This window comes from Grampus griseus (genome assembly GCF_964374135.1).
Source record: "Grampus griseus genome assembly, chromosome: 1".
NCBI classification, from domain to species: Eukaryota; Metazoa; Chordata; class Mammalia; order Artiodactyla; family Delphinidae; genus Grampus; species Grampus griseus.
In genome coordinates, this window is record NC_139017.1 from 154,379,151 (window position 1) to 154,523,329 (window position 144,179).

The following is a 144,179-nucleotide window of genomic DNA, read 5'->3' on the forward strand; positions in this document are numbered from 1 at the left end:
CAGGCCCAGGTCACGAAAGGAGCAGAGATCCGTGCCAGAGAACCCCCTTCCCTGGCAGGTGTCCACACAGCACGAGGGGGTGGCGCCTCCCCAAGGTGTGGGAAGGCCCTGATTCTTTGCAAATTCTTCAGGGCGGGCCCCGGGGCCACCATCCCTCCCTGTTCCCACAGCTACCCCAGCAGCCAGGTGGCCCCTATCTTCCTGGCCACTCCCGAGCCTGTACAAATGTTGCCTGTTACCTTATCTGTGGCACTGCCCCACTCCCAGCCCACCCGGGCCACACTCTGCTCCACCAGCCATGCCCCCTGGGCCTCATCTCCATCTCGGCCTCCCTCTTGTGCCCCCGACCCAATCAGCCTCTGTTCTGCACACAGGTATCACCTGGGCACCTACGTGTCGGGCTTAACTTCAGCAACACCCAAGACAGCAAGTCGCATGCGGCCAGGGACTTCGTTTTGCTCATTGTGTCCTCAGCACCTAGAACTGGCTGGATGCGCAGCTGTCGCGCCAGAACTGTTGCTTCATTGATCTAAACTTCTCAGATTGCCCTTTACCAGCTTTTCTCATGAGCCCTGGAAGCAAAGCAAGGGGAAAGTACCAGAAAGGCGGTGTGAGCAACAGCCTCCTTTGGTCCTGAGGAGTCAAACAAGAACCGAGATGTTTCCACCCGTGTTAGCCACCGCCTTGTCCCCAGTGTCCTCAGGCAGAACAGCTTCAGAGAGAAGCCAGCCTGGAGCTGTGGCGCTGTCTCACGTGGGAAAGGAAATGAGGAGACAGAGGCTCGGAGGCTGAGCTGTGCAACCTCCAAAGCCAGGTTAGCCTTGACTTCTTGCCTCTTTCCCTCTCGTACCCCGTGTCCAACCCTCTGTTGAGCCTGCTGGCCAGCCAGGCAAAACCTGACCACTCCTCACAGCTCCTGCGACCACCCTGTCTGAGCTCCCTCTTCTCCGTGCTCCCACTCTTCCCCTGCAGCAGCCCAGGGGCCACAGGTCAGCCAGAGCGAGCCTTTTAAAAGTCCAGTGTTGTCCCTCTCCTGCTTAACACCCCCCCCCATGGCTTCTGTACACACAGCGTAACAGCCAGAGGCCTGTGTGTGGCTTAGAAGACACTCTCCACCAGGCCCCGTCTGACTTCCCAGCCCTCCCCTCCCTCACTGTCCCCAGCCACGCAGCCTCCTTGCTGACCCCAAAGGAGCCAAGCAGCTTCTACCTCAAAGCCTTTGCATTAGCTTTTCCTTCTGGGAGGCTCTTCCCCCAGATATGTGCATGGCTCACTTCCCTCGGCTCAAAATCTCACCTCCTCGGAGAGGCTGTCCCTGGCCACGTCCACTGGGTCTTCCCTAGCCCCTTCCCCGGCTTTATTTCCCTTCATTGTGCTGATCACAGCCTGACACTACAAGGCATGTGTGATTATCGATTATATCCGTCTCCCCTACTCGGATGTTGAGCTCCACGAGGGCAGGAGGATTTTCTGTGTGTCCATGGTGGGGTGGGGGTGGGGGAATTGGGGGCTGGTCGTCACAATGACAGAGGTCGGGGGGTGCTGCTGGCATTTGGGGGGCGCGGGCCAAGGCTCCAGACAACCCCAGAAGGAGCACAGATTCTACATCCTGCTCGACATGAGTGAAAAACGTGTTTATAATTACCAGAGCCAAGACTCTAACTCCATTTTATACATAAACACAGAGGACTTGTGTATACACTTGTGTATACACATAACGTACACTGAATTTTCTGGGAAGGCAACTACTGTGTAAAGCGAAGGAAATTTGTACTTTGTTTTGTTCAGAACTTTACCAAGAGTTCACAGTTTCAGACACTGACATAATATATCCCAGCATCGGTCTGCACTTGTAGCTGTCACCTTCCTGACAACTAATGACTTCACAAACACACAGCATTGCCCTGTATTTCTTTTATATTACAGGACAAAAAGATATGTACATTTTTAAATTATATTATCTCTATTAATTCAATTATATAATTGTTCAATTTAATTATATATTAATTTTAATTAGAGGTGGGTCTATTAGCCATAAATTTCATTTCAGGAGCATACAAGAAGCAATTAGAAAATATCATGAAGGGAATTCCCTGGCAGTCCAGTGGTTAGGACTCCGCGCTTCCACTTCCAGGGGGCACAGGTTCAATCCCTGGTCAGGGAACTAAGATACCGCATGCCTCACGGCGCAGCCAAAAATAAAAAAGGAAAGAAAGAAAATATCGTGAAAAGGCAGCTTTGGGTCTGACAGGATGGAGAACCATGGCCTAGAGCTGCCCAGTGGAAGACTGTTAGGGAACATGGCTCTGAGGTTCAAATCCAGGCCCTCCCGGTTACATCCATGTGACTGCACACAGGCTTCTTGACCTCTCTGAGCCTCACTTTCCTCCTCTGTGAAACGGGAGTCATGCTACAAACTACACAGGGTTAGTGGGAGGATCTGAAGTGTTGAGACGAGCACGGCGTTTAGCAAAGTGCCAGGTACCTAGAGGATACTCTGTATCCGTAACTGTTATTTACTCGTTTCGCAGACTCACAGTGCCTCTTCCCAGCAGCTGTCCCAGGTGCTGAGGGGGCAGTCAGAGGACTTCGCAGGTCTTGGGAAGCCTTGAGTGAGTCCCCTTCCTCCTCCACCCAAGACCTAGGCAGCCCCTGACCTCCAGGTGGGGTGAGGCCCCAGTGTCAGGAGCAGAGCAGCCAGGGCCAGCCCCAACCTGGGCCACTGGGGAAGGGGGCAGAGTGAGGCTTTGCCTTGAGCCCTGAATGTGCCAGGCCTCCCGAGGGCCCTCCCAGAGACTCTGGATCTCTCAGCCTTCTGACCACCCATTAATACCTGTCTTTCCTGTATGTCATCTTAGGAACACTCTGCACCTCCCAAGGTGACAAATCTTTAGTCACACAGGCAGACAGGAAGACAGAAAGGCAACCAACAAATGGGCAGGTGGGCAGGCAGCAGGTCAGCCACAGGCCGACAGACAAGGAGGAAATCAGCAGGTGGACAGGTGGGACGCAAGCCAGGCAGGCAGGTGACATATACGCAGAGAGATCCCAGCCAGCATGACCAGAAAGCAGGTGGCTGGGCAGACCTACAGACAGGCTGGTGGGCAGGCAGAGGCAGACAGAAAAGCAGATAGGCTGGTGGCCAGGAGGGCATGGGGATGGGGGTTGATGAGGGGGGATGGCCCACATGGACCAAAGGCTTCAGGCCCTCTCCCAGGGCCTCGAGGAGCAGCCCCCAGCTTCTTTGAACCCTCCAGGGCAAGGCTGCCACTTCTCCCACCTGGCCTGGCCTGGCTTGGCCACGTGCATCCCCCTGGAGAAGGCAGCCCTCTGGGTAGCTCTCTCTGAGGGACCAGCAACCATCTCAAGCCCCACCCTGCTCCAACACAGCCATCTGCTTCACCAGGGCTGAGTCACACCTGACCCACTCCAAACACACGAGTCACACGCCAACCCAAACACAGGCACACCCTTGTCCATAGGTAGCGATACCCAGAGATCTGCATAGCACAGATGCGCGGAAACAGCTTAACACAAACACATCCAATATCTTAGAGCCCCTACTCAGAGAGGCATGCACGTGGACCCGCACGGAGACACAGGTATCTGCCATACAAACCGACGCACAGCATCCTCACACTCAGGGTCAGTTATCCACGCGCGGCCGCCGCACACACTATATCCATGTGGACGGGCAGGCATCCAACATGTCAGTGCAACCCATGGAAACCCACAGCCAGTGGTCAGATTCCAGCCTCAGCTTCCCCTTGCAGTCCTGGCCAGGTCTTCCTCTCACCTCCCCGGTCTCTCCCGGCTGACGCCTCCTGCAGGAGACCTACAGTACAGCATCCAGAACTCTCTTCTCTCCTGTCCCCTGGGTGACCTCAGCCACTCCCCGGTGTTCAATCCACCTTGTGTTGAGGACTCGCAAACACACTCCCAAGGCCAGACTCCTCCGGACTGCGCCTGCGTGTCTGACGGCTCCACCCAGATACTTATGGACCTCTCAAATCTAACCACCTGAAGTGAAACTTGGATCCCTAAATCCTGCGCCCCACCTGACTTTTCCTCAGGTGCTCAGGCCCAATACCAAGCAGCTGTCCTACATTCCTGCTTCCCTCACATCCTCATGCAATCCAGGGAGTCCTGCTGCCACTCCCTTCAGAATCTCAGCCTGGCTCACCTCCTCCACTGGCCATCCTGGTCTAAGCCCTCGGCCACTGCTGGCCTGGATGGCTGCCAGCCTGCTCACTGTTCTCCCCGCTTCCATTCTTCCCCCGCGGCCCCATCCTACCCTGAGCCCCCAGGGGGACTTCTCCGAAGTGCATCACAGAACCATGACGCTGTCCTGATGGAAACTCTCCAGGGGCCCCAAGCACACTTGCGATAACATCCAAGCTCCTCCGCAGGCGCACCGGCCCCTTCACAGTCACCTCATCACCCGTCCCCGTGCCTCGCTGCCCCTGGGAGAGGTGCCCCCAGACGCTCCTACCTCAGGGCCCTCGGCCTCTTTCCTGCCCTGACGCTCTCCTCCGGATCCTGGCACAGCTGCCCGCTCTTCTGGATTCAAGCCTCTGCCCCGTGTCACCTGTGAGAGCTGCCCCAGGTATTCCTCATCACCCTTCCCCACTCCATCGCCCTCTGAGCACTTAGGAGCACCCAAGACCATCTTCTTCCCGTACTGTCTCTCCGCCTTAGCGTCAGTTCCAAGAGGGCAAACATTTGTGTCTGTTCTGTTTACTGCTGAACCCCATTACCAGGAAGTGCTAAGCAGACCAGTTAGCATTTGTTGACTAGTGGCCGAAAGGATTTATACACAGACATACCCACCCCACAAAAATGCTCAAGCAGATACAACACGAAGATAGACACACAAATATACGAATATGGGTAGAAACACCTCCACACATGCTCACAAAACAGACTAAACAGTCACAGAGACATCAAGAGTCCCTTCCCCTCCCCGTGGGAGTCATCCTAGTTGCTTCCCTAACCAGATCTGCCCTCTGCTTGAACCCAGTCTCAGGACTGGGAGTGGGGGGTCTCCAGCCTGGACAGAGAAGGGGGTCACTGGCCCACAGGCCTCAGGCTGTGCCTTCAGCTATGTCTGCAATTTCCTCTCCCCCTTCCTTCCCTCCTCCTCTCTAAGGCTCCTGCCAAGAAGGCCTCCCCCTCACCCCATCCCAGCGCAGGAAGGGGGGCCCAAAAGCGGGGGCCTGGGAGTCTGGGCAGGAAGAAGACCCGGCTGCATGCTGATCACACACACACTGCAGGCACAAGCCCTGAGCCTGCGTGGAGATGCGTGCACGTGCACCAGCAGGTTTAGCCCAGAACCAAACACACCTCTGCCCCGGTGCAGAAGAGCACAGGGGCCAGCGGAGGCCCCAGGCTCGGTTCTGCAAGGCTGGCCTGGGCCTGGCTTGAAGCCAGAGTCCAACATTCATTAACCCTGCGTGACCAGAGCTGGGCCAGCTGGCCACACTCACTGCCTGGGCCCTGGGAGGAGGGGATGAGAGCCCCGGCCCTAGATTGTGGCTGAGGGTCTGGGGGAGGGTTGGAATCTGAGCTAGGGAAAGAGGCAGTCTTCCCTGGGTGAGGGGGCCTCCTGGGAGGAAGAGCAAGGTTTAGGGAAGGGGTTAAGAGCCCATGGTCAGAGAACAGTGGATTCAAATCCTGACCGTCTGGGTTAAGTTATTCAATCCCTCTGTGACTCAGTTGACTCATCTGTCAAGTGGGGATAATGGTCCCCACGTTATAGGGTTGTTAGGATTAAATGAAAAAATATTGTAAAGGATCTAACACTGCCTGGCACCTAGGGAGAACTCCATCCTCATTATTATTGTTGTTATTAGCAGCCTAGGGGCGGGTTCCTGCAACCGGCCTCCCCAGCGGTTTCCTGTCGGGGAGAAGACGGCCCCTCAGGCCTCGGCCCCACCCCACCCCTCCTCCCTGCAGCCCTCCTCTCCCCTTCCTCTCCCGGCCCTTTTCCTCCCCTCCTCCCCCGCCCCGCCCCGCCCAGTCCCTCCTCTTTCCTCGGAGGAAACTTTCCGCCGGCTGGTCCATCGGCCCTTGTCCGGCCCGCGCTGCCGCGGCCTGGGATCCGAGCCGGGCGGGCAGGTGACCGGGACCGGACGGGGCGGGAGCGGCCGGGCCCCGGGTGTCTGCGGCCGCCGGACGCGCCGGGGCCGGGCAGCGGGGAAGCGGGGCGCTGACGGTGAGTGAGCCCGGGCCTCCGGGCCCGGGGGTCCCCGCCGGGCGGGCGGGATGGGAGCGGGAGGCGGCTTCCCTTCCCGGAGCCCGCCCAGGGAGTAAGGATGGCGCCCGCGTCTCTCTCCTCCATCCCGATTCCCGGACGGCGAAAGCGGGCCTCGTTTGGGGAACCCACCAGGGGACGGAGCCTCCTGCGGCTCACTCCCCCGACCCTCAGGTGTTGGGGCGTCTGCGCCCAGAGGAAGGGTCCCCCAGCCAGGGCCCAGGTCGGCAACGAAGTTAGGAAGCCGCTCTCTCCAGGGTGGAGCCTGGCTGGGGCTGCCCTTCCAGGGAGCAGAGCTGCCCCGAGGAGAAAGCGGGGTCAGGGTCGGCTCCAGAGGGGGAGAAGGGTCTGACCTTGCTGACCTCGCAGGCTGACAGGGGAGCTGCTCCCCCAGAGAAGCAATGGATGCCCCCCGAAGGGACATGGAGTTGCTCAGCAACAGCCTGGCGGCCTACGCACACATCCGCGGTGAGGGCAGACCCCGGGACCTGGACCCCTCCCTGCCTCCTCAGGCCCCACTCCACCCCTTCCCTCCCCTCCTCCACGCCCCTGCCACTGTAACCACCCTCAACCAGTCACTTACTCCCAAACCGCCCCCCACTCCCCCGACTTCCCGATGGCGGCTACCTAAGGTCCCTCAAATAGAGGGTACTGTCCTTGCCCCCCAAACTTAGAACCTGGAGTCTTTTAGAGATGGGATGACTCCCACGCGCCAGGCCCCCTCCGTGACTTCTGCCCTCTGACCCCCAGCTAACCCCGAGAGCTTCGGCCTCTACTTCGTGCTGGGTGTCTGCTTTGGCCTGCTGCTCACCCTGTGCCTACTAGTCATCAGCATCTCCTGTGCACCCCGCCCGCGGCCCCGAGGGCCCACTCCGCGCCGGGACCCCCGCAGCAGCACCCTGGAGGCCGAGGACGACGACGACGACGACGACGATGAGGATACGGTGACTCGGCCGGGCCCCGAGGTGTCCACGGAGCCCGACGGGCCCCTGAGCGTCAACGTCTTCACTTCGGCGGAGGAGCTGGAGCGGGCGCAGCGGCTAGAGGAGCGGGAACGGATCCTGCGGGAGATCTGGCGCACTGGACAGCCAGACCTGCTGGGCACCGGCACGCTGGGGCCCAGCCCCACGGGCACGGGCACCCTGGGCCGCATGCACTATTACTGACCGGCCCCCAGAGCGTACTGGATATGCACAGGGGCTTCGAGCTGCCCCAGGACCTTTGGACTGCCCCTGCCCACGGTGCTATGGAGGCCCCGCCCCCACGGCTCCCCTGGTGCTGTTGGGCCTGGATTCCCGTCCCCTGGGAGACACCCTTCTCCCGTCCAGCCAGAAGGCCCTGGGGGTAGGGCAGGACGCAGGGTCCCCATCCCCTCTCTGGGGGACGGTTAAGAGGTGACGTGACCAATGAAAGCTGCATTCTCAGTGACTCAGTCTCCCTCTGTTATCCTTCCCCCAATGACTCCCAAGCTCTTGCCATGCAGGGGGCCCCAGGGCTGAGACCCCTTTACCAGGCTGACCACCTCCTTCCACCCACCCGACGCCTCAGCACACATGCTTGCGTTCAGTTCACACATGGCAAAAACACACTCCTGCACCCACACTCCACCGCCTCACCACAGGCGCACACACAAAAATCAACCGCATTCCTTACAACTGCATTCCTTACCGTCAAACGCCCGGGTACACGTTGCCCCTGTCCCTACAAATGCCCTCGTTTTCTGCATCATTGCAATCACACACACGCGCGCGCGCGCACGCACACAAGGCCTCGGAACCCTAACCTTGACGCTCAGGCGCTATTAGGCCCAATGTAACCTGGGGTGCCTGAGCTGGCCTGTGGAGTTCGTGTGTCACTGCGTTCCAGAGCGGACAGTGAAGGCAACTGGGAGGGTTCCGGGCTGGAGAGCCCTCCCCTGGCGCACAGCTGGATTCTGGAATCCGGCCCCCGGGCAGAGGCCCGACCCCTCCTGGGCCCCTCCTGCCGGCCATTTCTCCAGCGCGGGGACTAGCGTCCGAAGGAGACACCCTCCCCCCTCGCCATCCGGTGGATAAAAATAGCCATGCGCAGGCCTTGGGAACGGTAATGGAAGCCACATGTTGGCCAGATGTGCCCAGGAGCGGCTGCCAGGAAAGCGGAGGGACGGGAGCGCAGAACGCCAGCCCCGCCCCGCCGCGCAGACCCCGCCCTGCAGGGACCAGGGAGGCGTGGCGCGCGTACACGGCAGAGTTTACTTTCTTGCGTTTTCCAAAATCGTGTGCAAGGACGTGGGTGGCCGGAGCCCGACTTCGCTCCAGGTCCCGCCGTAGTCCCTCCCGGGCCCACCCTCAGTGCGTCTGCGTCTGCGCGTGGATGGAGCCCAGGTTCCGGGACTCCTGGGTCCTCCGTGTCATCTGAACCTAGTGGAGAGAGGGCGTCTGGGGAGTGCCAGCCACCCACCCCCACCCCACCCCCGCCCCGCAGGGGACCCGCACCCCGCCCACCTCCAGCAACACGCGCTTCTCTCTCTCGCTCTTCAGCTCCTCCCAGATGTCAGTCAGCTTCTTTCTGCGGACGCGAGACCGAGGGGAAGGGGTGGGCCGGGCAGGCCTAGAGCCCGCACCCCTCTCCTCCCCTCCCCGCACCCCTCCCCACTTACTCCAGCTGCACCCCCATCAGCTCCAGCGACCTCCTTAAAGCCTCCACCTCGTCCTTTATCCTCATCATGTCGTCTCTGTCACTTTTGCTATCTGTGAGATTTTGCGGGGCCGAGGGGTGGAGGGTGGGAGTCATTTGGGGCTCTGGAGTCAGCACGATAGGATGTGGATTCTTCTGAGCAGGGGATACCTCTTCGGGGGACACCTCCTCTTTGGGGGTGGCCTCGTCCTTCGCTGGTGCCTCCTCCAGGAGAGTGGTAGCCTCTTCCTGGAGGTAGGCCTTCTCAAGGGCAGGCGTAGACCCTGACTTGGACGCGGACTCGGACTGGAGAGGGGAGCTGTCCCTCTTATCCAGGGGACGTTTCACCGTGCAGAGGGGATGCTCCTCTGGCATGTGAACCTCCTCTTGGGATTGAGCCCCACTGGCCCCAAGAGACCTGGCGTTTAGCAGGGCTTCCTCCGGAGAGAAGTGATGGAGCTGAGTGTTGTCTCGGGTGGAGGCCTCTTCAGAGAGCACCTGTTTGGTGGTCAAGACCTTTCCTAGGGTGTGGGCCTCGTCCCCAGGAGGGGCCATCTTTGGACCAGGTGGGACTTCTGGGACCGGGACCTCATGCACAGAAAAGACCCTGTCTGGTCTGGGGGCTTTGTCCTCCAGCGTTGAGGTCTCCTCTAGGATAGGGACCTTATCTGAAGTTAGGCATTCCTCTGGAGTGGGGGCCTTATCTGGAGACAAGGTCTTCTCTGGGCTGCGGGCATTGTCCAGAGATGAGGTCTTCTCTGGGCTGCCGGCCTTATCCGGAGATGGGGTCTTCTCTAGGCCGGGGGTCTTGTCCAGAGTTGGGGTTTTATTCACACGAGGGGCCTTTGTAAGGCTGCTCTGCTCTTCGCCCTGTGGGGATGGGGGTGAGGTCGCAGCCGAGGGCTGGGTACCTGGACAGTTTGAGTCTGGTTCCCCTCGGCCTGGGATCCTTCACACCACACCCCTGAGAACCAGACTCTGCCCAAGATCCCCACTCTCCCATGTCTTAGGCCTCTCACCTGACCGGCTGCAGGGTGTTGCTGTGAAGCCTGGGTTTGGGCTCGCTTTCTGCCACTCTGGCCTGGACACCCACTGAGGAAACTGCTGCTGGAGCCTGTGAGAGCAGACCCTCAGGGGCCCGGGCCTACTTGGACCCCAAGCCTCTCCCCATCTCTGTCCCTCAGCACAACACCCCAGGCCTCACCCCACTGCAGGGAGGCATTGACACTTACTGCAGTTTCGGGAAGGGCGCTTCTGACTGTCTCCGCTGGGTGTCCAAGATGGGCTGAAACATTTCTCCATCAGAACCGGGGATGGGGGCAGGGAGCAGCATTTCTTCCGTACCCTCCTCTTTCCCCCTCCGCCACCCTGCTCCTTACTTGGCTTTGCTTGGCCCAGTCGGGGCTGTCACCAGCTTCTTGACCGTAGGGAGGGCTGTTCTGGGCATCATCTTTTTGGGTTCCTTAATAGGAGCTGGGAGGGGAGAGGGGAGTGGGGCATTTGTTCACTCATCCATTCATCTAAGAGTCACTGTGCTGTGCACAGGGGACTAGTGACAGGAGATGAATTATATTGGACCCTGCCTCCTGGGAGCTCTGGGGACATTGACCATGGGAGCACCCCAAAGAGTTGTCAGGGAAGGCTTCGTGGGGAGATGGGTCCAAATCCTGCCAGTTTTTAATCCGTGCTTTTCAAAGACCTGTACTCGGCTTAGTGCCCATGGCTGGTTCAGACGCTTCTCCTTCCTGGACCAAGGCAACGTCCTTCCCCCTTCCAGCCCACACTCCCTTCTCCGTCTTCTCTATCACATCTACTCCCTGAGAGATCTCACCCAGTCTTACGGGTTTTATTATCATCAATAAGCCAACAGCTCCTAAATTTTCATCTCTAGCCCCTTCCTCTTCTCTGAACTCCAGACTCATACCCGACAGCCCTCTCAATATTTCCACTTAACTTAGCATCACACACTTACCATAGCCAGAACTAAACTCTTGCTTCCCAGCCTCCTTGCCCTCAGAATCTGCCCCTCTGCCACTGCTCCCCATCTCGCCCACTCACTCAGACGACAAACTGAGGAGTCCTCCCTGACGCCTTTATTTCCGTATGCTGCACATGCAAACCATCAGCGAGTCCTGTCTGCTCTAAACACATCCTGAATCCAGCCACTCATCCCCACCTCCACCACTAAGCACTCTAGATTGAGTCACACCGTCTTCACTAGGACTGTCGCAGCAGCCTCCAACCTGGGCTTGGGCTGCACCCACCCTGCTTACGGTGTGCTCTCCCCACAGCAGCCAGAATGAGCTCATGTTCTACTGGGGAAGCAGACATAAACAAAAGGAGTAAACTGTGTAGTGTGTTAGGGATTTATTAGTAGTACAGAGGACGAATAAGCAGGGGAATGTATGATTTTAAATGAGATGGTCCTGAGAAGGCGACATCAGAGTGAGCATCTGAAGGCAGTCACACAAGTGACATTCATATCCACGGACACAGGAACAGCTACTCTGGCACATGCACACATGCTGAAATTGACTTGCACACACACTATCACACACAGATACAAACAAAATCCCCTGACTGTGGGTCGCAGTGGGCGAGAGCATGGATCCTATAGCCAGACAGCAGACTTGGAATTCCTGCTCTATTACTCACCGGTTGTGTGAGAACTTGGTTGGTAATTTAACCTTTCTGTGCCCTCATGTCCTCACCCACAAAACATGGATAACAAGAATACACATAGGGCTGTTGTGAGGTTTGAGTGACTTAATCCACGTGAGGTGCTTAGCGTCTGCCATATAGTCAAAGCTCAGCAAATGTTAACTTTGACTCCTGCTTCTTGTAGTGTGGCTGGTCAGGTGCTCTGTGGGGGCCTCCCGCTAGAGAGCAATTATATCCTGCTTAGAATACAATTTTAAGGCACTGTTGGACATAAAAGAGGTAGGAGAAGCCCACAAAAAAGGGAGGAACTGGGGCCAGAAAGGAAGTGAGAGGGCAGCACGACTTTGCGGCTACAGAGCCTGGGGCCAGTGATGAGGAGCAGGTGCCCCGTGTTCTGCTCCTTTGGCTCATCACAGGCCCAGAGCTCGGTAGCCAGACAGCAGCGAGAGCCTTGCACCACCTTCTTCCAGACGGCGGAAGTGGTCTCCGGTGGTTGGTGCCCTCTGGCTACTAGCAGAAGTAAAAGCGAGTCCTCGCCGGAAGAAGTTTTCCCCTACAGAGGTGTACAGAACTCCCCCACACTGAGATCATACACAAAGATCCTACAACACACGAGAGGGCAGGCCACTGACAGCAGGAGTCAGCAGACGCAACACACAGCAGATACTGGAAGTGTCAGGAAAAGAACACAGCATAGCTACATAGAGTATATTTGAAGAAATAAAGGATGAGCATGCAACAAAAGACCATTAGGAATAAACAGGAAGATTTTACAGGGAAAAAAAAAGAATTCTGTACTACTAGAGATGATAAATAGCATATATGAAATAAAATGCAATGTGTAGGTTAAACAGCGGATTAAACCTAGATAAAAATCTAGAGAGAGAATTAGTAAACTAGAAGTAGAATGAGACAAGGAGTGAAAATTTGAAAGCAATGTTCAAAGGAAGAGGTAATAGAAGCAGGGTTTGACTATGGCCGAGTGAGGTAGGTGGTGGTTAAATACTCTGTCCACACAGCAACTATAAAGCTGGATAAAAATGGCAAAACAACCATTTCAGTGCTTGGATACTGACCAAAGACATAAAATAATTGGAGAAGCACTTGTGCTTGACAGCGTTCTTGCCTGCTCCCATCCCTCCCCCACCCCCTACTGCCTTGGTCCATGTGGATGTTCTGCAGGGTGGGATAGGTGGAGGATGAACAGCTTTACTGCCATGGTTGAAGAGAACTCAATCAATATGGGGTGCAGGGCTTCCCTGGTGGCGCAGTGGTTGAGAGTCTGCCTGCCAGTGTAGGGGACACGGGTTCAGGCCCCGGTCTGGGAGGATCCCACATGCCACGGAGCAACTGGGCCCGTGAGCCACAGCTGCTGAGCCTGCGCGTCTGGAGCTTGTGTTCTGCAACACGAGAGGCCGCGACAATGAGAGGCCCACGCACCGCGATGAAGAGTGGCCCCCACTCGCCAAAACTAGAGAAAGCCCTCACACAGAAATGAAGACCCAGCACAGCCTAAATAAATAAATAAATTTATAAAAAAGAAAGGCTTCCTCATCAGTCCTTTACACGTGTGTATGAATAAGCATCAAATCAACAGTTTAATCTCTCAGGACCATTTGCATTAAAAAAAAATATATAGGGTGCAACCTTGGATTTGGCATTGGTTTCATTGATATGATACCAAAAGCACAAGCAACCAAAGAAAAAATAGGTCAGTGGGACTTCATCAAAATTTTAAACTTTTGCGCACAAAGGACAGCATCAAGAAAGTGAAAAGACAACCCAAAGAACGGGGGAAAATATTAGCAAATCATACATATGATAAGGGCCTTTTATCTAGAAAATATAAAGAACTCCAACAACTCAACAGTAAAAAGTCAACCCAATTAAAAAATGGGCAAAGGACTCAGATAGATTTTTTCAACATCATTAGCTATCAAAGAAATGCAAAGCAAAACCACAATGAGATAGCATTTCATACCCACTAGGATGGTTACAATCAAAAGACAGATAATAACAAGTACTGGTGTGAATGTGGAGAAACTGGAGCCCTCATACACTGTTGGTGGGAATATAAAATGGTGCAACCACTTTGGAAAACAGTCTGCCAGTTCTTCCCAAAGTTAAACCAGAGTTATCATATCACCTAGCAATTCCTTTCATAGGTATATACCCAAGAGAAATGGAAACACGTCCACATAAAATCTTGTACACTAATAAAGTTCATAGCCAAAAAGTAGAAACAATCCAAATATCCATCAACAAATGAATGGAAAAAGTGATACAATAGAATATTACTGGGCAATAAAAAGGAATGAAGTACAACACATACTACAAAATGGTTAAACCCTGAAAACATTATTTGACGTGAAAGAAGCCCATTAAGAAGACCATATATTGTATGATATCATGTATATGAAATGTAGGCAGATCTATCAAGACAAAGTAGATTAGTGGTTGTCTTGGGATGAGGAGGGGAGAATGGGGAGACTGGTGGGGTAATGGCTAAAGAGTACAGTGGGTGACGAAAACATTCTAAAATTGATTGTGGTGGTGTTGCACAACTATGACTCTACTAAACACCACCGAATTGTACATTTAAATGAGTGAATTGTATGGTATGTCAATATATCTCAATAAAGCTGTTAACCCCCATTCCCCAAAAAAGATGGCAGGCCAGATTTGGCCCACAGACCATAATTTGCTAACTCTTAACCTAAACACCCCAATAAAAGGCAGAGATTGTCAAACTGAATTTAAAAAGCAAGATCCAGCTATATACTGTGAACAACAGATTCAAAGACACAAATAGGTTGACAGTAAAAGACTGGAGAAAGATATATCACATAAATAGTAACTATAATAATAACCATATATTAATATCAGACAAAACAAACTTCAAGATGAGAAAAATTACTGAAGACAAAGAGGGAGAGGTTATAATGATAAACAAGTAAGTACATCAGGAAGGGATAACAATGACAAATATACATGTGCCTAACAACAAAGCCTCAAAATATATAAAGCAAACACTGACAGGATTGAAAGGAGAAATAATTCAAAAATAATAGTTGGAGATTTTGTTCAGGAGAAAGGTTAAGACTTTGAATTTAGACTTGTTAAGTTAAATATACATGGCAAATTTCAAGAGCAACCACTAAAATAATAACAATAAAGTGTACTAATTCTAAATTAATGAAAAAAGTGAAATAAGAAAAAAAGGAGAAAATAAACATTTAAAAATATTGTAAAATAATTATGATTAATATAGTCTAAACTCATCAATTTATCACCAAAGAAAAAGACTGACAAACTAGAGTAAAAAAACAAAGGTGAGAGGGCAGACAGCAGAAGCAAGAAGAACTAAAATCCTGCAGCCTGTGGAACAAAAACCACATTCACAGAAAGATAGACAAGATGAAAAGGCAGAGGGCTATGTACCAAATGAAGGAACAAGATAAAACCCCAGAAAAACAACTAAATGAAGTGGAGATACGCAACCTTCCAGAAAAAGAATTCAGAATAATGATAGTGAAGATGATCCAGGACCTCGGAAAAAGAATGGAGGCAAAGATCGAGAAGATGCAAGAAACGTTTACCAAAGACCTAGAAGAATTAAAGAACAAACAAACAGAGATGAACAATACAATAACTGAAATGAAAACCACACTAGAAGGAATCAATAGCAGAATAACTGAGGCAGAAGAACGGATAAGTGACCTGGAAGAAAGAATGGTGGAATTCACTGCTGTGGAACAGAATAAAGAAAAAAGAATGAAAAGAAATGAAGACAGCCTAAGAGACCTCTGGGACAACATTAAATGCAACAACATTCACATTATAGGGGTCCCAGAAGGAGAAGAGACAGAGAAAGGACCCAAGAAAATATTTGAAGAGATTACAGTTGAAAACTTCCCTAACGTGGGAAAGGAAAGAGCCACCCAAGTCCAGGAAGCGCAGCGAGTCCCATACAGGAGAAACCCAAGGAGAAACACGCCAAGACACATAGTAATCAAATTGGCAAAAATTAAAGACAAAGAAAAATTACTGAAAGCAGCAAGGGAAAAACGACAAATAACATACAAGGGAACTCCCATAAGGTTAACAGCTGATTTCTCAGCAGAAACTCTACAAGCCAGAAGGGAGTGGCATGATATACTTAAAGTGATGAAAGGGAAGAACCTACAACCAAGATTACTCTACCCGGCAAGGATCTCATTCAGATTCGATGGAGAAATCAAAAGCTTTACAGACAAGCAAAAGCTAAGAGAATTCAGCACACCAAACCAGCTCTACAACAAATGCTAAAGGAACTTCTCTAAGTGGGAAACACAAGAGAAGAAAAAGACCTACAAAAACAAACCCAAAATAATTAAGAAAATGGTCATAGGAACATACAAATCGATAATTACCTTAAACGTGAATGGATTAAATGCTCCAACCAAAAGACAAAGGCTCACTGAATGGATACAAAAACAAGACCCATATATATGCTGTCTACAAGAGACCCACTTCAGACCTAGGGACACATACAGAATGAAAGTGAGGGGATGTAAAAAGATATTCCATGCAAATGGAAAACAAAAGAAAGCTGGAGTAGCAATACTCATATCAGATAAAATAGACTTTAAAATAAAGAATGTGGGCTTCCCTGGTGGCGCAGGGGTTGAGAATCTGCCTGCCAATGCAGGGGACACGGGTTCGAGCCCTGGTCTGGGAAGATCCCACATGCCGCGGAGCGACTGGGCCCGTGAGCCACAACTACTGAGCCTGCGCGTCTGGAGCCTGTGCTCCGCAACAAGAGAGGCCGCGACAGTGAGAGGCCCGCGCACCGCGATGAAGAGTGGCCCCTGCTCACTGCAACTAAAGAAAGCCCTCGCACAGAAACGAAGACCCAACACAGCCAAAAATAAATAAATAATTTATAAAAAATAAAATAAAATAAAATAAAGACTGTTACAAGAGACAATGAAGGACACTACATAATGATCAAGGGATCAATCCAAGAAGAAGATATAACAATTATAAATATATATGCACCCAACACAGGAGCACCTCAATACATAAGGCAACTGCTAACAGCTATAAAAGAGGAAATCGACAGTACACAATAATAGTGGGGGGCTTTAATACCTCACTTACACCAATGGACAGATCATCCAAAATGAAAATAAATAAGGAAACAGAAGCTTTAAATGACACAATAGACCAGATAGATTTAAGTGATATTTATAGGACATTCCATCCAAAAACAGCAGATTACACTTTCTTCTCAAGTGCACATGGAACATTCTCCAGGATAGATCACATCTTGGGTCACAAAGCAAGCCTCAGTAAATTTAAGAAAATTGAAATCATGTCAAGCATCTTTTCTGACCACAACGCTATGAGATTAGAAATGAATTACAGGAAAAAAACATAGGGCTTCCCTGGTGGCTCAGTGGTTGAGAATCCACCTGCCAATGCAGGGGACACGGGTTCGAGCCCTGCTCAGGGAAGATCCCACATGCCGCAGAGCAACTAAGCCCAAGCACCACAACTACTCAGCCCGCACACCACAACTAGTGAAGACTGTGCACCTAGAGCCTGTGCTCCACAACAAGAGAGGCCACCACAATGGGAAACCCGCTCGCCGCAACTAGAGAAAGCCTGTGTGCAGCAATAAAGACCCGACGCAGCCATAAATAAAATAAATAAATTTTTAAAAAAACACAAACACATGGAGGCTAAACAATACATTACTAAATAACCAAGAGATCACTGAAGAAATCAAAGAGGAAATAAAAAAATACCTAGAGATAAATGACAATGAAAACATGACGATCCAAAACTTACGGGATGCAGCAAAAGCAGTTCTAAGAGGGAAGTTTATAGCTATACAAGCCTACCTCAAGAAACAAGAAAAATCTCAAATAAACAATCTAACCTTACACCTAAGTAACTAGAGGAAGAAGAACAAACAAAATCCAAAGTTAGCAGAAGGAAAGAAATCATAAAGATCAAGCAGAAATAAATGAAATAGAAACAAAGAAAACAATAGCAAAGATCAATAAAACTAAAAGGTGGTTCTCTGAGAAGGTAAACAAAATTGATAAACCATTAGCCAGGCTCATCAAGAAAAAGAGGGAGACGACTCAAATCAATAAAATTAGAAATGAAAAAGGAGAAGTTACAACAGACACCGCAGAAATACAAAGCATCCTAAGAGACTACTACAAGCAACTCTATGCCAATAAAATGGACAACCTGGAAGAAATGGACAAATTCTTAGAAATGTATAACCTTCCAAGACTGAACCAGGAAGAAATAGAAAATATGAACAGACCAATCACAAGTAATGAAATTGAAACTGTGAATAAAAATCTTCCAACAAACAAAAGTCCAGGACTAGATGGCTTCACAGGCGAATTCTATCTAACATTTAGAGAAGAGCTAACACCCATCCTTCTCAAACTCTTCCAAAAAATTGCAGAGGAAGGAACACTCCCAAACTCATTCTACAAGGCCACCACCACCCTGATACCAAAACCAGACAAAGATACTACAAAAAAAGAAAATTACAGGGCTTCCCTGGTGGCGCAGTGGGTGAGAGTCCGCCTGCTGATGCAGGCGACACAGGTTCGTGCCCCGGTCCGGGAAGATCCCACATGCCGCAGAGCAGCTGGGCCCATGAGCCATGGCCGCTAAGCCTGCGTGTCCGGAGCCTGTGCTCCGCAATGGGAGAGGCCACAGCAGTGAGAGCCCCGCGTACCACAAAAAAAAAAAAAGAGGAAAAGAAAATTACAGACCAATATCACTGATGAATATAGATTCAAAAATCCTCAACAAAATACTAGCAAACAGAATCCAACAACACATTAAAAGAATCATACACCATGATCAAGTGGGATTTATCCCAGGGATGCAAGAATTCTTCAATGTACACAAATCAATGTGATACACCATATTAACAAATTGAAGAATAAAAACCATATGATCATATCAATAGATGCAGAAAAAGCTTTTGACAAAATTCAACACCCATTTATGATAAAAACTCTCCAGAAAGTGGGCATAGAGGGAACCTACCTCAACATAATAAAGGCCATATATGACAAACCCACAGCAAACATTTCTCAATGGTGAAAAACTGAAAGCATTTCCTCTAAGACCAGGAAGAAGACAAGGATGTCCATTCTCACCACTATTATTCAACATAGTTTTGGAAGTCCTAGCCACGGCAATCAGAGAAGAAAAAGAAATAAAAGGAATACAAATTGGAAAAGAAGAAGTAAAACTGTCACTGTTTGCAGATGACATGATACTATACATAGAGAATCCTAAAAATGCCACCAGAAAACTACTAGAGCTAATCAATGAATTTGGTAAAGTTGCAGGATACAAAATTAATGCACAGAAATCTCTTGCATTCCTATACACTAATGATGAAAAATCTGAACGAGAAATTAAGGAAACACTCCCATTTACCACTGCAACAAAAAGAATAAAATACCTAGGAATAAACCTACCTAGGGAGACAAAAGATGTGTATGCAAAAAACTATAAGACACTGATGAAAGAAATTAAAGATGATACCAACAGATGGAGAAATATACCATGTTCTTGGATTGGAAGAATCAATATTGTGAAAATGCCTATACTACCCAAAGCAATCTACAGATTCAATGCAATCCCTATCAAATTACCAATGGCATTTTTTATGGAACTAGAACAAAAAGTCTTAAAATTTGTATGGAGACACAAAAGACCCCGAATAGCCAAAGCAGTCTTGAGGGGAAAAAATGGAGCTGGAGGAATCAGACTCCCTGACTTCAGACTGTACTACAGAGCTACAGTAATCAAGACAATATGGCACTGGCACAAAAACAGAGATATAGATCAATGGAACAGGATAGAAAGCCCAGAGATAAACCCACGCACCTATGGTCAAGTAATCTATGACAAAGGAGGCAAGGATATACACTGGAGAAAAGACAGTCTCTTCAATAAGTGGTGCTGGGAAAACTGGACAGCTACATGTAAAAGAAGGAAATTAGAACACTCCCTAACGCAATACACAAAAATAAACTCAAAACGGATTAGAGACCTAAATGTAAGACCGGACACTATAAAACTCTTAGAGGAAAACATAGGAACAACATTCTTTGACAGAAATCGCAGCAAGATCTTTTTTGATCCACTTCCTAGAGTAATGGAAATAAAAACAAAAATAAACAAATGGGGCCTAATGAAACTTCAAAGCTTTTGCACAGCAAAGGAAATGAAAAACAAGACGAAAAGACAACCCTCAGAATGGGAGAAAATATTTGCAAATGGATCAACGGACAAAGGATTATCTCCAAAATATATAAACAGCTCATGCAGCTCAATATTAAAGAAAAAAACAACCCAATCCAAAAATGGGCAGAAGACCTAAATAGACATTTCTCCAGAGAAGACATACAGATGGCCGAGAAGCACATGAAAAGCTGCTCAACATCACAAATTATTAGAGAAATGCAAATCAAAACTACAATGAGGTAACCCCTCACACCAGTTACAAGGGGAATCATCAGAAAATCCACAAACAACAAATGCTAGAGAGGGTGTGGAGTAAAGGGAACCCTCTTGCACTGTTGGTGGGAATGTAAATTGATACAGTCACTATGGAGAACAGTATGGAGGTTCCTTAAAAAAACTAAAAATAGAATTACCATATGATCCAGCAATCCCACTACTGGGCATATACCCAGAGAAAACCATAATTCAAAAAGACACATGCACCCCAATGTTCACTGCAGCACTATTTACAATAGCCAGGTCATGGAAGCAACCTAAATGCCCATCAACAGATGAATGGATAAAGATGTGGCACATATATACAATGGATTATTACTCAGCCATAAAAAGGAACGAAATTGGGTCATTTGTAGAGACGCGGATGCATCTAGAGACTGTCATACAGAGTGAAGTAAGTCAGAAAGAGAAATACAAATGTATATTAACGCATATTTGTGGAATCTAGAAAAATGGTACAGATGAACCGGTTTGCAAGGCAGAGAAAGAGACACAGATGTAGAAAACAAACGTATGGACACCAAGGGGGGAAAGGAGGGGGTGGGATGAATTGGGAGAATGGGATTAACATATATACACTAATATGTATAAAATAGAGAACTAATGAGAACCTGCTGTATAGCACAGGGAACTCTAGTTCACTTTGCTGTACAGTAGAAACTAACACAACATTGTAAAACAACTATACCCCAATTAAAAATATATATATATATTAAAAACACTATGCACTTTAAAAAAAAAAAGAGAAAGAGAGAGGGAAAGAGAGAGAGAGGGAGAGAGGGAGGGAAGGGAGGGAGGGAGGGAGGGAGGGAGGAAGGAAGAAAGAAAGAATTTTAGCCAGAAGCCAGACTTGCTTATAACTATAAAGAAATTGAAGTAGTTTAAAATCTTCCCATAATGGAAGAAAAGAGGACCAGATGAATGTAAAGTAAGTTTTACCAGCTTTCAAGGAAAGATGATTCCCATCTTATGTAAGATCTAAAAGATATTTTAAAAACAAAAAAACATATTCCTTAACTCATTCATGGGGCCAGTATAATACTGATAATCAGATGAGGACAGTAAAAACAAATGCAAAAATCTGAAGGAAAAGAAAAAAAACCGGGAAGGTATCCCAACAGTATATGAAAAAATAATAAACCATGACCAATTTGAATTTATCCCAGGAATACAAGGGTGGCTTAATATTAGAAAATTCTACAAATATCTTTATTACATTGACAGATTAAAGAAGAAAACCTATATAATAATTTCAAAAGATTCATATAAACAATTTGAGAAAATTCGACACCCATTCTTTTTTTTTGTGGTACGCGGCCCTCTCACTGTTGTGGCCTCTCCCATTGCAGAACACAGGCTCTGGACGCGCAGGCTCAGCGGCCATGGCTCATGGCCCAGCCGCTCCGCAGCATGTGGGATCTTCCCGGACTGGGGCATGAACCTGTGTCCCCTGCATTGACAGGCGGACTCTCAACCACTGCGCCACCAGGGAAGCCCTTGACACCCATTCTTGATAAAATTTCTAAGCAAAAGAAACAGAAAGACCTTCCTTAACCAGACAAAAATATACCTACAAAAGATCTAAGCAAACATCATTGTTAAAGGGAAAAAGTTTGAAGCATTCCATTTAAAATCAGGAGCATGGTAATGATGTTCAGCATCACTATTTCTATTCAATATTGTATTGCAATCCTAGCCACTAAACAAGAAAATGAAATTAAAAGATATAAGATGTGGAAAGGAGAGAGCCAAACTGTCATTACTCACAGATTAAATGACTATCTTCATAGAAAATCTATTAAGGATTTACAGATAAATTACTGAAATTATCAGCACCATGGGTGGCTATAAAATCAATAAACAAAAATCAGTGCATTTCTATAGTCCTATAAAAATAATAAAAAGGATATCTAATTTTTAAAATGACACAATAAAACTACATGCAGAAATAATAAATGGTGCTAGAACAAGTGACTGTCCATATGGAAAAAAGTATAATTAGATCACTCATTAAAATCAATGCTGCATGGATAAAAGCATTTAAAAATGAAAAGCAACACTTTAAAAGTTTTAAAGAAAATATAAATGGACTGTTTTCCTGAATTTGGGGCAGGAAGGATTGCTTAAACAAGAAAAAACCTGCTAACTATTAAAAATAAGACTGATATGTTTGCATTAAAATTAACTCCTAGATAAATATTGTATGTTATCACTTATATGTGCTTATCACTTATATGTAGGATCTAAAAAACAAAACAAACAAATGAATATAACAAAATAGAAACAGACTTATAGACATAGAGAACAAACTAGTGGTTACCTGTGGGGAGAGGGAAGCGGGTAGGGCAAGATAGGGGTAGGGGATTAAAAGGTACAAACTACTCTGTGTAAAATAATTAATGGGAATTCCCTGGCAGTCCAGTGGTTAGGACTTGGTGCTTTCACTGCCGTGGTCCTGGGTTCAATCCCTGGTCAGGGATCCCACATAAAAATAAATTTAAAGAAATAAACAAACAAACAAAGAAATAAGCTACATGGTGGGAATATAAGTTGGTACAACCACTATGGAGGACAGTATGGAGGTTCCTTAAAAAACTAAAAATAGAACTACCATATATTCCACCAATCCCACTCCTGGGCATATATCTGGAGAAAACCATAATTCAAAAAGATACCTGCACCCCAATGTTCACTGCAGCACTATTTACAATAGCCAGGACATGGAGACAACCTAAATGTCCATCGACAGAGGAACAGATAGAGAAGATGTGGTACATATATACAATGGAATATTACTCAGCCATAAAAAAGAATGAAATAATGCCATTTGCAGCAACATGGGTGGACCTAGAGATTATCACACTAAACGAAGTAAGTCAAACAGAGAAAGACAAATATCATATGGTATCACTCATATGTGGAATCTAATTTTTTAAAATGATATATAAATAAATAAATAAGCTACAAGGATTTATTGTACAGCACAGGGAATATAGCCAATATTCTGCAATAACTTTAAATGAAGTATAAGCTGTAAAAATTTTGAATCACTATGTTGTACACCTGAAACTAATATAATATTGTAAATCAACTATACTTCAAAAAATTTTTTTAAATTTAGAACTCCTATTCATCAAAAACCTCATTAAAAAAAAGAAGAAAAGCCACAAACTGAAAGTATCTATAACATGTATAACACGTAATTCAGAATATATAAAGAACTTCAACAATTATTACTAACCAGGGAAATACAAATGAAGTCCACAATGAGATGCTATTTTGTGCTAGATTCACGAAAATAATGAAATCTGGTAATACCAAGTGTTGAAGAGGATTTGGATCAGTTTGATCTCTTATATACCAATGGTGTAGCGGTAAAAGTGTAAAATCCCTTTGGAAACCAATGTGACTTGACCTCATAAAAGCTGAACATTTACATATCCTACACTCTAGCAGTGCCACTCCTAGGACTATATCCTAGAGAAACATTATACCTGCACACCGGAAGACAGGCACATGATAGTGTCTATGGCAGCACTATTTGTAATAGTAAATGCTAGAGCCCTGCTGCTTCTGGTTCCAGCCTTGCAACCTCATCACAGCCCTCCTAACCCCTCTTGTCTTTACTACTCAGCTCCTGCAACAGGAGTCCTGCTGCCAGAGGCTGGGCAAGTCCCTGAAAACACACACCATATCCAGAGAGCAGCTCCCAGGGGACTGAAGGCTTGAGGCAGACCTGGGGCCAGCAGTGGCTACTGGTTTATATTGGAAAGATAAAGGAGATTTTCTGTTTCCTGTTTTATAAATGTACATTTTTCACTTGGTATCTTATCAAATGTTTGTGTTTAAAACATATTAAACATCTAGTATTGCCGTCTTCTACTTGGCTTTAGCAAACAACAATAAATGAATTAAAAAATAAAATAAAAATAAAAACTAGAAACAACGAAAATGTCCAACATCAGGAATAGACCAGATACATAATTTGCGTTCAGTCTCACAAGGAATAGTATACAGCAGAGAAAAAGAAACGAACTGCATCTACACACAACATGGATGAATCTTAGAAACATAATGTTGATTGGAAACAGCAAGTCCCAGAAGACCATAAACATATGATGCCATTTTTATAGACCTCAAAAACAAACAAAAATAAATTAGGCACATACCAAATTGAGTACCTTTAAAAACTCAAGGGAATTATTCAAAATTCAGGGTAGTGGTTAGGGTTACCTTTGATGTGGGGGAAGTAGCAGAAGGGAAAGAGAGGAGCACACAAACCACTAGCAATTTCTAGTTCTTGGGTTTGGGTGACAGACCATGGGCACTCATTATTAAGTTTGAAAACACATATATTATGTATAGTTTTTGATTACGTGAAATATTACATTAAAACATAAATTAAAGACACATCCCACGAATACAGTGATGCATAAACAGAACTATTCACTGACACACTTAATAGATACATGAACACACAGTCTCAAAGACCCAGATACACTGATCCATACATTTCCTTACAAAATGAAACAAACCTGAACACATTCATTCATGAGAATGACAGCCACATTCTCTGGAGAGAAGAACAGGAACATACTAACACACACAAAGTGACACATTCCTAACACTGACCACATACATTCCTACCAGTCCCATGGGGAGGTACCTCCTAAGAGGGTGTACTGGACCACTGGGAAACTATGGGTGTTTATGAGCAACGGGACTGGTGGATCGTCTCCCAGAGATCACCCCCCCAATCCCAGGCTTCCCGGGCACCCACCTGATTCCCGGGATACCACTTTCCGTGGGACCAGCTTCTTGATCTATGCAGAAAAGAAGTGTCAGAATCTGAAGAGGAGCCCTCACATTTCTAGGTCCACCCTCATTTGTGGGTGGCCCTCCAGCTGTGTCCCGTGAGAGCCACAACCCCCAACTTTGATCAGCGTAGCCTGCCCCTTGCCACCTGAGTGCCTGGCTTCATACTCACCGGGGGTGGTGGGAGCACAAAGTTATCTGGGAAAAGTCCTCTTCTGCCTTGAGACTCTCCTTCCCACCAGCCCTTATCCTCTGTGGTCTGGGAGAGCAAGATGCCGTGGGGAGGTGAGCCAGATCCCCACGCTCCTTCCTTCCCCAAGCCCACCCTTCTCAACACCCCCATCCCTGTGCCCTCCCCTGCCCTGTGCCTTTCACACCTTCCTCAGTACTTTCACCTCGTCCCCCCTCCGCAGCGCCAACTCATCTGGGCCCTCGGGATGGTAGTCAAACAGGACCCTGTAGGTCTCAGGGTGGGAGACTGAAGGGAGGTCAGTTCACTGAAGCCAAACCCCCTCCCCAAACCATTCATCGGCTCCCTCCTCCATCAGTCTAGCTGGGTTCCCCCTCCCCCCAAGTCAGAGTAGCTTGGGGAGGAGGATTTGAAGGACCCTTTGGCTGGATGCTCACCTGTCCGCAGGTAGTCTGGAGGGCTGTCATAGGTCAGGCTGCTCAGCTAGTGGGGGAAGGGCGAGGAACAAGCTGAGCCCCCCAACACCCCCGCCCCTCCCAGCCAAGATGAACTCACCACCTCTTTGCCCACTCCACCCAATTTACCTTGGGAGCCCGCTGGGGACCAAGGCTGATTGAAGGCATGTCTGGGTTACCAAGGCCTGGTGGGGGATAGTGAGGTTAGGGGCGGGTGCTAATTCAGTTTAGGTCATGAGAGAGGTCAAAGGGGTGATGGGGCAAGATGTGTGGATCACACATTCAGGCCACTGGGGAGGGTCACTGAAGATTGTAGAGTCTGGTCACAGGGGTTCACGGGGTCACAGGGTCCAGGTCTCACTTGGGGGCCCACTGTCCAGCAACTCCACAAAGTTGGATGGGAGGGCTCCCAGCTGCCCGTTCTTCTTCCCCAGCCACCAGCCGTCCTCAATCTGGGGAGGGGGGAGGACGAAGGGGCATCTGGTTCTGCCCCAAGGGGCTCCCTAGGCATCTTAAACCCTGGTTCACGCCCCTCTCCCGATTCTGCGCGATGACCCCTCTCCTCCCTTGCTCCCCCACTTTCCCATTTCTGTGCCCCTCATCAGTCCCATCATCCACACCCTCACTGCACCCATGTCCCCTCATCCGGAGACATACTCCATCATCTCCCCCCAAACCCTCTCATCATCTCATCCCCTCACCTCCTTTATCACTTCCACAATCTCCCCAGCTTGCAGCTTCAGCTCGTCAGCCTGCTCCGGGCTGTAGCTGAAGTTCACTTTGCACCATCTTTGGCGGCCCGGAGATTCGACCTGGGTGACCTGGGGTCGGACGAGAGGGAGGTCGCTGGAGCCTCGAGCCCCAGTCCTCTGAGGGGGGGCAGGGGCGGGCCGCGAGCGCCCCCTTGTACCTCCAGGCCCCGCCCCAGGGCGGAGCATTGTACTCGAGAACCAATCACGGGACGCACAGAGGCCACGCAGTCCCGCCCAGAGCCGCGCCCGTCTCGGCGAGCTGGAAAGACCTGGTGTGGGGCTGGGGGTGCTGCGCGCACTCGCCCACCGCCCTGGCTCTCACCTCGGCGGCGCGCACAGCGCGGTTTCGGCGCCTCCCCCGAGCCGCGGAGAGTCTCAGGGATCTCCTACGAATGAGCGCACGGGCAGGGGGGCTCTCAGCTCCCGGGGGCGCGCGCTGAGAGCCACCCCACCCCCCGCCCGACCTCCGGCCCGGCCTCACCTGCACCAGGCACTCGGGGAAGAGGCCACAACGGCCCCCCAGCTCTCCACGCAGCCAGCCCCGTGCGGGCCCATTGCACACCTGCCGGACCACGTCCCCGTGCGCCAGGCTCAGCTCGTCCTTTTTCTGCGCGCTGTATCCGGCCAGGACCAGCACCTCTGCGGGCGGAGGATGGCGCTGGCACGCGGCTCAGAAGACCCCATTCAGGGCCGACTGGCCATGGCGCGAGTCCCAGGCCCCGTGTGGACAACGGGAGAGCGGGGTGGTGGTGTAGGCTTTTATCGCTATTTCCACGCAGTTGCATAGAAGAGCTAACCCAAACCCTCTGCACATACCCATGGCTTCCGGGGCGCCTTCCGGAGCCGAGCAAGAAGGATGGTGCAGTCGCGTTCGCAGCCAATACTAGGTCCAGGTAGGGTGGGACAAGCAGCGAGATTGTGAAGCCAAGGAGGCGGAGACGCGAGCCGATAGGTCGGGCTCCAGGTGCAAGGAGTGCGTATGGGAGAGGGGGCGGCCCAGTTCGGCAGGTTCGGTCCCCAGACCAGGAGTGAGGACTCTGGGATCTCTGGCCAGTGCTGGGGTCACAGCTCCCCGACGTGATCTTGTCTGCCTAGCCACCTAAGTTTCAGTCTAGCCACCTTCCCTCCTTCTCCCAGCCTTGGCCCTGAGGCTCCCACCCACCATTACTGGCCTACCCTCTCCGGGCTGACAAGCTTTTAGCTGCAGGGGAGGTGGGAAGAGGCACATACCAGCAGGCAGCAAACGCTCTCGGGCGGGTCCTGGGTGGACGGGGTGGTTGCTGTGTGCGCACAAACCTATTGCTGCTTTCCCTGGGAGGCATATTCCTCCCTGGACCCCCTTCAAGGGAAGAGGAAGCGCACAGAAACCCTTTCTTCAGGCCAAGGGGGCCTCATTTGGTTTCAGAAAACATGCCCGGATTTTCCCAGGGAGAAGACAGGAAGGGAACTTCAGGAGCTTGCAAGGCTCCTGCTCTCCTGCAACCAAGGCCAACGCTGGCAAAGGCTGAAGGTTACTGCCAGTCCCACGTGGGCTAGGTTAACTTTCAGGTCATCTTCCTGCTTAGTGGCGAACGTAGAAAGCCGAACCTGAGCCCTGCAACCACTTCATCTGTTGCTACCCCGGGTTAATGGAGACCCTTCACTGCAGCAGGGAGCCCACTTTTGTGCTGCATTGAACAGCAGCTGGAGTGACTTAAGTAGCTTTATGAAAAGATATTTTTCAAAAAATCTGTGAGCCTCAAGAAAAAAAGAAAGCCAAGCCTGTTATCCACACCCCTTGGCTCCTGCCCCACCACTTTGGAAGCCAAAATCCTTGCTTACGACACCAGAGTGAAAAAATCTCGTTCTCCTAGGGTGTCCAAGGTACAGGATATGAAGCAAAATCACTGGAAAGGGAAAGAGGAGCTATTACCCAACGCAGGATTGGCTGAGGTCCTCCTAGAACAACCAAATGTGGGGCTGGAGAGGATGGAGCTGAGCAACAGTCTGGGCCCAGCCCCCCCAGACACCTGGTTTTTCAGGTTCCCTGAAGCTGCTATGGGAGACACCCCCCCAACACACACACTCAGGGTGACAATGACCAGAGCCCATTTACATCTGCCACTTCATTTATTTTTTTATTTGCAGGAGGAGTTGAAACAAATTTTAAGGGTATTTTCATTTTTTTTTTCCCTAAACATGAATCATTCAAGTAAAACCAACTTAACTATAGAAATGTAGCAAAGTAAGGGGAAAGTAGCATAACAACCCAAGAGGCAAAGGTTGGAGGGGGGGGAAGAGGTGGGTGCAGTCCGCATATAACATATGCATAAATGCCATATGATTCACCTGCTCAGGACCGCCTCCCCAGAAGGCAAGCACAAGGACCCATTTTAAGAGGATGTTTTCCCCCCAAACATCTGAGAATGTTTCAACTTAAAGCTTAAGGTTAAAAAAAGAAAAAGGAAAAGAAAAAAACAAAACAAAAAACCCCCACAAACCACCCAGCCATAACCACCTTCCTTAATCGATCATAGGAGTTTCTTTTCATTTTATAAAAAGATTAATAAAAAATATTGAAAAAATTATTTTCTCATCTTATATTTGTAAAGATAATAGAAGTCAGAAGTTTCTTAGAAAACAGACCAGAAACTGCCACATCCAGTTTCCACCCCTGTTGCTGAGAGGATCAGCACGACTAGAAAGTTTGGGATACTGGAGCTGCTGGTGGAGAAGGGGAAGCCCAGCCCAGAAGAAATCAGAAAATATTGGGGGGGAGGGGAGGTGCGCACATGGGGTGTGGTTAGGAACACCACCATGTGATACATGGCTGCGCAGAAAAGGGGAACACAAGGTGGTCAGAAAGGCCTTGAACTCCTCCTCGACATACAAAACCAACTTTTACAAAGATCCAAGCAGTTTGGTCCCAAACTGAGGTGAACACTTCAATGTTTATTCACATGCTTTGTTTTCTCTTTTAAGAATCAAAGTTGCCCAAATTAAATCTTTCCGCTAATGTTACTATATATGCCTAAAAAAAAGGGGGGGGGGGCTTTTAAAATCAGGATAAGGGAGAAGAGATTGAAAATCATCAAATTAGTCCTCTTAGCTCCAAATGAAATGAAATGAAGAATAAAACTGTTGGTTTCTAATAGGGAACAAACCAAAATCCAAGTATCGCTCTGCCCTCCCTACCCCAGCCCCACCCCACACAGCAACAAATAAGAACCACACAGCTAAAGCCCAACATGGTGTGTTCTGCTCAAGAGCTGGGCCTGACCCCAGGCCCCACAGCCGGCTGCCTCTGGCGGGACACAGCGCCAGGGATGCTTTCGGCTGTAGTAGGAGTTCTGCATGGCTGGTGGGGGGTAGGGGTGGGATTTTCAGAATCTTCTCGAGGCTCCTCTGTTTAGCTCCTCACCAGCCATCTTCCCAGCGCCTCTCTCCCTTGGGCAGGGGCTCCCATCAAGGTGGCCTCTACTCAGCTGTAGGCTGTAAATTGTCCTTCTCTTCTCGGTTCTCTGTCCCACTCTCGTCGTCTTCGATCTCCCCTTCCTCCCCACTGAACTTGTCGTGGGCCCATTTGGGGCTGGTGCTGGATTTCCGGAACATGAACCGGCCCCGACCCCGAGGAAAGGCTCCTCGGCCCCGGCCCCGGCTCACCCACTTCTCACTGCCTTCACCTTCACGGTCATCATGCTGAAAGGAAAGAAGACTGCCATCAATGCCAGAGTGAACAAGAGTAGCCAGAACCCTCTCCTCTGAACCCACCCAAATATGACTTTCTCAAATGAACCTATGCCCTGTTCCCCACTCTAAAAATGCTACTAATTCAGATCTAAGAGAATATTCAGTTGGGTTCCTTGAATTCTAAGGCAGTAGTTTAGGCATTATAATAATGATGATGATAAAATCTTCACTCAAAGACCTTTTTCTGCATTATCTCATTTAATCCTCACATCTACCCTACCCTATCATTATCACCCTCCACTACACAGATGAGAAAACAGACAGAAGAACTTTAAGTAACTCCATATTATTTAGAACACTGTCTCTCAAAGAGTGCGTTTGAGAAAGCAAATCACCCCTAAACGTGAAACTATGATCTGAGTTGTCAGGATGGTAAGAGATGAAGCAACACAGAACACACACATAGTTGGGACTCTAGCTCTCCCCAACCTCCCCCTCAGCCAAGAACAGGCCGTGAGACCAAGGGAAAATGATCTGCTCATGGTCTCAGACCAGTTATTGGCAAAGGCAGGCCCAGAACCCAGCCTCCCGTCTTGTATCCCTCCCCTCTTTAGTTTTATGCAAGGAGGCAGTGTGGCAGAGTAGAAAAAACAAAACCTACAACTCAAACAATCCCTGGTCTGATGATCACATGAGAAGAGAAGAAGGGATCCAATGAAAAAGAATGAAATGACAAAGCATTTTGAAAAGTCACTGTTACCTATCAGCCCCATGGCTTCAAAGAGTCTAAATCCTCCACCCACACAAGTAGTGCCTTAGGCCCCTGAGGGGTTAGCTCAGCTAAAGGGCCAGCTGCTTATTCACTAGCCTAAATGAATCAGGCTGGCAATGCTCCTTCAGGGGACAGATGGGGCAGGGAAAGGGGCTTTGTGTGGCCTTTGATCCTTCCCTTAAGCAGCCCCACTCCAGTACCTATCCTGGGCCCAGGCAACATTTCCCTAGATATAGGTTCAAGGGTCCTCTAGGAGTCCCAAAGTAGCTACCAGCAGCCCTAGAAAAGTGAAGTTGGCTATACACAGTGATTTACACAGCAACCTGCTGCCTAGCTTCCTGTTTCCATGCCAGTCCTCAGGGGTGATGAAGAGACTCAGCTGCAAGCTGACCTTGGTTACAACACTCAAGAGTCACGTCTGCTTGGATCTGAGCCTGCTGTTGAGCAAAGCCAGAAGAGCTCGCTCACTGGCCAGGTGATTCAGCTTAGAAGAGCCCTAATCTGAGAGGCAGAGAGGCTCAGATGGTGCCTGGTACCTGATAATGACCAAGAGCTTAGAAGAGAGAAGCCCCAGTGGCGTTCCATTTTGGAGGCAGGTCCCCTTCCTCAAAAAGAGATCCTGAGCTGTCTTTCCTGTCAATCTTGTGCTGGGGAGCGACAGGGTGGAACTGCAGCCTCAGGGGAAGGTTATGGTTCTATCCCTTGCATAAAGGCTGGAGGGAGGCTTAGGTTAGGGTGGGTGAGCAGAGAACAATTTCACAGACTAAAAAGGCAAGAGGAACCTTTCCCCGCTTACCCTGGGATCCATAAACGTCTTAGATAGCGCTCTCAAGGTCAGGACTACCTCTCTAGAGAACTCATCTTGCCAGCACTATGCCATCCCACAAGTACGCATGTACCCAGTGCAGCGCCTGCACACATATTTAATCACAGTTCTGGAAAGACCAATTAAGGCCTCTGTATCAGCTACTGTGTGTGCCAAAGGCCCCCTGGCCCTTCCTGGTTGTCCCCAGACACATACCAAGTAATACTTCTTGCTTTTGGGTGTGTACTCGGGGTCCCATTCCTCCTCACGGTTTCTCTTTTGAAAATCGTTGTTGCTGCTGCTGCTGTTGTTACCAGAGTAGTTGCCTCTGCCCCAGCCTCTTCCTCTGGCTCGAAATTGCTGTGGCAATAAACAGGGGAAAGGAACAAAGGGACCATGTAAGGAATGGAGAAAAACAATTCCTTGCCTTCTATTCAAACACTTTTCTGGCACAAAACAGACAACTGTCCTCCAGTCAATATGCTGGTCAACTGGTTTCTAGTCATTCCCTTTCCATTCATCTCAAGTCTACAGCCTAGACAGAGGACAAAATGGCATAAGGGCCTCCCTACACACAACAGGAGTCAAGACAAGTGAGGAAGTTCGGAAGAGAAGTCCTAAGAGACTTTCTGGCTAAGTGATTATGAACAGGAAAAAAACAAACAAAAACACTAAAAATGGAAAGCTTGGGGATTGGGAAACCACAGATTCTAGGGTCTTTAGACTGAATTACTTGTATCAAGGGCAACAAAATTAGTATTCTGATAAGAACATAATTAGAATTGGTGGGAATAAGGGCTTAGAGAAAGGGAGAGCGGGCAGGGTCTTACAAAGGTCCCTCGAGCTCTGCCTCCTCTGTCACTTGGACCCACAAAGTCTTTGGTCCCCAGTCTTGATTTGTCAAAGCCCGTGGTACTCTCCTCTCTCTCCTCTGTCTCTTCAGTGTACTCTTCCGCTTTGTAGGAGTGGGATGACTGGGAGGAAGAGGATGATGACCTGGACCGGTCTCGTGCTCTCCGGTGCTTCCTTTGAAAATAGAAAAGGCAGGGAGATCAGTAAGCCTCTAGGGTACAGCCTTTGGCTGGGGGCTCATGGATAAGCAGCACAGGGCAATCAGGAGTGTGTCTGTGATGAAAACACTGAAGGCTAGTAACCTGAAAAACAAACTCACCCCCAACATACACACCCAGGGAACCTGGGGAGCTTCCTCCCAATTCTGTCAGTCATGCTGAGTGACATATCTATGTCCGAGCCTGTGATGAACATGGGACATACACAGAAGGAGCAACAAAACATAGTCTGTGGCCTCTGGCAGCTCAGTCTAATACATGTGCACGAATCAGAAAGGCAGAAGGAAACTAACACTGTGTTGAAAGTCACGGAGTATCTGGTACCAGGACAGGCTTTATATGTTACCATCTGTTTCGGCTTTACATTAGTTCTATTTCTCATAAGAAGAACACTGCCTGTCTTGGGACAGTGCTTTAAAGACTGAAAAAACAATGTGCTTAATTAAAAACTCTACACTGACACAGCAGGCATATAGTAAATGGCAATTATGATCATTCTGTATTATTTCCCTCATTTTATAGATAGGAAGTTCAGGTGACAGAGCTGAGTAGGCCTGGATTCAAACCTGGCTCCGACTAATTATACCACTACTCCACAAACCACCTCCCCACTTTCCAGTGAGCTCAAACAGCTTTTGTCATTAAGCACAGGATTTGTCGAAACTCTTCTCAAGAGTTATTTCCCATCCTTCCCTTCATCTGGGGGAAATTACAGACTGGGGTAAATCAGACTCATATGACGAGTCACGGTCTGTGTACTAGAGGTCGGGGCCAGTCCGCCATGTGGTGCTGGAGAAGGGCACCAACCACATCTAAGGTGGCAGAAAGGCTGGCTCCCAGGAGTAGAGGAGGACTTACAGGGAGAAGCCAGCCTGTGTCAGTAACCGATCACTGCTCTCCTCCACTACGGAGGAAAGTACCTTGCAACCCCCCAGCCCACCCCCAAACATTCGAGAAGATCAAAGACTTACATGTTTGAATCCTACTGGTGCCTTCTAGCATTTACTCTTAAAAAGGAGGAAATCTAAGTTATTGTCACAGGATTCTTATAACTCAAATGTTTGACTCCTAGAAATCAGTGTCATTTCAAGAGGTTTTCAAACCTAAGACTCCAGAAAGCCCCATATTTGAGTCCCAACACTGCCTTTTATTAGTTGTGTGATCTTGGGTGAGCCACTCTTCAGTCATATGAGAAAAAGTTCTTCTAAACTGAAGTGTGATATACAATGAAAAGTGACATAACTATCATTTTTCTTCTTGCCCCAGTCACAAAATACTACGGTTGCAAGAGACTTGGTCAAGGTTACACAACAAGTCAGAGGTAGAGGCATGTGTCCCAGGGAAAGAAATGAGGATCAGTCATCCAAGTCCAACCCTGAAATGCTTGAGGGGTTCTGCTCCCTTTCCACCAGTGACAGTGTTGAAGGCTACTATACCCCCACCTCCATTCCCTGGTGAGGATTATCAGATTTTTATCTGTGGGCAGCCCTGAAAGCTGCTAAGGCTCATAATGTGTAAGTAACTGAGTGGAAGAGTAGACAAAGTGGAACAGAAGATCTGAGTTTTGATGTCAGTTGTTACTGTGTGATCTTAGACAAATCGTTCTGAGCTTACTTCTTTATCTTTCAAATGCGCAAAACAGGTAGCTACTAACTATCCAACTTATCTCAAAGGACTGTTATCAGAAAATGGATATGAAAGTGCTTGCTAGATAAAGTTCAAAAACACAGAAGTGGTGTAGCTTCTTACAGGAAGGTGTGGGGTTTCAATTGTGCTACCTTTAATGAGACATGATTGAAAAGTCATGGAACATTCAAAAATGTAAATAGAGATAAGACCTTGGCATAAATACTGCCTTATGAAGTTCAACAATGCTACCTTTGTTTAAAGAATATTTGTAACACCTCTCTTGGAAGTGTCTGTGAAACCAGTTTAAAAGGCAATCAATAATCTTGTCCTATCTAGTTCCACCCTGTTTCTCTGACCAAACAGTATTATTACCTGACAACAACTTTGAGCCATTTCTAAAATATAACCTTCCCAAGAAGATTTGTGATGAGAAAGGACATGTCAAAGAACATGGCCAAAACAAATGCAAAAGGAATTCCCCTATGATTTTCCACACTGTCCCTAGAGCCAAATTAACTGCCCATCTCCCAGGAGGCCTCCTTTAGACAAGGATCATGCCTACTTTCATGCTAAAGTTCTATTTTCAATCTAGGGACCTTAACTGACAGTTAAAAAAAAGACACTGTACAAGTGGCCATCGTTCCTAACCCCAAGTTCTCTGGCTTGGAGGGTCTGCCATATAGCCTAATGGTGGGCAGACAAAGAAATCCACTCAGGAGTCTGAATGAGGTGACAGACAGGGGCTTACGTACTTCTGCTTCTTTGATCCTTTATGAGTTTTCTCTGTTTTCTCAGCTGATCTTTCCCTCGAGTGGCTTGAGTCTCGGGAATCCACTGACTCTCTTGATTTACCTCGTTTAAGATCTCTCTCTTTATGTTTTTTACGACGTTCGATATCAAGGCGGAGATCAACAGGATCATCTTTGTATTTTCCCTCAGCCTGCCAAAAGAGAAATCAAAATTTAGGTTTTGGGGATTCAGGGCTACCAACTCAACCACCCCACGAACTGTGGCTTCTACTCCACTGGAGTGGTGCAGAGGAAGCACTGGGAATGTGAGGCACCTCGCCCAAGCTCAGGAGGGATACAGGATGGTCCACAGAAGTCGCTTCATGAGAATCCTACAGAGCCCAAACCAGTTCTCTAAAATAATGATGAAGACCTTCTGCATATGCTACACACACGTACACGCACCTCACTTCGCTGTTTCCCTCTGTGGCCCAGTAAAGACGGGCTAGCCGACAAGTTGAGAAGGCCAAAATCAACTCTGGAAGGTGTTGGTTAGGCTGGCTCAGGCTTAGTCACCACGAAGAATGGAAATGCTGTTATCTTCCCCTACCTACACTGTGGCAGCTGCCCTGGGCCTATCCTCTACTTGGAATTCTCTCTCAGTATTGAGTCCAATGACAGACAATGGGAGACTCAATCAGCCTTCCAAAATGTTTAATTGTATTAAATTTCTCTAGAAAAGGCATATCAAAAAGCATAATGAATTCATAATGTGGCAATACCAAGTCAAAGTTTATTTAAAAAAAAAGGAAGGGAGGGAGGGAGGAAGGAAGGAAGAAAAGAGAAAAAGAAAACCTTTTTTTGCTAACTTTCTAGGAAGTGTAACCTATCAGGGTATGTATGTTGCAGATACAGCATGAGCCCAGCAACAACAGCGGCCTTCTACCCCAAACTATCATGCCAAGGGCTTTCGACAGCTCTTTAGAATCTCAGTGAGCAGAGGTGCAATGTGGTTTCAGGCACATTATACACTTAAGATTTGTCTCATGGAAGTAAAACCTCCTTAGGGACTTCCCTGGAGGTCCAGTGGTTAAGACTCCATGCTTTCACTGCTGAGGGCCCAGGTTCAATCCCTGGGTCCAGGAACTAAGACCCCCAAGCTGCACAGTGCAGCCAAAAACAAAAAAACACAACAAAAAACTCCCTAAAAAGAGGAAGCGATGAGTAGTTCACTTAGCATTAACGTTTTACTTATACAAACAATTAAGCTTTTTGTTGAAATAATTTAATTAACAGGAGTGGTAGGTAGTAAGTTGGTTTATTTTATCACATGGTTTTCTTTTGACAGAGGGAATGGGGCCTCTGTACCCTCCAAAGACAAAAAAAGAGAGAAGAAAAACGCAGCTGCAGCTCCCTTAGGCAGTGCCCACAGCACCTCTACTGAGTAGGCTATGTGGGGCAGAGAGGACGGAATCTCTTCTGATGTTTCAAAACCTTGCATTTCACATGGTTAGTGCCAAGCCGGTGGGTACTTGGAGAAAAAGAAAAGGGGGATGGGAGAGAAGAGAGATTGTACAAGAGTGCCTCTCATTACATTCAACCAATAAGACAAATTTACTTGGAAAACTTAAAAATTACTATTTTTAGAAAAGGTTTCAGCAGCATCGGAAGAGCCATCTCTAATTTTAAATTACAACTCTATATGGGAATGGTGGTCAAGAAATACTAAGATTTTTAAGAACCCAAATCTAGTACCTCATAGTAAAAGACTGCACACAAGCTTTAACCTCTTAATAACAGTGTTTACGTGCACATCATTACAAATGTAGCTGGGCTATCAAAGCAATGTTTAGCTTTAAAGTAACAGTAATCGACAGATGATAGATATGGTACAATGTTAGAAAAAAATCTGGACTAGCTGCTTAAAACAGTCTACTAAGTTAAGATATGAATATTTCACTCTTCTCTGACATGCATGTCTTTTTGAAATCATGGTTGGAAATAGTGCATGTATATAGTTGATTTGATAATACTTACAAGCAGAAAAATATCACAAAAAGTTTCTTCTCTCATCATGGGCACTTGTTCCAAAACTCCTCTCTTTTTTTTCTCAAGCTCACCTCAATAGACTTTGGGGTCATTTACCATATTCTAACCACTTCACAAAGGTTGTTGATACATTTAATAAAAATTAACCCTTTGTAGTTCATTTTTAGAATTATGCCCATCCTTAAAAGAAAAACACAAACTTAAGTAGAGAGTAATTTAAACAAACACATTTCTGTCAAGTTCATGCCCAACGCACTCATTTTGTTGGAATTACTGATCAAAGCAACAGTTCACCTTGTAGCCAGGTTCCCGGGGACTTTTCATTTCGTCATGAGCCAAACCATGTTTTCTGAATGTACTGGGGGAAATGTCTATCCTCCTAAAATTGAAAACACAAAAATTGTTTAACATTCCATAGTGTGAATATAGCACCTCAGTTCGTAAGGAGAGTGGTGCAAATCATAGGCATTCCTTTTTATTACACTTATGTTGTTTGCTTATATACTTACACTCTCCCATAGATGTCCATGCGCGAGTATGCATACACAACACATATACACACACTCTCTCTCTCTCTCTCAACTTTCCAAACTCAAACAGAAAAAACATCTTATTCCACCCAGTACCATTACAGCCAGGAAAACAGACTCACCTACAGCCGTGCCTATAATTTCAAATTCACATCAAGATTATCTATGCCCTGCTAACTTCAAAAAGCAGTTTTCATCTTGGAAATTAAAATATAATGGTCCTTGGGATTTCCCTGGTGGTGCAGTGGATAAGAATCAACCTGCCAACGCAGGGGACACAGGTTCAATCCCTGGTCCGGGAAGATCCCACATACCATGAAGCAACTAAGCCCATGCACCACAACTACTGAGCCTGCACTCTAGAGGCCATGAGCCACAACGACTGAAGCCCGCGTGCTTAGAGCCCATGAGCTACAACTACTGAAGCCCGCATGCTTAGAGCCCGTCTTCCGCAACAGGAGAAACCACTGCTCAAGGAGAAGCCTGTGCACTAAGAGTAGCCCCTGCTCGCCACAAGTAGAGAAAGCCCGCCACATAGCAATGAAGACCCAACGCAGCCAAAAAAATAAAATTTAATATTTTTAAAAATACAATAAAAATAAATAAAATAAAATATAATGGCCCATTATTCACCAATAGGATGAGGTCCAAGTGAGAAACAACTGCCTGGCATGACATAAATCCCCAAAGACCCTAAATCCAAGACTGTTGTGCAAACATGGTCCTCCTACCTCCTGCAAAGGTTCAAGAGCTGACTATTATATAATTAAAGACCAACTTTGTTTCTAGACAAAGTCCCTATTTGCTGAATGAATAGTCTCCAACAACCGAATGTTTAAACCTCTGGGCTTTTAAACCCTTTGACATAATCCTATAAGCACTCCCACCTCCAGCCCCCACCTGCTGCAAATTCTTCCAAAGGAAGGACTAATATATGAAATACATGGGTTGCTTAAAGAAACAACATCTAGGGCTTCCCTGGTGGCGCAGTGGTTCAGAGTCCGCCTGCCAATGCAGGGGACACAGGTTCGTGCCCCAGTCCGGGAGGATCCCACACGCCGCGGAGTAGCTGGGCCCATGAGGCATGGCCACTGAGCCTGTGCTCCGCATCAGGAGAGGCCACAGCAGTGAGAGCCCTGCGTAGCGCAAAAAAAAAAAAGAAACAACATCTACTCTATATAAAGAAAGCCCACAGTGATCTTGGGTTACTGTTTGCCAGCTCCCAAGAATACAAAGGTTCACTTATACCAAAAGGGCTGTTTTCCTCCAGCCCAAAGTGAGAAACTTATAGTCATCAAAGCATACCCTTTCCACTACAAACAACCACTATCCTAGAGCCTGGAGGGCACTACCTTAAATTCTGCTGATAATGTAACTAACAAATTGCAAAAACAAGACGAGTTTATTATCTGATGAGCAGACTTTTATGACCACCTCTACTGTAAGGCTGAGGTCCTCACCTGTGAATCTCTGGGCTTTTCTTGTTTTTAGCTGCCTCCTGCTCGGTTCCTCTCTTTAGGTATTTAGTAAAGCGTTCATGCAATGTCATTCCCGAGGACCCAAAGTGATGCTCTGTGGGGAATCAAAGAAAAACATATCAGGCTATCAAAGGCACACCCAACATTCAACTCGTGTGCATGGACCTACAACCACAGAGATGTGACTAAAGTAGTCAAGTCCATATAAAAAACATTAGGAAGAAGAAGGAAAAAATGGCTGGTTCAGACAAAATCCAATGTCTGATTTCCACTGTAGGACATGGATACAAAGAGAGAAACTAGAGCTTACTATCCTTTGATTCAGAGCACCAGCTCCTGCTTGAGTTCCAATTTCAGATGGAACCTATAACTGGCCCAAACCCAGATTCTACATGACACTCCCCAGCCTGTCCACCTCCATTTGCCCAGGAGATGGCAAAATAATGTGGGGAAGATATCCATCCCCCAAGATCTTCAAGAAGCCTCTAGAGGATTCTAGCTACTAGACAGGAAAAGACAGAGGGGCTGAGAAAGCCACCTTCATACCTCCTTTTCAAGCAATTTAAACCTTCACATGAAGGATTTTACTTATTCTCAAGATCACAGGTTACCACTAGCATTTCATAATGTTCATCTCTGTAATTAAAAAATGGAAACTTCTCCCTGGAAGAAATTTCCTTCAAGCTAGCCCGTAGCTTCAAAGGCCCCTATCAATGAGATAAAGATCCCTGATAGACTCCCCCATTCCCCCACTCATCCTTCTGCTTGTTAGAGAGGAAGCTAAGCACGTGGAAAGGGACCCTGAGCAGGCTGGGGTCTGGACTCACCTTTAACATGGTGAACGATGGTCACTATATGCTGGGCAAACAGTTCTGAAGGGCTCCGCTGAGACTGAGCTGACTGTATGTGCTGGAAAATGGATCGAAATTCCTGTTCCTTTTTGTTGCTATGAACTAGATCCCGACAAAGCTTTCGTTCCTGAGCCAATAAGCCACTGGGTCTGAAAAAGAAACACAGGGAGGCCCAATGTAACAAGATACACAGAAAGTCAGAACGTTTAAATCCTAAAAATGAAGAGCGTGCTTTAAAAGAGTTAAATTTATCTGTAAAGTTCCTTTTTTAATTCCTACCAAGGTAAAAAGTAACTTCAATGCACCATAACTATGGGAAAAGGCATCTAAGATCTCTCTCTTCCCTTTTCCCCGTTGGAATTTAATAGGAACAAATGGGTAGGATGAAGCATTAAACCTCAGTGATTCTGTTCTGGGGGTCTCTGCTGGTTTTAACAGATGACAAACAGGAAGGTGTTTTTAAAGACCAACTAGTTTGGCCATCCAGGGCCACTCAGTGAAGTGACACAATGCAGCAAGAGTGGGATGTGGCAACAATGCTGTTCAGGAGACTTCCAACTGGCTTTGCAGTTTTTACACCAGGTAAAAAGCAGCCTGGGCTTCATCACTCTTTCCTTAAGTTCTCCTGCCCCCAGCCCCAACTTTAAAACTGTTACATTATTTCATGAAGACCTGTAAAAATAGATATTGTGACTTAGCTAAGAATGGAAAAATGGACCCTGCATGGTTCCACAGGCAAAAGACATCTCAAGCACATTTAGGAAGGCAACAGGACGGGGGTGGAATGGGGCCGGCAGGGGAGCTTACAATGTGATGAATAGAGTGCAAGAGAGAAGCAGAGGGGACCCAGCATCAAAAAAGCCAGTCACTATAGTGTAAAAAGACGCTTCACCACTGCTATGATACTGCCCCCAACATATAACTGCTCAGTGATGCACACTTCTCCACTGAAAACAGAGACACAAGGGTATACACACTGAAAATGAGACAGCGGGGAAATACATGAGGGGCCTGTCCTCGTTCCAGAATGACCTCAGAGAGAGAGGTTAGGCTACTAAAACCCTGAGGGTCAAGATGGACTACAGCTCACCTGGCAAGGTCCTCATCAAAAGAGTCCATCCGGACATTGACCTGGGCCTCTCGAGTAATGGAAAAGGAAGACTTCCCCGTGGAAAAGTCTCCTTTGGCTCCTAGCTTCTCTCGGCTCTCAGAGGTCTTTCTCGGGGGAGGTGATGAGCTTTTCTCCTGGACTGCTTTGTAAGCAGTCACTCGGAAATTTTTTTCAGGCACAAATCCCCTGTGCCCACTTTCGGTTCTCTTGGGTCCTCCCCGATCCTCCTTTTTGGATCTCTCTGAGAAAGACTCTTCCTCCAACTCCTCCGTTTTTCTTTGCTTTTCCTTCCCTGGCGGTGCGTACATCAGGCCCTCCCATTTGCCTGACTTTTCCTCCTCCTGGTTTTTGTTTGCACCTGCTACAACTTTCGACATGAATTTGGGTTCATCATCAAACTCAGATTCCTTCCTTCCTTTACCCTTGTCTTTATCTTGATCATCCATCTCCTCCTTGTGGAAGTCAGCCATCTTCTTCTCAAAGTCATCTCGGAGCTTATACCTTTTAGGAGACTGGCTACCCCGGAAAGGCTTCTCAGTATCAGTTTTGGGAGCAAATGGATCAGATTTCATTTTTGTATCACCCAAGCCCGCATCAGAGAAGCTCCCTTTCTCTTTCATTTTCTCTTTATCAGTATTTGTTTGTTTCTGTTCCTTATCCTTTCCATTCTCTGTCTTCTGCTCATCTAGATACCTAGTTATGAAAACACAAGGGAGACACACACAAGAGGCTTCTTAAGCAACTTGATCTAAAATAAACTAGCACCATGTGCGTACGGTGTTAGGATTCTGCTTCTCTAATAAGCATGTCTTGTGGATTCCAGTGTTATGAAAGGAGTCTTGGTTACCTTCTATTAATTTCTAAAAAACTGCTCTTCACAGATCTATGAACTTGGCATTTAAGAGAAAACTATATGGTCTATGGAGTTGTGTATTAGAAAAACAAACAAAAACAAAATAGCAAAGGCAATTTTTAGGATACTGAAAAACAAAAACCTACTTACCTGTAAGTGGTCTAGGAAAAAAAAAACTTAAGGTCTTATCCAACCTTCACTCAGTCACTTAAAATCTGCTTTCAGCAAAGTTAACATAGAATGTTCAACCTTGGACTGTTTTGCTTTTATACAACTCACATTTGGAAATACAAGTCTCAAAAGAGACTTCAAATTTGCTTCAAGTCACCTAGAAGATCTAAGTATGAAATATACTGCAAACACAAATAAAAACAGAATACATGTTAATTGGGGGAGGGGGCAAAAATCATCCTACTCATTCTTATGGAAAAGCAGAGCTCATGCCCAAGTGTTCTAATGAGATTCATAGTCCTGGCAAGGAACAAAACTTGTATTTCAAAGCAGACTTACTGAAAGCTGCAAAGTACAGATTCTGAACGTCTCATTTGTACCATGAATGGAAAAAGTCTGATCATGTTATAGTTGCATTAATATGACAAAAAAGAACCAAAGGACAGCAGGGCAGCAAAGAATATGCTAATAAAAGGAAAAGGTGGGGGCAGGAGGGGAACCACCTGCTCTGTAAAGCCCTCTTAACAACCTGGTCCCAGTACAAATTCCCTGTTATGTCTTTGCCACCCCAATCCATCCAACCACATAAAAAAGATTCAAGTTCCAACTCAGTGTGTCCCCCAGGGTAGAAAGACAGAGACACTGTTATGTCCTCTCCTAACACACAGCCTGGTTGGCTTCTACTGGGACATACACCCACTTTGTGATTTTAAAACAAGGTCTTCCTGGACTAAGCCTTGGACTTTCCCATTCTGCCCAGTCTCCTCAATTGGAGGGTGTGAGGGTGCAGCTCTCCACCATGATGGACTGATGCAGATCGATCACAGGAGATGGTAGGTCCTAGAGGGTCTAACAGCTCCAACAGCCATTCATTTTGGTGAAGACCACATTTTTTGATGGCTGACCCACAAATCTCTACTGTTCTCTGGCTTATACTGGTAGAATCCAAGGTAAACTTTAAATGTGAAAACATCATTGCAGAGTAGTCTAAAGAAACTTTATGCTGCAATACAAATTCAGGAAGGTAGGAAAACTAGAGTTAAGCTAAAGGTTTCCTGGGGTGATGCTTTAAAGTTTGCTAAATGAAAAGTTGAGGAAACGGGATTACCTTATTACCATTAATCAGAGCTCTACAGATCACATTACAACTAAACTGCCGGCTGGTGAGATAAAAACAACCAGACAGGGGAAACAAGATACTTGCCTCTTTGTATAGGCTGCTCCGCCTGGAGCAGCAGCCTCCTCTTTCTGAGATGAGCCATATGTGGAGCCAGTTGCTGGTGGACTCTTACCCATGGGGCTCTTTTTGGATGGACTCAAGGACCCCGAGCCATGGTCAAACTGACCTTGGTGTGCCCCAGCCTGGTACCCAGCACCACTCTGCAGAGCTGAGCCCATCTGGGATGTGCTGGAAAGCGGAGGGCTAGGTTTGGGCACAGGGCTAGGACGAGGTGACCGCCTCCTCACCACCACAGACTGGAGGGGGCTTTTGAGAGCCGGGCTTCGCTCCCGAGGACTCAGCTCAGACACGGCTGAGGCCCGTGACGCAGAACCAGCACTGTATGTGGTGGCATCTGGCCATGGCTTTGAGCTCTCAGACGCTTTTGTGTCTTGAGAGGTGCCTCCAGAGAACGGCTGCTCCTTGGCCTCATCTCCCTGGTTATCCCCGGCAGCCTGAGACGGCCGGCTATCCTTGGAAGAAGACTTTTTCTCCTTTGCAGACTTGCGCTTAGAAGATTCAACTCGGCTGTGGTTGGAGGAAGAACGAGAGGATGAGGAACGCCTTGACCTGTCAGAGGAAGACTTATCGGAGTTTCTAGAATGGCTCCTGGACCTTGGTGAAGGGGACCTTCTCTTTGGGGACCGGGATCGGGAACGGCCCCGACGAGGACTGTATGCCTGCCGGTAATTCTGCCAATTTGAGCGGTAGTTTCCATAGCCTCCTCGGTTATACTGGCCCCATGGATAAAAGCCTCTGTTGCGCCCACGGAAATAATAGGGCCTTCTATAGCCTCTGTTGTGACCTCGGAAATCCCGATTCTGATATACTCTTGGGTGATTTCTCTCTCTGTTATGAGCTGGAGAATATGATCTGGAACGAGACCTAGAACTGAAAGAGGGGCAGGGGAGGGAAGAAATGTTTGAATTTTTGACACAAGCATTTTTACTCAAGAAAAACCTGCCAACAAAGAGGTAAATCCCTCTTCTTATGCATCATTTAACTTCAGTGTTTTCAAACGAAAGGTACAAACTTAAATAATTAATTCTACTCTTATGGCCACATTAAGTACAAAAATAAAGAAGCACTTTAACAAATGAGACACTGAGATGCTTCATTAATACTGTAGCACATTCTAAATGGAGATGTATTTCTATAGTGACTGAGAGAATATAAAAATGTTTCTAATGTGGTAAACTAAACAAACACCATTTTAATATAGTATACTACTTGCTAAGAGTTTCAGAGGCACAGAGGATTGTACAGGTAGGTCCCTGGGTCATTGGAAGTGATCCCTGCATGCTGTGGTACCCAGACAGGTAACTATTCAGATCCTCTGGTCCCACACTGCTTACTCCCCATCCTATCCACCTCTCTCTGTCTGTGCAGGGCTAAATTCTTAGCTTCCACTAAGACTTGGGGTTGTATAAAAAAAAGTTACAACAGGTCTAAACCAAAGAATGCTTAAACAGGGACTTAGAGAACTCATCTGTTCAAAGCTTAAAAGAATTTTAACTGAAATGAGATCAGCAGCAAAGCATACAAATATTGTTGTTTTTTTTAAAACTGGGAATCTGGAAATGGTCTCATTATCTAGAAGGTCAAGTTTCTGTGGCTGAACTACAAGGTCTTACCCAGGTGCCACAAGAGGGCACCATCTGACCATAAGACATCAAAACACACAAGAGGGTAGCAAAGAGGAACTACAAAAACAGCCCCACACTTGCACATCTTTAAGGTCAACCTAAAGCCTAGTGGTGTTCTTCTTCATTTAACAATACAGAACTCTAATTTAGCAAAGGTACATTTCCAGACCGGTGGGGATTCAACAGTAACCTAACTCTGTAAAAATTACATGTTCACAAATGCCAGGCTTGTCAATGACAGGGAGCTGTTCCCATCAAAAAGCCAAAAACTGTATTTGTTGGTGTGGAAAATCCAGTGGCGTTCTTTGATACCACTTGTCATGTCAATTATGATATAGAGCGTTAATTAGTCACTACACCTAAGTAGTTAACTAGAAATATGTAAAATTACTAGAAAACTCCAAAAATATTTTCTTTACATATAGAATGAAAACCCTTCAGTTCATAAGCAGGACTTCTCATATCAGACCTAACTGGAAACAGATGCAAATGTGACAGGTTTTAACAACTAAACAGAATGTTATTTTTAGAAAGAAACTTACACTTAGAAGATAAAGTGGGATTGGCTTCCCACTACTTACTACCCAGGTTCTTTATCTACTCCAAGAACAAAAGGAACTAGTGAAGATGTAGCATAGTGATGGTTGTTAATGGTTGCTATTTAAGTACAATTTAAAAAAACAAACTTACCTTTCACACTTTTCATTCGAAAATAGAACAATGTAAGAAAGAAGGGAGAGGCAGATGCAGCTATGAAACTGAATATGACCCAATTTAATGGCTGTACTTGAGGGAGGTGATGCACCACCAGCACTAAGGAGGGTTTGATTCATGTTCCCATCCTCAGAGGCTACTGCTGCTTCTGTCACCAATTACTAGTGAGGGCCCTGCGGCATACTGCATCCAAACCCCGCAGTCACTGCACGGATGCAGGAATATGAGTCTCTGCAGATTGCAAATTAATTTATTTATGAGAAGTCATTTAAAAGGATACAACAGTCTGTGAAATACAAGGAAACAACCAATTTTCTCCAATTCTGTAGAACTCAGCAGTTAAGTTAATTTAAAGGTATGGTTTCTCAAACTCTCTGGACAGTATACTTTCCTTGTAGGAGAGGGAAAACAAAAGAAAAAAATCATGAAACAGATAAGCCAGAATTAAAAATTGAACATCCAGTGGCAAATTTATCTGTTTCTAAAAAGCAGAGACGTCAGACTAGAATCAAATATAAAAACTTGTTTTCTAGTGGAGATATTCCTCCAAAATAATCTTACAGGTATTAGGACAGCACATGGAGTGGCTCTAGACCTACCCCGGCACATATTGCCTGCATAAGGTATCTTTCCCTCATTTGCCAAGTTGATGACCATGCCAAATGATCTGTAGAATAAGGAGAAGCGATCTGTCCAGAGAGATCCGCCCAGAACTCTAGCTATCAAAATACTTCAGAGCTGGTAAACATTTTTCAATTTGGGTTATGTCAGTTCAATTTTCTCTCTCAGTTTTGGTTGTACAGCCTCTTCTTTTTGAACCAATTATTTAGTTTCCATTTACTAGATTAAGTTTTAAAGAACCAAATGAGCTGAAACTGAGATTTAAGCAAACCAGATCAAAAGACTCCGGGCGCAAGGTAGGAGTTTACTAAGAGTCTCTGCTCGGTCCTATGGCCTTGATAGCAAATTCCTGGGGTAGATATATTTAGTGGGCTTTCCCTCATTTTTGGGGGGTGGGGGTGGGGGTGGGGATGGGGGTGGGGTTTGAGAAGATAAAAGAGAATTTTACTTACATACAGACTCTGACACAATTGGGCAACAGAGAGACTCTATCTAGCACAGGCCTCAAACAAAGCTTGGTATAAAAATGTGTGCCCAAGAAACATGGGAGAGAAAAATAAGGTTAGGATTGGTTACCCTCGAGGTGTAATGTTATCTTAAAAAAAAAAAAAAGGGGGTTTTGAGTGAGAGACTCAAAGTTTATAACTTCCTGTTCTACACTATATGGAAGTCATTAACATTTATGCACACCTATTTTTTGTTCAATCTCTGCTCTGAAATTAATTTTCAGACAGGCTTCTCACAGATTCCGTTTAAGAATTAACTTATTCTTGGGCTTCCCTGGTGGTGCAGTGGTTAAGAATCCACCTGCCAATGCAGGGGACACGGGTTCCAGCCCTGGTCCAGGAAGATCCCACATGTCGTGGAGCAACGAAGCCTGTGCGCCACAACTACTGAGCCTGTGCTCTAGAGCCCGCGAACCACAACTACTGAACCCCGCATGCCTAGAGCCTGTGGTCCGCAACAGGAGAAGCCACCACAATGAGAAGCCCACACACCGAAACGAAGAGTAGCCCCTGCTCCCTGCAACTAGAGAAAGCCCGCACACAGCAACGAAGACCCAACACAGCCAAAAATAATAAATAAATAGAAATAAATAAATGTATTTAAAAAAAAGAATTAACTTATTCTTGTTGGGAGGGTGGGGGGGGAGCCTACCAACTATTTGTTTACAGACTCTTTTAGGAGTAGGACTATGGAAACCATCAATAAAGATTAATAACAACTATTCCTGAGTTTATTTTAAACTGCATGATTCATTTAAGAGAAGGGCTCTAGATACTCATCTAAAATAATGAGCAGGGGCGCCAAGTGGTAAAACTGAGAAATTGTCTCCTTGCCTACTGCAGCTCTGACAAGAAGAACGAAATTGTACAAAGATCCCCTTTTGGTATTTAAACATTTAGATACATCAATATTTCTCTAACACACATATAGAAACTTATATTTACTAACAGGTTCTTATCTACTCACAAAAGAAAGTTTTAAAGAATGAAAAACCGAACTCATAACACAACAAAAGACGAAAGATGCTGGAAGTTTGGCATTATACTCCAAGACAGCTGAAATAGGAAATAATCCAACTAAAGGTGTAGAAACTGACTAAATTAAAGAATACTGGCAATAAATTCAAAAGAATTATTTGCATATTTACTAAGGCAAAGTGATGTCTACAATAGTGATTTTTTTAGGCAGTTGCAAGATGTGTTTTACTAAATAGATGCAGCTTGTTAGTAGTTGGCGTATCAGGTATATATATACAAAGGACTCCTGATTAAGTTTTTTAAGGTTTAATTATTTTAGTGAGTTAAGGTTTCTTTTCCTTGCAATGTTGATCATACTATTAATCCTCTTAGCTATCCTGTCTTTGCTGATGATGCAAATAAACCTTGGTCCAAGCCTCCAAAAATACTTCAGTGAAAAATAATCAGGTGTAGAGATTTGAAGCAAGTAGCTTAAATAAAAATAAAACGCTCTTTCTTCCACAGTGGATGAAAAACAGTATGTGCTGACAGGAAAGAAAAGGAATTAGGCCAACAGCATGGCAATCGAAGATGATTTGGATTTGTAACATTTGAAGAGACCTGGAATATCTTACCGCCCAACACGCCACCTCAAGCCAACCCCGCACCTCCATTTGACACTCACAGAAAGGGTCTAACAAAAGATCTTCAGAGACCTATACTGACTGATCAATGATCATCTCATTATACAATCACACCCCCTTACCTCAGCCTGCGTTTCCTTGAACGAGAGACAGACCGACTTCTGGACCGAGACTTCGAAAACGAACGAGAACGAGATCTTGATGCAGATCTTGATCGAGAAGAGCGAGATCCAGACTTAGATTTGTTTGTTTTTGACATCTCTAAAGAGAAGGTCGCTTTTCAATTACACCTAATGTAAAAAAACAGAATCAAACAAATAAGTGAGCCCCTTTGCAAATGAGTGAGTCCCTTGAACTTCTATGGACACTTAGAAACAAACAAAAAAGATGAAATGACTGCTAAAACCAAACCAAACAAAGCATTCTTTGCCCTTTTACCAAGGGGGATTTCTAAGCGGTACAATTCCCAACGTACCAACCCACAGCAGCAAATGGAAAACCTGACCTGTAACTCTAACTGGGGGACACCATGAAACACAGACAAAAATGAGGAGAGCTATTGATAACCTGGGGCACATAGTCTTTTCTCAATAAGCAGACAAGTTTTGCAAACTAAGTTAACTGTTAATAAAAGTACTGAGATGACCTGAGACAGGTTTCCCAGTCCTCACAGAAGAAACTCTATGCAATGACATCTTGGTTATAGAGTTTGTGGCACATCTTACCATTTCCCTACTTCCTGGACCCTGAATCCATGAGGCATACCCTTAATATTTACTTCAAAGGAAAAGGTTTAAAGTGTGAGAGATTCTGTAATCTCCTTTACACCTAAAATTATGTATTACACCTATAATTATAATCATACATCTGCTCATTACATCTATAGTTATATCTTTCCATTTTGTATTTTTCTAACTTTTATCTTCTTTTTTATCAGTATTACCAAGTACCTATGTATATTATTTATCTTATCAAAGAATTAAAATCTGTTTATTTGTGCTCAAAAAAAAAAGTGTGACAGAATATTCTCAAATATTGTAATACCACAACAGGATGTACTACATCCTGTAAAATATAGGATTTTTTTTTTGGCTGCGTTGGGTCTTCTTTCCTGCGCACTGGCTTTCTCTAGTTGTGGCGAGCAGGGGCTACTCTTTGTTGCAGTGCGCGGGCTTCTCATTGCGGTGGCTTCTCCTGTTGCGGAGCACGGGCTCTAGGCGTGCGTGCTTCAGTACTTGTGGCTCGCGGGCTCTAGAGCGCAGGCTCAGTAGTTGTGGCGCACGGGCTTAGCAGCTCTGCGGCACGTGGGATCTTCCTGGACCAGGGCTCGAACCCACGTCCCCTTATTGGCAGGCAGATTGTTAACCACTGCGCCACCAGAGAAGTCCCAAAATACAGGATATTAATCCATAAACACAGGACTAAAGTAATGTATAAGGAGAAGAACCTCTACTTTCTTCTAGCCCATCACTAGCTTCAAGAGTCAATCTTCTTTCAGGGTCATTTTCCCATGAAAAAAACAAAACTGTTTTTTCCTTCAAAGATCAGAAAGCTAGTTAATACCTAAACCAGACCAGAACTCCAGGACTTATCCTATCACACCTCGCTGCCTCACTGCTTAACAAAAGATTCTTTTATGTAATGTTGTGCCTGGCTTGTGAAGGGAAAACAATAATCAATGAACATTTCACCCTCCCCTACCTCTCAGATTTTCTTGTTATTCAGATCCCAACTCAAAAGCGATCTCCCCAGAGGTTTGCCCTGGCCACCCAATCAAAAGCAGCCACGCAGTCATTCTCTAAGGTCTAGTCCAGTACCTTGTTTTCTTCTTCCCAGCACTAAATCCAGTACTTGAAACTTGTTTACTCTGTACTTGTTTACTTTGTTTTTCCTCCTCTACCCAAGTAGGATGTAAGCTCCCACCACCAGAAATCTCATCTTTCTTATTTACTGTTGTATCCTCAATGCCCAGAACAGCAAACACTTAAACAGTATTTTTATTAACTTATCCTCGAGGAGGGTATTATTACATCCCTTTTTACAGATGCGGATACTGAGACATAAAGAAGGTAAACTAACTTGCCCAAGGGCACGCTGCTTTAAGTGGCAGGGCTGGGATTTGAACCCAGGTGACCTGGCTCTAAACCAGTGCTCTTAACTACCATTATACAGCCTCGCCAGAGCAGTGTCTGGCACACAGAAGGCATGCAGAGACTTGTGGGATGAATAAATGAATTCAAGTCTCCACTCCTATTGAGTTTAGGATCTGGTAAAGAGGGCAAGACAGAGACAAACTGAAAGGTGGTATCTGTTTATAATTACTATATTCAAGTTTTAGACTTGAATTTTAAGAACTTTTGGAAAGGCAAAGAAATCCAAGAAGCTGCTATAGCTCCAGCTCGTAAGGAAATAACCATAATCTCAGAGACATAAATTTAGAAGACTGAGAAACTGCTAGGAAGCCAGAGACAAACAGTGATGCGTAAGAGATTGCTAAATGAGGATACCAAAGACCTACAGTCTAGATCCTGCCAAAAGGATCAAACTGTTACATGCTTTAGCAAGGTCAAAGATGTTTCAGTTTGGAACCGATTTTTGGAAGTAGTGTCATTATACAAAGCCAGGGTAGAGGAATAAGTTATTTGGAGATATGAGGTGGAGGTGTAAATAAGCAATTTACAGAAACTGAATATTGAAAATACATTGTTTTTCTGGTTGGCCTTCAGCATATTTGGGGATTCTCTAGGTTCATTCTTGCTAAATGGCTTTTTTCTGTTACAAGTCTAGGGGTATCTTTGCCTAGCAACTTCTCTGTCCAGTCTTCAATTTAGCTTAGGCTAGAAATAAATACCCTTTTAGATCAGTTACACAATGGGTGGACAATATCAGACTTTAAAAGAAACGGGGAGGGAATTCCCTGGCGGTCCCGTGGTTAGGAGTCCTCACTTTCACTCCTGGGGGCACAAGTTCAATCTCTGGTCGGGAAACTAAGATCCTGCAAGCCTGCGCTGCCCGGCAGGAAAAAGGGAAAAAAAAAAAAAGGAGAAGGGGGAACAAGTCAGTAGAAAAGGAAATACTCATTTCAACTCCAAGTCACTGGAAAATTAAGAACCTAATTTTCACGAAAAGGAAGAAAAGGTCGTCATCTAAATACAGATAGAGAGACTTCCCTGGTGGTCCAGTGGCTAAGACTCCGCACTCCCAATGCAGGAGGCCCGGGTTCAATCCCTGGTCAGGGAACTAGATCCCACATGCATGCCGCAACTAAGAGTTCGCATGCCACAACTAAGGAGTCTGCAAGCCACAACTAAGGAGCACATGTGCCACAACTAAGGAGCCCACTGGTAGCAACTAAGACCTGACACAACCAAATGAACAAATAGAAAGGCGGCAAAGTATTTTTTAAAAATACAGATAGTGGGCTTCCCTGGTGGTGCAGTGGTTGAGAGTCCGCCTGCCAATGCAGGGGACACGGGTTCGTGCCCTGGTCCGGGAAGATCCCACATGCCGCGAAGCGGCTAGGCCCGTGAGCCATGGCCGCTGAGCCTGAGCGTCCGGAGCCTGTGCTCCACAACGGGAGAGGCCCGCATACCGAAAAAAAAAAAAAATACAGCCAAATGTAACACTTCTACCTATATTACATTTACTAGAATTGACAAATGTACTCAAGAGTCACAATACTGTGACACACCCTCACTTCTAGAATTTCTTTAATGTGAACTGAAACTAATTTTAAAACATCACTATTCCCTGAGAGTTAAGAGGAATAACTTTGGATGATACAAAACCAGAGCTGGAAATAAATCAATGAATATCTTAACTCATTCAAGAGAACTCTAGAGAGTGGACAAACAATGGTAAATTAAAGTAGACTTGGTCTTTGCCTCCATGGAGCTTACAATCTAGAATTACAGATAGATCATAACCAAGCAAGCAAGCAAAAATGTAATTTCAAATTCTGGTAAGTACTAGGAAGAAGGCAAATAGCGCATAATGTTGGCAAATTTATGAAGTGTGGTAGTGAGTTATTTAGATAGGATGGTCCAGAGGTGGCATTTAAGCTGTCACCTGAAGACTATGAAACAGCAAGTCACACAAGAAAGGAAAAGGTCCAAAAGACCAAGAAGTGTCTTCTCCTGATATACATAAATAGATTTCATGTATATAAACATTTTATACAAACATTTTAGTGTAAGGTAGGGACAACCATAACTAAAGCTATCTGATTAAATTACCAAAATTCATTCAAAACAATTCACAGTTCTACTTTGAAGACCTTTAAAACTTCATTGTGTTTACACATAGCTTTTCCCATTTCTAACATTTCTTCCATGTCCATGCTCTAAAAATAGTATGGAAAGTACGACAAATATCACCTTGAAAATCAACTTAGCACGTTTTACATGTTACAAGTACTGAGTTGGCCAAAAAGTTCGTTCTGGTTTTTCTTTAAGAAGTTTGGTTTCTGTTCAGATTAAAATTTCCCCCAAAGGAAGTTTTGTTTCTTCAGCAGTACTTCAGCCTACTCTTCCTGGACATGCTGTTTCATTCAGAATAAAACAGCGATGTTCCTACACCAGCAATATAAAAGAATCCACCTATTGAACAAGTAGTACTCAGCATGTTAGCAGGCAGAAATATAGGATCCAGTTCCTAAACTTCTAGTTAAGGGCTGGTATGATCCAAATACCCTCAACTTTCCAACATCCTTCAGATGACATGGTTTCATATCCACATTATCACCCTGTTTGCCACTGAATCAATTCCAGTTTGTCCTCCTTGACTGGGATACTCAGAACTAAATGTAATTCACCAAATTTGGCCTATTATAAAACTATTTAGACACTACTAATGCATCCTAAGATTTCTCTTTCTGGCAGCCACACCACATGTTGATTCAGAGTGAGATGAGTCACTAGGCCCTCAAATCCTTTCTCATAAACCCTTCTTCAGCTGCAAGATATCCTCCTCCTCCATCTTGTATTTATACTACTGTTGTTCTACCCTCCCCCCTTTTTATTTAAAACCCAAGTGTAGAATTTCAAACAGCCTTCTGAAATGGTTTCAGATATAATTCTGTCACTTGGAGGAAGGGTTCATTTTTAAACTCTTCTGCAGAGCCACGTGAGAGGGTAATTTCCAGACCCACCACCCTTTTTAAAGCCCAAGCCTTCTCCACCAAGCCACTCGTCCTTGCAAGAGCAGATACATTTTAACGTAAAACAAAACAAAGGCCTTAAGGTATATAATTACGTGGCTTTTATGTCATTAAAAATACAGATCTTATTTTTCAACTCCAAGCAACAAGAATAATATTGGCAGCGAGGGCCAAAGCAAGCTTCTCTAAATCAAAGACTCTCAAAGATAAGAAAGAATTCAATTACTCCTCTCCCCTTCTCACTCCAGATTGTTAAGTTTCTTCTTAGTGTCCCTATTGACTATGCCAGCATTGTGCTTGGCACATGGTAGGTGTCTTGCTGAATTCACCAGAAGAAACACTTCGGTAGTTAAATTTAATACTGTTTGCCCCATGTTTGGAACGCTGTGGATAGGTTACATTTGGCAGGAGACTGAGCTCCTAAAACTAAGTAGTGCCAAATACAGCTTCTCAATGGGCTGCCCTGGGGCTCCAACCTTGGCAGCCCTAAATGGTCAAGCTACTGGGTTGGCCAAAAAGTTCGTTCGGATCTTCCGTTAAGATGTGACTGTTGGGGGACTTCCCTTGTGGTGCAGTGGTTAAGAATCCGCCTGCCAATGCAGGGGGCACAGGTTCTAGCCCTGGTTCGGGAGGATCCCACATGCCGCGGAGCAGCTGAGCCCATGCGCCACAACTGCTGAGCCTGCGCGCTAGAGCCCACGAGCCACAAGTAGAGAAAGCCTGCACACAGCAACAAAGACCCAACACAGCCAAATATAAATAAAATAAATAAATTTATAAAAAAAAAAAAAAAAAAAGATGTGACTGTTGGGTCATATGGTAGTTTTATTTGTAGTTTTTTAAGGAACCTCCATACTGTTCTCCATAGTGGCTGAACCAATTCACATTCCCACCAGCAGTGCAAGAGTGTTCCCTTTTCTCCAGAGTGAAGTAAGTCAGAAAGAAAAAGACAAATACCGTATGCTAACACATATATATGGAATTTAAGAAGAAAAAAAAATGTCATGAAGAACCGAGGGGTAAGACAGGAATAAAGACACAGACCTACTGGAGAATGGACTTGAGGATATGGGGAGGGGGAAGGGTGAGCTGTGACAGGGCGAGAGAGAGTCATGGACATATACACACTAACAAACGTAAGGTAGATAGCTAGTGGGAAGCAGCCGCATGGCACAGGGATATCGGCTCTGTGCTCTGTGACCGCCTGGAGGGGTAGGATGGGGAGGGTGGGAGGGAGGGAGACGCAAGAGGGAAGAGATATGGGAACATATGTATTTGTATAACTGATTCACTTTGTTATAAAGCAGAAACTAACACACCATTGTAAAGCAATTATACCCCAATAAAGATGTTAAAAAAAAAGTTAATAAAGAGAGAAATAAAAAAAAGATGTTACTGTTTATTTTCTTTCATAGAAAGAGGACTTACTACTAATCAAGCAAATAAAACTTTAAGGCAAACATACTATAACCTGAAAACAAAACAACATAAAACACACCCACAAAGCACACACACACACACACACACAAAAAACACACCCACAGCCGTCCTAATACATAAAACCAATTCAAAACTAAGTCCTTTAAAGCTCTCTGAACCCATGAAAGGACACAGGAATTGAGTTGGGCCAGGGAACTATTGCATATGGTGAACAGTCTGATCTCTGGATATCTACACCTAACTGTTTTGAATGACTCCACTGCTGTAACTTAATATCTGTACAGGGTTTTGCTGAGCAAACCATTTTTTTTTCCTTTTCTCATTTCCATTAATATCAAACTTACTATCTCACAGGATATTCAAATTTCTCAAGAATCTTATGCACCTTAAAGAGCATAATCACAGCATTTCTCATGGTTTTAACTCTCACTTCAATATCCACATCATAACCAATTTAAAAACCAAACAAAGTACTAGACATTCTTTTAAGCACCAACCTCTTTCTCTAGCACCACCTGTTTCCCTGCAGCAATGAAGCATACAGAGTTGCTTTAAAAAAAAAAAAAAAAAGATCTTTATTGGAGTATAATTCCTTCACGATACTGTGTTAGTTTCTGTTGTACACCAAAATGAATCAGCCACATGCATACATATATCCCCATATCCCCTCTCCCCTGAGCCTCCCTCTGACCCTCCCTATCCCACCCCACTAGGTCATCACAAAGCACTGAGCTGATCTCCCTGTGCTATGCTGCTGCTTCCCACCAGCTAACTATTTTACATTCAGTAGTGTATATAAGAGTTGCCTCTATCTTATTTTCTTACATTATTAGAATATATTAACATCATGAAACTTTCATCACTAATTCTTACTCCAAGGACTCATGACTAATTCAAGGAAGAAGGAGTGTTACAAAGGAACAACAGTTATTTTAATCTGTTTAATTTGGGTTACAGGACCCAAATAAGATCTAAGCCTAGAGAATTTCAGGACAGGATCACTAAACACCACCCTCTAAAGGTTAACTAAATGGTGACCTAAATGGGAAGGAAATCTAAAAAAGAGTGTATATATGTATACGTATAACTGATTCAGTATGCTGCACAGCAGAAACTAACACAACAGTGTAAAGCACCTATACTCCAATAAAATTTAATTTAAAAAAATGAAAAATAAAAAAAAAAACACTAATAGTCAAAACAATGGATAAGAACAATCAACTATGGAAATCTTCCCAAGAAATAGCCTTCCAAAAAAAATGCAAAAATCTCACCATAAGACTTAGAATCCTTTTAGGCAAGTCCCTAATTTAAGATGTAAAATTCCATAAGATACACTGACATACTGAAATGTATAACATCTATGACATGATTTTATAAACACACAAATTTTAGTAATGAATGAATACTGACGGGGAAAATGAAGCATGGGAATTTGCGTCTTCTTGTAGTTCAGAGGAAAAAAAGGCTATGATTTAATGACTGTAACATACATACATACATATATTTATTTATTTAGGCCATACCTCGCAGCTCGTGGGACCTTAGTTCCCTGACCAGGGACTGAATCCGGGCCCTCGGCAGTGAAAGCATGGAGTCCTAACCACTGGACCACCAAAGAATTCCCCGAAACAATTACTTAAAGAAAAAATATCCACCTAGAAGTAGGGGGACCAGAGAGTTCAAATCTAAAAGTTAACATAGGGCTTCCCTGGTGGCACAGTGGTTGCGAGTCCGCCTGCCGATGCAGGGGACACGGGTTCGTGCCCCGGTCTGGGAGGATCCCACATGCCGCGGAGTGGCTGGGCCCGTGAGCCATGGCTGCTGAGCCTGCACGTCTGGAGCCTGTGCTCCGCAACGGGAGAGGCCACAACAGTGAGAGGCCCGCATAACGCAAAAAAAAATAATAATAATGAAAATAAAATAAAATAAAAGTTAACATACAGTGTATATAGTCCAATAAAAGACTACTGCCCTGCTCTGGCTGAGACAGGCTAGGGGTTGGGGGTGTGACATTTGTATCTAGCAATTTAAGGTTTCCAGGATATTTGGCTTGACAATGGGGAACAGGACTTTATCAATAAATTGGGACTATCCTGAAAAACCAGGACTCATCATTTCTTCAAGGAGGACAACTCAGCTACCCTGATTTGATGGACTTACTATTTAAGAATGTCTAGCCCGGGCTTCCCTGGTGGTGCAGTGGTTGAGAGTCCACCTGCAGGGGACACGGGTTTGTGCCCCGGTCCGGGAAGATCCCACATGCCACGGAGCGGCTAGGCCCGTGAGCCATGGCCGCTGAGCCTGCGCGTCCGGAGCCTGTGCTCCGCAACAGAGAGGCCACAACAGTGAGAGGCCCGCGTACCCCCCGCAAAAAAAAAGAAAAAAAAGAATGTCTAGCTTCTCTTGCTCTGTATTTTAGAATACGTTCATCAAAGATCCTTCTATTGGGTTAGCCAAAAAGTTCGTTCGTTTTTTTCCGAAAGATGGCTCTAGTAGCACGTAGTTGTCTTTTTTTTGCGTTACGCGGGCCTCTCACTATTGCGGCCTCTCCTGTTGCGGAGCACAGGCTCCGGACGCACAGGCCCAGTGGCCATGGCCCACGGGCCCAGCCGCTCCGCGGCATGTGGGATCCTCCCAGACCGGGGCACGAACCCGTGTCCCCTGCATCGGCAGGCAGACTCTCAACCACCGCGCCACCAGGAAAGCCCCACGTAGTTGTCTTTAACTTCATTCAGGACAATCCTGTTAGACTGCATGTGACAGCTGTCATATCAGTGTGCATTAAAAAAAAAAATTATCAAAATTGGTGAACTTTTGTGTAGCCATTTTAATATTGAAGATGGAAGAAAAAAAGCAATATTTTCAGCATCTTATGCTTTATTATTTCAAGAAAGGTAAAAACATAACTGAAACGCAAAAAAGATTTGCACAGTGTATGGAAAGGGTGCTGTGACTGATCGAACATGTCAAAAGTGGTTTGCGAAGTTTTGTGCTGGAGATTTCCTGCTGGACGATGCTCCAGTTGGGTAGACCAGCTGAAGTGGAAAGCAATCAAATCGAGACATTAACTGAGAACAATCAACGTTATACCACGAGGGAGATAGCCGACATACTCAAAATATCCAAATCAAGTGCTGAAAATCATCTGCACCGGCTTGGTTACGTTAATCGCTTTGATGTTTGGGTTCCACGTAAGTTAAGCGAAAAAAACCTTCTTAACCATATTTCCTCATGCAATTCTCTACTTAAACATAACGAAAAGATTCCATTTTTAAAACAAATTATGACGGGCGATGAAAAGTGGATACTGTACAATAATGTGGAATGGAAGAGACTGTGGGGCAAGCGAAATGAACTACCACCAACCACACCAAAGGCCAGTCTTCATCCAAAGAAGGTGATGTTGTGTATATGGTGGGATTGGAAGGGAATCCTCTATTATGAGCTCCTTCTGGAACACCAAACGATTTTTGTTTTAAACACTTTTTTGAGGACTTCCCTGGTGGTTCAGTGGTAAAGAATCTGCCTTCCAATGCAGGGTATATGGGTTCGATCCCTGGTCAGTGATCTAAGATCCCACATGCCGTGGGGCAAGTGAGCCCACGTGCCACAACTACTTGAGCCCGCACCAGAACCAGAGAGAAGCCCGTGCACCGCAACAAAAGACCCGATGCAGCCAAAAATTTAAAAATAAAATAAATACTTTTTTTGGCTGCACCTCATGGCACGTGGGATCTTAGTTCCCCGACCAGGAACTGAACCCGTGCCCCTTGCATTGGAAGGGTGGAGTCTTAACCACTGGACCGCCAGGGAAGTCCCAGAAAACTAAATGATTAATTCCAACAAGTACTGCTCCCAATTAGACCAACTGAAAGCAGCACTCAACAAAAAACATCCAGAATTAGTCAAAAGAAAACGCATAATCTTCCACCAGGACAACGCAAGGCTGAATGTTTCTTTGAAAACTGTTACAGCTTGGCTGGGAAGTTCTTTTGTTTTCTTTTAAATAATAACAGTAGATCACCTTCTTTTTAAAATAATATTTATTTACTTTATTTATTCTTATTTCTCTTGGGTACATACCTAGGAGTGGTATTGCTCAGTCACATGGTAATTCTATGCTTAACTTTGTAGGGTACTGCCAGACTATATTCCAAAGCAGCTACACCATTTTACTTTCCCACCAGCAGTGTAAGAGGGTTCCAATTTCTCTACATCTCCAACACTTTATTATTGTCTTTTTTATTATAGCCCTCCTAGTGTGTGTGAAGTGGTATCTCATTACGGTGTTTTTTTTTGTTTTTTTGTGGTACGCGGGCCTCTCACTGTTGTGGTCTCTCCCGTTGCGGAGCACAGGCTCCGGATGCGCAGGCTCAGCAACCATGGCTCACAGGCCTAGCCGCTCCGCGGCATGTGGGATCTTCCCGGACCGGGACACTAACGTGTCCCCTGCATCGGCAGGCGGACTCTCCACCACTGCGCCACCAGGGAAGCCCTATGGTTTTTTGTTTAATATTTATTTGGCTGCGCCAGGTCTTAGTTGCGGCACAAGGGCTGTTAGTTGCAGCATGCAGGATCTAGCTCCCTGACCAGGGATGGAACCTGGGCCCCCTGCACTGGGAGCGCAGGGTCTTAACCACTGGACCACCACGGAAGTCCCTCATTATGGTTTTGATTTGTAATTCCCTAATGACTAACCGTGTTGACAATCTTTTCATATGTTTATTGGCTATTTGTGTATCTTAGAGAAATATCAATTCAGATCCTTTGTCCATTTTTAAGTTGAATTATTTGTCTTTTTGAGTCGTAAGGCTTTCTAAATTATGGATATAGATCCCTTATTAGACATATACTTTGCAAGAAGTTTCTCCCAATTTGTAGGTTGTTCTTCCATTTTCTTGACTCTGACCTTTAAAGAAAAGGGATTTTGTTAGTTTTTTTTATAAAGTCTGATTTATCTTATTCTTTTGTTCCTTGTGCTTTTGCTGTCATATCTAAGAAGGGTTTGCCCACGGTCACGAAGATTTATTCCTAGGTTTTCTTCTAAGAATTTTATAGTTTTAGTTCTTGCATTTAGGTCCATGATCCATTTTGATTTAAATTTTATGTTATAGTGCGAGGTAAGGGTCCAACTCCATTCTTTTGCATGTGGATATCCAGATGTCCTAGTACCATCTGTTGAAAAGACTAGTCTTATCCTACTGAAATGTCTTGGCATCTTGGTCAAAAAAAAAAAAATCAACTGACCATAAACGTGAGGGTTTATTTCTGTATTCTCAATTTTATTCCATTGATCTGTATGTCTATGCTTATGCCAAAACCACAGTTTGATTACTGTAGCCTTGTAGTACATTCTGAAATCAGAAAGTGTAGGTTTTTCAACTTCCTCCTGCTCAAAGACAATTTTGGCTATTCTGAGTCCCCTACATTTTCATATGAATTTTATTTTTTTAATTAATTATTTATTTATGGTTGCACTGGGTCTTCGTTGCTGCACGCGGGCTTTCTCTAGTGGCGGTGAGCAGGGGCTACTCTTTGTTGCGGTGCGCGGGCTTCTCATTGCGGTGGCTTCTCTTGTTGCGCAGCACGGGCTCTAGGCGCACGGGCTTCAGTAGCTGTGGCACAAGGGCTCAGTAGTTGTGGCTTGCAGGCTCTAGAGCGCAGGCTCAGTAGTTGTGGCACACAGGCTTAGTTGCTCCGCGGCATGTGGGATCCTCCTGGACCAGGGCTCGAACCCATGTCCCCTGCATTGGCAGGAGGACTCTTATTAACCACTGCGCCACCAGGGAAGTCCCTCATATGAATTTTAGATTCAGCACATCAATTTCTGCAAAAAAGCCAGCTGGGATTTTGACAAAAATTGTGTTGAATCTGTAGATCAATTTGGAGAAAACTGCCATCTTAACATTAAGTCTTCCAACCCATGAACATGGGACGTCTTTCCACAGTGTTTTGTAGTTTTCAGAGTACAAATTTTGTGCTCATTTTGTTAAATTCATTCCTAAGTATTTTGCTCTTTTTGATGCTACTGGAAATGAACTGTTTTTCTATGTCATTTTGATTGCTCACTGCTGGTGTATAGAAATACAGTTCATTCTTTCTTTAAAATAATTTTATTTATTTTTGGCTGCGTCGGGTCTCTGTTGCTGCACGCAGGCTTTCTCTAGTTGCGGCAAGCAGGAGCTTCTCTTGTTGCAGAGCATGGGCCCTAGGCGCACAGGCTTCAGTAGGTGTAGCACTCGGGTTCAGTAGTTGTGGCACACAGGCTCCAGGGCACACAAGCTTCAGTAGTTGTGGCACATGGGCTCAGTAGTTGTGGTGCACGGGCTTAGTTGCTCCACAGCATGTGGGAATCTTCCCGGACCAGGGATTGAGCCCGTGTCCCCTGCATTGGCAGGCGATTCTTAACCACTGCACCACGAGGAAGTCCCAGAGAAATACAATTCATTCTTGTATATTCATCTTGTATCCTGTAACATTACTGAATTCATTTAATAGTTCTAATAGTTTTCAGTGGATTCCTTAAGATTTTCTACATAAGATCATATCACCTGCCAAAAAGATAGTTTTACTTCTTCCTTGCCAAGTTAGATGGCTTTTATTTCATTTTCTTGCCTAACTGCCCTGGCTAGAACATCTGGTACAATGCTGAATAGAAATGACAGAAGTGAACATTCTTCTCTTGTCCCTGAACTTAGGGTGAAAACATTCAGTCTTCCTTCCACCTTTAAGTACAATGATACCTGTAGGTTTTTCACAGATGTTTAATATCAGACTGAAGAAGTTCTCTTCTATTCCTAGTTGGTTTAATATTTTTATTATGAAAATATGTTGGATTTTTTTTTTTACTGTATTTATTGAGATGATCAAGTAGCTTTGGTCCTTTATTCTACTGTATTACATTATTTGATTTTCAACAGTTACCATTTAACACCTGTTTTTAAAATAGGTCTTAAAATTGGTCTTTTCCCTGTTTATGGATCCCTAACATAACCTTAATAGAAGAGGAAGAGTCTCTGAGGACTGACCCCATGTAGGCCTGCACTCCCTGTCCCTTGCCCAGGCCCCAGGACTGTTGTCTCTGCTCTGCCAAGAGGACAGCATACTTTTCCAGATCAGATGGCACTATATTTGGTAACTGTTGGGTAACACAAGAGTGCTAACCAAATAAATTTAACAATTCAGGATACCAAACCCAGGAAGCGACAAAATTGCCTGGTAAGAGATCACGTCTGATTTGTTCTCCATTTTATGCACAGTGCTTAGCCACAGAATGGACACTTGGTATGTGCTAATGAACAGGCTCTTTCACACTTTCTCTTCATCACACAAGCAGAAATAATAAAAGATTAGTTCACCAGATATTAACAATACAATCCAAGAATAAAATTAAGTACGTATCACAGTCCTAATCACTACAGCTAAACTAAAAGTTGAGCTCATTCGTATTCCTCGTACATTTTCCTCAAAGGCAGAGAAGGCCAAACTGATCTCAATGTTAGGGAGACACACTTCATTTAGCAGTGCCAGGTTAGAGTGAAACTCCACCGCCAGCAAGTCCAGTCAAGACAGCCCTGCTCTCAAGAGTCACTGAAGGCAAGAAGCAGAAAATTCTTGGTGAACATAATGACTGAAATAAAGAAGAGACAGGGCTTCCCTGGTGGCGCAGTGGTTGAGAGTCCGCCTGCCGATGCAGGGGACATGGGTTCGTGCCCCGGTCCGGGAAGATCCCATATGCCGCAGAGCGGCTGGGCCTGTGAGCCATGGCCGCTGGGCCTGCATGTCCGGAGCCTGTGCTCCACAATGGGAGAGGCCACAGCAGTGACAGGCCCGTGTACCGCAAAAAAAAAAAAAAAAAAAAAAAAAGAAGAAGAGACAGATCCAAAAATCAGCCAAGAAAGAAATTCACCATTCATAAAGGGCTGTAGGCAAAGGAGGGGCCTGACTGTGTGCTCTGTGTGCCTCTAGATAGTTAGGGGCAGGAAAGCAGAACTCAGGTGAAATATGAAACACGTTTACTATTTTATGCTTTCCTCTGGAGATTATCCTCTCCTGAGCAAAAGAGGGAGGAAAAGGGAAACAGAATCAAGAGCAGCTGTAGGTATCTCTAGGGAAACACTTTTCGAAGACTTCACCCCCGCCCCTCAACATCCCTGAAGAAATCAAATCAGAGACCCCCTCCTAACAGTTACTCTATTAAGCAGCTCTCTTAAACTATTAAGTAAATCCATAAATATAACACTAATTTCTGAGGTCTTAAAATTCACAGAGGCAAATACCCACATGTGCGCTGAGCACCCTCCTTAAAGGAGAGGAAGGTCCTTTGGGGAGAATGGCAATTTTATTGCTTAAACAACTTAAGGATATAATAAAAGTTTTGCCCTTGCCTATGTTATAAAACCACAGCTATTCTGGAGTTTAGCACTAAAATTCTTAAACTTTGAACATTGTATTCTATGTAATTTGGTAGAACTTGTTTTTAAAATGAGTAATATGTAGGTACAGATGTACATATAAAACATATCTGGGCTTCCCTGGTGGCACAATGGTTGAGAGTCCGCCTGCCGTTGCAGGGGACACGGGTTCGTGCCCCAGTCCGGGAAGATCCCACATGCCATGGAGTGGCTGGGCCCGTGAAGCCATGGCCGCTGAGCCTGCGCGTCCGGAGCTTGTGCTCCGCAACGGGAGAGGCCACATCAGTGAGAGGTCCACATACCGCAAAAAAGAAAAAGACATATCTACATAAGCACATGCAGCAAACTATTAATAGTGGTTACCTCTGTGGAGCAGAAAGGAAGACATGAAGAGGAAGGGGGAAGGAGAAGGGAAAGACATGAAATGGGGCAGACAGGATAAGAGCATGTGCTTCTTACTTCACATATAAATATTTTCAGCTAGTGAGTTTACAGGTGACTTCCCCCTAACAGTCTTTTACAAAGTTGTTGACATTCATAGCATTAATGGTGTTAATTCTTTTAATGGGGAATCAAACATCTACCTACTTTCTTCTAAGATATTTAAAAAATCTAGCCTAGTAATTTCCACAAGACCCTAAATAAATAAAACTGTACTTTATTCAAAGTCCATTTCAGGAAAACTTTATTACAACGGAATTTTTCCCCTCTTTTATGACTTTAAAGAAGGTTAAGAAAGGCCAGCCTTATAGCCAGCTGGGCTCTATTTTTTTTTTTAGTGTTTTTATTATGGAGGCATTGATTCAAACATAGACAAAAGTAGAAAAGAACAGTGTAAGGAACCCAAGTACATCCGTCTTCCAGCTTAAAAAATTATCAGCTCTTTGCAGGTGGGCTCAGTTCATGGTCAAAATTCTAATAAGTCTGGGTGGATATAGCCAGTCTCTGCAGCAATTTCCCCATACCTTTTCCATAAAAAAAAATTAGAGAATCCTTCCATTAAAAAATCCAGACGTGCAGGAGTTCCCTGGTGGTCTAGCAGTGAGGATTTGGCACTTTCACTGCGGAGGACTGGGTTCAATCCCTGGTCAGGGAACTGAGATGCCGCAAGCTGAGCGGTGGGAAAAAAAAAAAAAAAAAAAAATCCAGACATGCAATGAGGGGACCCAAAAGGCTCACCTCTACATGCTTCTCCATGTGTGCTCTGCAAATAAGTCTAAAAGGAGAATCATTTACCAGCAAATAACAATGACTGATTTCAGTTCAAACACATTTAAAGTAAATTCCAAAGTGCAATCTTAAACCACCTCCTAATTACAGGACATGAGTAGTCCAAAATACCATTCCCACTGTGTGTTGTTTCAGCAACTTGTTTTTAGAAGTGTGACTACTTCATAACAACTGAGAAATTATTAAGAGAGGGAAGAAAATACACATTTATAAACTATATTCTGGGGTTAGCAAGCAAAAAAAGCTAAAGCTTCTACCTCTGTGGAGTCCGGAAGCCACTGTGGAAATTCAGAGCTCACTGCAACCGTTTGCTTGGCATTTGGGGGATTATCTGACACTGGAATTTGTTTACCAGTGTGCTTTTATCCTAGCCTTACTATCAATTTCCCTGAAAATAACCTTTTTATTAATGACAGCATATATTTTAGTTAACTTATGCTAATAATGGACGTGTTTACAAAACAAATTCTCAATTGTTCTTCCTATTGGTTGTTGTCAGGCTGGAAAGAATTCAGAGGAACCAGCTCCAAAAACTTCACAGAAACAATTCAGCACAGGGACCCCTGCGTTCAAAAACTGGAGAGTGAAGGGAAGCCAATAAAGCCCACACCCTCAGAGAAACAGTATTTGGCCTCAGTTCTTGTGTCAAGTAACTACAGCAACAAAAGGCCCAACTCTTGTGTACTGTTTTCACTACGTAAAAAAAACTAACTCATGTTAGTTATCCACTGACACAGATAATTTTTCTAAGTGTTTTCTAAGTGAGTATTAAGAAGCTTCCCTGAGGGTAACCTCTGAAGCATTTATTGGGTTGGCCAAAAAATTCGTTCAGTTAATGAATAAACTTCGATAAAGTTGGTGGTGAAAATGAAGAGTGTACTTAAAACCGAACGAACTTTTTGGCCAACCCAATAGTTTAAAAGTACATCAATTAAGGAATGGCAAGCCTCACATAAAAATACACATGGATAATTTATAATAATAAAAGAGCTTTTTCCCCCTAAGTCAAGAATACTGCCAGTGTGGGAAGTACTGGCCAGATGGATAAGCCAGCTCTTATCCACAAAGGTTCAATTCCAAGTCCTCCAAAAGTCAATCTCTGTCCTTCCTTTGCCAGCCCTGATTTCTCTGGACAGCAAACAGGAGCACTGTGTTATTTGTCTCTTAGAAAATTCATAATAAACTGCACAGCAAAAACAGGAAAAAATGAGGACTCTTTGCCATCACTTCAAACTTGAGGAAAATAAGTAATTCCTTTCTAACAGTATTGCTACTTATGTTGGATGCTTTGGGCTCCCAAATGCGAAACAGACCTGTTCTGACAGTTCTTTTCCAAAAGCCACCAGATACCCGTATTCTGTGGGTGGGCGTGGGGACTGTGGGCTCCTGTCTAACCAGCAGGGTGCCCATCCTACCTCAGAGAGAGTCTTCTTGACTTCCCTCCTTTAGAGCCCAAGCACCAGTCATCAACTAATAAATAACAGATGTCATTCTAGCCTCCTGTTTGGCTGTTGCAAACTGCTTTCTTCCCTCTCCTATCAGGACCTCTGATCAGGGCAGAGGTGATCTTCTTCATTGCCACTGGTGAGCAATGAAAAGCTAAAAATAAGTAAATAAATAATGGGCACCTTAAATGAGAGAAATTTACCAAAACTAAACTTATGCTCCTAATAAACGCAAAACCCCTTATTTGAAGGTGTTTTTAACCTCTCTGTGCCTATTTTTCGTCAATAAAATGAGGATTTGGAACAGCTCTACCAATGGCAAAAAAAACTTAAAGCGTTTACACAAACAGAAGGAGATTCCTCATCCTTACTTCAGCCATGTCCTAAAAATGGAATTAAGTGGTGAGGGTTAAACTTTTTTTTTTTTTTTTTGCGGTACGTAGGCCTCTCCCATTGCGGAGCACAGGCTCCGGACGCGCAGACTCAGCAGCCATGGCTCACGGGCCTAGCCGCTCCGCGGCATGTGGGATCTTCCCAGACCGGGGCACGAACCCATGTCCCCTGCATCGGCAGGCGGACTCTCAACCACTGCGCCACCAGGGAAGCCCGAGGGTTAAACTCTTTGCTTTTAGGGCTTCCCTGGTAGCGCAGCGGTTAACAATTTGCCTGCCAATGCAGAGGACACGGGTTCAAGTCCTGGTCTGGGGAAGATCCCACATGCCGGAGCAACTAAGTGCACCACAACTACTAAGCCTGTGCTCTAGAGCCCGCAAACCACAACTACTGAGCCTGCGTGCCACAACTGCCGAAGCCCGCGTGCCTAGAGCCCGTGCTCCACAACAAGAGAAACCACAGCAATGAGAAGCCTGCGCACAATGAAGAGTAGCCTCTGCTCGCCACAACTAAAGAAAGCCCGTGCACAGCAATGAAGACCTGACACAGCCAAAAATAAATTTATTTTTAAAAAAAATTTTTTTGCTTTTAAAAAAGAATCATCCCTCCACTTCCATCCTATCAATTCTGAAATTTACTGTAGAAGAAATCATTTAAGATTCATAACATATTCTACCGCTTTATAAAAACCAGTGCATCTGCCTGAAAATAGCTGACCAGGGACTTGATGACTTACCTGCTGACTGTACTTAAACTATCACTTGCATGGGGGCAGTTCACCTACACCAAATTCAGGCAGCACCAACCTCACTTGGGAAAAAAGAGTTTCCAGAGCAAGTCAGGGCTCTGCAACAGACTCCGTCAGGCTGAGGGACACTGCCGCTAGCTTCTTTCCATCACCTCCACCTCCAGCAAGAGGTCACATTTCCTTCCGGCTCTTCGGAGACTGAATAGTTTCTCTGTCCCAAAGACATGGCAAACTCCACCCCTTCCATCTTTCATTTTTTAAAGGAACAGGACCACTACTTCTCAGTAACTTGGAAAGGCAGGAAAAATTCAGTGAGATAGCTATTTTCCATATGGCACAGAATACAGCATGCCACTAATTATTTCAGGCCTGATTTCCACAAAGGAACAAGAGTTTCATAAATGTTTCTCTTTGTGTTTTGTTTTTTGTAAAAAACACCAGAGAAAAGATTGAATAATTTAAGATCAAAATGACAAACCTTTGCTGGGAAACCCCTTTATTCATTCTTTCCATCAAACTGCTGTTTCTCCCCCAATCAGAAATAAAAACATATGAAAATCTTAAGATAGCTGGGATATTATGTAATAGTCACAGAAAGCAACATAATTTAATCAATCAATGCTGGAAAATTCTGAAAAATACACACAAGTAATAAACTTAGGTCTCAAGCCACCAGTCTGAAAAAAGCTAGTAAAAGAAAATATATGCAAGCAAATTTACACACCTATCTCTTCTATTATAAGTATACCTCCTAGAAGGTGGTAAACTCAACTTCATCTGCCTGCACCGTGTTTTAAATATATGGTTTATCTAATAGCAAAAGGAAGTGACTTGGAATAAGAAAGGCATTCTGGGGGACTTTAAGGAAGTAACAGTCTTTGTAGATTTCAGTTTATTCATTTGTTAAAGGTGGTTAATACCGAACATACAACTTAACTTCTAAAGTTTCAGGGGACTTCCCTGGTTGTTCAGTGGCTAAGACTCCACACTCCCAACGCAGGGGGCCTGGGTTCAATCCCTAGTTAGGGAACTAGATCCCACATGCCGCAACTAAAAGTTCACATGCCACAACTAAAAAAAGAAAGATCCCGTGTGCCGCAACGAAGACCTGGCACAGCCAAACAAACAAACAAACAAAGTTTCAGCTTAGTAGACTGGGCTTCATAAACATAAATAGGACTTCGCACCAAGCGCTGGTTACTGGAAAGGTAAATACACAATCATTTCACAATTTTTTAAATAGTTTTGCTTTCTCATTAAAGCAGGTTTCACAATCTCTGTACTTTACTTTGGTAAGATTATTGTTGAGTATACTCTTGCAAAAAATATCATGGCCCAACAAGTACCGAGAGCATGTTTCTGTTCATTCTATCAGATTTTAATGAATACTTACTCCATGCTAAGTACTCTGCTGGATGCAGAAAACAAGAAAATCCTGTTGTAATTACAGGTAGAAAATATCTTTTCAGGCTCATAATGTGACTTGGGAAGGTTTCTTTTGCTTGTACTAAAGTCAGAAAGGAGGTCACTAATTTTGAAATCTTTTCCAAGTCATATTCCCCCCCTGAATTGAAGTTTTATGTGTTAAAAATAGGGCTTACAAAAAAAAAAAATAGGGCTTACACTTTAGTTAATAATAGTGTATCAATACTGGTTCATTAATTGTGACAAATGTACCATTCTAATGTAAGATGTTAATAATAGAAGAAATTGGGCATAGGGAATATAGGGACTGTTACAGGTTAAACTGTGTCTCCCTAACCCTAAAATGTATATACTGAAGTCCTAACACCAAGCACCTCAGAAAGTGACCTCATTTGGAGACAGGGTCTTTACAGATATGACTGGTATCCTTATAAAAGGGGAAATCTGGACACAGAGATATGTGGCGAGAAGACGATATGAAGAGAAATAGAAGACAGCCATCTAATACAAGCCGACGAGCGAGACCTTGGAAGAGACCCTTCCCTCACAGGTCTCAGAAGGAACCAATCCTGCCAACCTCTTTTTTTTTTATATATATAAATTTTTTTTTTTTGGTTGCATTGGGTCTTCGTTGCTGTGCGCGCGCTTCCTCTAGTTGTGGCGAGCGGGGGCTACTCTTAGTTGCAATGCACGGGTTTCTCACTGCAGTGGCTTCTCTTGTTGCAGAGCACGGGCTCTAGGCGCACGGGCTTCAGTAGTTGTGGCACATGGGCTCAGTAGTTGTGGCTCGCAAGCTCTACAGCACAGGCTTGGCAGTTGTGGCGCACGGACTTAGTTGCTCCGCGACATGTGGGATCTTCCCAGACCAGGGCTCGAACCTGTGTCCCCTGCATTGGCAGGCAGATTCTTAACCACTGTGCCACCAGGGAAGCCCCTGCCAACCTCTTGATTTTTGTACTTCTAGCCTTCAGATCTGTGGGGTGATAAACTGCTGTTGCTTAAGCCGCCCAGTTTGTCATACTTTGTTATGGCAGCCCTAGCAAACTAATACAGGAATTCTGTACAATCCTTGCAATTTTCTGTAAATCTTATTCTCAAACAAAAAGTTTATTAAACAAAAAAAAAAGACAAGGTAATGGTGCCCACATCTCACAATTATGAGAAGACCAAAGTAGACAGATAATTGGGAAATCCCTGCTCAGCGGAAAGAGAATCCATAATCCCAATACACAGTAAGCAAACAGCTAGGACTAGAATCCAGGTTTCATTTAGTGTTTTCCATAATTTAATGTTATTTCAAGATGGGCATATAAAAGTGGGTGTAAGTGAGGGCATATGCTGAAGCAAATTATCATTCTGAAATGCCCTGTCCCAAAGGAAGAGAACCTCAGAGAGTCACTTTATAATACTGGGCTAGGTTCTGCAGTGAGTAGTGGCTTGGCACCAAAAAAATAACTGGGTTCAAATCTTGGCTCCTCCACCCATTAGCTGGACAAGATACTTACTCTCTCAATCTTCCAAACATGACCTACACCTCATAAGACCACCACAGGAATTAAAAAGTGTACGTAAACTGCCTGCCATTCAACATGTGACTTCACACCTTAAGCTATGTTTAGCTACAACCCTAGAGTGGTGAGAGGGAGATATTTAGGAACTTCTCTGAGAGCAAACAGATTTCACCACTGATTCTATTTTCCTGCTATTAGTAAGCAATCAGATAGCTTCCTACACAGAACAATAATGTGTTTTATAACTTTATTAGCTAAACTGGCATGTGTTGCACTGAAGAGGTGCAGAAAAGCAAAAAAAGGTCAAATTCTAGGGTCCTGACCTTTGTAGAATAAATCCCTTTGCTGCTGGATGGTAGCAGGGAAAAATCAACAGCAAACTGAGGGGCCTTTCATTTAGAACTTACTCATCTAATATTCCCAATGTAGGCAACTTGTGGTATCTTCTCCTGAGAATTTGCTCAATGGGTGTCTATTAGGCTCAGGATCATCTATGCAATTAACCTTTCATCATTAGAGAAATAGAATGAACAGCACAGACAGCAACTTAAATAATCTTCGATTCACCCCAGAGGCTCCTCTCCTATATCCCTAGGGTAGGCTGACGGCAATTTTAGTTACTGTTTTAAATGTGTTACCATTGGGGAATATATCCTTCCCATTTTTTAGAGGAACTCTCAGCTTTCCTGACTTAATAAAGATACTACAGGCTATGTTAACTAATCACCTATGGCTTCCTTCCAGCTCTCATTATGATAAACCTTTTTAAAAACTAAGTTTAACAGCCAATCATCACACAACTATTTTTTTAATTAAGTTATTATTACTAAGACCTTGGGCTGAACCAGTGGTATATATTGCAATCACCTACAGAGCTTTTTAAAAAGTCCATCTATCAAGATTCTTATTCAGGAAACCAGAACAGGAATTCCGATCCACTGGTTTACGGACATTCTTTACAGATTCCAAGGACTAGGACTGTGTTCTCTCTTCATCCCACCATCGATACACAGAAAGCCACTGCTTACACGGAGTTGTACATAAAGTTTGTTCTACATAAAGTCTGTTTACAACTCTCTTAGGAGATAAGTTGTTTGACATCTTTTATAGACGTTAGCCTTTTGGGGATGAAATGAGCTTCCCCAAACAAGTCTATCACACAGAGGTTTAGAAGAGGGAAAAATATATGTTTTTAAATTTATTTCCTTATTTGTTAAACTATCACTGCTTTGAATGATGTTCACAACATGGCAGGGTTTTCAATAACTTTCAATAACTAGATCATATCTATTTATCCATTCCTTCAGAAGTATGAACCCTAAGAGCTGCAGTGTCCCATACACATGTAGCTACCATGCACCTGAAATGTGGCTGGCCTGAACTGGGATGAGCTGTAGGTATAAAATACAGGATTTCAAAGACTTAGTACAAAACTCAGAATGTAAAATACTTCATTAAGGACTTTTAATATTAATTACATGTTGAAATAAGAATGTGTTGGATATATTAAATTACATTAAAATAAATTTCATCTGCTTCTTTTTATTTCTTAATGTGGATGCTAGGAAATTTGAAATTACATGTGACTCACACTGGACTTCTCTTGGATAGCACTGTCCTAAAGGACAACAATGATTATGTCTTTTCAAATGCTCAAGTTCTGAACCTTATCCAATATTAGTCACTTTTAAATTCATCATTTATTTTTGCAGTTTCTAGTCTTCATCCACTAAGACTTTCCTGTTGAGATAACCACCTGATGTCTTTCCATTTATATCTACACTTTACCAGATAAGGGGAAAAAAAAGAGATGTCTTAAATATGCACACAACTCTACATAAGAAACCAAAAATAATTTCAAGATCTGCTATCATTCTGGACCTTACCAGTCACCTGAGTCTACAAAAGAAATCAAGAACCCAACCTTTTGCTTCTAAATCTAAAACGAATTCATTAAGGCACTATTCAAAGCTATCTAAATTTAGAGACCACTCAACTACCCCAAGCGCAGATAGATCCAGACACTGAACCAGAACTCAGTTCAGATACATATGATCAGTGCAACTCCCCTCTCTGGCTCATAAGGAACAGCAATATTAACTACATAGACAAATAGGTCTGATTCTTTTCTGTAACATCTTGTATTTGTTTGTTTGTTTTTAAAGGAACAAAACTGAATTCATCAGATTTATATATGAAAGCTCCAGCTTGCCATAATTTCAACATTCTAAATGATCTGACTCCTGCCTACTTTTCCAACATCATCTCAAACCACTCTCTCCCGAATCAATCACTCTACCGGAGTCACAAAGGCCTTCTTTCTGTTCCTTGAACACTTACAAGCATTTATAGTCTCAGCACCTTTATACTTGCAGTTCTCACTACATGAACAAACACCCTTCTGCAGTCTAAAGCATGGTTGGCTCCTTTCTCATCCTTCAGATCTCAGCTTGTCACCTAACTCGAAAAGGTATTATTCCTTGGCATTCTACCTAATGACACCTCACTGTTATCTTGTAGTCAAACTTCTTTCCTACACTTAGGAAATATGAAACTATCGTATTTGCCTTCCCAAACTAGAATGTAAGCTCCTCAAGAATGGGGGTCCTGGGGCTTCCCTGGTGGCGCAGTCGTTGAGAGTCCGCCTGCCGATGCAGGGGACACGGGTTCGTGCCCCGGTCCGGGAGGATCCCATATGCCGCGGAGCGGCTGGGCCTGTGCGTCCAGAGCCTGTGCTCCGCAACGGGAGAGGCCACAACAGCGTACAGCAAAAAAAAAAAAAAAAAAAAAAAGAATGGGGGTCCTGTTTGTCTTGCTCATTGCCGGTTATCCCTAGCAACAGAGAACAGGCACAGTAACAAGCACTCAAGCGTCTACTGACTGAATTAATCAAAAAAATCAAAAGCAGCTTTAAAAGACAAAGGATCTTAGAGGGGAAAATCCAGTATACTTATTTTTTAAATTATGCAACTGGCTTCCTATGTACATGTCCTTCTAGTCTTTGTTTTCTAGTTTCCAATACTTAAGTCTCTTGAAGAACTGTCATAGTTCCACATGGTGAAAAATAAGAAGTATGGAAATATCAATTATATTTTGCTTGCTGAGTCTGGAGAGAGAAGAAACGCTTGTTATCACTAAGTATTTAAAGATGAAATAAGGCAACAATAATAAAAACACTATTAGTGAATAGTTGGGACAACTGATTAATGACTTAATACAAAATGTTAGATTCCTTCTTCTTACCATTAACAAAACCAAAAAAATGTAGGAAAAATCTTCAGGATGATGATGCTGTGATAACAACATCCCAGCTGCCTAGAGCACATGTTCAGAATGAAGCAGATTAGAAAATATCTCTAAGGGGACTTCCCTGGTGGTGCAGTGGTTAGGACCCTGCGCTCCCAATGCAAGAGGCCTGGGTTCAATCCCTAGTCGGGGAACTAGATCCCACATGCATGCCGCTACTAAGTGTTCGCATGCCACAACTAAGGAGCTGGTGAGCCACAACGAAAAGGAGCCCTCAAGCCGCAACTATGGAGCCCGCCTGCCACAAGACGAGGTGCAAATAAATAAATAAATATTTAAAAATATATATATATATCTCTAAGATAAAATTTATAATATAACCAAAATGCTTAAAGTATTGAGGAAGAATTTACACTTCTGGGTAGAGTTTAGAAAGAAATTACTGATAAGAACATAGAAACTAAACAAAACAGACCAGAAAAAGATAATTATTAACAACAGAGAAAACAAAAAGTTGTACAGAAAAAAAAAAATTAACCATACCATACGACATTTGTCTGTGAACAAGCTATACATAACCTTAATACTGTTAACAGTGAATACTGCTCTAACCAAAATTCAATTACAACCAGAGTGACAATAAATATGGACATGTGAGGTGGTCAGAGAATTCTACCACTATCCAAAGTAGAAAGTTAATAGATAATACCCAAAACTGAAAAATCTATAAGTAGCAAAATAAGCTTATTATTTTAGAGGTAATACCAAAAGAAACAGTAAAGAGTTGGAAATGATTGCTTCTAGGGACTGAAAAAGGGGCGGGAGGGACTGTTTTTCATAAAAAGCCCTGTGGAGCTGATGGTCTGACATGACTACGTATAGGGTTTTTGTACATGTATTAATAAAAAGTAAAACAAAAAAGGTTTAAATAAATATATAGAATGTTTTTTAAGATTTGAGAAGAAACTGTACTATGGGGGGAAATCAACTGTATGCATAAATTTATTCATGTCCATCACACAGTTACCTAACACATGGAAAAATGAGAGAAAAGCCTAAATGTTTACCAAAAAGGAACTAGTTAGATAAATTATATGGTACATCCAATGATGAAATGCCATGAGTCATTTAAAAATGCAAACAGAGAAAACTTTTCTTGTTAACAAGAACCAAGTGACAAAAAACACAACTCCAATTTTGATTATATACACACATATCAGAGTAACATATGCATGACAAGGGACTGTTCACTGAACTATTAACAGTGACTGTATATGTGTCAAGTTTATGGCTGATCTTTTTCAGTATGTCCAAGTGAATAAACATGTGTTATTTAAAAACTCAAAAGTTAGTTAAAATAAGAAAGTAACTGCTGATTCTACAACTTGGGATGGAATCAGAGAGGAGAGCGGCTACTTTATCAGCCTATTTCAGTTTTTTAAGCTGAAAGATAAATATTGCTTAATAAGAACCCAGAACTTCTATTAAGGAATTTTCTGGATAAACAACATAAGACTGGCTCTGTAAGCCAATGAAGTTATTATTAGTTCCTTTTACCACCATGCATTTACCTTATTTGAACAATGATTCGACTTGCACCAGACCCCAAACAGACACTACCTCAAAGAATACTGGCAGTGCCGCGCTGGCTTCTCCAATTTACAAAGTCAGGATACAACTCTGGAATGAGAAGAAATAAGCAGTGATAAAATAGCTACCCAAACCTTGCAGACTGCATCTTGAAATACAGATGCTTGGAATCTATAAGCAGAAACTCTCCTCTAGCCCTCAAATTAACTCCAAGTGGACACAGGATTCTCTCCCAAAGTATACTGGCCTGAGGGTCTCTCATACTCATTTTCATCCACCCAACCTCCTATAGTAAGGTTGGAAAGTATGGAAAGCTAAAACCTTCCTCTTGTAACCTGATACTTTCACTGGCAATATTTCAGGTGCTATGGTTTGCATTATACAAGTTTAATTTGCAAACTCCATAATTCAACCTGGAGAATAACTTCAGAAGAATTAGATGCTTGAAACAAAAAACTTTCAAGTATGCTGAACTAAATTTAACAAATACATTTCAAGTTAAAGTAACTCCCCACACTCATCCCTCAAAGCACAAAAAAACCCTTCAGATCCAGTTGTTTAAATATTCCCAGATCCAAATACTACTAACATGGCCATATAGCAAAGCAATGTAGTATTATCCCAAACAAACAGGAAAACAAAGTTCCAAGATCAGCAAGCTCAGTATGTAATTAACGTCCTCACTCCTAGATTAAAGTTTTTTCGTTCATTCATAATACTATAAAGTAGGAAGGCACCTAAAAATTACATAATCTGAAGACGCGGTCTTGACATTAATCTTCTCTTTTTTCACTTATTCATTGACTCAGTCAAGGATACCCATCTTAGCTTTCTCTGAACCTGTGGTTTGCACATAGCTGAATCCTTGCCTATTTAGCCAGGAGAGAAGAGAATGCATTTCCTTAAGCTATAGTCTCTCAGTAGTGGGGAGCCCTCAACTCCCCTCTCAGCAAACTCCTACTCATTCTTACGAGGGTCTCCTTCCCCAGCAAGCTGTCCCTGGCTCACCCAGGCTGGGTTAGGTATTGCTTCTCTGTTACCCTAGACATGGTTCTCCTTACACGCATATCATTATGTCTGTTAATATGTCAACTTACCTCACAAGGCTGCAAACTCTATATACACTGATATGTGTCCACTGAATAAACTGAATACACAAGCAATAAACTCTTGACCTATACCAAAGGTTATCAGGTAATTAACATTACAAAGAGGCAACAAAAACCTACTGTTAAAACTAAGACTCATCCAGATGAAATTACTATTCAGTCAGACCATTTGGCAAATTAATGACAATGTTGGTATGTATTCGCTTAGTTGATAAATAGCAAAAATACAGCACTTACAAAAACTCATTCTTTCACAATACTTTTGCATATATTCTTGCAAGTCATTCTGGGAATTCATCAACCAAAACTTTCCCTGTTTCTAACTGCAGAGGCACAGGGGCTCATGACATCGGTCAGCTTGAGGGAATCCCCGATGACTGCTACAAAACTGGGAACCGCTTACTCTACAATGCACTGATTAAAGAACTATTCCAATACATCCACCTTTAAAATTCTAGCCAGTTAACACACACACACACACACACAATCTTCCTTTTTCTACCCCATCATGTTTCTTCCCTATTAATTAACCTCTTCGACACTGGCAAGAATTTTCTCATCACAACAAATCTTCAATTTTCCATTGTTGCAATGGGTGGAGAAGCAAATCTGAGGCTCTGGCCCTTAGTTATTCTATGACAGCAAGGAGACACCTGAAGCCCTAAGTCGCCTGCCACCAATTTTTATGCACCCCCAAACTTGTCCTGCTTGAGTCATCGGGACAGTGATAGGCGTGCTTTTCAGCCTCATTCTCCCGACCTGCCTTTCGTCAGAGTATATTAGCAAGGATACCACAGCACTGCCGACAATATATCTTTTTCCCTTCTACACAATTTCCATTTTAACTGTCCACTTACTTCAACAAAAAATTTATTAAGTACCTACTACATTGCCAGGCACTATTTTAGGCAACAGAGATTCAGCAATTAAAAATCTCCTCAGGGACTTCCCTGGTGGCCCAGTGGTTAAGAATCTGCCTGCCAATGCAGGAGATATGGGTTTCATCCCTGGTCCAGGAAGATCCCACATGCCTTGGAACAACTAAGCCCGCAAGCCACACCTACTGAGCGTGCGTGCCACAACTACTGAAGCCCACACGCCCAGAGACTGTGCTCTACAACGAGAGAAGAGAAGCCAGCTCAATGAGAAGCCAGCGCACCACAACGAAGAGCAGCCCCCGCTCACCGCAACTAGAGAAAGCTGGCGCACAGCAACGAAGACCCAACGAAGGCAAAAATAAATAAATTTTTAAAATATCTCTTCATTCCTGGAGCTTACATTCTAAGGGGCAGATGGGAGCACATGAGGAATAAGAGTTACTCTTTTATGTACTGTGGTCAGAGAAGGCAAAGATTAACAGAAACAGTATGCTGTACTTTATCTGAAGGCAAAAGGGACCAAATAGAGGAAAGAGCAAGTGCAAAGACCCTGCAGAGGGAACATGCCTGGTGTATCTAAGGAAGACAGAAAAACAGAGTGGCTGCAATGCCAACAGTTTCCAGGGAACAGCTGGAAGATCAGGTCAGAGACATGGGTGAATGGAAAGGGCCTTGCAAGCCATCGTAAGGGCTTTGGCTTTCCTACAGGTTATGTAGGCAGCCACAGCACTGTTTTGAGCAGAGGAGTAAGGACCAGAATCACGTTCTAAAAGGATCTTGGCTGCTGAGTGTAGAACAGACCTTAACAGGGCAAGAGCAGAAGAAATTGTTAGATATTGCCTACAACTATCCAGGAAAAGGACGGCAGTGGCTTAGACTAGAGTGCAGCTCAGAATGCCCCCACGTTCCATACACTATACCTTACGTAACAACATAGTTCCTAAATCCAAAGAGTGAGCACTAACATTCTAAGTTTTTACTTCCTACAGTTAAAGCATTTTTACTTTCTACAGTTAAAGATTTGAAATGTTTTTTATCTCACCTCAAGCACCCCTGATAATCTTGTATTGAGAAATACATAAGATAAGGAAGCACAAAGATGACCTTGTCTGCTCCTATGAACCTGAGGTTAAAGCTAATCCTTTAAACCACCATGCAGGGACTTCCCTGGAGGTCCACCTGTTAAGAATCCGCCTTTCAATGCAGGGGACGCAGGTTCAATCCCTGGTCGGGGAACTAAGATCCCGCATGCCGCACTGCACAGCCAAAAAAAGAAAAAGACCACAAGGCACATGATGCTTCTACAATACTTAAGGACTAATGTGTCTACTTTCAAAATCAAGTTGAATAAAAGTGAACAAAAGGGCTTCCCTGGTGGCACAGTGGTTAGGAATCCGCCTTCCAATGCAGGGTACATGGGTTCGAGCCCTGGTCTGGAAGATCCCACATGCTGCGGAGCAACAAAGCCCACACGCCCCAACTACTGAGCCTGTGCTCTAGAGCCCGTGAGCCACAACTACTGAAGCCCGCATGCCTAGAGCCCGTGCTCCGCAACAAGAGAAGCCACCGCAATGAGAAGTCCTCGCACTGCAACAAGCCCCACAACTAGAGAAAAGCCCGCAGGCAGCAACAAAGACCCAACGCAGCCAAAAATGAATGAATAAATAAATAGGAACAAAAGAGGACTGTGTCTTCTATTCAAGTTAACCCAAAGTAGCCAATGACAAAATTTAATCTTATCCACTCCCCATTGAAAAAAATACTAGGAATTGATAAGATTATTACAGCTAGGCAAATAAACCTTTAGTGTTTTACCACAGAAAACTGTGCAATGTCTTGCTCCAAGCAGCTTCCCTGGTATGAACCAGGGACCAATACTGAATCTAAGACTGGTGAAATTACTATGAATGGTTTTGGAGAGAAAGACAGATACTTCCAAACGTGTCCAGTATACAGGGCCTTCTTCGCTTGGGGGGGTGAGCAAATGATGTCACACAGCCCAACCTGTTTTTGTACCACCTATGAGTTAAGAATAGTTTCTACTGTTCCTATCTTTTTTTTTTTTTTTTTTTGGCTGCCCGCTCAGTTTGCAGGATCTCAGTTCCCCGACCAGGGATCAAACCCAGGCGCCCCTGCAGTGGAAGTGCGGAGTCCTAACCACCGGACCATCAGGGAATTCCCAAATTTCTACATTTTTTTTTTAATGGTAGAAAAATATCAAAAGTATTTCATGGGCTTCCCTGGTGGCGCAGTGGTTGAGAGTCCGCCTGCCGATGCAGGGGACATGGGTTCGTGCCCCGGTCCGGGAGGATTCCACATGCCACGGAACGGCTGGGCCGGTGAGCCATGGCCACTGAGCCTGCGCGTCCGGAGCCTGTGCTCCGCAACAGGAGAGGCCACAGTAGTGAGAGGCCCACGTACCGCAAAAAAATAAAAAAAAAAAAAAGTATTTCATGACGTGTGAAAATTCTATGAAATTCCAATTTCAGTATCCATGAAGTTTTACTGGAACACAGCCAGGTTCATTTGTTTATAGATAACTGCTTTCACACTACAACAGCAGAGTAGTTGCAAAAGTGACTAAAAGCAGTGGTCTCACCACTTTGCGCTGCTACAAATTGTGGTGAAGCAACTGTAACTAAAAAGCATTTCAGGGACTTCCCTGGTGGCACAGTGGTTAAGAATCCGCCTGCCAATGCGGGGGAAACGGGTTTGAGCCCTGGTCCACGAAGATCTCACATGCCGCAGAGCAACTAAGCCTGTGTGCCACAACTACTGAGCCTGCGCTCTAGAGCCCGCGAGCCACAACTACTGAGCCCGTGAGCCACAACTACTGAAGCCCGTGCTCCACAACGAGAAGCCACTGCAATGAGAAGCCCACGCGCCGCAACAGAGTAGCCCCCGCCTGCTGCAACTAGAGAAAGCCCACGTGCAGCAACTAAGACCCAAAACAGCCATAAATAAATAAATAAATAAATTTAAAAAATAAATAAATAAATATAAATAAAAAGCATTTCAAGTACCATGTATTCTGTCATATCACACATGGAGCGTGGGTGCTTTTTTTTAATCCAATTAGATGGCAACACATTGTGTTTACTATGAAATGACACCATAGCTGTGCCAAGAACACAGTATGTGTCGACATTACCAAACTAAGCACTCACACAATATTCCCAACTCACAGGAAACCAACTGCTGGAAATTTTTTAAAAATTTAAAACAGAGTATCTTATCACAACAGAAAACCTTCATAAAAACAAAATAAACAAAAATAATGCTACAACCAAAGTAAGTTTCTGAGTGTTGTATCTGTTAGCATAAGGAGAAAAGTCATTTATCTATAGTGAGTTAATTAAATTATGTTTGACTGCAAGAGCCTAAAAAATGTGTCTCGAGAAAATGAACTTGTTTAAGACTATTAGCCTTTTGATTTGAAGGGTTGAGGACAATGGGAGCAATATAAGTAGTCAATTAAAAAACAGGGCAGGTGGAGAGGAAGGGTGCTAACCTAAGTTAACTATGGAAATAAGTGAAATGAGAAGATAAAAAGCAAAAGGAACTGCATATAACCACTGTGTTCTACTTGTTAAAGTTTTCTAGTTGTAAAGTTGTTAAAGGGTACAGGTTAACAATCCTGAAACCACTACACTACACGTATACTGGAACTAATGAGTAAATGGATGGCAAATGGTGAGAGCCAAGTTTCTCACTGTTGGGAGAGGGAGATTATAGATAAAAAAGGAAGAGACCAGAATGATCAATGAGGTACTGGATTAGAGTTGGAGATATCAGTAATTCATGTCCAGCTTAATACAGATACAAATGAAGATACGTAGAAATAAGAAATACTTAGATATTTCTGTAAGTATATGGAATATATGTTAGTATACAGATGTATTTCCTTGCTTTGTCAGCTGAGAAGATGTGGAAGGAATAACCCTCCAGTAGCAATGTGCACACCTAGCACCCAGATCTTGATTTCTAATACCATTCTCCAATAAAAGAAACCAGGGCCCCTTGGAGAAATGGCTGAATCTAGGGCTGGGGGAGGGGATTCACAGTATGAGCTTGGGAGTATCTTATAGTGCCAGAAAGTGAGGAAGTGCTAAACAACAACAAAAAACACCACCACACACAATAAAGGGGGTATGTCAAAAGGACACTCCCGTCCAACTGAAAGAGCTCTCAATAGTAAAAATCAAAAAATTAGAACAGGGCTTCCCTGGTGGCGCAGTGGTTGAGAATCCGCCTGCCGACGCAGGGGACACGGGTTTGTGCCCCGGTCCGGGAATATCCCACATGCCGCGGAGCGGCTGGGCCCGTGAGCCATGGCCGCTGAGCCTACGCGTCCGGAGCCTGTGCTCCGCAATGGCAGAGGCCACAACAGTGAGAGGCCCGCGTACCGCAAAAAAAAAAAAAAAAAAAATTAGAACAAAATAAAGTACTGGATTATAACAAAAATACCCATGAGTCCATATTGATATAAATAAGTGACTGAATAAATAAATAAATGGATGAGAAAAGACCAAACTCCCAGGCAGAAGAATTACAAATAATTTATGTATATACGCCACCCTCAAGGAGGTGGACTATAACTCTCCACTCCTTAAGTGGACGTGGGTATGCCTAGCGATTTTCTTCCAAAGAGTACACACTGTGGCAGGGAGGGGAGGGAGTAATTTTTTGGAGAAACCTAGCCAGATAATCACAGCTAAACAAGAAGTCACACAGATAGCATGTATTCCTTGATACGACATGGCACTTTACCTCTGTGTTCTTTCTCCCCCAAATCCATAACACTAGTATAAATCATTAGAAAAATATTAGACAAATCCCAATTGAGGGACATTCTACAATACAGCTAACCAGTACTCCACAAAACTGTCAAGGTCCCCAAAAATAAGTGTGAGAAATTGTCACAGCCAAGAGAAGCCTAAGGAGACACAACAACTTAATGTATATCCTAGATGAGATCCTGGAACAGAAAAAGGACATTAGGTAAAAACTAAGGAAATCTGGGGACTTCCCCTGGTGGTCCAGTGGTTAAGACTCTGTGCTTCCACTGCAGGGAGCATGGGTTCGATCCCTAGTCAGGGAACTAAAGATCCCACATGCCTCGCTGTACAGCCAAAAAATTTTTAAAAATTAAAAATTAAAAAAAAAAAAAAAGGGCTTCCCTGGTGGCACAGTGATTGAGAGTCCACCTGCCGATGCAGGGGACACTGGTTCATGCCCCGGTCCGGGGAATCCCACATGCAGCGGAGCGGCTGGGCCCATGAGCCATGGCCGCTGAGCCTGCGCTCCGCAACGGGAGAGGCCACGACAGTGAGAGGCCTGCGTACCTCAAAAAAAAAAAAAAACCCTTGTGAAGCTGAAACTAACATACCATTGTAAAGCAATTATGCTCCAATAAAGATGTTTAAAAAAAAAAAAACCCTAAGGAAATCTGAATAAAGTATGAATTTTAGTTAGTAAGAATATACCAAATAAAAGGAATCCAAATCGGAAAAGAAGAAGTAAAGCTGTCACTGTTTGCAGATGACATGATAGTATACATAGAGAATCCTAAAGATGCTACCAAAAAAAATACTAGAGCTAATCAATGAATTTGGTAAAGTAGCAGGATACAAAATTAATGCACAGAAATCTCTTGCATTCCTATACACTAACGATGAAAAATCTGAAAGTGAAATCAAGAAAACACTCCCATTTACCACTGCAACAAAAAGAATAAAATATCTAGGAATAAACCTACCTAAGGAGACAAAAGACCTGTATGCAGAAAATTATAAGACACTGATGAAAGAAATTAAGGATGATACAAATAGATGGAGAGATATACCATGTTCTTGGACTGGAAGAATCAACATTGTGAAAATGACTCTACTACCCAAAGCAATCTACAGATTCAATGCAATCCCTATCAAACTACCACTGGCATTTTTCACAGAACTAGAACAAAAAATTTCACAATTTGTATGGAAACACAAAAGACCCCGAATAGCCAAAGCAATCTTGAGAACGAAAAACGGAGCTGGAGGAATCAGGCTCCCTGACTTCAGACTATACTACAAAGCTACAGTAATCAAGACAGTATGATACTGGCACAAAAACAGAAAGATAGATCAATGGAACAGGATAGAAAGCCCAGAGATAAACCCACGCACATATGGTCACCTTATCTTTGATAAAGGAGGCAGGAATGTACAGTGGAGAAAGGACAGCCTCTTCAATAAGTGGTGCTGGGAAAACTGGACAGGTACATGTAAAAGTATGAGATTAGATCACTCCCTAACACCATACACAAAAATAAGCTCAAAATGGATTAAAGACCTAAATGTAAGGCCAGAAACTATCAAACTCTTAGAGGAAAACATAGGCAGAACACTCTATGACATAAATCACAGCAAGATCCTTTTTGACCCACCTCCTAGAGAAATGGAAATAAAAACAAAAATAAACAAATGGGACCTAATGAAACTTCAAAGCTTTTGCACAGCAAAGGAAACCATAAACAAGACCAAAAGACAACCCTCAGAATGGGAGAAAATATTTGCAAATGAAGCAACTGACAAAGGATTAATTTCCAAAATTTACAAGCAGCTCATGCAGCTCAATAACAAAAAAACAAACAACCCAATCCAAAAATGGGCAGAAGACCTAAATAGACATTTCTCCAAAGAAGATATACAGACTGCCAACAAACACATGAACGAATGCTCAACATCATTAATCATTAGAGAAATGCAAATCAAAACTACAATGAGATATCATCTCACACCAGTCAGAATGGCCATCATCAAAAAATCTAGAAACAATAAATGCTGGAGAGGGTGTGGAGAAAAGGGAACCCTCTTGCACTGCTGGTGGGAATGTGAATTGGTTCAGCCACTATGGAGAACAGTATGGAGGTTCCTTAAAAAACTACAAATAGAACTACCATATGACCCAGCAATTCCACTACTGGGCATATACCCTGAGAAAACCAAAATTCAACAAGAGTCATGTACCAAAATGTTCATTGCAGCTCTATTTACAATAGCCCGGAGATGGAAACAACCTAAGAGCCCATCATCGGATGAATGGATAAAGAAGATGTGGCACATATATACAATGGAATATTACTCAGCCATAAAAAGAAACGAAATTGAGCTATTTGTAATGAGATGGATAGACCTAGAGTCTGTCATACAGAGTGAAGTAAGTCAGAAAGAGAAAGACAAATACCGTATGCTAACACATATATATGGAATTTAAGAAAAAAAAATGTCATGAAGAACCGAGGGGTAAGACAGGAATAAAGACACAGACCTACTGGAGAACGGACTTGAGGATATGGGGAGGGGGAAGGGTGAGCTGTGACAAAGCGAGAGAGAGGCGTGGGCATATATACACTAACAAACGTAAGGTAGATAGCCAGTGGGAAGCAGCCGCATAGCACAGGGGTATCAGCTCGATGTTTTGTGACCGCCTGGAGGGGTGGGATAGAGAGGGTGGGAGGGAGGGAGACGCAAGAGGGAAGAGATATGGGAACATATGTATATGTATAACTGATTCACTTTGGTATAAAGCAGAAACTAACACACCACTGTAAAGCAATTATACCCCAATAAAGATGTTAAATATATATATATATATACCAAAAAAAAAAAGAATATACCAATGTACCAATATTGGTACATTAGTTGTGACCGATGTATTATACTAAGGCAAGGTGTTAACAGGTGAAATGGATATGGGGGTATATATAGGAACACCCTGTACTATTTTCTGAGACTGTCTGTAAATCAAACTGTTCAAAATAAATTTATTTTGAAAAAAAGGCAAATGATTGTGAGTGGTGTTCCATGGCTCTAGATGATTCAACAGATATTACTGAAACTGCTCAGTTGTTTAGTGACGTCAACGCTGAGTTTGAAGTGACTGAACACTATGAACAAAACAGTCTGTGTGGAACAACCACTGGCAAGAATCTTTTCACAAAGGTTGAGAGAACATTAATTCAAGACAATCTGAACCTGAATCTGCTAAGATGTGCACAAATAATGGTGGTAAAAACGTGTGGAGAAAAAAGGGCTTAGTTGGACAAATTTACAAAGCCTGTGAAAATGTAAAGTATTTCAAGCAAATGGTTTATTCACTGTACTGTTCATCAGCAAGTATTCTGCAAAAAAAATGTATCACATGCTTATTGATCCAGTATTGTCAAGAGTGACCTTCATTTGCTCTCAATCCACTGCTGTAATGGATTCATCAGTTCTATGAATTTCTGTCAGAAACAGAAGGTGAATCCTGACTTGCCTACTAAACAGCAGTTAAATGGCTTAGCAGCCATAAAATTTTATTGTGATTTTTTTTTTTTTTTTTAAGCTCAAGGCTGAATTTGAGGGACTTCCCTGGTGGTCCAGTGGTTAAGACTCCATTTTCCCAATGCAGGGGATCCGGGTTCAATCCCTGGTCGGGGAACTAGATCCCACATGCATGCTGCAACTAAGAGTATGCATGCCACAACTAAGAGTCCACATGCCACAACTAAAGATCCCACATGCCACAACAAAGACTCAGCGCAGCCTAAATAAATACTCTAAAAAAAACCCAAAAGACTGAATTTGAAATTTTTCTGAAGACGAATCACCCTTAAACACTATTACTGAATACTTTATGGCTTTGGAAATTAGCTTTTGCTGCACACTTAATAACGTCTCTTAATAAATCCATTTGAAAATTAACAAGACAAAACAGCACTTCTATGGGAAACATACTACAGCAAATTAAAATGAACATACATTGTTTGAATCACAAGTAATGTTGGTTACTTTTTTCATTTCCTGTACTGTCGAACGTTAAAACAAGCAATGAGATCTCCAGTCCCACACAAATTTGAAGCAGACATATTTTCTTAGCTCAAACTACAGTTTTACTATATTTCCTCAATGCAAGTGCAAAGGAAATCTCCATATTTCAAAATCCATCTAAACACAACTAAGGAACTTCCATCTAATCATCAATTGGAAATGATTAATGTGCAGTGTAAGGGCAGGCTAAAAAGCAAATATCGAGAAAAGAATCTAACAGAATTCTACAAAGCCTTCCAAGTGATAAATATGCTCAATTAAAATCATATGCTCCGAAAAAAAATCATATGCTCATGGATTAAGATTAGTATTTGGCAGGACCTGTGTGAAAAAATGTTTTCAAAGATGACATATGGGGACTTCCCTGGTGGCACAGTGGTTAAGAATCCGCCTGCCAATGCCAGGGACAAGGGTTTGAGCCCTGGTCCGGAATAGATCCCACATGCCTCAGAGCAACTAAGCCCATCTGCCACAACTACTGAGCTCACACACCTCAACTACTGAAGCCCACAAGCCTAGAGCCCATGTTCTGCAACAAGAGAAGCCACCGCAATGAGAAGAAGCCCGCGCACCGCAACGAAGAGTAGCCCCCACTTGCCACAACTAGAGGAAGTCTGCGCACAGCAACGAAGACCCAACGCAGACAAAAATAAATTAATATTTTTAAAAAGATGACATCTGTAAAATCTCACTACAAATTTCATCATTAACAGATGACATTTGCCATCAATTGCTATGGACCCCAATTAAAAGAAGTGTTATCCCCCCAAAAAGAATCCCATTCTTCTCACTAATACACCTGTATTATAAAAACTGTATGTAATTTACATAACTTGCCTAACAAAGTCATGTAGTGCAAATGGCCAAACAAGAATAAACCCTTAATGAACAGTAATTCTCAAAACTGTAGGGTCTCAAATAGTAGAAAATGTCATTTTTAAATACTTATGCCCAGCAACTTACAGTAAAGCAAATAAAATTAGTAATCCATCATCCCAAAGCAATCTGCAAAGCACTAACCAATAAATAATAAAAAAGAACACATGCTCTAAAACTAGACTGCCTAGATTTGATTGATTCCCACTCCACCAACTGACTTAGACCTGTGATAAATTTCTTAATTAAATCTCACTATCTCTGTTTCTTTACCTGTAAAACTGGTTCTTACTACAAAGGGTTATGAAAATTGAATAAATTAATATGCACAAAGTTACTGAAAGTGCTTAGCACACCATTAGTACTCAATAATAATAATTATGAATCAGGCCAATGTCAAAATGACAGAGTTAAAAGACAACAAGACTTCAACTAGCTGGTGTGGATAGTCACAAGGTCATTAAACAATTATGTTCTCTCTCTTGATAATTCAGAGTCTGGATTTATGGCAGACTCAGAATATAAGACACTACATCTTCCAAATCTCTTAAAGAAGCAGAATACTCTGGCAACAAACCCAAACCTATACTTCATTCCAGGCTGAATGAGCTTGACCCCTAAATGACACCATTATTCTGTGCCCCAGGTTCTCAGTTTACAAGAGAGAGAGACGGATCAACATGCCATCTGTGTACCTGACAGTTCCTACCTAGACAGGTGATTTTTAAAATCTTGCTCTCAGGCTATGCAGAGGGGCCTCAGGGCAAAATTATAACCTTCTCATCTGAATCCTCTGGCCTATTCAGCATGTAAGACTGTCAGGAAATCCTAACAGCTACTTTTCCAGAATTTATTTTATCACATTACAACTTTTTATAAGCTATCACCATTTCCTTACAACTTAAGCATCTATTCCTTGAAAAATACTAATCATGCAATATTACTAGACTATTTTGCTCCTTGAGGGCAAGTACCAGATCAAACTCCTTTTTTTGGATTCCCCGGTGTTGAATAACAAAACGAGTAAATACTAGCTAAATAATATATATATATTTTACTATGGTAAAATATACATAACACAAGATATACCATTTTAACCATTTTTAGGCGTACAGTGCAGATCAGTGGCATTCAGCCCACTCCCACTGGTATGCAACCATCACCACCATCCATCTCCAGAACTCTTCCATCTCCCCAAGACAAACCACGCACCTGTTAAACAGTAACACCCCCACCACTGCAACCACCACTCTACTTTGTCTCCATGAAGTTGACTAATCTAGGTATCTCACGCAAGTGGAATCATACAGTGTTGTCCTTTTACATCTAACTTACGTCACCTAGCATGTCTTCAAGGTTCAGCCATATTGTGGCACATGTACACAGTTTTTAAAATGGTAAAAACATGTACAGAATCATAGAACTTGAGATATTAACTTAAACTGTTTCATTTGCCTTAGCAAACTTAAAATATTTAATTCTTTTTACCTAGTTTTTTCATTTTAGTAATACAAGCACAGTAAAAATTTCAAACTGTATAAGACTACATAATGAAAAGAGGTCTCCTTCCTAATTTCTACCCTCCCTATCCTCAACTTCCAGTCCCCCTCTCAGGTTTAATTTTTTACCTTGGAACACAACTGCCAACCACATGTTGCCTTGCCTTAAGGATGTCCTATTAGTAAGATACTTAGTTGGGGGGCTTCCCTGGTGGTCCAGTGGTTAAGAATCCATCTTGCAATGCAGGGGATCCCTGGTCAGGGAACTGAGATCCCACATGCTGCAGGATAACTAAGCCCGCCCACTGCAACTACTGAGCCCGCAAGCCACAACTAGAGAGAAGCCCGCACGCCACAACAAAAGATCCGCATGCTGCAACTAAGACCCAACGCAGCCCTAAATAAATAAATAAATACTTTAAAAAAAAAAAAGATCCAAAACAATGAACATAAAACATTTCACAAGTATTTCACTGAGTTAACATTCATTGAGTGCACCCAATGGATAATGTCTTTGCTAGGCAGCATACTGAGACAATAAAGAGAACAGACTCTGGCGTCACATAAAAACTAGTTTAGGGCTTCCCTGGTAGCGCAGTGGCTGAGAGTCCACCTGACGATGCAGGGGACACGGGTTCGTGCCCCGGTCCGGGAAGATCCCACGTGCTGCAGAGCGGCTGGGCCCGTGAGCCATGGCCGCTGAGCCTGCGTTGCTCCGCAACGGGAGAGGCCACAACAGTGAGAGGCCCGCGTACCGCAAAAAAAAAAAAAACAAACTACTTTAAAGCATTTTGACTCCTTTAAGTCTCAGTTTCCTGACCTATAAAATAAGGGCAACACTATCTCATAAGCTACTGAAACGATTAAATGAGGAAAACATCTAAATCATAGTACAGTGCACAGTAATATAGCAAGGACTCAAGTAATAATATAAATGTTAATTTCCTTCACTGGGCACTATGGAAAGCACAAAGATGAATCAGAAAATCTGTGCCCTTTTAAGGTGCTTATAATACAACAGAGCAGTTTATCTCTGCTCAGTATTATCATTATCTGCCAAGACCCTGGTATTAATACAACTTCCAACCTACGTTTATAACTTTTATGCCTCTGTTTCTAAACCTCACTGAAATAGTTATTTGTAAATAGTTATTTGTTATTTCTCCTAGCACTAGGAGAATAAACAGAAAGTTCATTATCATCAGACCATGTACAGGGTGTGCAGCCCTGAGTCAGTCTACAGCTAGCTTTAATCAAAGAGCAGAGAGTCGTGTGATTAAGAGACCATGATCCACTCCAATCTGACCCAGAAGCATATGAGAGTTATGGACAAATCTCACTAGAATTAGAATCACAAAGCATTAAGAACTGGAAGCACTCTTAGAGATCATTATCTAAACTACAACTACTTTTCACAGAAGGAAACCTGAACCCAGATAAAGGAAGAGATTTGCCCAAGAAGATGAGGCAAAACTAGAGCTAAAGGCCCTTAGCTCTCAGTGTGTCCCGGTTCTTTCCACATCATCATGCTACCTTTCACCTGTTAAAGAACCTTAAACCACAAACTTCATCCACTCTGCTCTAATTTCTCACTTTTCTTCCCAATTAATTATCTAACAGGAAAAAAATTTTTAAATGTGCTTTATGAAATGTCTTCCCTAAATTATCTATTATTTGCCTTAAATTTACACTACTGGAAGCTACAGGGAGATGCTAACTAAAAGTATATCTAAATAAATAAATAAATAAATCTAATTCACTAAAGGCCTATTTGAAACGAAATTTCAATCCACAAAAAAACTCTTAATTTTATTTATTTTTCGGTCGTGCTGTGTGTTTTACGGATCTTAGTTCCCTGACCAGGGATTGAACCTAGGCCCCAGCAGTGAAAGCACCAAGTCCTAACTACTGGACCACCAGGGAATTCCCAAAAAACTTAATTTCAGAGTTGGAAAAGTGGATGGTACATTCAGAGTATTATCTTCCACAACTGCTTACTTTCACTAAAAAAACTTATCCAAAATAGTAATTTGATTAACCCATTTAACCCAGAGCATCAGACCAGGATAACCAACTTCTAAATGAGTCACATTTCATCTCATCTGTAAACAAGCAACAGGAAAGAGACTAAATTTGATGCCGGAATAATCTGTTACAAATATTTGTGACATTATTCCAGCAACCAATTTGGATATGATCATGTCATGCTGGAGAACCTACTAAAGTACATTCATCTTCAGAGATTTTTTTTCTTTCGTATTTTTCCTTTTTAAATTACAAATTGGAAGAAGCTACTAGGTTTGACACAAAGATCAAAACTACTTCCCAGAGTACTGCCAAATAACTTATTTTCAAACAAATTAAGAAATAGTCTTATCAGCAATTTTGGAACTCTACCCAAAACGTCCACATATATTCTGGTTCTGCTAATTCTAGAAATAAATTTGCAACTGCTTTGTAAATTTGCTGATGTTAACCCAACATCAATTTACAAACACCTTTAGGGATGCAAACCTCTTCTTCCCACAAAATGCCAAAATCCCAAGGCCACCTAGCCACTCCTAAATACAGGGTTTCTCACAAAATGCATCTTATTTCCAAAACATTTATAAGCAATGTAACTGCTCACCAATGACCCCTACCTCACATCACACAAAATAAACTCCAAGTGGACTTAAAAAAAAAAAAAAAAGCATATAAACAAACATTAAATGTGAAAAGCTTTAAAACATTTAGAAGGAAATATAGGAGAATATTTGTACAAATTCCGGGTAGAGGATTTGAAATAAGTTATAAGTATAAACCATAGACATAAAGATTGATAAATATGTCTATATGCTTTAGAAAATCAAAACAAAACCACATACTAGGAGAGTATACTTGCAGTACACATAAACAAAGGATTAAAATCCAGACTCTATATAAAGAACTTCTACAAATCAATAAAAAAGGCAAAAAACTCAATTATTCAGATAAAAAAAGATTAACTTATTAAATACTTATTGAACACTTACGTATGCCAGGCACTGTCCTTGTCACTAGAGGTACAACACTGACAAAAGGAGAAAGTCTCTCATCTTGTGGTTGGTGGAGCAAGACATACACTCAAGTAACTATATACCGTATGCCAAGTGATGATAAACGCTAAAAATAAAGTGGGCTAAGGGGATGATCAATTAAAAAAAGAAAAAACCTATATGGCTAATACATGCAAAGATTCATTTTCACTACTAATCAGAGAAATACAACTTAAAACTATAATAAAATATTTCATACTCACAAGAATGGCAAAAAATTTTAAAGTCTAACGACATCATGTGCCATTAAGATGTACAGCAACAGAAATGCATATATTGGGAGTATAAACTGGTATAATTCCTCTGGAGAATAATGTGACAGTTAAAGATGTGCACATCCCGTGAACCAGAAATTCCAGTTTTAGGTATAAACCCTAGAGAAATTATCTCAAGTCAGTAGAAAATATATACAAGAATATTCTTGGCAGCGCTCTCTGAGTACAAACAGGATACAGTACAAAATGGATAAATAAAAACTGGCACTTTCATACAATGAATACTATAAAACAGTGAAAATGAAGAACACACATACCATGAATGAATCCCACAAACAGAAGCCTGAGCAGAAAAAGAAGTTACAAAAAACAACTTCTTGGTTTCAAGAATCAAGAGCTAGGGACTTCCCTAGTAGTCCGGTGGTTAAGAATCTGCCTTCCAATGCAGAGGACAAGGGTTCAATCCCTGGTCAGGGAACTAGGATCCCACATGCTGTGGGAAACTAAGCCCCCGTGCCGCAGCTACAGAGCCCACACACTCAGGAGCCTGCACACCACAACTAAAGGGAAGCCCACAAGCCGCAATGAAAATCCGACGCAGCCAAAAATAAATAAATAAACATTAAAAAAAAAAAGCTACAAAAAAGCAACAACAAAAAAAGGAGAAAAACGCTAAAAAAAAAAGAAACAAGAACTTCTTGGTATCAGTTGGTATTGAACAATTTACATGAAGTTTTAAAAACACAAAAATAGTGTATTTTGTTTACAAAAGCATACATTTTTAATAGAAGTCTAGAAAAATGCATAAACACCAAGTTAGAAGAGAGGTTGGGGGAGAAGGGAAGAACAATTCTAGAAGACTTAGCTATGGTGGTAAAGCTTTATTTCTTAAATTTATTAAACCGATCTCTTAAATAGTCAATACATGGGCACCAGTTATACAGTATTATTCTTTGTACTTTCTACATGTCTTCAGATTGCATACTTTAAAACCATGAAAAAAATGCTGTACAATGCTGAACCTGTTGTTGTGCTCACTTTAGACTTCATTTCTCAGTCCCTCTCTAGAGGAAAAAAGGATTAATACAATTCTCTATAATAGTGACAGAAAAGTACAAGCATTCCCACGTACCTCATAAGCTTCTTGGCCACACACATTTAAACTTTTGCAAACAACTTCCAAAGATTGAAATAGAACTCATAAAGCAATGCTCTTAAGGTTAAATCAAAGAAACAACTCCATATTGAAGGACAAGCATATGAAAGTGTATGTGGAGGGGAATTCCCTGGCAGTCCACTGGTTAGGACTCTGCGCTTCCACTGCAGGGGGCACGGGTTCCATCCCTGGCTGGGGAACTAAGATTCCGCAAGTTGTGCAGCACAACCAAAAATAAAATAATTCTTTCTTAAAAAAAAAGAAAGAAAAAAAAAAGTGTATGTTGAATACAGGCAGAGTGATTAAGAGCAAGAATTTTGCAAATGTGACCGACATGGATTAGAATCCTGACTCCACTACTGTGCAGGCTTGAACAAGGTGTGTAATCTTACTACTAAGTTTCTCATATCAAAAAACAGATACAGGGCTTCCCTGGTGGCGCAGTGGTTGAGAGTCCGCCTGCCGATGCAGGGGACATGGGTTCGTGCCCCGGTGTGGGAAGATCCCACATGCCACGGAGCGGCTGGGCCCGTGAGCCATGGCCGCTGAGCCTGCACGGCAGGAGCCTGTGCTCCGCAACCGGAGAGGCCACAACAGTGAGAGGCCCGCGTACAGCAAAAAAAAAAAAACAAAACAGATACACTGATCTTATAAAATTACCATAGGAGTAAACGAATTAATGTATGTAAAGCACATAGCACACTGTATTCTAAAAGGGCAGTTTGAAAAATACGAAGTTGGAAGGGAAAGGGTAACAGTGGATAGGCTCAACAAGGAGAATTTTAGTTTCCCAAATTGTTTCAGTAGTGAATCAAGATTTTATACTTATATTAAGGCTTTTTTCCCCACTAACATGCTTACATAACCACCAAACAACAAATTAAATCCTTAAAGATACTTCCATTTCCAGAATCACCTTTTAAAAAACTGAGCTGATACTAAAATATCTGTCCAATGCAAAGCAGAGATCCGGCTAAATCCCTAGCATTTTGTTTAATTCCACATTGGGTCCAATTCAGGTGCTGCTACTCAGGGAGAAAAAAAAATGACGCCAAATGCTATATAACTTGTATCAAGAAATACAGTCAAGGGACTTCCCTGGCGGTCCAGTGCTTAAGACTACGCGCTCTCAATGCCAAGGGCACGGGTTTGATCCCTGATCAAGGAACTAAGATCCCACATGCCGCAAAAAACATAGTCAAGAAAAAGTTGTGAATATTTTCTACAGAAAACTAGATTATTCATGAGTTACTATATGAAAGGCTGAGTTTTGTACACATAATGCATCCAAAAAGTGTATCCAGGACTTAAAATTTTGATTTGAACAATGTTTTCCTACACAGTTAAAGGAGTAAAGGCAGGAGGATGAACAATACAGAAGACAAAGCCTGTATCCTTACAGCTCTGCAATGATATTTAATACAGAACAAGGAAACCAAAGATCCTCTCCTCAGAAAGCACCTCCTATTTCTTGTTCACAGCTCTAGGATAAGTTACCAGAATAAGATCAGGTGAGAAGGGAAAGGTTAAGATTCCAGATGGAATAACACATTGTTATAATATTATACATACATATTATATCTGGAACTTAAGTTACAGCTTATGTATACTTTTGACCAGCACATAAAATCTTTTTTTTTTTTTGCGGTACGCGGGCCTCTCATTGCTGTGGGCTCGCCTGCTGTGGAGCACAGGCTCCAGACGCGCAGGCTCAGCGGCCATGGCTCACAGGCCCAGCCGCTCCGCGCCATGTGGGATCTTCCCGGACCGGGGCACTAACCCATGTCCCCTGCATCGGCAGGCGGACTCTCGACCACTGCGCCACCAGGGAAGCCCTCAGCACATAAAATCTTAGTTTCCTAAAAATCCCAGCAATGCTAGGTGACAATTTCAAAATTAAACAGTTAACCTTTGATTTACATTCATGGCTCATGTATGAAAATAGCTCAACACGTTAATGGTCAGGGCAGGTATCAGATTTTATCAGGAAGCTGCTCTTTGGGCTAACCATGTTAAAATTTTTTTCATTAAGCTGCCTTCTCTCAAAGAGAAGATGTTTCAAAAATATTAAAAAATGATAATAAATGATATGAGAAAGCATTTGCAATAGTTAAATGACACTCTACGTATCATTCTTTCAATGAATTTTGGATCCACTGCTTCTAAACCAAGAGTCCAACAATTTGTTGAAGAGATGGTTCACTGTAGTGGGTAAACTCAAATGACATTCAAAACAATTACATTTGAGAATTTCTAGTGCTCAACTAACACTGTTCATTCAACTGTCAAAACAGCACAAGGGGGCTTCCCTGGTGGCGCAGTGGTTGAGAGTCCGCCTGCCGATGCAGGGGACACGGGTTCGTGCCCCGGTCCGGGAAGATCCCGCATGCCGCGGAGCGGCTGGGCCCGTGAGCCATGGCCGCTGAGCCTGCGCGTCTGGAGCCTGTGCTCCGCAATGGGAGAGGCCACAACAGTGAGAGGCCCGCGTAACAAAAAAAAAAAAAAAAGCTAGGCAGCGGAATTCCCTGGGGGTCCAGTGGTTAGGACTCTGCACTCTCACTGCTGAGGGCCCAGGTTCAATCCTTGGTCAGGGAACTAAAATCCCACAAGCCGTGCTGAGCGGCCAAAAAAAAAAAAGAAAAGCTAGGCAAATATTATTGATTCTGAAATACATCTTCCTGTCATTCTACTTGCAGCAAGGCGAATCAAAAAGCCTCTGCAGTCGGCTGGTAGATTCAAGTCCATTTATTCTTGAAGCGAAATTTAAATAATTTAACTCTGGATCTAATAAGCATGACAATAACAAAATGGGATGTTCTGTTATGTGAGGACTCTCATTTACTGGTCAATCCACTCCCTGGACCCTTACTCTGAGCAATATAGCAGTTGCTAAGAGTGGAAGTTTAGAGTCAGACCTAGGTTCAAATCTTATCTCTTCCTAAACTGATCTCTTATGCCTCAACTTTATCATTTGTAAAACAAGAAACTCTTCACTTACCCTGTAATATACAGGATTAAATGAGATAATGCATGTAAAGTGCTTAAATAAGCATTTACTTTGAAAAGAATCTCAATCTATAAAAGTTCTTTAATATTTAGTTCTTTAGTTCTTATTTAATATTTATTTAATATTTAACCTTATATCCAGGTTTGCTCAAGATAGTCAGTTTACACTTGCTGTCCCAGTGTATTAATAGCATCCCCTCTCTCAATAGCGTCCTGGTTCAAAAAGATAAATTATATGGTCACAATATTAATTTGATAAAAGTAAATCTAACTTGAGACAAACATCATTAAATCAGAGGAAAGGGAACTATTCCAGCTAAGAACTGGCACTCAAAATCTTTCTATCCAAGCACGTATAAATTAAAGAAATGATGGTAACATTTAGGTGTGTAAATTTTACCTCCCTGTCCTCCCCCAGAAAGGGACTCATAGGGCTTCCCTGGTGGCACAGTGGTTGAGAGTCCGCCTGCCGATGCAGGGGACACGGGTTCGTGCCCCGGTCTGGGAGGATCCCACATGCCGCGGAGCGGCGGCGCCCGTGAGCCATGGCCGCTGAGCCTGCGCGTCCAGAGCCTGTGCTTCGCAACGGGAGAGGCCACACCAGTGAGAGGCCCGCGTAACAAAAAAAAAAAAAAAGGAGACTCATAAGAGTTCAATCATAAATATTGAACTCTAGCTAATGATATGCATGTTGAAGCATTTAAATATAAAATGTACTGATTTCTGCAACTTACTTTAAAATGCTTCAAAAAAAATAAGGAAATGGGCAAAGGACTTGAACAAATATTTCTCAAAAGAAGATATACAAATGGTCCACAGCATATGAAAAGAGGACATCACTAATCAATAGGGAAATGCTAACCAAAGCTACCCCACACCCATTAGAATGGTTACTATTTAAAAAAAAAAAAAGAAAAGAGGAAGGAAGGAGGGAGGAAGGAAGGAGGGAAGGAGGGAAGGAGGGAGGGAGGGAGGGAGGGAGGGAGGGAGGGAGGAAATGCTGGTGAGGATGTGGAAGAATTGGCGCTGTAGTTGGGAATGTAAACGGTGTAACCACTGTGGAAAACAGCAGAGAATGGCAGTTCCTCAAAAAACTAAACATAGAATTACCATATGATCCAGCAATTCAACTTCTGGGTATATACTCAAAAGGACTGAAAGCGAGGTCTTGAAGAGATATTTGTACACCTAGGTTCACAGCAGCATTATTCACAATAGCTAAAACATGGAAAAAACCCAAGTGTCTGACTGATGGATAAATGGATAAGCAAAATGTGGTACATACCTACATACAATGGAATATTATGAAGGGAAATTCTGACATATTACAACATGAATAAACCTTGAGGACATTATGCTAACTGAAGTGAGCTAGTCACAAAAAGACAAATGCTCTTTGATTCCCCTTATATGAGGTACTTAGAGCAGTCTAAACCTTAGAGACAAAATAGAATGATGGTTGTCAGAGGCTGGGGATGGAAGGGAGAATGGGGACTGACTATTCAATGGGGTATAGAGTACCGATTTTGCAAGATGAAACATTCTGCAGATGAACAGTGATGATGGCTGCACAACAGTGAATGTACTTAATACCACTGAACTGCACGCTTAAAAATTATCATGGTAAATTTTATGTTCTGTGTATTTAGCCACAACAAAAAAACCTGGAAAAAAAATACGGTGGAGTGATGAGTATAAAGATATGTGATTAAAAAAAAAAAAGATATGTGATAAAGTAAACATAGAAAAATGCTAACAAATGTAGAATCTAAGTGGCGGGCGTATGGGTACTCACTGTACAATTCTTTCAACTTTTCTGCATGCTTGAAATCTTTCATAATAAAACACTGGACGAAAAAAAAAAAATCAAAGAAATTTTCATCCCTACGAAAAACACTTGATGCAGAGCAACTAACCTACCCAGTATAAGAGAAACATGAGCCTAAAGGGATGAGAGAATGTAAAAGCCAACTTACACTAAATCTTCTAAAAGTTCATTTCAGCCACATTCAATGGGATCATCACAACTGTAATAACACTAACACAGTGGGAATATATTTGCCTATCCTAGCCCCAAAGTAACAAATTAAGATTTAGCTCATCCAACATAAATAACCAATATTCTGAAGGCAATATTTGAAGCCCCCATTTAAGCAATAAATCCATCCACTTCTAAAAAATAACTAACCTGGACAGAAATTAAATCCTAAAAGAATATCAATCAGTAAAGATCTGTATACCACGTTATTTTCATTTTAGTAAATGCCTAGCACTTAGCAGACATTTAGTAAGTATTTAATGCCCTCTTTCCCCCAAAAAAGAAAAGCCATACAACATCAAAAACAATCCATGCATGAATCTCAATTCCAGTTCCTGCTCAGTTGTTTTTAAAGTGATGAACAGAAACTCTAATAGGTTAAAAAAAATTCTAATCCAGAACTAAGAGGTTTAGCAAAATTGTCCCCATGTTTTCCCCTTTGGCCACAGAGGTAGCATTCTCTCTGCATTCTGAACAAACCCATTGTGGGCTAAGTGGTAAAGAGAGTTTAAATATTATGAAAATGGTGATGCATAAATGATGGCCAAAGCAAAGTCCAAAATTCTTTTGTAAACTCTAAGGGGAAAAAACTGCAACTACTCTGAGGCTCCACCTATCATATGCAGAAGCAATGCTGACAAAAACATGAAAAGACAATCTAGATCCACGCTAACAGAACTTTCTGAGATGAGGAAAATGTTCCATATCTATGCTCCTCAAAATGGCAGCCACCATTCACATGTTGCTGCTATTGCCCACCTGAAATATGGCTAGTGTGAAAACTATACTAAGTATACTAAATAAGTATACTAAGTATTTAATTTTAATTAACTCAAAGTAAGCTAGCCACATTTGGCTAGTGGCTGCCAAAATGAACCGTGCAGATCTAGACCACAGACCACATATTTAAGGTAATTTTTCTCCAACAGAATCTAAAGCTCAGTACACGCTTAATAAACACTAAGGAGGAAATGGAGAGTCAGAAAGGTTTTTGAACAGAACAAAAGCATCAGTTCTGGGCATTTTTCTACACATTGTATTATGTCAACAAATATGGTGCTTCCATCTACTTCTCTTTTCTACCTAGCATTCCACTGTACACACATGCTATAACATAAGCAGTTCCCTAGTGTTGTACATTTAGGTTGTCTTTAATTTTTCACTTAATGTAACACTGTAATGATTATCCTTATCTTTAAGGACCTGTGCAATTATTTCCTTATGGTATATTCCTAAAAGCACAGGTACATTGTGTTGTTCTCTGGAACAGCTACAGCACCTTATATTGCTACCAGGAGTACCTGAGAATGTCCATTTCCCCACACCCTCACCAACAATAACCGTTATATTGTTTTTTTTTATCATGATGGAGATCTGAGGGAAAAAATGGTATTTCATTTTTTATTTAATCTGTATCTCTAGTTTTCACGTGATTTATTTTGTCAAGTTAACGTAATTTTCAAAAAGGTTAGCCAACTGTTCCAGAGCTGTTTATTGAATAATTAAGTCATCCTTCCCTCACAATCTTGAACACCAACTTAATCATGTACTCAGCACTTTCCATATGCTATCAGTTGAGGGCTCTGGGTGTTTCTCACTGTCCTTTCAGATTTAATGCCATATAACTACTTCCCTTTCCCAAGTAGCTAACAAGCAATCCATCTTCCATATATAATAAAATTAATTTGTTGAATCCCTACTATTAACCCTGGCACTGGGCTAACCATCTAGCCATCACAATAACCCTTGTTGGAGGTAGATAAGAGATTTCCATCTCCATCTGAAATTGAACAGATACACTGAAGGGTTAAGCAACTTGCCCCAAGGTCCCAGTTTAATTAAAAACAACAACAAAAAACTTCTGATAAGAAATGACTTCCATTTCTCATCTCATTCCAAGGTCTCTAGGTACCACAGATCATATAACTCCATGACCATGCCCTATTAAATGAACACTACAGCTGAAAATATTCTGCTAAAAGTGGAACAGAAAATATCCCCTACCAAACCCCAAAGTATAAAATATCAATGCAGCACCTCAGACTGAAATGGGGGTGGGCTATTCAGAGCCTGGCCAGCTTAGCCTCCTTCCCTCATAACGCCTGAGGCACCTCCTCACTCCAGAGTATTTTAAAACCTCCTGTCCCACCTACACTTGGCTAAACTTACCAAAAATTCAAGGAAAACAATCATTACCACAGCCTACCTACAGAGTTACCTCAGTTTTTTTGTTTTTGTTTTTGTTTTTGTTTTTTGGTACGAGGGCCTCTCACTGTTGTGGCCTCTCCCGTTGCGGAGAACAGGCTCTGGACGCGCAGGCTCAGCGGCCATGGCTCACGGGCCCAGCCGCTCCGCGGCATGTGGGATCTTCCCGGACCGGGGCACGAACCCGTGTCCCCTGCATCGGCAAGCGGACTCTCAACCACTGCGCCACCAGGGAAGCCCGCATTACCTCAGTTTTACAGAACAGCCTTTAGAGAATGAGTTCTGAATACAAATTTTTATAAATTATTATAACTCATATATAATAGATGTACACATTTTAAAGATACAGTTCAGTGAGTTTTGACAAAATATACTATGTAAACACCACCCAACCCAACAATAGAATACTTTTATCGCTCCAGCAAGTACGCTCTTGCCCCTTGCCCCTTGGCAATCTCCTCACCAACTGCCATACAAATTATTTTCAACAGAATCTGAGTAAGCTAGAACTCGATAGTGGGAGCACTTCCAGAGACTGTCACCCAGTCAGCCATCTATTTATTCCCATATTAATTCATCCTTTCTCTCAATATTTACTAAGCCTCTTCTTTTTAACAGAGAATGTCCTAGGTGTGGGGATTCAGCAGTGAATCAAACAAATCCCTGCTTCACTCTCTAAAAAGGTGAAGACACAACAGATGAAAATAAATAATGTAATATCCCATAGTAATAACACGGCGTTGGGGAGGAGTATTGGTTAACGATCAGAGTACCATTATAGATAAGGTCATCAAGAAAAGCCTCTCTCAGAACACTTTCCAATGTGATACATGCATACAAAGGGACATCAAAACTGTCAGAGTGAGACTTCCCTGGAGGTCCAGCGCTTAGGACTCCGTGCTTCCACTGCAGGGGGTGCGGGGTTTGATCCCTGGTCTCCCTGGTCGGGGAAACTAAGATCCCACATCCCGCATGCTGTGCGGCCAAAAAAAAGGCTTTGTAAAGGATAACTTTATAACACCTGAAACAAGAATTTTTTTTACATTAAAAAATTCACCCAATTCTTTTTCTTTATTGGGCAACCCACTCTGGCGCCTGACCAACTTCCTCAATCTCCTTCATTTTTAAAGTTTTTTCTGATAGCCCATAATCTGGTAGCCAAAGGTTTTAGTCAAGACTCTAGGACACATAGGACACATCCTTTAGATACAACGGGATCATTTTCCGGGAAGCCCTGATACAATGGAGAGTCCTGGAGTGAAGAAATCTCTACAGTAACTTCAGAAAGCAGTCTCACCTCTATGACTCCTCTATCAATCCTTTCTGTAGGGACTTCCCTGGTGGTCCAGTGGCTAAGACTCAGACTCCATGCTCCCAATGCAGGGGGTCCGGGTTCAATCCCTATTCAGGGAACTAGATCCCACATGCCTCTACTAAGAGTTCGCATGCCGCAATGAAGATCCTGCACGCCGCAACTAAGACCCAGCGCAGCCAAATACTTTTTTTTTTAAATCCTTTATGTATCCTGACCTTTTAATTAAAATAGACAAAAATAAAATTGAGTTATGAACCTCTCCAAAACACACACAGGATTTCTGAAAGCAAAGCGATCGACTTCACAAATGCATACATTAAACACACACACACACACACTTTTGCCTCAGGACAGGCGCCAAAAGTCTTCTAATTAGACATTCAGCAACTTCTCTTTGCTTGGCCTTCTATCTTCTGAAACAAGCCAAGCTGTGCAGTTACTGCATTCCAGATGCTGAAAAGCAAATCAGGCAGAACAAAAATGAGGACAGTGCACACGTGCCAGCTAAAAAGGCATGGTCAGGGGTCAGATCAATGCCTTTTGCTTTCTAAAAGCCCTTGGGTTTCTTCAGTTTGGAAAGAAAATAATTCAATGTTTTGGGGCCCCCTCCCCACTGCACTGCTCCATCTCCCTCTTCTGAAGTTATCTAAAATTTCCTTTTTTTTTTAAAGAAGAAACAAAGGAAACAAATAAAGCACCAAAGCAGAAAAAATATTTTTTAGTGGCGATATAAGGACATGCCCAACTATAAAAGACTGCTGCTGCAAGCAGAAACACAGGTCCATGGCTGCCAGATCTGATTTTTCAAAGCAGCCTGAATCCACATTTTTACATGAAATCTCCCTGTTTTTCAATGTTGACAACTAATTCAAATTTACAACACTGTGTGAGCCAAACAAAACACATCTGTCGACTGGATTTAGTCCATGAGCCTTCAGTCTTCAACATCTGCCATAAAAAGAAAAATACATGGTTCTTTCAGTGGTAGAGCTCTAACTGTGTGGAAAAAAGCACACCCTATGCTTCCAGTAACACACTATCATCTGAAAAACACACTACAAAATATATAAACATACATATGAAACCCCTGTTAGAAGGAAAGCAAGAAGAAAACAATCTCACTCTTCACACACTAAGGCGCTCCATTTCTACCACTAAAATAGAAACTATAAACAAAAGCCAATGGAAGAAAACAGTAGGAATGAATATGGATTTTCGTGAAACTGAGCTCACTAATGTTCAGCTTCCTCAGTATGTGCATCGGCCCATAACTCCTAGAGAAAAAGAAACTAAAAGGTGACTTTTCTATGGCACAGCATTTAACTCTGATTTAAAACAAACAAAAAACGAGTTCCCTAAAGAAAGGCAACCTTGGGCTTCCTTGGTGGCGCAGCGGTTGAGAATCCGCCTGCCAATGCAGGGGACACGGGTTCGAGCCCTGGTCCGGGAAGATCCCACATGCAGTGGAGCAACTAAGCCTGTGTGCCACAACTAATGAGCCTGTGCTCTAGAGCCCATGAGCCACAACTACCAAGCCCGCTTGCCACAACTACTGAAGCCCTTGCGCCTAGAGCCCACGCTCCACAACAGAAGGCACTGCAATGAGAAACCCACACGCTGCAACACAAAGTAGCCCCCACTCGCCACAACTAGAGAAAGCCTGCACGCAGCAATGAAGACCCAATGCAGCCAAAACTAAATAAATACAATAAATTTTATTTTTTAAAAAAAAGGCAATCTTTTAGAAAGGGTACCCATGACTCTTAACTCTCCTGGTAAGCCATGGGCTTTTTTAACCCTTTTTTTTTAACCCTTTTTTATGGGTTATAAACCTGCACAAAGAGCCCACGTGCAGCAACTAAGACCTGGTGCAGCCAAAAAAAAAACAAACAAAACAAAACCTGAATTACAAACTCTATAGAGCACTGGTTCTTAAATTTTGAGACTCTAATGAATGATGGAAGGTAATGACTCCTTGAGAAAATGCACTTCCCTCACAAAACGTTTAGAGTTCATGAGCTCCCTGTAGTCCATGGACCGTACTAAGAACGTCTTGCTCTAGAGAATATTGAAACTACCTAATCTCAAAACCCTCTGCTTCTTCCCACCAACGCATCTCCACTCCATCTCTCTACTTCAGGCAACTATCATCTCCAGGCTATAACAGTACAACAGCCTCTTAACTGGTAGCCCCACAATCCATTTTCTACACCCCTGGCAAAAACGATTTTAAAATGTGTATCTGGGGACTTCCCCGGTGGCGTAGTCGCAGTGGTTAAGAACCCACCTGCCAACGCAGGGGACACGGGTTCGAGCCCTGGTCTGGGAAGATCCCACATGCCACAGATCAACTAAGCCCATGCGCCACAACTACTGAGGCTGCGCTCTAGAGCCCGCAAGCCACACCTACTGAGCCGGTGTGCCACAACTACTGAAGCCCGCATGCCTAGAGCCAGTGCTCCACAACAAGAGAAGCCACTGCAATGAGAAGCCCGCGCACCACAACGAAGAGTAGCCCCCGCTCGCCGCAACTAGAGAAAGCCTGCACGCAGCAATAAAGACCCAAAGCAGCTAAAAATAAAAAATAAATTAATAAAAAAAACCTGTACTAATTATGCTATTAAACTAATATGCTAAAGAACTACTACTACTACTGCTGCTATGACTACTATTAACACCACCACCGCTACAATTGGACTGTACCTAATCTGCAGGCTAAAAACACCAGTCTCCAAAACCGGACATCTTTCACTAGTGCTAAGAGATGTAAAAAGCAGAGATGGAATTGTATTGAACGTAAAGGCTTTTAGTTAGACAGTTCCTAACAGAAACTTCAATCAACTCTTCTACAAAATACAATCAAGCTTAAATAGCTGCAGAAAAAAACTGCTTTTGATATTGCTAAAGCATGTATACTAATTCACAAAACTAATTTCCCAGTAGGGAACAAACTAAGCCCAGTTTGTTCCACAAGTTCTTCGTGGCAGCAGCCAGCTTTGGCTGTTTAACAGGCTGGATACACACATCGGTCTGTCTAGATAACAGAAAAAACTACAACAAACCGTATTGCCACAAACAAGAAAAGAGAGGGCCATCCGAAAGGGAAAGAAAAAGATGGTGTGATACGTGCCTTTCCAGTCTGGGCCTACAACCTATAAATTCTAAAAGTGACGATAATGATACTAGTGCTTAATACCTGGCAGGTAATGAGCTAAGTGGTTTTCAATTTACCTCATTTAACCTTCATAGTTACGCTATAAAATAACCAGTGTTGCCGCTATTTTGCAGATAAGGAAACTGAAGGACCTGGAAGTGAAGCTCCTCGACCTGAAACCAAAAGCTAGCAGAGCCAAAACTTGAACCCAGGCAGCTGGCTCCAGGATCCTTCCGTTACGCTGCCACCAGAAGCTTCATCGGCTCTCTCCCGCCAGGCCCTACCACGCTCTCAGAGGCTTTTCCTTCAATCCAATGAACAACCTCCTCGTAAATACTCAACTACCACTGATGGCTCCAACTGCTGGGCAGCAGCGCTACTCGCCAGTTTCTGCCGCCATACTCCATCCCTATGACTTAGAAAGGCAAAGAGGATAACTGATAAAAGTTGCTTGGGTGCTAAGGGAGATGAAGGAAATTACCTTATTCAGGCAGAACACACGCCAATTACCACTGGAACACAAGTCGGCCTCACCTCCAGCGCAAGAGAAATGAAAGTGGGCGCACCAATGTTCCCGTGGGTGATAAATTTGGACTATGCCTCCTCTGGCCACAAGGCAGAAAAGAACGGAAGAGGCACCAACATTTACTGAGTGTCAGCCACATGCGCCCTAGAAGAAGACAGATCCAGGCCAATGGAGATTAGGCTGGGGGGAAGGGCACTCAAGAGTTCCGGGAAAAAGAGAAATCCAAATAATAGGATTCAGGATTCACCCGACTAAGGGGGGGAGATAGAGGAGGTGGAGGCCCCTCCCTGGCAGCTTGCAAGCAAGAAAAAGAAGCACAGGGGGTGCTCCGGAGGAAACGCGGCCCTGAGAGTCGGGAGCTAGGCCGGAGCGAGGGGAAGCCCTGAAGGGCGGGGAGGGGGAGGAGCCGGAGCGAGCAGGGCCCGCTCAGAAGAAGCCGAGGAGCAGGCGAGGGGGAGCAGCTCCGCGCCAGGCCTGCCGGGCACCGTGAGCCAGCGGCCGCGGAGAAAAGATAAAAGACGAAACGACTGGAGCAGACTGAGCTGCCCTAATTCCCATCAAGGGCCCTCACTCACCTGGGCCCACCTCAGCGACGGCAGCAGCAACCTCGCAACGGCACAACCGGCCCGAAGCTACCCCCCGCCCGACAGCGCGCCCCGCGTCCCAGCTCTCCGAAGACGTCTGCTGCGGCGTCGCCCCGCGGCCTCCTGGGAAATGTAGTCCTAGGTCCCGCCTTCCTGGCAAGCTTGACGGTCTATAGAACTACGTTTCCCACAAGGCAAGGCGAGTGCCGGGCCCGCCGCTTTGCGTCACGCGCCAGGTTGTCGGCAGTCACGTGGGCTGCTCCGTTCCATCCCCTCCCCCCGCCTGGGTGGCCTGGGGAAGAAGGAGGGAGGTGGACGGAAGGGGCGGGGGCGTTGCTGACGCCAAGGCCCCCACCATTTTGGAAGCAGCCTGGAGCAAGGGCCTGAGCCCCACCCACTCGCGGCCTCCCTTCGTAGTCGGAAAGTCTCTGAGCTGGGAATCTGCTAGCCTGGCTTTCGGGTTCTGTCCTGCCACTTCTCGCTTCGTGACCTTGAGCAAATCTCCCCTCTCTGAGCCTCAGCTTCCTCCCCTATGAAATGAGACTCTTAATTTCTACCCCACAGAGTTGTTGCGGGACTCCGACAAAGTATGGCATACAAAAGCAGCTACTACCCTGAAAGCGCGACTCAAAATGAATTTGTTTTTATTGTGACAGTGTGCTCCTATGGAGACCCAGAAGCCCGGGTGTGCAAAGCTCTCCACTCTCATCTCCCGCCACCGCTGCCCCCCACTTCCAACGACAATGGGAGCACATAAAGAGGTTTTAAAGAGTGTGGTCCTGTAAAGCTTATTAAAGTGGATGCCCTCACCTATAGAATGAGAAATTTCCCGGAAGGTATAGCCTTGGAATCTGCATTATAAACAGACTTCTCCAGCGATTCTTAACGCACATAGAAGTTTGACAACCACGGCATTTATCAAGTTTTTTGCACAGGCTGGTTTGCGCTAGAATTCCTACCCTACTGAACGCCAACCTTTAAGACTGAGCTGCACTGTCACCTCTTCTGTGAAGCCTTCCAAGTTTACGAGCTCCTCCTCATCTCTGTCCTCCCACAGTACCTTTCCATCTTATAATTATCAAGAACTGTGTTTGTCTTCTCCACCAGACTGTGAGCTCTTTAGAACAAAGATCAGTTTTGATGGATTTCTGCATCTCCAGGGCAATGTAAACAAAGTAAAAGTGAAAAAAATATTGAATATTCTTCCTGCGAGAAAAACTCACTAGGCTCAACTCAAATGTCACATGGTGCCACATCAGCTCTCACCCTTACTGGCCTCAGCAGCATTCCTTCCACACTGTTTTCTTTCTTTGAGTATTTCCTGTAGGCTGCATGCTGTGTAGTGCTTCTTGAAAGGTTCTGTTTCAATTTCATTTTCAATTCACAGATTTTCTGAGTGTCTACTATAGGCTATGCCTAGTGCAAGGTACTAGGAACACGGTGGTAAACTAGGTAGATACAAAAATACATAGTCATTACTCTTTATTTCCAAAACACCTCTGTGTTCGATCTCTTACCTTTCTCCTACCTCTGCCCCTTCCCTAGCCCATAAACTTACCCCATAGTTCCAGCCTCCTCTCTCTCTTCTCATTCAACCTCTCTCCCTGAGTGACCTCTCTCCTTAAGTGATTGGCACACTCAGGTAGCTTTTACAGCTCTTCTGTGAATTTTACTCCCTTATCTATGTCTTAGCATCAACTCAGTTCCAGATGTTTGTCACCATACCCTGATTTCCCACTGGTATCTCAAACCGAACCTGCGGAAAACTGAACTCTTTTCTCCAATAAGTATTACCTAGTTAATTGTTCATACGTCTGTATTCTCCACTAAGCTTGGAGTGCCTCTCAAGGAAAAGAACACCTTATCACTCCATTCATTTATTGAGCACCTACTATGGTCCAGGCCCTGTGTTAGAAGCTCAGGAGGAAAATAGTAAACAAAATAAATGTGGTCCCTGTCTTCCACAGAGCTTAATTCTAACTGGAGAGACAACATTAAGGAGTCTATCACATGCATAATTAATTACTACTGTGATAAGGGCAACACAGGAGATTATATGAGACATATATATATAAAACAACACAGAATAAGGGTTGGCAAACTGTGGTCTACGGGCCAATTCTAGCCCGCCTCCAGTTTTTTTATGGCCAGAAGCTAAGAATTGTTTTTTCTTTTTTCTATTTTTTTTTCTTTTTTTTGCTGTACGCAGGCCTCTCACTGCTGTGGCCTCTCCCGTTGCAGAGCACAGGCCCCGGACGTGCAGGCTCAGCGGCCATGGCTCACGGGCCCAGCCACTCTGTGGCATGTGGGATCTTCCCGGACCGGGGCACAAACCCGTGTCCCCTGCATCAGCAGGCGGACTTTCAACCACTGCACCACCAGGAAAGCCCTGTTTTTTCATTTTTAAATGGTTGACAAAAATCAAAAGAATACTAATATTTCATGACACATGAGAAGTATATATGAAATTCAAAATTCAGCATCCATAAATTTGTTTATGTATTTTCGATGGCTGCTATGACCCTGAGTTGAATAGTTGCGATGCTCTATGACCTGCAAAACCTGAAGTATTTATTATGTGCCCCTTATAGAAAACGTTTGCTGATTCTTGACAGAGAATCCTGAGGTCCTGACCTAGACTTCAAGGTCAGAGGAGGCTTCCCTGAGGAACTGACTGATAAACTTACAGTTAACTAGGTTGAGAATTGGGGAAGAGCATTCATTCCAGACAGAAGAAACAACACACGGGTAAGCCCTGTGGCCTGAAGGAATTTGGCACATCCTAAATATTGTTAGGCCTACTATTGACTCTGGAGTGTAACAGGAACTAAAGCACGGTGAGCTTAGTGAGGTCAGATCCTGCTGGGTTGGGTAGCCCAGGTTGAGGATATTGGATTTTACTCTCAGAGCAATGGGAAGCCATTGAAAGGTGTATAAGCAGGGGAGGGATTCAGATTTCCTTTTTTAAAGGATTAAATAGGGGAACTTCCCTGGCGATCCAGTGGTTAAGACTCCGTGCTTCCACTGCAGGGGGCACGGGTTCAATCCCTGGTCAGGGAACTACAATACTGCATGCTGCACAGCATGGCCAAAAAAAAAAAAAAAAAAAAAGGATTAAATAAATTTCCTAAACAATTAAATGAAATTCCTATTTTAAAGGATTATTCAGTGTGAGAATGGATTAGGGCAAACTAGAATGAAAGTGGGAGACCAATTTAGGAGGTATATCACAATAGTTCAAATGAGAAGACACAGTGGTTTGATCTAGTGTGTTTTCAGTGGGGACGAAAAAAGTAAGCAGTTTCAAAAGATACTTAGGGGGACTTCCCTGGTGGCGCAGTGGTTAAGAATCCACCTGCCAATGCAGGGGACGTGGATTCGAGCCCTGGTCCGGGAGGATCCCACACGCCGCAGAGCAACTATGCCCGTGCACCACAACTACTGAGCCTGTGCTCTAGAGGCCGCGAGCCACAACTACTGCAGCCCCTGCACCACAACAAGAGAAGCCACCACAATGAGAAGCCCACACACCGCAACAAAGAGTAGCCCCCGCTTGCCCCAACTAGAGAAAGCCCGCACGCAGCAACAAAGACCCAAAAAACACAGCCAAAACAATATTTTTTTTAAAAAAAAGAAAGAAAGATACTTACGAGATCAAATCTACTGGTCTTGGTGATTGGATGAAAGAGGGAGAGAAGGAGTCAAGGTTGACCCCTAGGTTTCTGGCATGAGCAGCTGTGTGGATGGATGTGCTATTACTGCCTCCCTACCCCACTCTTCTTGTACAAGTCTCCCCACACTCATCACGATGTATTGAAATCATCCGTTACATGCCTGTGTCTCCCACAGACAGCCATCTCCTGGAAGGCAACAATGAGCTTGTTCTTTGTCTTCCTAGGGCCTGGCAGTGAGCTAGGCATAGAGTTGGCAGCAGTAAATGTGTATGAACTTTTCTTCAGTTCTTACTTCTGTTTCTTACAGGAGCTCTCTATCCTTCTGACTGCTCAGGTTCAAAATCTCAGCGGAATCCTGGCTTCCTCTTTCTACCTCATCTACCATATGGCATCAGTCACAAGGTCCCATGTATTCTGTCCCCAGAACATCTGGTGAATCTCCTAGTACCCTGTTTCAGGCCTTCACATGTCTTAACACGGGCAAAGTGATTAGAACAGGGCCTGGGCCAGAGTCAAGGGTATATAAGTGTTGGCAATGATTAAGGACTCTTCCTCAGTCTCCCTGCCTCCTGCTTCTTTCCATTCAGGCCATCTTTCAGAAGGTAGTCCGAGTGCTATCTCTCAAGTACAACTCTGATCTGAAGCCCTGGCTCCAGTGCTCTCAAGACCAAATCCTAAATCCTAAGTGTGGCCGACAAGGTCCCATGTGGCCTAACCTCTGATTATCTTCCCAGCTTCACCTTCACCTTCAAAGGCATTCCATTGCCACTGGGATGAAGGGCAAGCTCAAGGCCTTCCAGCATCTAGACTCAATGTCCTCACCAGCCTCAGCTCTTTCATACGCAATGCTCCAGTTGTGTGTACTTGTCTTGACCATACTCTGGGTTTCCTGCCTCCTCGTGCCAGCTCATGCCCTTCCTCCCCAATGGCCCCATCTATCAAAGGCTTATCTTGTCAGTTCAGGGTCCCCCTCCATCAGGAGTACCCCAACATCTACTCTGTATTTGTCAGATCCTACCTTATATTGTGGTTTCTGCACATCTCATGCCTCCACCACCTGGGAGCAGATGGATCGGCCATCTGTTGCTGTGCCTACTCAGCATCTTTCCAATCCTCCTCCTCTGGTAACAACACTCTGATAATCCTTTGAGATGACTTCATTCCCCCACTCTGGCTGATGAGCACATTTCATTCCTTTGGCCACAGTTATTGGTAGGTGGCTCAAACCAGGCTACAAGAGAGAGTGAACATCAGCCTGAGACCTATGCTGGAACACTGAGAAAAGAGCCCTCTCTTTCTTCTAGGGTTGCTAAACTAGAGGACTAGCAACCTGGACTTTTTTTTTTTTGGCTGTGTTGGGTCTTCATTGCTGCATGCAGGCTTTCTCTAGTTGCAGAGAACGGGGGCTAGTCTTCGTTGCGGTGCGCAGACTTCTCGTTGCTGTGGCTTCTCTTGTTGTTGAGCACGGGCTCTAGGCGCACGGACTTCAGTAGTTGTGGCACGTGGGCTCAGTAGTTGTGGCTCACGGGCTCTAGAGTGCAGGCTCAGTAGTTGTGGCACATGGGCTTAGTTGCTCCACGGCATGTGGGATCTTCCTGGACCAGGGATCGAACCTGTGTCCCCTGCACTGGCAGGCGGATTCTTAACCACTGCACCACCAGGGAAGTCCCCAACCTGGACTTGTTAATGGTCATCTTTGCCATTATTTGGAGAGAGCCTTCTTGAGAACAAAGCCAACAGAGTTGGAAAGCAGAGCCATGAGTTGAGAAAGACAAATTCTCAGCTATACCAATTTGAGTCCTTGGATTCGGCCATGCCTGAAATTAGTAGCACCTTGACTTTTCCATGCATGAGCCAATAAATGTGTTCATTTGAAATGAGTATCTGTCACTTCTGTGCTGGAGTCATGAGTAGCAGACTGGAGCTGCTGGGGCTATCTGTTGTGTACAAGAGACTTTCAGAGAAGGAAGTTGGGAGGGGAAATCAGAAGACACTGGGACTAGCACCAGTGTGTGACCCTCTAAGCTTGAAGGTCCACCTGTGGAAAAGAGGAGCAGTTACCTTTGCTGTTGCTCAGACCAACCAAAGTGCCTTCACCTCCATCTCTGCTTTGCAGGAGAACCAAACCAAACATTCTGGCCAAGGTAACAGTTGCTTGTTTTGCTGATGATCATTGGGAAGAGGAGGCTTTTAATGGCTGAACTTAAGCAGGAGGTGGTTACTCCTTAGCCAGTTGCCTAGCATCTACCATCAGAGAATACTCTAGTCCAGTGGTTCCTAAACTTGTCTGCACATTGGAGTCATCTTGGGATATTTTAAAAATTCTGACACCCAGACCACATCCCAGACCAAGTAAATCACAATCTCTGGGGGTGGGACACAGACATGGCTATTTTTTTTTTTTTTTTTTTTTGCCATGCGGGTTCTTAGTTCCCCGACCGGGGATCGAACCCATGCCGCCTGCAGTCCTGCAGTGGAAGCACGGAGTCCTAACCACTGAAACGCCAGCGAATTCCCGCTATTTTTGAAGTTTCCAACATCAGACACGTTTGGGAACCACTGTCAAAGGTCCCATCTTCCTGTTCCCAAGGCTTACACTTCTATAAAGCAGAGATTCTCCACCAAGTTGACATTAGATCACCTGGGGACTTTTTTTTTTAATATTTATTTATTTATTTATTTATTATTTTTGGCTGCACCGAGTCTTAGTTGTGGCATGCAGAATCTTTAGTTGCGGCATGCAGACTTCTTAGTTGTGGCATGCGAACTCTTAGCTGTGGCATGCGTGTGGGATCTAGTTCCCTGACCAGGGATTGAACCCGGGCCCCTTGTATTGGGAGCACAGAGTCTTACCTACTGGACCACCAGGGAAGTCCCTGGGATTTTTTTTTTTTTTTTTTTTTTTTTTTTTTTTGTGGTACGCGGGCCTCTCACTGTTGTGGCCTCTCTCGTTGCAGAGCACAGGCTCCGGATGCGCAGGCTCAGCGGCCATGGCTCACGGGCCTAGTCGCTCTGCGGCATGTGGGATCTTCCCGGACCGGGGCACGAACCCATGTCCCCTGCATCAGCAGGCGGACTCTCAACCACTGCGCCACCAGGGAAGTCCCTGGGATATTTTTTTTTAATATCCATGTCTGGGCCTCACCTTCAGAAATTCTGATTCAGTTGGTTTGGGATGAGACCCCAATACTGGCTGCTATAGACTGAATGTTTGTGCCCATCCCAAATTCATGTTGAAACCTAACCCCCAAAGTGCTGGTATCTAGCAGTGGAATCTCTGGGAGTGATTAAGTCATAAAGGTGGAGCCCTCATGAATGGGATTAGTGCCCTTATAAAAGAGACCCCAGGGGAATTCCCTGGTGGTCCAGTGGTTAGGAGTCCACACTTCCATGGCAGGGGACATGGGTTCGATCCCTGGTTGGGGAACTAAGTTCCCTCAAGCTGTGCAGTGCAGCCAAAAAATAAAAAAATAAAGAACCACTGTAGTTATAAAGAAAAAAGAGAGAGAGAGAGAGAGAGACCCCAGAGAATTCCTACCCCCACCCGCACTCCCATACCCTTTCTCATTCGCTTGCTCTTCCCCTAAGGCAAAAGAATGTTTTGTGGGAAGGATGAGGCTGAGAGAAGCTTCAACAAGCAAATAAATAGGGAGGGTGGGAGGGAGGGAGATGCAAGAGGGAAGAGATATGGGAACATATGTATATGTATAACTGAGTCACTTTGTTATAAGGCAGAAACTAACACACCATTGTAAAGCAATTATACTCCAATAAAGATGTTAAAAAAAAAACAAGCAAATAAGACTCTGGCTCCCCTCCCTTTTCAGATCCTCCTCCTCCTGCCTTCCACGTGGTGAACACATGGCCAGGGCACCATCAGATTTCTAGAGGCAAGTCTGGAGATCTACCTCTCTGATCCCACTCTCAGGGTTGGCCAAGGATTGGGTAGGTTTGTCTGTCCTGCCCAGACTGTCCCTTAGGTGGGTCTTGCCAAGGCCTAGACATGGGAGGGGAAAGTTTTTGAGTTTAGGTCCAAATATAAGCAATTAGCAATAAAACTGATTTGGAGTGCTGTGCCTCTGAGGTGGGAGAGCCAACTTCAGGACACTGATCCACAAGAGACCTCCCAGCTGCACATAATATCAAACAGCAAAAATTTCCGAGAGATCTCCATCTCAACGCCAGCACCCAGCTTCACTCAACGACCAGCAAGCTACAGTGCTGGACATCCTATGCCAAACAACTAGCAAGACAGGAACACAACCCCACCCATTAGCAGAGAGGTGGCCCAAAATCATAATAAGTCTACAGACACCCCAAAACACACCACCAGACGTGGACCTGCCCACCAGAAAGACAAGATCTAGCCTCATCCACCAGAACACAGGCACTAGTACCCTCCACCAGGAAGCCTACACAACCCACTGAACCAACCTTAGCCACTGGGGACAGACACAAAAAACAACAGGAACTACGAACCTTCAGCCTGCAAAAAAGGAGACCCCAAACACAGTAAGATAAGCAAAATGAAAAGACAGAAAAACACACCGCAGATGAAGGAGCAAGATAAAAACCCATCAGACCTAACAAATGAAGAGGAAATAGGCAGTCTACCTGAAAAAGAATTCAAAATAATGATAGTAAGGTTGATCCGAAATCTTGGAGATAGAATGGACAATAGAATGGACAAAATGCAAGAATCAGTTAACAAGGACCTAGAAGAACTAAAGATGAAACAAGCAACGATGAACAACACAATAAATGAAATTAAAAGTACTCTAGATGGGATCAATAGCAGAATAACTGAGGCAGAAGAACGGATAAGTGACCTGGAAGATAAAATAGTGGAAATAACTACTGCAGAGCAGAATAAAGAAAAAAGAATGAAAAGAACTGAGGACAGTCTCAGAGACCTCTGGGACAACATTAAACGTACCAACATTCGAATTATAGGGGTTCCAGAAGAAGAAGAGAAAAAGAAAGGGACTGAGAAAATATTTGAAGAGATTATAGTTGAAAACTTCCCTAATATGGGAAAGGAAATAGTTAATCAAGTCCAGGAAGCACAGAGAGTCCCATACAGGATAAATCCAAGGAGAAATACGCCAAGACACATATTAATCAAACTGTCAAAAATTAAATACAAAGAAAACATATTAAAAGCAGCAAGGGAAAAACAACAAATAACACACAAGGGAATCCCCATAAGGTTAACAGCTGATCTTTCAGCAGAAACTCTGCAAGCCAGAAGGGAGTGGCAGGACATATTGAAAGTGTTGAAGGAGAAAAACCTGCAACCAAGATTACTCTACCCAGCAAGGATCTCATTCAGATTTGATGGAGAAATTAAAACCTTTAGAGACAAGCAAAAGCTGAGAGAGTTCAGCACCACCAAACCAGCTCTACAACAACTGCTAAAGGAACTTCTCTAGGCAAGAAACACAAAAGAAGGAAAAGACCTACAATAACAAACCCAAAACAATTAAGAAAATGGGAATGGGAACACACATATCGATAATTACCTTAAATGTAAATGGACTAAATGCTCCCACCAAAAGACACAGATTGGCTGAATGGATACAAAAACAAGACCCATATATTTGCTGTCTACAAGAGACCCGTATGCTAACACATATATATGGAATTTAAGAAAAAAAAAATGTCATGAAAAACCTAGGGGTGAAACAGGAATAAAGACACAGACTTACTAGAGAATGGACTTGAGGCTATGGGGAGGGGGAAGGGTAAACGGTGACAAAGCAATAAAGAGGCATGGACATGTATACACTACCAAACGTAAGGTAGATAGCTAGTGGGAAGCAGCCGCATAGCACAGGGAGATCAGCTCGGTGCTTTGTGACCGCCTGGAGGGGTGGGATAGGGAGGGTGGGAGGGAGGGTGACGCAAGCGGGAAGAGATATGGGAACATATGTATATATATAACTGATTCATTTTGTTGTGAAGCTGAAACTAACATACCATTGTAAAGCAATTATGCTCCAATAAAGATGTTTAAAAAAAAAAAAAAAAAAAAAAGAAATGAGTTAGGCTGGAATCCAGGCTCCCAATAAACCAGACACCCCTAGCCACTAATTACCAACATGATCTCCCACCAACTAGTCAAGCTCCTCAAAATAAAAAAAAAAAAAAAAACTGATTTGGCTCTCCACCCTACGGCCTTGACTGGCTGGTCTGAACTCAGGGTTTGGGGCGGGGTGGTGTATGTAAGTATCACTCTCACACCCCAGCACTAGCATTTGTACCAGCTTCCATTCATTGGTTTTCTCACTGAACTGGACTGCACTGTGTCCTGTGTCCTCTGTATATTCCCCAAGCACAGAGACTGCCACAGAAGTTCTCAATATATATAAATTGACTCAGGTCTTGGGAATTCCCTGGCAGTCCAGCGGTTAAGACTCCGCGTTTCCACTGCAGGGGGGCACGGGTTCCATCCCTGGTCAGGGAACTAAGATCCCGAAGGGTGCACGGCAGGGCCAAAAAGTAAAAAAAAAAAAAAAATTGAGTCAGGTCTTCTCTGAATTCCTACCCCATTTAGGAGCTAGGAAGGGATACAAAATATACAAATGGGACATAGTATGATCCCTGCTCTAGGGGTCTCCAGTGACCAACAGCCTCAGAGGGGCAGGGAAGACTTCCCAAAGAGGAGGCATTCAGCTGATTCCTGAAAGATGGAGGGGTGTCACAGGAAAAGTGGGAAGGTGCGGAGGTATGAAAGGTTCATCTAAGGGAATATTGTGCTCCCTCAAGGGCACTTGGAAGGGCTGTTCTCCATGATAGCCCCATCCCCATCCCCCCATCCCCACGAACAGCTTCACTACGGTTCTCCTCAATCCACTCATGTGGGCTGATCAAGAGACTGAGACAGACACTTAGAGAAGAAACCAGTACCAGACACAGAAGGAAAAGAGACTCCTAGAATAGGGCCTGTGGACCAGCAGTATGTGGCACCAGCCACCAGTCGCTGCTTTTTTTTATTTACTGTATAATATATTTTTTATTATACATAATTTCTAGTTCAACAATCATTCTATCAAACATCTAAAATGGATCCTTTGGTTTATGCATTTTACAATCCACTTAGAGAAAAAAAAAAGGAAACATCTTTTTCAGTTGACTCATCTGTAAAATTGGAGAGGCATTGCTGCCCTTTTCCCACCTTGGCTCTGAGCAACTTCCTTTTGCAGTTGGGGCATCCCCTTTGGGGATGGCAGTAAATATAACATCACTGACCCCTCCTGGATTCTGATTTGATAGAGCCGGGTACCGGTAAAGCCAGTTATTCCCAGGGAAGTCGGCGTCAGGCCTCAGAGGATCACCACAGGCCCGGCTCCTGACTGGGATTCAGGCCTTAGAAGCTTCCTCCCCAGCCCCCTCTTGCATCAGAAGCAGAAGCCTAAACCTCAGTGATCTATCTCCCCCAAGCTACTTCAGAAGAGGGGACTTATTCCTCCCTGGTACATTTTATTTATAAGACCTGCTTTCTTGAAACAGCTGCTGTTTTATCTTTTGTCTAACTCAGTGGTTCTCAGCTGGCGTGGATTTTGTCCCCACTGTGAACATTTGGCAATGACTGGACACAATTTTGGTTGTCACAACCTGGGGGTGGGGCTGGGGGTGGGGCATGGTACTACTAACATACGGTGAGTAGAGGCCAGGGATGCTGCTAAACATCCCACAATGCACAGGACAGCCCCTGACAACAAAGAATTATCCTGCCCAAAATATCAATAGTGCTGAGGCTGAGAAACTCTTCATCTTGCTAGGGAGAAAAAAGTTTAGTAACACTAGCTTTAAAATATCCCCGTGGTCTGGTCAGCAATAACTAACACAAGACTGTCGTCTTGCAATTCATCCATAGATTCGTGCTTGCTCTCCTTTCCCTGGGTCCTGTATGGGGAGGGGTGGAGGTTGTGGTATGGGGGATACTGCAGAAGTAGATGAGGGTCAGGTGGGGATGAGAGATGGGGGTCACACAGGGTAAAGAACACAGGCTTTAGAGTCAGATCTCAGTTCATATTCCAGCCTTGACTACTACTTTTTTTTTTTTTTTTTTTTTTTTAGTATTTACTTATTTGGCTGTGCCGGGTCTTAGTTGCAGCATGTGGGATCTTCATTGCCGCGTGCGGGATCTTTAGTTGCAGCATGTGGGAACTTTAGTTGTGGCACGTGGGATCTAGTTCCCCGACCAGGAATCAAACCCCAGGCCCCCTGCATTGGGAACACGGAGCCTTAGCTGCTGGACCACCAGGGAAGTCGCTTGACTGCTTCTTCTTTTTTTTTTTTTTAATTTTTTTTTGACTACTTCTTTAGCTGTGTGCCTTTAGGCAAGTGACTTTCCCTCTCTGGGCCTCGGGTTTTCTCCTCTGTAAAACAGGACAACTCCTACCTTACAAGGTCCAGGCACTCAGCTATTGTTATGACTTCATCCTGAGGTAGTCACAAGCCATCAGAGGAAGCCTGTGAGCCAGGGGGAGGCATATCAGCTCTGAGTGGTCGCTGGGGCAGCCTGGAGGTGAAATTACTTACCTTCACAGTGTCTGCATTTAGTTCCCTCCAGGCAGGTCCAGAAGTCTCAAGTCTAGCTGTAATCTCTCCTCGCATGGCCTATACTCTCCCTTTTGTTTAGTTCAGTGCCTCAGCGGGTTGTTGCCACCACAGTAGTCTGACTATGCAGCAGAGAAATACATTGAGGTTGTAATTTGCATTTTGGTCTCCTTGCTGTGGGTGAGTTTCCTCCTTTTTGCCTGGGGGTGGGGACTGAGGCTGTCAAAGGTTGCCAGGCATCAAAAGACATCCCCCAGGCAGGGCTTTTGTTTACTAAGGCCCCCGCTCTAGGAGACTGGAAGCTGGGTTATTCCAGACTACAGGGCTCCCAGCCTCCAGGCTGGGGAGGGGAGGAAGTGACCCCATCCAAAAAGGTTTGAAGGTTTTCCCAAGCCTGAGAAAGTGAACAGGGGTCTGCGTGTCTTGGCTGTGGCTGTTGTCTTTCCTTGAGTAATAGGGACTTTGCACCACTCCCACTCTGATCTCCCAGGACCTCTGATGGGCCTGCAGAGCTTCTGTGTGCTGGGAGGGGATGGGTGTGTGAGTACGTGTGAGTACTAAGAATGCTGGCTTGGGAGTCACAGCAAAAGACCACTGTGGCTAAGCCAAGCAGGTCCACGAGGATAAATCAAAGTTGATTGAAGATTAAACAGTCCCGCCCTGAATATTCTAGATCGGATAAACACAGGAATTAAACACAGTGCTTTAGAGGGGTGGGGGCATTATAAAAAATTAAATTATGTAAACTTACAATTAAATAAAGTATATTCAAAGGTAATAACATTCAAAGTGTGTCAGTTCCTAATTATTTTCCTGCACTTTGCTATGACACATGCTCTTGAGGTTATTCATGTCTACATGGTGGAAGCGCTACATAACGGTGCACTGCTGCTGGCGTCTTCCCAGCAGCACCTTCAGTGACATCAGGTTGGCAGCTTGAAGTTGGCGGTGGTGGGAGTATTTACACCACGGAAATTGGCAAATGCTACAGATCTTTCCCTAACACACCCCTCCCCCTTTCCCTCAAGCCGTTTGTAAACATTTTACCAGCACAACACTGGGTAGAGGATTCCCCAAACATGACAGTGATTGAATTTCCTGCCAGCTTGGCTGGCAGGGGGTTTGGAGCAGATAATGTGATTTAGAGAAATAAATAAATATGACATGTCTTACATCTGAGTATTGTGGGTAAAATGAATACTTGCTACAAATACCTAGTCCAGACATACTTGGGGACTCATCTCTCCCTCCTCCCTTAGAGACAAGAGTGTATACCCACTCACAAAACACCCCCTAGAGCACCCCAAAACACCCTGTGGTGGCTTCTGGATGGAATAAGACCCGAAAAGCCATGAAGACAGGTGCTTTGTTCACAGCTGCTTCAGCAGATCTTCAGACCCCTTCTCAGTCTCAGCAGCTTCCGCAGTTTCCCTGGCTTCAGAGTCAGGACAGTTGAAGCCATGTGGGGAGCAAAGGGGGCTCTGGATGGGAGAACCAGAATGAGCCAGAAACCAGGAATTGGCTCTCAAGCACATGGATCTACTTGGGAGCAGGGAAGACTGTCAGTCAGGGGCAATTCCTCCCCAGGGAACATTGGGCAATGTCCAGAGACATTTTTTGGTTGTCACATTTCGGGGGAAGGGTGCTACTGGCATCTGGTGGGCAGAGTCCAGGATGCTATTAAACACCCTACAATGCACAGGACAGCCACCCCTCAATCCCACATCGTGTAATTTCCTGCCCCAAACATCAGTAGTGCTGAGGATGAGAAACTAGGGTAGGAGACACAGTGGGGAGACACTCAGGGCAGGGTCTAGGAAGAGATAAAGGAAAGGTCTGCTGGCTGGGTAGCTACTCATCCCTCCCTTCCCCACAAAACCCACTTCTGTGGGTGGCCATTCAGTCTCTTATTTTGTGTCCTGTCCTGTTTCTCTAGTCTCTCTCTGGTGATGTCCCTGTTTATCTCAGTTTATCTCTTGGTCTCTTTTTCTCACTCTCAGCCGTGCCATCTGCTCTGGCTGGATCCTTGTGTTCTGAGACGTGAGACAAGCTTTTGGCATTCGTACTCCCTCGGCCACACTCATCACTCCAGCTGTCTTGGCCTGGGAGCTGGGCCAGGAGCTTAGCAAACGGGAGGGTATAAAGACAGGGGGCTAAAGGGTCCCACACCTCCCACCACCCATCTTGCCTTTGCCCCGAGGGTCCTACCTGTCTGTCTCCCTGAGACCTGGAGCTCCAACCTGCTGTCACCCCCCCAGAGCCTGGTACCTGAGTCAGCCTGTCCAAGTGGCCTTGCTCAACCCACAGATCCCTTCCTCCCCACCCCCAGCTCCTTAAATTTCTCTTCTAGCTCAGTCCAGCAGCTGTTACAAAACAACTGGAGTTAGGCAGCTCCTCCTGCCCTGGGGCAGTAAGTGACACCAGGCTCATGACTGCCCCTGAGCCCAATAACTTCTGCCAAGTAACCAGGAACTTGTGGCCTCTGCCCTGGTCCTGGTTTCCAGGACCCAGAGCCCAGAGCTCAGAGCCATGACATGGTGCCCGGTGCTTGGAACCCAGTACTCAGCATCCAGGCTCAATTACCAGTGCCCATCACCAGGACCCAGGGCCTGGTGCCAGGACTACCCACCCTGCCCCTCCCACTCACCACCCCTGGCAGACCCTGGCGGCCTAGGCTTCTGTGTGCAGGTGGGCACTGTGTGAGGACAAGGGCACTGCAGAAAAGTCTAGTGGCAATTTTTAAAATAAATTGGAGTGACTTTTAAAGTAAGAATTATTCAAATCAAGATTTAAAATAAACGACTTCCCTCGTGGCGCAAGTGGTTGAGAATCTGCCTGCCAATGCAGGGGACACGGGTTCAAGCCCTGGTCTGGGAAGATCCCACATGCTGCGGAGCAACTAAGCCTGCGTGCCACAACTACTGAGCCCACGCGCAGCAACTACTGAAGCCTGCATGCCTAGAGTCCATACTCTGCGAAGCCACCTCAATGAGAAACCCGGCGCACCACAACGAAGAGTAGCCCCTGCTCTCTGCAACTAGAGAAAGTCCACACGCAGCAAGGAAGACCCAATGCAGCCAAAAATTTTTTAAAAATTCTAAAAATGATTTAAAATAAAAATCGGGGAAAGGGAACTTCCCTAGTCCAGTGGGTAAGACTCCACGCTCCCAATGCAGGGGGCCCGGTTCGATCCCTGGTCAGGGAACTAGATACTGCATGCTGCAACTAAAGACTCAGAGAAGCCAATGAAATAAATACTAAAAAAAAAAAAATTGGGGAAAGGCCAAGCAGTATGGGCAGAGGGAAGAGAAAAGCTGGGGTATAGGGTTGCCGAATAAAATAGAGGCTGTTCAGTTAAATTTGAATTCAGGTAACAACAAAGACTTTTTTTTTTTTTTTGGCCATACCACCAGGCTTGCAGGATATTAGATCCCCAACCAGGGATTGAACCCAGGCCCTCAGCAGTGAAAGCGCAGAGTCCTAACCTCTGGACCAACAAGGAATTCCCAACAAAGACTTTTTTTTTAATGAATTAATTTATTTTTGGCTGTGTTGGGTCTTCATTGCTGCGAGTGGGCTTTCTCTAGTTGCAGCGAGCGGGGGCTACTCTTCGTTGAGGCACACAGGCTTCTCATTGCGGTGGCTTCTCTTGCTGCGGAGCACAGGTTCTAGCTGTGTGGGCTTCAGTAGTTGTGGCTCGCGGGCTTAGTTGCTCCGCGGCATGTGGGATCTTCCCGGACCAGGGTTGCATTGGCAGGTGGATTCTTAACCAATGCGCCACCAGGGAAGCCCCCTTTCATCCACTCTTTAAAATGATTTTTTTTTTTTTCGGTATGCGGGCCTCTCACTGTTGTGGCCTCTCCCGTTGCGGAGCACAGGCTCCGGACGCGCAGGCCCAGCGGCCATGGCCCACGGGCTCAGCCGCTCCGCGGCATGTGGGATCCTCCCGGACCGGGGCACGAACCCGCATCCCCTGCATCGGCAGGCGGACTCCCAACCACTGCGCCACCAGGGAAGCCCTAAAATGATTTTTTGACTAAATGATATAGTCACATGCTTTAAAATTCCATAGGGACAAAAGAACATGCAATGAAATGTCTCTTCTGCCCTGCCTCTCAGCCACCCAGTTCCCTTCCCCACTTCCCTGTGTGTCCTTCCAGAGACATCTTACTGCCACAGCCTCCTAACTGTCTTCCTGCCTGCAGTCTGGCCCACCTGCCTCCATACTGTGGCCAGCTGGTGTTTCACCTCCAATCACGTTACTTCCTGACTTAAAACCCTGCTGTGGTTTTCCATGCCATGGGATGAAGAACAAAATTCCCAGCTAATCAGGATACAAGGCGTTCGGTGCCTGTTTCCTGCCCATCTTCCGGGACGCTTGGCATCATCCCGGCCGGTCTGACATGCCACCACAGAAACACAACCCGCCAAGTAGTGTCCCTCACTCTCCCGCCTGTTCTGGCGTCCATGCTCTCGCTCATGTTTCTCTGTCAGACATTTATTGCACACAGACAGCGTCTATGGTGTGCCCGGCACTGGGGGCTACGAGGGACATGGTGGACAACAAAACTGAAATGTCCCTGCTCCTGTGACTCAGGTTCTGGCAGAGGAGCATTTAATAGACAAATCATTGAAATAAAGCATTTGTTGTGCTAGGGTAGGTCCAGAGCTCTGGGGTCAAAGAAGGCCTCCTGGAAGAAGAGCTATTTAATTGAACAGTCATCAGCCAGCTAAGGGTGGGAGACGGGCAGGCAGGGAAGAGTGTCCCAGGGCCAGGAAACGGTTCATCGGGAGGAGTCACAAATCCAGGGTTGGGGGAACACAGAGAAGAGAGGAAGAGTGTGGGAGCTGCAGGGTTAGCAGCCCTCAGGAAGCCACTCTACAGGGCTTGCGTTTTATCCTGAGGGGATTTACGCAGGGGAGTGTGTGGGCACATCTGTGGCTGTTCTGAAGAGACTGGATTGGAGGAGAGGACCTTGTTGCCATTTCTAGGATGGCAGAAATGACAGCAGCCTGGGCCAGCGAGAGGGCACTAGGGACGGAGTAGGAGATATCACAGAGGTGAGGCGGCAGGAGGAGTGACTTCCCAGGGATCTTGCTTGAGAGGCTGGTGGATCCTGTGATGCTCTCTGGTGATATTTCTAAGTCCAGATTTGGACTTGAATTGGTGGTGCCTGCAAGATGTCCAAACCAAGACGTCCAGCAGACACATATGTATGTTGTCAACCTCGGGAAGAAGGTCTGGATTGGAGATTCTTTTTTTTTTTTTAATTTAATTTTAATAGTGTGTCCTCTTTTTTTAAAAAAAAATACATATATTTATTTCTTTTTGGCTGCATTTGTCTTTGTTGCTGCATGCGGGCTTCTCACTGTGGTGGCTTCTCTTGTGGCGGAGCACGGGCTGAAGGCGTGCTTCAGTAGTTGTGGCTTGCAGGCTCTAGAGCACAGGCTCAGTAGCTGTGGCACAAAGGCTTAAGTTGCTCTGTGGCATGTGGGATCTTCCCGAACCAGGGATCAAACCCATGTCTCCTGCTTTGGCAGGCGGATTCTTAACCACTGCGCCACCAGGGAAGCCCTGGACTGGAGATTCTTATTTGGGAGTCATTAGCAAAAAGTTAACAGTAAAAATGTTATCTACCCCTTATCAACTGTTAGACACTTTTCTAAGTATTTTTTTTTTGGCCGCGCCACACAGCTTGCAGGATCTTAGTTCGAACCCCGGCTCTCGGCAGTGAAAGCACAAAGTCCTAACCACTGGACAGCCAGGGAATTCCTTCTAAGTTCTTACATACTTTAATTTATTGATTTCTTACAACAACCCTATGAGGTATTGTGCCTTCACTCTTTTTTAATTTAATTTAATTTTACTTTATTTTTTGGTCTCATGCAGGGCCTTTTTTTTTTTTAATGTATTTTTATTATTTATTTATTTATTTTTGGCTGCAGTGGGTCTTCGTTGCGATGCACGGGTTTCTCATTGCGGTGGCTTCTCTTGTTGCAGAGCACAGGCTCTAGGCGCGTGGGCTTCAGTAGTCGTGGCTCACGGGCTCTAGAGCGCAGGCTCAGTAGTTGTGGTGCACGGGCTTAGCTGGTCCGCTGCATGTGGGATCTTCCCGGACCAGGGCTCGAGCCCGTGTCCCCTGCATTGGCAGGCAGATTTAAGAATCTGGTTAAGCCACTGCACCACCAGGGAAGTCCCTGTGCCTTCACTTTTGCCATTTTACAATGAGGGGGAAAAGTTCAATAATGTAACCAAGGTTATACAACTACTAAATGACAGAGCTGGGTTCAAACCCCAGAAGTCCAGCTCCAGGATCCCTGCTCCTAACCGCATCATACAGCCTCTCACCTAGACAGTAGTTTAAGCCCCAAAAGCAGATGAGATCAACTTCAGAATTGTGAGAAGGGCAGACTGTCAACCCTGAGGAATACAAGCACCTAAAGCCCAGGGTCTGAATCCTGCTCTTAAGATAAGTTTTCTCTGAAATGCTAGTGTTTTAATTTTAAAAAATTAGTTGCCAGGGGACTGGCCTGGGTGGAGGAGGGAATGGGGCATTAGTGTTTTGTGTGTGTGTGTGTGTGTGTGTGTGTGTGTGTGTGTGTGTGTGTGTGTGTGTGTGTGTGTGTGTTTTGGCCGTGCCGCGCGGCTTGTGGAATCTTAGTTCCCTAACCAGGAATTGAAATCCAGCCCTCAGCAGTGAAAGCTCGGAGTCTTAACCACTGGACCACCAGGGAAGTCCAGGAGAAGCATTTTTTAACTGATGTTGTTTAAAATTGCCAATGGGTAGTGATGATAAAAAGCAGGCCAATTTTTAGTTTTTTTATTATGATTCTTTAATTCTCTACCTTTATTGCCCACACCTGGGGCACACCCAAACCATCATTCTACCCTTGTTGGCCATTGCCAGCAATGCTGGGATCCAAATCCACCTGGCAACAGTGGACCAGAGCTGAGTGCTAGGGGCTGTCCTTTCGAGGCATAGTGTTCTCAGTTCTCAGCCCTTAATTTAAAGGAGCTTCTCGGAAGTTATCTCCTACGGGTAGCCGTCCCTGAGATCTGGATCAAATATTTCTCCTTTATATTCCCATCACATCCTGTGCCTGGTTCTGTCACTGACCTCTTAGGTTGCATTCAATGCCTCCTTCTACATCTAGACTGAGCACCCTGAAAATACGGACCTGGCCCTATGTATCACAATGCTCTGGCCACATCGAGGTATGTCTAACGAGGCTGTCCCGGAGTGGAGTGGTTTGGGGAAGGGGCTGGTAGTACACAGGAGGTGTTGTTGACAGCCCCAGGAGGTCAAGGCCCCTCCAGTTAGGGAGGGGGTCTTGCAACTAACAAGACTCTTTTATTCTATGTGTTAGCTCAAGGAATGCCTCACCCAGATCACTAGCCCTAATTTGCAGGCGAGGAAATAGAAGCTCACAGAGGTCACGAGAATAGTCCACAGTTATAGAGTGAGTCACTGGCCAGGACTGGACACTCACTTCCTGACCTCTCTGCCAGGACCCTGGCCACAGCCCTGCCTCTGGTCCCGGCAGCTCCGGCCTCACCTAGCTCGCCAATGTGCTCATGTAACCACGAGGGGGAGCCAGATGCCCGTTCATGGCGTAGCCGGGCCCAGGCTGAGGGGTGGAATGACCGCTCCTTTGATGGAGGCCCATCCGGACTGACGCCCATGAAGCTGGTAAAGAAAGTAGCAGGAGAATTGGGCGGTTATAAGAGAGCCGACGCTCAGGAGCGGTGGCGGCTGGGATGAAGGGAGGAGGAGGGAAGGGCATTTGTTGCCTCCTCTGGCCCTGCTTGGTCTGGCCCTGCTGGGAAAGAACTGGAGAAAGGGAGGGCTCTCCGGAGCACAGTCTTCTGCCCCCGCCTCCACTTTGCTCTGTCTTGCTCAGGAACAGACCGGACATTCCTAAAGCTCAGGCAGGAAACCAGGAAATAGACCAGGAGGCCAGCCTCTCTGCAGCCTGGCCAGTTCTTCCAAAGCAACCCCCCGTGATGTGCCAGAGGACCCAGGCCCCAGGCGCCTGGACACTGCACCCTCCTAGAACGTCCCCTGCACTCTTCCCTCCTGGCCTCCAGGCCCTTTCCTCCCAGCCTGAGGGATCAGACCCATTCCCAGAGCTCCAGACCTATAGGAGAAATTGTTATCCACCACCAACTTCTAGGTCAAACTCATGATCTGTCCCCCTAAACCTGGGTCTCTTCCAGAGTTCCTTCTCACAGTGAATGATACCAGTATCCATCTGCTTATTTGCCTCAGAAAACTTCGAGTCATCCTTGACACCTTTCTTTTCTTTTCCCCATTTTTTCAGTTCCTCTGTCTACCTCTCGGTTTCTACCACTCACTGGATGGAGGGCCCATCATGTCTCACCAGAATTGGTGTTCTTGTTTGGACTGCCTACTGTCACTCCTCTCTCCTTCTCCTCTCAATCCCCTCTCCAGGTGGTAGCTTCTGATGATCTTTTCAAATCATCAATCTGATCGTGTCACCCACCTGCTGAAATCTCTCAACAGCTTCCCAGTGCTCTTGCAATAAAGACCATACTCTTAGTATGGACCATCAGGTCCTGCATGGTCTGGTCCTTCCTCCCTCTGTGGCCCCATCCTCCCTCTCACTCTCTCTGTTCCAACTACACTGGCTGTGGTCATCACAGGGCCTTTGCACCTGCTGTTTTCTCTGCGCGGAATTCCAGCCTTCTGCCTTGTGAACGCCTATTCGCTCAGATCTCCACTCCAGCATTGCTTTCTCAGGGACACCCTCCTCTTGACCTCCCTGACCAGGTCAGATTCCTCATTATTCACCCTCCCAGCACCACATACTTCTCCTTCATGTACCTGTCATAGCTGTAATTGTCCATTTGGTTGTAGTAGTATTTTTAATATTTATTTATTTGGCTGCGCCGGGTCTCAGTTGCGGCACGTGGGGTCTCAGTTGCGGCATGAGGGGTCTCGTGGGATGCGGGATCCCACAAGAGCGGCATGTGGGATCTAGTTCCCTGACCAGAAATTGAACCCGGGCCCCCTGCATTGGGAGCGAGGAGTCAACCACTGGACCACCAGGGGAGTCCAGGTTGTAGTATTAAAGTAATGTCTGTTTCTTTCACTAGACTGTAAGCTCCGTGAGCATAAGGACCTGTCAATTTTTGCTCATTTGAAAATCTCCAGCACCTCAGTCCTAGCACATAGTAGGTGTTCAGTGTTTCTTGAATAAATAAATTAATGTGGCCCACTTCTCTCCACCTCTGTTTTCCCGAGCCTAACCCTCCATCATCTCCTGTCTGGACCTTGGCAATCACTTTTTAACTGGTCTCCCAGTTTACAAGCAAGTCCCTACTGGTTTCCCACCCAACAGCCAGAGAGGTCTAATAAAAATGCCAATCTGACCGTGTCACCCTTCCCACCCCCATTTAATAGCATTCATTCTCTTCCCATGGTCCTTGGAATAAAATCCAAACTCCTGACAGAGCCTAACAAGGCCTTGCATGGTCTGCCTTACCTTGCGCCAAGCTCCACCTCCTCAACGGACCTTTCTTTTTTTAAAAATTTTTAAATTGAAATATAGTTGATTTACAATGTTATGTTAGCTTCTGGTGTACAGCAAAGTGATATATCTCATATATATATGCTTCTCTGCTGAAGCACAGGGTGGGATCCAGGAGGAAGACAGCCACCTGAACAAAATCAGGATTCTGTCTGGAATGAGGAAGGGGCGATGGGAATGGATGTTGAGTGGACGACTCTGCCTCCGGCGCTCACCTGCTGGACTGTCAACTCCGTGAGAGCAGAGGCCACGTCTTTTCCTACTACTGCATCCCTGGCACAGAAGCCCACTGCCTGGTACAGGGTAGATGTAACCATTTGTGTTAAATGAATAAATGACAAAAAGGAAGGCCACAGGCAGGATGTCTAGGACTGATACCAGGTAGGGATGGATATCTGCAGGCCCCTGGCTCCTCAAGTTCTTCTTAGAACTCAGGAGGCCACATGCTCCCAGCCCCACTGCCAGCCCCAAGAAGAGACAGCACTGGCAGAATTATTCTCATTTTATTTCTGGAGAAATTTGATCAGATGCAATAACACTGATTCCAGGCGAGGGCAGGGGGCATGGGTACTCCTAAAGCAACCAGTATCCTGTGGCCCAAGGTGCCCCCCATCCCCAGACCTGGGTTCCCCCTCAGTCACAGTTAAATAGAGGGAGGAAGATCTCCCCAGGGAGTCTTGGGAGGGTCTGCCTCTTGCACCCACCCCTCCACGCAGAGGAGTCTGAGCACAAGCTATTTACAGTATTCACATCCACTGTACCCCACCAAACCAAGGCAAATACTACAGGTAGCGCTTCCCCGTGGGAGGAGGCCAGAGAGGCTGTGAGTGTATGTGTGTGTGTGTGTGTGTGGGGGGTGTCCGCGCGTGTGAGCACACGAATGCACTGAGGGGCTCCAGCCAAAGAGACATCAGTCTATAAGGTGCAGGTTAAAAATAACAGAGAGGACCCAACCCTCAGGGGCCCAGGCCACTTCCAGCTTTGTTCTGTCTCTTTCTCTTGCAGACATCCTGGTAGATGACGCAAAGGAGCCCTCATAGTTGTGCCTGGATCCAAGGCAACCCCTTAAAGGACTTCTGGGAAAAAAGCAGGAAAGGAAACAGTCAGGGGAAAGCAGGCTCCAAGCTCAGATGGCTGGGGGTCTTCAGGGCAGAGCTTGAGAGGGCCTCTGGCAGAGCTAGGAGAAGAGAGGGCACGGCTGAGGAGGCCAGGGAAGGCTGCTGGGAGGTATAGATATAGGTCCGGGAGACAGGGAAACCTACCTGTGACCTGCGGGGCCTGCACCACAGCTTTCTTGAGGAAGGCTTCTGCCTCTGCGAAGGGCAGGAGTGCCTCTGGAGTTCGGCCCAGACTCTTGTCCCCAGAGGATCCCTTAGGGGAGAAGCCATTCTCCTGGTGCGCTGGGAGAGGCTGCAGGCCATTCACCAGGGACCCCGGCGACTCCTTGTTTGGCAGGCTGTGGATGCAGAGGCCAACGCTTAGGCACCTCCCATCGTAGGACAGCCCAGGTACCCCACAGCGCCAGCTTGACCTTGCCTCCCTGCTCACGGCCCCTGGGGTTGGGAGCTGGTACCTCCACTGAGGCTCCTGGGGGGCCAGCTCCTCTTTCTGCACAGCCTCCTTCTGCAGCCCAGAAGACCGAGCCTCCATGGCTTTCACAGGGTCTATCCCTGGGAAGGAATGGCCACCAGTTAGGGGCTGGTGAAAGGATGAGGTCTGAGGATCGGGATGGAAACGAGGGGAACAGGCCTTTACCTGGGCTGGAATTGTTGGCCTTTGCCTCCTTTCTGTCCTGCTTCTGCTTTGAAGAGGAAGAGCAGTCAGGCTCAAGGTGATATCTGGCCCCATCCCACTGAGCTGCTGAATTCTTCTCTCCCCAGCCCAGACCCTGAGCAGCCTCCCAGACGGCCTCCCTCCTCCACCCTGGATGCCTTTCCCCAACCTCCCTTCCTCACTGGACCTCCACTCCCAACACCGCTCTTGGGGGCATCCTGACCTTGGTTTCAGCAGCTTCTGACTTCCGAGTCCTCTTCATGATTTCCTCCAGGCGCTGTTGGGAAGCCCCACACCAGTTAGGCCCAAGACCCGCCCTAACCCTCAATCTCCCACCAGCTAGTCCTGGTCCTGGAGTTTCAAGGCCCTTCCAGCTCGTATCAATTCTTTCCAGGCCAGAAAGCCGACCTCACCCCAACTCCTTCTTGTCCTACCCTCTACAAGTCCAAGGCAGGGCCCACTTCCCAGCCCCACCAGCCCCTCCAACGGAGTGGGGACTGAGCCCAGGAGCTGGCCCCGCCCACTGGGACCAAACCCCGCCCACAGAACTCCCGGCCCGCCGCTCTGTACACCTTTTTGCGCTCCTGCCGCTCCTGCTCTTCGCGCTGGAAGTGCTTTTCCCGCTCCAGACGCTGCCGCTCCGCTTCTTCTCGGGATCGAGCTTCGGCCTCCTCTTTCTGCCAGAGAACCCCGTGAGCTTTAGGCAGCCGGCCTCCAGCTGTCCCTCCCGGTCGGCCCCAGGCCCGCCACGAGGAGGCGCCCGCGCCCCGCCCCGCGGGGGCACCTGCTTCTGCAGCCGCTCCAGTTCCTCCTGCTCCGCCTGAGCCTTCTCCCGGGCCTCCTGCTCCTCCCGCCTCCTGGCCTCCGCCTCCCGCTCTGCCCGGGCCTCGGCCTCCCGAGCCAGCTGCTCCTCTCGCATTCGCCTGGGGGACAGAGGAGACGCAGGCTTATCCCCAGCTTCTTCCCCAGCCCCTGTAAAGGCCTCCTCAGTCCCCGAGGGCGTGCTCACTTGTCCCTTTCTGCCTGCAGCCTCCGCTCCTGTTCCTCGCGCTCCCGCTGCTCCCGGGCCTGGCGCCGCTTCTCAGCCAGGAGCCTAGTGGCCTCTTCTCGGTCCGTCGTGCCAGCCATCGGTTTGCCAGGGGTCACCAGGGGAGCAGGGGCTGGGGGTGAGGTCAAGACTGCTGTATCTGGAGCGGGATCCAGGACCAGGAATCAGCACACACCAGCACAGGCACCTCCATCACCCCTGCATGCCCCAGTGCCTCCTGGACCTCAGGGCGATCCCGGCGGCCCACCCGCCCAACTCCTGCCACCAACTCAGAACAGTGAGGTCCTCCTCTCTGGCAGGAGCCTCCTTTCGCCAATACCCAGTCCCCAGGCATCTCTGGCAGCCCACACCTCTGACCGCCTGCCCCTCACAGGCAAAGCTGGCTTCTCTGCCCTGCCCACCTTTTGGCCTCTTCTCTCCTTGCCCACCTGCAGGGATCTCTGTGGGCTGCTCCTCCTGGGGCTGGGCTGGGGTGGGTGAGGGCACAGGCGAGGGTGCGGGTGAGGCTGGGGCTGCAGGCTCCTTCTCGTCAAGGGCCTTGCCCTTGCTCTGGTTCTTGTCCTCAGGCCCCGCCACACTGAGGGTCTCCTTTGCCTCATCCTTCCTCCGAACCCGCCCCTTGGGTGATGCAGTGGTACCTCGGGGGGACGGTGGTTTTGGGGGCAGAGCATGACCTGGCCCTGGGCTGAGGCAGGGAGAGGCAGGCCTGTGCCAGGATGTGGAGGGAGAGGATGGCCGGGCCTTGGATTTGGGACTGGGAGAAAAAAAGAAGAGTTAGACCTTGAGGGCACAGAGTGTCCACGCACACATGTACACACTTTCAGCATGTCACTTCCTCAGGGAAGTGTCCACCCCAGGCTTGGGTCAGCACCCCACCTTATGTGCTCTCACAGAAACATAAAATTTCCTTTTAGAGCATACATCCCAGTTTGTAATTACATATTCATTTGTGATTCTTTGATTATTGTCTGTTTCCCCAATAGCCAGTAAGACTAATAAGAGCAAGAACTAGGCCTAGCGACTTCCCTCGTGGCGCAGTGGTTAAGACTCTGCGCTCCCAATGCAGGGGGCCTGGGTTCAATCCCTGATCAGGGAACTAGGTCCCACATGCATGCCGCAACTAAGAGTTCACCTTTCGCAACTAAGGAGCCTGCCCGCTGCAACTAAGAAGCCCACGTGCTGCAACTAAGACCCAGGGCAACCATATAAATAAACATTAAAAAAAAAAAAGAACTAGGTCTGGTTTGGGTCACGGAAACGCCCTCAGCACCCAGAACAGTACCTGGCAAGGACCATTCATGCATCCAGCAGGTATTTGTTGAGTGCTTACCAGACGCCAGGCACTGTTCTAGGTGCTAGGGTACTTCGGTGATCAAAACACTCCCCCCACCCCCCAAAAAAATCCTCCCTCAAGGAGCTTTCCTTCCAGAGGTGGGTGCCTAACACATATTTACGAACGAATGGCTGCCTGGCTGGCTGGCATAGGCAGGCGGTGCGCCCCACTGCCCGGCCCACCTGAACTCCGCGTTGCCAGTGGAGAGGCGCGCGCGCGGAGAGGCCGGCAGCGACTGGCGCTTCTTGAGGCTGCGCTCCCGGGCCAGGGCACTCTTCTCCTTCTCGTTTTCCCGCTCCTTGTCCTTCTTCTCCTTTTTCTGCACCTGGGGAGGAGGGTTAAGGAGAGCGTAGAGAGGGGGAGCAGAGATCAGAGGCGCCCGCGCTGCCCTGGATGGGATCCCTGTCCCCGCCACTCACCAGCGAAGCCTCGGGCCGGAGGCGTGCCGGGGCAGGGCTGCCCCCGGCGCTGGCCTTGCGGCGCTCCCCGGCGGGGGCGCAGCGGTGCCCGCTTCGGGGGGCGCTGCACGGCGTCAGGGGGCTGGCGGAGGCCGAGCGAGGGCACACGGGCACGGCTGCGGAGGGATGAGTGCGGTCGGGGCGTGGCCTACTCACGAGGCTGGCCCCTGTCCCGCCTCTCGAGGGGGCTCTCCCAGGACCGTGGCCCCTACCCTGGTCCCGGCCGTTTCGGGGCAGGGTGACTGCACTGCGACTCCGTGCCAGGAAGGAGAGGGTGGGCGTCATCAGACGGTCCACAATGCTGCTCTCCCATGGGCTCAGCTGCAGGCTGCGATCTAGGGGGAGATGCCGGGAGAAGCGGGTTACCGCAGGGCCAGAGCAGGCAGAGGCATCCGGAGACCGCCAGGTACCACCCCCATGCCGAGCTCAAGGAGTCTCCTCCCCCAGGAGGCCTCTCCCCCCCGTCATGGGGGGTTACACAGGTCCGTCCTGGGGTCTGACCTCCACTGCAGACCCAAGCAACAAGACACTTCCCATGGCAATGTCCTGCAGGGCTAGAGGGTCCCCTCCTACCACTCTCCCCAGGTGAAAGGGTTCTGCACTGTGAGTATAGAGAGGAGCCACCCAAGGTTGGTGGCAGACCCAGCTGCCCACTTCCATGTCCCACTTCCTGCTCTCAGAGGGCTGGCCTGGCGAGGCATGCCCCCATGGATCTGGGACAGTGGGGTTCCTTGTGCTCCTCTGACTGAGGAGAGGCCCCGCTTTCGTGCGTCCCATGCCAGGGAGAGGCTGCTAAGGGGCCTGGCTGCCCTGGGCCACCCTGCTCTGTCCCCTCAGCTGCTGGGTTATTTTTAAGCTTCAGTCAGGTGGGGTTGGTAACAGCAGCTGATTTGGTTGCTAGGCAACAGAGCAACAAAATAAAAGCTGGAGAAACTTATAAATAACTCCTACCATGGCCCCTTCACATGTGAGCACCAGGGCATGGTGCGAACACAGGGGCTGTGCTCCCCTCCTTGGCCAAGGCTCTGGAGCCAGCCAAGGCCACGGCTGGGGCTCTGAAAGCAGAGAAGGCAGGGTTGCATGGGCCCTCCAGGGTGGAGTCAGAACAAGAGGGCTCCTCCACACACGGCACCCAGGCTCGTCGGGTACTCGGGGGCAAGGCCACCTGCCTAAGGCTGGCCTAGGCCAGCTGGCTGTGGTTGGAGACGAGGCTGCCTGCCCATTCCCACCCTCCACCGCCAGTCCCACCCCCAACCCACCTGCTCTTGAGGCCCCAGCCAGGCTCTCTGCCTGCTGGGTCACTGCCCTTTGTCTCTGTTCTCCCCTGTGGGGCACACCTCTGTTCTCAGGGCCCAGACCCAAATGCCGGCTCCCCCGAGGGGTGCAGAGCCCCAAGTGGGGTCGAGCGGGGATGGAGACCTGGGGTATGTGAGGGCTCCTGGGACCTGGGGTTCTTGCTGAGCTCTGGAGGAGGCTTGGTGGGGACTACAGGAGCTCTGGAGGGAGGAGGGCTGGGCCTTCTCTTACTTCTACTGGGGGAGTTCCAGAGCGTGGCAGAGGACTTTGAGAGCCGCTTGTTGATTATAGAGTCCACGTGTTTGGGCAGGTTTACTGCCGACACGGAGCACCTGCTCCCACCTGGAGGGGAAAACACATGGCATTAGGGCCGGGCCGGACGGGAGCCAGGGGGGGCACTGAGGCCTTCCATGCAGGATGCTCCGCGGGCAGGAAGGGACAGGGAGGAGTGGGCAGGCTAGGAAGGGGAGGAGGAGGCAGACTCGGCTCTGAGAGGATGGGGCGGGGTGGGGGGGGCGAGGGGGTGGTTAGGTGACCAGAGACAGCCTGGATTGGGGGAGCCGACGGAAAAGGAACAGAGGAAGGAGATGGAGTAAAACTAGAGAAACTACAGCCTTCCTGGCCAGGAAGTCACTCCCTACGGCTGGGTGCTGCAACCCCTCCCCCATAACCACCCAGCGTCGGCACTTGCTGGCACTGCCCAGCCAAGGCTCTATGGCTACAACACCCACGGTACTGGGACAAATGCAGAGACGTTCCTAAACAGAAGAACCCACGGTCAAAGTCACTCACACAAATCCACATAGTCATAGGGACACACAAAGACAAAGACGTGCAGGCCCGGGCATATAGAGTGATAGGTACTTCCACATGCATGCGTGTGTGCAGACATGCACAGATACAGAAACAAAAACACCAACGGAAAGAGGGTCAGACCCAGATGCACACAGGCACAGATACATCGAAGCAACTTAATCATATTTGTAACAGCTAGCATTTGTTGGATGCTTACTGTGTACCAGGCACTGTGCTGGGCACCACACACATGTTACCACACTTGATCCTCCCCAACATCTACCTACAACCTCGGAGGCAAGTAGTACTGTTATCCCCATTTTACAGATGAAGAAAGTGAGACGGCAAGAAGTCAGAGGTCACACCACACGTGCCAGAGCTGGGATCCTGACCCAATTCCATCTGACTTGGGAACCCACACTGAGGTACACAAGGCCACAAACACACCAAGGCAAACACATATTAAGACACACAACGCACAGATCCATGAGCACATACACCAAAAGATGCACAGTGAGAAATACTGAGTCTTGCCATTACATAAAGACATGCAAACACAGCGGTACATACATGCCAGCAAAAAGACCAAAATCCGCGATGGCCCTACGTGAAGAAAACTCAGAGACAAAAATCTACCTTCCAAGACAGATACATAAGGGGGTGACGGTTTTCTTTAAACATCCAGTGTCTGCAGGGTATTAAAGTGCTCTTCTATGTATCAGCAACTAATAGCCATTGACAGGAGCAAAGAAGGCTAATCTAAAATGACAGAGGTTTGAGGAGCGAACCAAATGAAGTGACTTGACCTCTGACTTGCTAGTGGAAGTCCTTGTAAAGGACTTGGGTTTACAGACTTGGGTTTACAGATCATTCCAGAAGGCACAAGTCACACGAAACAAGGCATACCTGCTGCAGGGAGCTGCCAGCTCCTTGCACTGAAGCTGCTCCCTTCCCCCACCTCTCAGGCCCCAACCTCCCCCGCCCACCCTGCGGCCCCTCCTGCGCACTCACTGGGCTTCCGTCCTGGGGAGCTGTGGTGCAGGGCCCCTGCCCAGGACCAGCGCTGCTGCCGGATTTCAGCCCACGTCTTCTTCACTGACCGCTGGATGGCTGCTTCATATCTCTCCTGGTGAGGAGGGGGCAGAGGGGAAGGGTCTGGGCTCAGAATCATTCCTCCTACCTGGGAGAAAGGCCGTCTCTCTCCTGGGACAATGCCTCCCCCTATGATTGAAGACGGTTTGCAACAGATCCCTTTCAACTTGTTCTTGGGGAGCTTTTCACTGTTCTTGACTCATTATCTGAGTGTATGAGCTGTTTCTCTGAGGATGGAGCGGGACTCTCCCAGGTGGGCCACTGGCACGGGGGTCCTGACCCCTGGAGCTGTGTTTGCTTTTAGCCTGAGGACCCGGGGCAGGGCCAGGCTGCCTTTTTCTTCATATCTTCATGGTGCTCAAGCCAGGGTTCTCCTAACTAGGAGCTCACTCAGCGCACTCAGACAGACACATCTCTGCACACCTATACACACACACATACGTGTACTGATAGCACAGGGTTACAAGTGCTCACCCTGGCGTGTACAGAACCAAACACATCTGCACAGATGCCCAGATGTAGTACCCACGGCACACAACTGCAGACACATGAACACAGATGTGCATACACACTAAGCCAGGGTGCAGATGTGCGCACACACATGCACACAGATCCACGTACACCTGGTCGGAATTCAGCATAAACGCACCTTGTTCTTCTCCAGTTTCTGCCGCTGCCGCTCCTCCAGGGCTGCTCGGCGCTGCTCGGCTTTGAGCCGCTGCTCCTCCAGCCGCCGCCGGCGCTCCTGGAGCTGCTTCTCCCGCAGCACCTTGGCCTTCTCCTCCTTCTCCAGCCACACCGCCTTCTTGGCCGCTGTGGAGAAAGGAGCCCCGGGGGGCGTGAGCAGTCCTGCAGCGCCGGCCCAGCAAGTGTCTCCTCCAAGTGGCCTTGCCTGTTCCTCTGACCCTGGGGGGGTCTTCCCCCTGCCTGCTTGGTGGGGAGGTGCCTCTGCTCTCAGACTCCCCCCCTCAAATTGAAGGGCATCCTGAAGATGGGTTGAGACCTCAGAATGAGGGCTTCCCCAACGGGAGGCCTGTTTCTCCCCCATTGGCCTCATGGTCTCTGGGCACCGAGGGAGAAACAAGCTCTTTCGTGCCAGATCCCCGTCTGACTTTGGGGTCTGCTGTATCGATACTCATGTATTGTGATTAGGAGCATGAGATTTGGGGTGAAATGAGGCTTCTGGGTCTGAATCTCAGCTACGCCACTAGCTGTGTGGCTCAGGCAAAGGATTTCATCTTTCTGAGCCTCTGTTTCCCCATCCTCAGAATGGGTAGAGGGTTAAGTGGGATAAGCGTACCGCTCTTAGCACAGTGCACATAATAAATGCTCCAGAAGTGTTAGTGTTACCAATAGGATGTCGATGGTGGTGACGCTGAAGAAGATGCCACTGCTTCCCACACACTTACCCAGGTACTTGGCCCGCTCTTCCCGCCGCTCCTTCGCCAGCTTGTGTCTCTCTCCTGCCTTCTTTGCATCTTAATAGAGGGAACAAGAAGAGGCTTAGGTCAAGAGCCTCCCCCAAGACGGCAGTCAGCCTCAGGGCCCTCCCCGAAGGCCTCATCCCATGCCTTTTCTTATCTCCTCCAGGTAGAGACTCCTCTGGCTGGCATCATCCAGGGCTGGGACTGGGCCCAGGACTAGGGACATCACACATACCTTGCTTCACAGGAGGGCTGTCGGCAGCTGACCCTGCTGTTGGGGATGGCTGGCTGCTCCTTCGAGGAGGCCTGGCATCCCGTGGGCCTGTGGCTGGTGGGGTGGGTCCCCTGATCTTCACTTCTGAGAAAGGGGACTCTTCCTGCTTCGGGGCTGGCCTAGGCCCTACCAGCTCTGGGGGGCTTTCTGGTTCCAGTGGGAGCTGCTTAGGGCCAGTGGTGTTCTTCATGGCGGGAGGGGTGTCCGGGGGAGTGTCGGGCACCAGGGCTGACATCGGTGGTGGTGGCGGCGGCGGGGAGGGGTCACCTTCTGGAGAAGGTCTTGGCTCTGGAGGGGTCCTGGCTGCCACATCTGGAAGAACAACACAAGAGAGGAGAGAAAGTCAGATAGAACATCTGTGCCATCAGTTCAACATGCAGCTCTCTCCCTTGTCCAGCTGATATTCATTCATTCATACATGTTTATCGAGTTCCTTCCATGTGCCAGGCCCTCTTCCAGATATTAATGATATAACGGTGAGAAAATGGCCACAGTCCTTGCCTCTGTGGAGCCCACACTCTAGCAGGGCAGATAGATAGATAGCTAGGCGATTACAGTATAGAATAAGTACTATGTCTGGGGTAGCAAAGCAGAGATGGTTGTTAACCTATATTGGAGGGGCTTCCTGCAGAAATTATAGCCAAGCTGAGGTCCAGGATGAGCTGGAGTTGGCAAACCAAGGAAGAGAGGGTTCTGGCTAAGAGAAGAGCATTTGCAAAGGGGCAGAAGGGAGCAGGGTGTATCGGAAAAGCTGAGAAGTTTGTAGTAGTTGTTAGTGCACCAAATGGTAATGATTGGTTTCCATGTCTGCCTCCCTCGCCTTTCTGCTTTACCTTGGGGTCACAGTGCCCATCCCAAGGCCTGGTGCTCAGGGGCTGCCAGTGCTGGGCACAGTGGGATGCCCGTGTGGAATCCCCAAAAGGGTAGGCAGCCAGCGACATCCCCTTTGTCATCTTTTTTTCTTTCCCAACCACCCTCAGATTTCTTCTTTTAAGACACTGATATTTCAGGGTCCCTGTAAAAGACACCAAAGTGCCAAGTAAGGAAAACACATGACTTGGTGTATACGTGTTCATGCACACATGTGAGCACAAGTACACTATAGCGCAACAGAAGGACTGGCTTGGGAGTCAGCCTGATGAGGGCCTGATTCCGACTTCACCACCCCAAGACAGGAAGAGAGGGCCTGATAACCTTGGGGAAGCCACTCAACCGCTCTAAGCCTCAGTTTTCATACCTGTAAAATGGGGACTGTAAGCCCAAGCTGATAGGCGTGTCAGTGAAGCGCCTGGAACAGTTCATGTGCCAGCGAGCAACACTTCCCTCTCTTTTCCTGTGGGTCTCATGAAGCTGCCAAAGGAAGCCTCTGCGTGTTGAGCCCTGGTACCATCTACTGCTGCCCTCTGGGCACTGAGGGGATTGGTGGGGACACAGCCACTGCCTGGGCGTAGGGATCAGGGCCAGGGTCCATGGAAAGGTCAATCTAAGGAAGCATTTTCCGCTCTCGCCAGGTGCCTCCACCATGCCGGGTCCTCTGCTCTAGGGACGGTGGCCCTCTCAGGAGGTGACAAACTCCCCACCCCTGTGGGTGACAATGTGGATGCAGGGAGAGGACACTCCCCAGGAGTCAGCTTTGGAACTCTGGGGACCCTTTTCAGGGAGACGGGTGTCCAGTGGGCTCTGAGGAAGACAGGCTGTTTGAATATGTGGCCTCCCCGCTAACTGTGTGACCTTGGGCTAGTTACAGACCCTCTCTGTGCCACAGCTCCTCCTCTGTAAAATGCAGACAGTAGGACTGTGATGAGTGTTAGTGACAACAATGACCACTAACGTGTGTATATTTCTCGAAGGCTTCCTATGTTGAGAGCATTTTACACGTATTAGTTTTAATCCTTATGACAATACTTCTGAGGAAGGCACTATAAATATCTCTTTCACACAGAGGAGGAAAGTAAAGCAAAAAGAGGTTAAGTAAAGTAGTTTGAGGTCGCTCAGCTGGGAAGTGAAGGAGCCTGGACTTGAACCCAGTGTTTGTCACCACAGCCCACGCTCTTAGCCCCACACCCTCCTGCCTGTGTCAGGCAGTATGGGGTAACACATGTTACACAATGAAATTATCTGAGGCTCACACTATTTGCCCCTCATTCCTTCCCTTCCAGCTTCCTGGTCTCCAGGCAAGAGCCCCAGCTAAGGCCCTTTTCCCCCAACGGTCCCTCCAACTCTGCCAGCCCCTAGGCTCATGACAGCTCTCACCAGACCAGCTCCAAAAGGCTGCCTGGTCACTGCTAGTCGACTTCCCAGCCACCCGCAAACTCCTTTCCAATTCCAGTGGGCAAAAAAACTAGTGGCAACCATTTAGTGAGTGCTTACTACATACCGAGAGCTGAGCTGGGCCCTTTGTATCCCCATCCTGCATCTTCATATGAGCTCTGAGAATCTTATCCCCATTTGACAGATGAGACGATCAAAACTTACCCCACTAAGTGATTTGTCCAGGGTCATAGAACTAGTATATGGCAGGGGCAGGACTGAACCCAGGACAGTCTGGGGCCAGAGGGCCTAGGTATGTAAGTATCAGTACAAAGCTTGAAGGCTGAGGTTGAGGCCTGCTTATTGCCATCCTCCCAGCACCTGTGCCTGCTACCTGTGTTGCAATGAAAACTGGTAGGCGGCTGCTTGTCTACACTTAGGCAAATCACACCCACCAAGCAAGACAGTGAATTTCCAACTAGCTTCTGACTAGCCCTGTGAAGGGAGTCTCGGAAAAAGTAGAGGGATGAGGCCTGGAAGGGCCTGCACCTGGGCATCAGATGCAGCGAGGTGGAAAGGTCTTAGGCTTCAGAGTCAGACAGGCCTGAGTAGGGAATTCCAGCTCTGCTGTGGGACCTTGGACAGGCCCTGAACCTGTCTGAGCCCCAGTTTCCTCAGGCTGGGGCCTATGGTGTTGGGACCTATGGTGAGTAGGTACACCACCTCTGGCACCTGACAGGGGCTCAGTAAGCAGCCTTGCTGGAAGAATTGGTCTGCTTCTTCCCATCTCTGCCACAAGCGCCCACGTGGGTCAGGCCTTCACGCCCACTGCTCCATGACACTGCTCTTCTCAAGGTCACCAGTGACCTCCGCATTGCTAAGTCAGCAGCCACTTCCTGGCCCTCGTCCTGCTGACCTATCAGCCACATTTGACACAGTTGATCCCTTGGTGCTTTTTGAACACTTTTCTTCAACTGGCTCTGAAGACGACAAGCTCTCCCGATTTCCTTCAACTTGCTGGCTGTGAGTTCTCAGGCTTCTTTGCTGGTCCCTCCTTAACTTCCTAAACTCTTAGTACCGGAGTGCCCCAGGGCTCCGGTGAAGACCTCATCTCTTTTTGGTCTACACGTACTCTCTTGGTGATCTCATCCAGACTCACGGCTTTAAATACCATTGCTCTGCTGATGACAACCAAATTTTTACTTCCAGCCCAGACGTCTCCCTTGAGTGCCAGTTTAGCTCATGCAACTCCCTACTTGACACCCCTGGATGTCTTACTGACAATTTTTTTTTAAACATCTTTATTGGAGTGTAATTTTTTTACAATGGTGTGTTAGTTTCTGCTGTATAACAAAGTAAATCAGCTATACATATACATATATCCCCATGTCTCCTCCCTCTTGCATCTCCCTCCCACCCTCCGAATCCCACCCCTCTAGGGGGACACAAAGCACCGAGCTGATCTCCCTGTGCTACGCAGCTGCTTCCCACTAGCTATCTGTTTTACATTTGGTAGCGTATATATGTCCATGCCACTCTCTTACTTCATCCCAGCTTACCCTTCCCCCTCCCCATGTCCTCAAGTCCATTCTCTATGTCTGTGACGTCCCAAATTTAACATCCAAAACTGAGCTCCCAATCTTTCTCCCCCAAACCCTGCTCCTCCTCCAGTTTTCCCCATCTCGGTCAATGGCAACCCAGTCCTTCCAGTTTCTCAGGCCAAAAATCTTGGAGTCATTTTAGAATCTTTTCTTGTCTCACAATGTCTCAGTAAATGCTTTTGGCTCCACATGCCAAGTATACTCTGAATCCAGTCACTTCTATCTCCACTTCTATCATCGTGGTCCAGCCACTGTCATCTCTCATAAAAGCCTCCCTGCTGCCATTCTTTGTTCCCCTTTGGTCTTCTCTCACCACGGCAGCAGAATGATTCTTTTCAAGTATAAGTCAGATCAGGAGTTCCCTGGTGGCCTAGTGGTTAGGACTGTGGGCTTTCACTACCGTGGCCCACGTTCAATCCCTGCTTGGGGAACTGACACAATCCTCCAAAGACGCCCCACCTCAAGGGAGGAAAAAACAAAGGCATCACAATGGCCTCCAGGGCCCTTGGGGATCCTCACCCTCCAGCCCATTACCTCTTGGCCTCCTCTCCTCCTCCCCTTCTCCCCCTGCTCTGTCTCTTCTGGCCACTGTTCCTTATTTGTGACAGGCATGCTTCTGCCTCGGGGCTTTGCCCTCGCTGTTCCCTCTACCACAATTCTCTGCCCCCAGATCCTGCATGTCTCACTCCCTCACCTCCTTCAGATCTTTACCCGTATGCGACTTCTCATTCGAGCCTTCCCTGATCCCCTCCTTAAAACTACAAACTGCAGTTGAAGTCTCCCTCCCCTTTCCAACTGTATTCTTTTTCCTTCCAACTCTATTTTCCCCAGTAAGCATCAGTAGCACTTTAACACTGTCTCCCACCCCCAGAAGGTAATCTCCACGAGGGCACACATTTTTGTCTACTTTGTTTAGCTCTTCTATTTCTAAGGCCAACAGAGCCTGGCACACAGGTGCTCCACAGCTATTTGTTGAATGAATGTATCAATGAACTCCACCCTGGCAGATACCATCAGCACCTCTCTTCCCTGGATGACTGCAAATTCCCCCCACTGTCCTACCTGTACCCTTTCCCACTCTGCTCTTCACTGAGCAGCCAAAGTAATTGTTTCCAAACGCAAATCTGGCCATGGTACTCTTCCCCACTGGAAGCTTCACAGTGACTTCTTGTTCTGAAGAGAAAGACAAAATTCTTGAACCCAGGCTGCAAGTCTGGCAGCCTGAAGCCCCTGTCTCCCTCCCTACACCTCTTGAGTCCCCACCTCTGCTCCCCTGTTCCCCACTTGCTCTCTACACTCCAGCCACACTGACCTTTTAATTCTGATAGCCTTGCACACTCCCTCTGCCACGGGGCCTTTGCACATGCTCTTTTCCCTCCGTCTTTTCTTATTTAACTCCCATTCACCCTTCAGATCTTCGCTTAGGCATTATTTCCTCAGGGAAGCCTTCCCTGGCCTCTCCGAACAGGGTAAATTCCTTCATTATATATAGTCATGGCTTCATGTGCCTCTTGTTTGGAGCACTGTGACTGTTACGGTTTTATACTTCCTTGTTTGGTCCTTTTGTTATTGTCAGCCTCCCCCTAAGGGCTGGGCCGCATCTGCTCTGCTCGCCACTGCTTCAACAGCAGCTGCTGTGGTGCCCAGTATGTGGAGACCGTCACGAAATGCTGCCGAGTGAGAATAAAGCACTGTACCAGGAAGCCACCCTTGCCTAAAGCAGGTGCACAGAGAAGGAGATTTTTACTCTAATAATGAGCAAACCCATATTGCAATTTCTTGCAAAGGGATAAGCACTTGAAGGGAAGCAAAACAACTCCCCCTCAGTTGAGTTTGGGCAGCTTCTTGGACTAAGGTAGTCAGGGAGAAGTTAATAAAAGTAATAATGAGTGTTGACTCCAGCAGTTCAACAGGAAAAACTTCCCAAGAGGCAAATAGCACGTTTGGAATTCTTCTTCTGACCTGGAGGACTATTGACCCCGAATCCAAATATTTTCCTCAGAATTATGCCAACCCTGATGAAATATCATTGGGACAGTGTTATTCGGAACAAATTATGTTAGCCAAATTAATTCCTTGGTTAATTATCTCTATGGTGTGGTGTGGTTAAACCAATATCTGATTATTTCCATTTTCAATCATCAAATGTGATCCTTCAGCCACCTCCTTTTATTGTATTTTTGTGTGTGTCGAATTGTGAGGTTTTATTTTGCTGTGCTGATATCTACCAGAAGTATTTGTTAAGAACTGGATAAGTGACAGATAGTTTGTATTCATTTCTTGGCACAAAGAGCATTAGCAGGGCAAAGGTGCAGGAGCTGGTTGCAGGGTCAGTAAGTCTAGTCTTCTCAGAAAACCCAAGAAGGACTGCAGAAAGATCAGGGCCGAGTCTCTCGGAGGGCCTGTCACATGTCTCAGGGTGCTTACTCCCATCTCCACCCTCTGGGCGCTGGCAGGCCTTTCCTCTCATCCCTCCCCAACAACTGCTCCTGGGCCAAAACTCCTCTCACAATACCGATAACTCAGTCTGCCCTTCTTGTCTGCCTGCTGCCCCTGCGAGAGTTGGTGGCGAGAACCCTTTTTGCAGCCCAGAGCTTTATACAGGACCTACCCAGCACAGAGTAGGAATTCTGTGTCTGTTTAATGAACGGATGGATGGATGGATACACTGTGGATAACATAGTAAAACCCCAAGCTGCTCCGAAGTCTAGCCTCTCTAACCCTAAATGTCTTCACCATATCAGAGCCTTGTATGTGCCCTGCCAGCTCCTCAGCCCAGGAAGGGAAACACAGCTGAAGCCCTGCAGTACACCAGGCACCTTCCCTTATCTCATCTAGTTCTTATTACAGCCCCAAAGGGAAAGCGCTATAGGGGCCCCCGTTCCCCAGGTGCGAACACTTAGACAGGTTAAGTGAACTGCTCACGTCAGTGTCGGAGGTAGGACAGGGCCCAAGGCTGTCTGATGACAAAACCCTTATGTCACACTGTTTCTGGTGGGTGTCACATCACCCCTCCCTAAGGCTCCTGCCTGTTCCCTGAAGAAGGAAGTGATTCAGTGGTTCCCCTGGGGAGGTTTCCCCCATGAAGATGAAGGGTGCAGGTGGGGCAGGCAGGCACTGAGCTCAGAGGGCAGGAATGCAGGGAAGGCAGGCTCCTGCCCAGGCTGGCCACCAGGAGCCAAGAAGTGGGGCACCTGAGCAGGTATGAGGGCGAGTGGCCCTCCTCCAGGAGGCTGAGCAAGGGAGTGCCCAGGGGAGGGGCTGCACAGACAGCAGAGGTCAGCATCTAGCTGACCCCTATCCAGAGCCTTCCTGGCTCTCGTAGCAGCTCCTTAGGCGGCAGCATTGGATCAGACACACGAAGGCAGGGAGGCCGACAGAGGGGCAAAGACACACACGCAGACAGAGGGTACACACTGCAAAGAGAGAGACCCAGACAATGTGGACAGAGTCTGCATAATGGCGAGAGACAAGACGTGTTTCTTTTCTCTCTCCTGTTACATACAGAAAACAGACCTACTGGGATTCAGAAATCTGAGCGCGCGCACACACACACACACACACGCAGTCAGGCACCCCCTCCTC

At 45.6% G+C, this 144,179-nt stretch overlaps 4 protein-coding genes across 9 annotated transcripts in view; 1 reads left to right on the forward strand and 3 right to left on the reverse strand.

Moving 5' to 3' along the window:
* Positions 1-6,040: 6,040 nt before the first annotated feature.
* On the forward strand, positions 6,041-7,664 carry EVA1B (eva-1 homolog B). The gene is made up of 3 exons (XM_082661501.1): positions 6,041-6,214; positions 6,623-6,721; positions 7,004-7,664. Exons 2-3 carry the CDS (start codon positions 6,655-6,657, stop codon positions 7,417-7,419), a joined length of 483 nt encoding a protein of 160 aa, XP_082517627.1. The 5' UTR covers positions 6,041-6,214; positions 6,623-6,654; the 3' UTR covers positions 7,420-7,664.
* Positions 7,665-8,475: 811 nt separating this feature from the next.
* Positions 8,476-29,672, reverse strand: SH3D21 (SH3 domain containing 21; the record flags this gene model as incomplete). Its single annotated transcript, XM_082670729.1, is given in 19 exon segments — positions 8,476-8,652; positions 8,737-8,800; positions 8,892-9,778; positions 9,928-10,022; positions 10,141-10,193; positions 10,288-10,381; positions 24,906-24,948; positions 25,113-25,199; positions 25,318-25,418; positions 25,568-25,613; positions 25,715-25,770; positions 25,947-26,037; positions 26,287-26,391; positions 26,393-26,406; positions 26,660-26,723; positions 26,819-26,976; positions 27,568-27,710; positions 29,143-29,146; positions 29,597-29,672. Coding segments are annotated over 19 exon segments (2,253 nt in total). The 3' UTR covers positions 8,476-8,580.
* Positions 28,442-105,550, reverse strand: THRAP3 (thyroid hormone receptor associated protein 3). The gene is made up of 12 exons (XM_082654806.1): positions 105,451-105,550; positions 74,945-75,053; positions 48,483-48,650; positions 43,258-44,163; positions 41,009-41,722; positions 39,895-40,067; positions 39,050-39,161; positions 37,354-37,438; positions 35,035-35,222; positions 32,414-32,609; positions 31,800-31,943; positions 28,442-30,015 (listed from the first exon to the last, which is right to left on the reverse strand). The coding sequence occupies exons 3-12, from the start codon at positions 48,617-48,619 to the stop codon at positions 29,794-29,796; spliced, it is 2,877 nt and encodes a 958-aa protein (XP_082510932.1). The 5' UTR covers positions 48,620-48,650; positions 74,945-75,053; positions 105,451-105,550; the 3' UTR covers positions 28,442-29,793.
* Positions 105,551-127,737: 22,187 nt separating this feature from the next.
* The window catches only part of MAP7D1 (MAP7 domain containing 1), a 21,854-nt gene continuing 5,412 nt past the window's right edge, over positions 127,738-144,179 (reverse strand). Inside the window, exons 2-18 of one of the 6 annotated variants that reach the window (XM_082653955.1) lie at positions 136,705-137,055; positions 136,455-136,523; positions 135,695-135,858; positions 134,965-135,079; positions 133,390-133,500; positions 132,075-132,197; positions 131,824-131,978; positions 131,587-131,729; positions 130,500-130,825; positions 130,033-130,210; positions 129,808-129,946; positions 129,596-129,700; positions 129,247-129,300; positions 129,006-129,048; positions 128,824-128,920; positions 128,513-128,706; positions 127,738-128,326 (exon numbers count right to left, since the gene is read on the reverse strand). In XM_082653955.1, coding sequence (XP_082510081.1) covers positions 128,316-128,326; positions 128,513-128,706; positions 128,824-128,920; positions 129,006-129,048; positions 129,247-129,300; positions 129,596-129,700; positions 129,808-129,946; positions 130,033-130,210; positions 130,500-130,825; positions 131,587-131,729; positions 131,824-131,978; positions 132,075-132,197; positions 133,390-133,500; positions 134,965-135,079; positions 135,695-135,858; positions 136,455-136,523; positions 136,705-137,055 — 2,378 coding nt within the window. In that variant the 3' untranslated portion in view covers positions 127,738-128,315. Of the gene's footprint in view, positions 128,327-128,512; positions 128,707-128,823; positions 128,921-129,005; positions 129,052-129,246; positions 129,301-129,595; positions 129,701-129,807; positions 129,947-130,032; positions 130,211-130,472; positions 130,826-131,586; positions 131,730-131,823; positions 132,198-133,389; positions 133,501-134,964; positions 135,080-135,694; positions 135,859-136,454; positions 136,524-136,704; positions 137,056-144,179 lie in introns of all 6 variants that reach the window. The other 5 variants (XM_082653954.1, XM_082653957.1, XM_082653953.1 and 2 more) reach the window with 5 other exon arrangements.

Coding starts and splice junctions, on each gene's coding strand:
- THRAP3 (XM_082654806.1), bottom strand. CDS start 48,619: ATGTCAAAAACAAACAAATCTAAGTCTGGATCTCGCTCTTCTCGATCA. Junction 44,164..48,482: donor TCAAGGAAACGCAGGCTGAG/GTAAGGGGGTGT, acceptor CCCCTCTTTCAG/TTCTAGGTCTCGTTCCAGAT. Junction 39,162..39,894: donor CATCGTTCACCATGTTAAAG/GTGAGTCCAGAC, acceptor GATTCCCCACAG/AGCATCACTTTGGGTCCTCG.
- EVA1B (XM_082661501.1), top strand. CDS start 6,655: ATGGATGCCCCCCGAAGGGACATGGAGTTGCTCAGCAACAGCCTGGCG. Junction 6,722..7,003: donor GGCCTACGCACACATCCGCG/GTGAGGGCAGAC, acceptor TCTGACCCCCAG/CTAACCCCGAGAGCTTCGGC.